We start from the raw sequence: 101,154 nt of genomic DNA on the forward strand, positions 1-101,154 counted from the left end.
AATTTGCGTGTCCGTTCCAAAAAACAGAATACATCAAAAACCCATTGAAATTAACGTGGAGTTTGATGGGGCCGCTAAGTTCCATTTTTGTTATTAAAACGGAAGAGAGAAATGTAATTGTGGTAAGATGCTGGTGTGAACCTAGCCCTATACACTAGTCTTTTAAAAGGGACTGTCTTTACTGCTGCTTGAACCATGACTTACCTGGCTGGTCCTAGGCAGCTTCTTCCCGCTCCATTACCTTTGATTGATAGATCGCTACCTATACCCAAACAGATCTACTAATCAAGGTTCCCTTTAATTCAGCAATGGGGTCGCTTTGTGTCACAGCAAGCTCCTCCCTGCAAGGCTGCACAAGCTTGGTCCGGTTTCATATCCAATGGATATCTTATAGGACTGTCATGATTTCATCAATTATAAAAGAAATGCAGGACTGTTATATCTGCAGTTGTATCAGTGTTAACGACAACCCCAAAATAGTGACCTCTGACCTCCTGAGTTAATGAGTCAAGAAAAAAAAAAAAAAAAAAAAAAAAAGGCAGTCAAACGCCAGTTTCATGAATGAAAAAATATTTAATAAAGTTTCTGATGTGATAAATATTCTGTAAGCAATACACGTAAACAAACGCTACAATCATCTCACTATTATACAAGTCATCCACCTCCGTATAAAGATCTCTTGTAAAGCGACACAGTATTTACAGTACATTTCAGCATGAAAACTGCGTGACACAAAACCATCATTAATGGAACAATAAAGCTTTGTGCACAGAATGAGTCCCGAGGGGCCTTGTTGTCAATAGCAAGAAGAGGGGCTACAACCAGGAGGCAACAATTGGGGTGGGGGGTTCCCTCAAACTTCTGATGCATAAGATCTGATGCAGTGTCCCCCAACTTGAGGCTCTCCAGCTGCTGCAAATACAACTCCCATCATGTAGACTGTCTGGGCATGATGGGAGTTGCTGTTTTGCAATAGCTGAAGAACACAGGTTAAGGAACACTGATACAAAGCAATGGAGAAAACCGGTGGAATGCATGGAAGGAAGACTGGTCAGTGTAACAAACAATCCATCAGCACATCATGTAATATACTTTGATAAAATCCAGGAAAACCTTCACCTATCCTTTATTTTCCCAATAGTGAACAATTGCATACTGTCTGGAGCTCCTTACTTGTACTGAGTAGGTGATATGTTAACTGAGCTGCAAAGTAATGAATTTTGTCCACAGATCAAGATAAAGTAGAGGATGGCCCATAGATGGCAATAGAGACAGTTTTTGGTACATTCAAGTTTACTATTGTTCTGAAGGCTTTCTACTTGTTAGATCATCATAACATATATGATTACAGGATCAGACTACACAGTGTAGTCTGTTACCATGGCAATACACACTTCTGCATATAAGCTGTAGGTATCTCATTTTAGTTATTTTAATTTTAGATTTATTAAATGGTTTGTTATCAAGACAGACCATCCCTCTGTAGGATTATAGTCTTGTTAGATCCTTAAAACATGGGAAAAGTTTGTCACTCATGCACCAGGACGCCAGATTATCATGACTTCTGGACTACCAGAATTTTTAATTAAGACTACATGTTATTTATAGGGTTTTGACTACTAGGCTGACATCTGCCAGCAGCATTATAAGGATTCAGGTATCTGAGACTGATATAACCCACAGATGTATCACGAGTCTTAAGAAAATTCACATACACCACCTTGTGCCGCATCTATGTAGGTTTCTGTAATGAAAGTCGCCATCATGTGGTCACTTCTATGACTGCGGCTTAACACTGTCCCTCCTCCCCATACAGATGGTGGGTCTGGCTGTGAGATGTGCAATTGCGGTTTTCTATATGTTCGCTCATTTCTAGTCAGAATACATTAGAGTAAGTTTGGGTTCTAGTGTCTTGCAATACAAGTCTTTGGGACTCTTAAAACCTACGTTCTTTGCTGATTTAGCTAGCAGTATAAAGAGTTATAAAGCTGGGATTCAGCTAGCAGTATATAGAGTTATAAAGCTGGGATTCTACTCCCTACCTCACATGAGAGGTGCCCTTTAAACCTAAATTTTCTCTTACAAAACTTGGGGTGATGTCTGGTTGCTAGGGCAACACTGCTCAACAGTCTAGCAGTTGTCAGACAGAAAGCCCCTAGCAACCAGCCGGCCCCGTCAACTCTGCCCTAAGCTTGAGACCAGAGTCAACTGCAGGGAGAAAGGAAAAAGAAAAAAAACACGAGCCTGACGTGAACATATAAAAGCTGGAGTAACACGGCCTGTACATTGGGGGATGATGCACCATCCATTGGAGATGTGCTAGTATGTTATGTTTGGTAGGACACAATATGATATGAGAAACAATGTTGGAACAAGTGTTAAGGCAGCCAGAAGTAAAGTATATATGGATTATTAACAGAAAACTACCACACACGTTACCGCATTGTGCTGCAATATGTCACTGAGCACATTTATTACATATTGTATGGGCACATACAGTGCTGACTGTGGTCGCCATGGTGGTAACAGGACACTGGTATGGGGGAAATCAATCAGAATTACCAGATATTATCCATAACAATTTATAGCAACATTGTGGCGGAGCAGATTAAGGGGGCTATAGTGACTAGATGAACTATTTCTTACACTGACGCTTCCAGGAGAGGAGGAGGAGGAGGACATTTACAGTCATGCTGCATAGGTCATCGGTCAGCTGATAGACGACATTTTGCATAGTTTACCATTCCCTAATGATAAGATCAATCAAACCGTGCATATAACCCACAGGCTCCGGGCTCACAGTCCATAGGTCTTTGTGAGGTTGGTTATGGCTTCTTGGTCAAAGTTCTCGTTCTCTATTCCCAACAGGCTGGTGAAGACGCTCTGGATTTGGTCTTTTTCATTGTTGTTTAGTAGTAAGACCACAACCTGCGAAGGAGAAGAGTAACAGTCAGCAAAAGGCCCCATGTCCGGAGATAGTAGTAGCAGCACTTTAATCCTGCCTTTATGGTGGAGCGACACACACTGCCCCCTGCTGGTGTGATATGTGTGAGCCATCCTATATGACAATGTCCCTCATATCACTACTAGGGGTGACTAACAGCTCAGTGACATGTACAGGACATCCTGCAGCCACATGTGCTGCCTCTCATTTCTTGCTTATCCTGCAGCCGGAAGCCATGACTCTGCCAGATTTTGGAGTTGAACTATACTGGGGTATCTGATAATATCCATCTATGAAGGACGCAAACTGTGAACCCTGTCATTACCACTGGCGGAACTACCGCCGTAGCAGCCGTAGCGTCTGCTACGGGGCCCCGCCGCATCAGGGGCCCGTGACGCGGGCCCCTGGAGCATACATATCCTGCAGCACCCGGCGGCTGAGCATGCCTCCCGGGTGCTGTAGCCGGGGGCCGGTCCCGTGCTCCTCCCGACCCGGAGACTCCTTTCCCCAACTATAGGGAAAAGGAGTCACTGGGCCAGGAGGAGCACGGGACCGGTCCACAGCGCTCCTGTCACCCCCTGTCTGATGCGCGGCTGTCGTCTGATGCCGCGTCCTAGCCCCGGCAGCGCGCGTATCATAGAGTTCTGTGTGGGCTTGTGCTGCGGTTCGACTTCCGGCACAGAGACGTGTGCCGGAAGTCGCGGCCACAGGCCCACACAGAACTCTATGATACGCGCGCTGCCGGGGCTAGGACGCGGCATCAGACGACAGCCGCGCATCAGACGGCAGCCGCGCATCAGACGGGGTGACAGGAAAAAGGCTCGACGGGGGAGCGTGTTGTTAGGTGAGTTTTTTTTCTTTTTTTTTTAAACTTGCTTTCCTCGGAAGGGGGCATCTATAAGGAAGGGGGGGGAGGAGAGAAGGGGGCATCTATAAGGAAGGGGGGGGGAGGAGAGAAGGGGGCATCTATAAGGAAGGGGGGGGAGGAGAGAAGGGGGCATCTATAAGGAAGGGGAGGGAGGAGAGAAGGGGGCATCTATAAGGAAGGGGAGGGAGGAGAGAAGGGGGCATCTATAAGGAAGGGGAGGGAGGAGAGAAGGGGGCATCTATAAGGAAGGGGGGGGAGAGAAGGGGGCATCTATAAGGAAGGGGGGGGGGAGAGAAGGGGGCATCTATATGGAAGGGGGGGGGGAGAGAAGGGGGCATCTATATGGAAGGGGGGGGGAAGAGAAGGGGGCATCTATAAGGAAGGGGGGGGGAGAGAAGGGGGCATCTATAAGGAAGGGGGGGAGAGAAGGGGGCATCTATAAGGAAGGGGGGGAGAGAAGGGGGCATCTATAAGGAAGGGGGGGAGAGGAGGGGGCATCTATAAGGAAGGGGGGGAGAGGAGGGGGCATCTATAAGGAAGGGGGGGGAGAGAAGGGGGCATCTATAAGGAAGGGGGCATCTATAAGGAAGGGGGCATCTATAAGGAAGGGGGCATCTATAAAGAAGGGGGGGAGAGAAGGGGGCATCTATAAGGAAGGGGGGGGGGAGAGAAGGGGGCATCTATAAGGAAGGGGGGGAGGGGAGAGAAGGGGGCATCTATAAGGAAGGGGGGGGAGAAGAGAAGGGGGCATCTATAAGGAAGGGGGGGGAGAAGAGAAGGGGGCATCTATAAGGAAGGGGGGGGAGAAGAGAAGGGGGCATCTATAAGGAAGGGGGGGGAGAAGAGAAGGGGGCATCTATAAGGAAGGGGGGGGAAGAGGAGGGGGCATCTATAAGGAAGGGGGGGGGAAGAGAGGGGGCATCTATAAGGAAGGGGGGGGAGAGAAGGGGGCATCTATATGGAAGGGGGGGAAGAGAAGGGGCATCTATAAGGAAGGGGGGGCAAGAGAAGGGGGCATCTATAAGGGAGGGGGGAGAGGGGGACCGTCTATAAGGAAGGGGGGAGAGGGGGACCGTCTATAAGGAAGGGGGGAGAGGGGGACCGTCTATAAGGAAGGGGGGAGAGGGGGACCGTCTATAAGGGAGGGGGGAGAGGGGGACCGTCTATAAGGGAGGGGGGGAGGGGGACATCTATAAGGGGGGGAGAGAGGGCCATCTATAAGGGGGGGACACCATAGGGGGAGACCAGGCCATCTATAAGGGGAGAACATAGGGGGAGAGGGGGACAACATAGGGGGAGAGGGGGATATAAACGTACAACATTGGGGGAGAGGGGAACATCTATAAGGGGACAATATAGGGGAAGAGGGGGCCATCTATAGGGGGGGCAACATAGGGGACCATCTATAAGGGGACAACATGGGGGGGGGCAACATAAGGAAGCTATCTATAAGGAGGGGCGACAGAGAGGAGGGCCATATACTAAAATGGGATCACATAGAGTCAGCCTGCCCACTAAATGTGGGTGTAAAGGGGCCAATACAGATGTGCTGTTGGTAGAGATGAGGATGGTGATGGTGAGTGTGGAGCCTAATATGTCTGTCTGGCAGATTCTGTGGATTCGTGGCCCGGAAAGGTTCTCATAACGGCCCAGGACAGATGGAAAAGAAAATGAAAAGGGAAGAACTCTGATCAGAGAAGACGTCTCCTGTAAGTCACCTGATGTAACTGTACTGTAATTTTTATGGTGTACAGAACCTGTGTAGAGCTGAGTGTGTTGATGGCATAGTGGTCGGTCAGAGGAGGGAGGCCCCAATCAAAAGTTTGCTATGTGGCCCAGCCATTTCTAGTTACGCCCCTGGTCATTACAAGCCATGAAGGGTCACTTACCGAGAATCGGTCGGCTGAGCCGAGGTGCGTCAGGTGCCAGTACACCAGGGCGGGATTCTTCTCCAGGACATGGTGCTTTAGTGACTGTACAATAAGCAGCAGAGTCTCTGTGTCTAGCTTGTTGCTTAAGAACATTGGCAAGTCCTTGGGGTCTATGAAAGACAGTAGCTGGGCACAACCCTCCTGATCCTTCCCTGCCCTCATCTCACTCATGAGCTGGTCAAACTCCAGGGCATTGCTGGGCTTTGTGATATGGCGACTGTGCGTCTTCCTCAATGACTCATTGTCTTCGTGTGCAGTGACATTACTGGGATCAGACGTGTTCTCGTCTTCCACCTTCAAAAGGAAAAAAAAAAATTATATATATAAAACACTAAATAAGTTACAACTTACGGTCAGTGCACAAGCAATAGGGTCACCTGTTGCCAACACCGATGCTGCTGCCTTGACAAATTGTGCAAAAACTATCACTGAGTATGATGACGACCATACAGAAGTCCCAGATGTATAGGCAATGAAGCATAGACGTCAGACTGACATTTTCCTATTCATCCAGCATATGTATAGGTCATGTGAAATCCACAGAAATCATCATATGTGCGTGACGTCTAGTGACTTCCAGCAAACATATCTCTGACCTCACTGCAGGAGCTGGAATCACAGGGCTCTCGTGCGCTCTGGTGCTATTTTCAGCATGAATCCAATAAGAGCAGGAACAAACCTATTGCGGAGGTCACCTCCCTATTATACATTTAACTTGTCACGTCAGGCGGGGATGAGACCTTCACAATCCGTGAGTAGATAAAAGCACAACAGTGCTTCTTCCAATGCTAGGTCTCATGAGCTATCAAGTATTAATAGGCAAGACAGACGGGCGACATTAAAGAGGTCTTCATGGACTCAGATATTGATGACCTATGCTTAATGGAGTTATCCAGCGCTACAAAAACATGGCCGCTTTTCCCACTTTCTTGTCTCCAGATTGGGTGGGGTTTCAAACTCAGTTCCATTGAAGTAAATGGAGCTTAAAGGGGTTATCCAGTGCTACAAAAACATAGCCACTTTCTTTCAGAGATAACACGACTCTTGTCTCCAGTTCAGGTGCGGTTTGCAATTAAGCTCTATTCACTTCAATGGAACTGAGCAGCAAAACCCTGCCCCAAGCTGGAGACGAGAGTGGTGCTGTCTCTAAGAAAGTGGCAATGTTTTTGTAGCGCCGGATAACCCTTTTAACAGGGCACTAATGCATTAAAAAAGTGGATTCTCTATGATGGATGCAAAGTCCTTATTAGAGATGAGCGAACCTCAAGCATACTCGATATGGACTAGAGATGAGCCAAACGGGTTCCGCAGAGTTCTTGAATATAATATAATATAATATAATATAATAGTCCAAGAACTCCGCGGAACCCGGTTGGCTCATCTCTAGTCCATATCGAGCATGCTTGATATCTTCTATCTATAATATACATCTATAATATACATCTATAATATACATCTATAATACACATCTATAATACACATCTATAATACACATCTATAATACACATCTATAATACACATCTATAATACACATCTATAATACACATCTATAATACACATCTATAATACACATCTATAATACACACACACACACACACACACCCACACCCCCCTTCGGGTCAGTATAGAAAATATTAATCACTATACATTAAAATGGTGTTAAAATCACTGGACTGGTAGAAGGACATAAGAAGCACATGAGCCCAGGTGACGTTCCCCTTCTGTGACCATCACTGAGTAACTATTGTTCTCTTATATAAAACATTACATCTGACCAGCCATGTCCCATCACCCACATCACACTATATACATGCAGTACCTCTTCTATCAGGATCTTCTTCCTTTGCTTTTCCTCTCCATTGGGTAATAAGAAGGGAGTGATTTCTGTCAGCAGAGTTTTTGCTTCGGTGACACTGGAATCCAGTGAGATTAGTTTTCTGAGGTCGCTGGCACAATCTTGGTATTTCTATAAATGGAAGAATGGAGAGTTCTAGAAGCTGTATGAATGGATTAGATATTGTACGCCAAGTAACACCTGGTCAGACAAGGCATAGGCTGCAGAGGGAGGGTTCTGCAATAGTCTACAGGATGTATTCTACTAGATAGGAATATTACTGTCAGAGTTCAGACAAGAGCTTGCAATACCTCATTTCTCCTGCGGTGTTGCTGTAGGAAAATTGGGCAGTTGCTGCTGTGTTCACAGTTGATCACTGGGAGTCTCCACAAAGATTAACCAGATTAAGGCCCTATTACATGGAGCGATAATCTGCTGAATAAGCCTAAAAATCATTGGCCGTGCATCGCTAAGTGTAACAGCAATGTGTGGCTGGCAGCTAATATAGCCCACAGCACTCCAGGTAAGTTAGAAAAATCAAGTGTTTTTTATTCCATAGTAGTGCAGCACAGCATACAAGTCAAAAGTGCGACGTTTCAACGACCTTCCGTCGTCTTTTTCAAGCGTGACTCACAAGAAACAACAGACCTCTTTATACATGTGTGATAATTAGTGCAGAGACATGATTGGTGCATAGACATTTCATTAATCAGAGTTTGACAAGCAAACACATTGTGTATACAAAAGTGAAAGATAGTGCATAAAAAAGATCAAGCTCGAGCCGGACGGCGGATTACATGATCACGAGAAATAAACATAAATATATAAATATATCACATAGTGTTCCGGCTCACCACTCTAGCTGTTTGAGGTTCACGAATTTAGAGTGGTGAGCCGGAACACTATGTGATATATTTATATATTTATGTTTATTTCTCGTGATCATGTAATCCGCCGTCCGGCTCGAGCTTGATCTTTTTTATGCACTATCTTTCACTTTTGTATACACAATGTGTTTGCTTGTCAAACTCTGATTAATGAAATGTCTATGCACCAATCATGTCTCTGCACTAATTATCACACATGTATAAAGAGGTCTGTTGTTTCTTGTGAGTCACGCTTGAAAAAGACGACGGAAGGTCGTTGAAACGTCGCACTTTTGACTTGTATGCTGTGCTGCACTACTATGGAATAAAAAACACTTGATTTTTCTAACTTACCTGGAGTGCTGTGGGCGATCCTTTTTTATATATTGTGGAGGTCTTGGTCAAGACTACCTGCGGGCACCCTCCTACAACAAGTTGTGCTGCGCTTACAGAATTCATACTAATTATATATATATATATATATATATATATATATATATATATATATATATATATATATATATATATATATATATATATATATATATATATATATATATATATATACATATATATATATACATATATACTACATACACACACACACACATATACATACTACATACCCACACACACATATACCCCTTTGCTACATGATTATCGAGCTGTGCAATAGGCCCAGCTAATTGTCAGTTTACATGGAGCGCCCAAATCAATCGTTTAGCAATTTTGAAGAAACGATTTGGTTTTTATAATGATCAGTGTTTAGATGAATAAATAGTTAGAAATGATCGCAATAACGATTTTTCTAACAAATTTTCTAAGATTGCTTAAGCCCATCTCACACATAGGGTGAATCTTTTAAAGACTGTTTACACGAAGCGATCTGCGAATTTTTAGTGAATGACGGGCGACAATTTGAGAACATGTTGAAAGATCCCAATGAAGGATTTTTCGCTCGTCGCTTGATCGTTTGCCGTGTTTAGACGGGCAGATTATCGCTCAAATGCGATTATTGCAAAAATTTGAACGATAATCATTCTGTGTAAACGCACCATAAGAAAGCGAGCGCCAATCTAGCAGATCAGCGCTCGTTTACATTACCCATTGTACCACTGCATCTGTTTACATAAGGAGATGTACGGCAGATGGCAACAGATTTAAAAGCCTGCAAGAAAGATGTGATCAGCAGAGGCGCAGCCATTTTCCCGCTTCACAGCTGATAGTCGTCAGGCTGATTATTGGTCAAAGGAGCGTTTTAGCAACACTCCTGGCCCATAATCAGCCCATCTAATGCTGCGTTTACACGGAACGATTATCGTGCAAATTCGCACGATAACGTTCAAAGTCGAACGATAATCGTACGTGTAAACGCTGTGAACGATCAAACGACGAACAAGAAATCGTTCATTTTGATCTTACAACATGTTCTAAAATCGTTGTTCGCAAAAAATTCGCAGATCATTGTGTGTAAACAGTCGTTCGCAGATTTAATGTGTGAGATAGGCTTAAGCGAATTTCCGTATGATATATCGTTCCGTCTAAGCGCTGATCGTTATAAAAAAAATCATTACTCCGACATCGTTAATCGTACGATCGGGCCAATTATCGTTTTGTGTAAACACAGCATAAAAAGGGTCTTTAACATTTCATCAGAATGTTTCCACCTTGAAAGTGAAGACCCTTTAAGCCGGGTTTTCAATAGATCTTTAACAGGGAGCAGAGTCACACTGAAAATATATATTTTATACCTTCACACAAAACCAGCATAGACTGTAAATGTGCTACAAGTGTTTACGATACATTAGTCTGGTGTCAGTGATCTAGACAACTGAGGTGTATTCCAACACGCGTCAGTACATTCCCTGCAGCCACGCCTGTCCATGTCACCACCGCTACCCTGACTGCAGCAATGTCAATGGGCAGCGCAGACGAATACTTAACCAGATTAGAGAGAGAGTTGCTTGTGTGGCAGAAATTCAGGACAGCCGTGTGGTCATGTTTTGTTAGCAGATACCCCCCATTTACCTCTAATCCCTTGTAGGCCTGGGCCCGCCTGTACAAGGCTTTGATGTTGGCGGCATCCCTCTGCAGGGCACAGTCACAGTCCTGCCTGGCCTCTTCATACTGGCATAGCTTCAAGAAGCAAAGGGCTCTGCAATAGAAAATGTCGGCTCAGCTAAAACGCCTCAGTTGTGCTTACACAGCGCCATCATCCAGGCATCACATCCATACAAAACAAAACGTAGAGAGAATTTATAACCCATGAAGCCGTACCCAACATGTTACTATTTCACTGTACTTCAATATATCATTTTCTTTGCAAAGTATTCCATGGGGGGGGGGGGGGGGGGGGGGTCAGAACTCATTAAAGGGTTTGTCCAGGATTAGAAAAACATGGCTGCTTTATTCCAAAAATAGCTCCACACTTCTCCTCAGTTTGGGTGTGGGTTTTACAGATCAGTTCCATTGAAGTGAATAGAGCAGGGTTGTAATACCCCACACAAACAGAAAGATGATATCAGATGAGTTTTTCCTAATCCTGGATAATCCCTTTAAAATACAGAACTGCAATTTTTTTGCCATATTGTTAAGTGATAATCACTGTCATTTATTTATTTTTTTTGCAGAAATCAATAGTCCAGGCGATTATAAGAAACTTTGTAATTGGGTTTATTAGCCGAAAAATGCATTTTTAAGCTCTCCAAAAGGCACCGAAACAGGACAACAAAGAGTTCATTTACAGCTACTTCACCGGGCTCTCTCCTCTGAATAGAGACTCCCACAGGTCCCGCTGTGTAATCCTTTATTCTCTGCTGCAGACTAATCTCCCTCCTCCCCTCTTCATAGAGCTGACAGGGTTGTGTCTGATGCAACAAGATGGGATTTCCTGATAATGAGCAGTAAATGAGAGAGAGGAGGGGACCTGGGAAAAGGCTTTTTCAATGCAGATAATAGCAGATTTGCCTAATAAACCCAACTACAAAAGTTTCTTAAAAATCACCTGGACTATTGATTTCTGCACAAAAAAAGACTGACACTTAAAATAGCTGAAGCCAGCATATGGGGGGGGGGCTTACTGAATATTGTATACAGCTCCCATTTAGCTCAATATTAAATTACCTCCTTAATAGGGGGTCTTCTGGGGCTTATTTTTCACAGCCTATTTGATCAGATGGTATTTTTCACCCCCAGTGATCAGCTGTTTGCTGGAGCTCAACTGACCACATACACAGCAAACAAGGCAGGAAGTGGACAGCTCCATTCATTGTGTAGTGGCTAAGCTGGGTTACTGCAGCTCAGCTTCCATTCACGGTTACAGTAACCTCAATGTCACTGCACAATGTACATAGTTGTCCGCTTCCAGGTCTGTTTACGGTGTATGAGGGTATCACAGATCAGGTGGTAGACCACTAATCAGATAATTGGTGGCCTATCCTGAAGATAGAGCCTATAAAGCCCATTTAATTCCTCCTAGTGGTGCCTCCTTGGAGGGATTTTATGAATCATGGGATGAACAGCAATTACATCTTCATAGCAGGTACAGTAGATAGAAAAGCTTTCCCATATGACCCTTCCATAACTATACTTCCATTCATCACTGTGGACCACTCAGACACAAATAAGAGCCAGTGTTAACACCATCATAGTAGCGTGATGTCACCACATCTCTGCAGTGATCTGGCTCCATCTACTCTCTTAGTACTGCACTCAATGTTTGGAATAGAGAGTGGATAAAGCAGTGGGGGCCCAGTGACCTCAGTTCTCAGGACTGGTGGACGTTCCAGTGGTCAGACCCCAATGATCAGCTAATCAATAGCCTATCCTGTAGCTAGAGGGTAGATCTTGGGATATTAGTTAGGAAAAGTAGCCGTTATATACCACTGTGATTTCCCATGTCAGTGCAGTTAGCTCAGTCACCTTTGTGTCCCTTTATCCTATCTTGCATATTCCCACACACACAGGGCAGTCTTTCCCATTGGGCAGGGTAGGCGGCTGCCCGGGGGCCTATGACTCATGGGGGGCCCCAGTGGCAGTCGCCTACCCTGCAGAAAGGGAAAGACCAGGGGCGGGCTGGGCCGGGGGGCATGTGTCCCCCGGCCGGTCTTCCTCACCATTGACCTTCTGCTGTAGTTGTGACTGAGAGAATAGCGCGGCCGGCCGCCGTGCTATTCCCAGAGTCTCTTCTGGGCCGCCTGATCCCCCCAGGAGCTGCAGACGTGCTGCACACAGGCACGTCTGCAGGCACCTACATCAGGTCCCCAGCGGTGACGTCACTTCCCTGACGCGCCGCTGAGGACCTGAGAGTGGAGAGAGGAGCCGCCTTGCTGCAGCAGCAGGGAGAAGCTGCAGACTGAAGATCCGGCCCGAGGAGAGGTGAGTTGTATTTTTTTTTTTTTTTTTTTAAACCCCTTCACATGTGGCCACATCGGGGGGGGGGGGGGGATTGAGATGCACAGGAGGGCTATTTTAGATGGGAGGATGCAGGGGGGAGCTACTCTGTGGGAAGATGCACAGGGGGGTCTATTCTATAAGGGGGATGCACAGGGGGGTCTATTCTATATGGGGAGATGCACAGGGGGGGCTATTCTATATGGGGAGATGCACAGGGGGGCTATTCTATTTCTTTTTCCCCACATGGGGCTGCATGGCACAAGGTTAGGGGGGAGGGGGAATGCGGGGACTTGATCTTGGGTGGGGGGCCCAGTCCACAGCTGTGCCCAGGGGCCCATAGTTTTGTTAAGACGGCCCTGCCCACACACCACCAGGACCCGAACACCCACAGAAGACAACAAAATAAACAGATCTATGTTGTCCTATACAACACGTATGAAGTGAGGATGACGACAACACCATTGCAGAAGGAATTTTTACACAATGTCTTGTTCCTATTACACAGAGGTTTGTGAAAACACAGGAGAAGTTGCAAAAAGAGTCCAAGTGGTGTATGCTGCCCCCACCTATTGGTGTACATGGTGCACTCCTCTGGTTTTAGCTTCAGACACTCCGTATATTTCTTCTCCGCTTCTCGGTACTGACACTTCTTCACATAGTCATTGCCCTCCTGTTTCAGGGACAAGAACTGCTCTTCCACGGATTTACCTAGAAGAGAAAGAGCTGACACTTATTTTCTTGCTGCAATTTTCCGTCACTGTCATTTAAATTTTTTGCAGAAATCAATAGTTAAGAAACTTTGTAATTGGGTTTATTAGCCGAAAAATGCATTTTTATCATGAAAAAGCAGTTTGAAGCTCTCTTCTCCACCCCCCCTCCAACCCCCCCCTCCAACCCCCCCCCCCGCCTTCATGGTTCTCTTATGGAGAGGGGGTGGAGGGAAATGAGGCACCAAAACAGGACAACAAAGTTAATTTACAGCTACGTCACTAGGCTCTCCCCTCTGAAGTCAGCAATGACCTCTCTGACCTCTGAATAATGGCTTTCACACAGGTCCTGCTGTGTAATTCTTTGTTCTCTGCTGGTGACTAAACTCCCTCCTCCCCTCTCTATAGGTTACACAGAGCCCGACTAATGTAAGAGTCGAGATTTCCTGATAATGAGCAGTGAATGAGAGAGAGGGGGGAGGGAGGGGACCTAGGGAAAGTCTTTTTGAATGCAGATAATGGCATATTAGCCTAATAAACCCAATTACAAAGTTTCTTAAAAGTCACCTGTACTATTGATTTCTGCAAAACTATTATTATTATATTATTATTATATTATTATTATTATATTATTATTATTATTATTATTATTATTATTATTATTATTATTATTATTATTATTATTATTATTATTATTATTATTATTATTATATTATTATATTATTATTATTATTATTATATTATTATAATATTATTATAATATTATTATAATATTATTATAATATTATTATATTATTATTATATTATTATTATATTATTATTATATTATTATTTTTATTATTATTTTTATTATTATTTTTATTATTATTTTTATTATTATTTTTATTATTATTTTTATTATTATTATTTTTATTATTATTATTATTACTACATTGACACTAAGAAAACACAAAAGCAAAACATTTAAAAATGGTGAAGTTGCCCATCTTCCCAGGAGAAATCAAAGGAGTATAAATGGTACAGAGTCAATATGTGACATTGGCATTTCTTCTGTATTGTAAGAGGTGGCACTCTTCTTTATTCAGGCTGTGTGTTACCAACCACCACTCTGCTCTAAAAGCAGTGGTCTAGCTGGTAAACACACACCAGCAAGACCACTGCTTTTAGAGCCAAGCTGTGGCTGGTAACCTCAAAAATAGGGTATCATGTACTGCCGGCTATGAATTACAAAGAATAATTATAAACCCTGGAGTTGTGTCACCTGGCAAACTGGTTACTTTTAATATTCTTATTTATAGCAGGAAATCCATTGTTCTTTATTAGAGATGAGCGAACCTCAAGCATGCTCGAGTCCATCCGAACCCGAACGTTCGGCATTTGATTAGCTGGGGCTGCAGAACTTGGATAAAGCTCTAAGGTTGTCTGGAAAACATGGATACAGCCAATGACTATATCCATGTTTTCCACATAGCCTTAGGGCTTTATCCAACTTCAGCAGCCACCGCTAATCAAATGTCCAACGATCGGGTTCAGATGGACTGGAGCATGCTCCAGGTTCGCTCATCTCTATTCCTTATATTATACAGAATTATTTCATAATATGGACAGACAGATACCATTCCTCATGTTAAGCAATATGGAAATGAGTCACATTAAGTGACTGGAATGCAGAACAAGCGGTGACATGTGCATCACACTGATAGTCTCAGAGGACAGTGTTATAAGTAATAAACTAATAGAAGTTCATTATCAGCTGCTGTATGCCCTGCAGGAAAATGTATATTCTTTCCAGTCTGACAGTGCTCTCTGCTGCCACCTCTGTCCGAGACAGGAACTGTCCAGAGCAGGAGAGGTTTTCGTTCACAGATTGCGATGACAGCAGTGAGCACTGTGTGAGACTGGAAAGAATCCACCACTTCTTGCAGGACATAAAGCAGCTGGTAAGTACTAGAAAGTTTATGTCCTGCAAGGAGTGGTGGATTTTTTCCGGTCTCACACAGTGCTGTCATCTCCTTCTGAACAAAAAACCTCTCATGCTCCTGACAGTTCCTGACATGGACAAAGGTGGCAGCAGAGAGCACTGTGTTAGACTGAAAAGAATATACCACTTCCTGCAGGACATAAAGCAGCTGATAAGTACTGGAACGTTTGGAATAGAAGTAAATTACAAATTTATATAACCTTCTGACATCCATTGATTTAAAGGGGGGAATCGCCGGAGTACCCCTTTAAGCATCGCGCATTGTCCATTTAAATCAATGGACTGTCTGCAATGCAGGGGAAAGAGGGTCCTAAAGAGCAAGAGACTCTTTGTAACACTCTAGCCAGAAGATAAGGATCCTAAAAAGGGGACCCCCATCTCAACTCAGAATCCCTTTCTTTTTTTTACTAAATGACGATGCAGAGGAGCCCAGTCTATCAGTATTGTCTCATACAGTACCTGTCTCTTTTTCTGGACGGGCATTATTAGTGGCAGCCATGTTCTTCTGATGCTGTATCTGGGTGGACACAGGCACTGACGGGATCGGGGGAAGCTTCTCTCTCCAGTTGGGACCATCCAGGTCAATTAACGTCCTTGTAATTCTGTTTGACAGCACACAAAGAAATCAGTCAGAGTATGAAGATGCACATTACAGGGTGATCAGGAACTCTTACACTGACCACTGATATAAAGCTGGACATAAGTATCATAGGTATAAAGGGGAAAAGCCGCATTGTATGGAGACTTTTACAGAGTGACGACATCTGACAAATGTTACCATCACCAAATCTGCACCGATCCCTGCCATGACTGATGGTGGTAGATGTGGTGTGATGAATCTGTTGGGCACAGATTGTCTTAAAAACGTGTTTCTTTTTTTCCCACAAATTTAAAAACAAAGTGGTCAAAAAATTCCAGTTGATTTTTTGTGTCCCTTTTTTTTCCGTTACTGGTTCACTTGTTATTTGTGCTTGGAACTAAAATTCCCAAGAATTGCACACACAAAAAAAAAAAAAACAACACTAACGCACACACACCAGTGACTGGTATCAAAACCTCACCGATCAGACATTGATGGTCTATCCTGCGAATAGTTTAAGTATTGTATTGCCCTCCCAAAAAGTTATACAAATCACCAATATACACTTATTACGGGAAATGGTTATAAAGTGCTTTTTTCCCTGCACTTACTACTGCATCAAGGCTTCACTTCCTGGATAAACATGGTGACGTCACTTCCTGGATAAACATGGTGACGTCACTTCCTGGATAACATGGTGACGTCACTTCCTGGATAACATGGTGACGTCACTTCCTGGATAACATGGTGACGTCACTTCCTGGATAACATGGTGACGTCACTTCCTGGATAACATGGTGACGTCACTTCCTGGATAACATGGTGACGTCACTTCCTGGATAACATGGTGACGTCACTTCCTGGATAACATGGTGACGTCACTTCCTGGATAACATGGTGATGTCACTTCCTGGATAACATGGTGATGTCACACCCTGACTCCCAGAGCTGTGCGGGCTGTGGCTGCTGGAGAGGATGATGGCAGGGGGACACAGGGCACAGGAGGGACACTGAGCATCCCTCTGCCATCATCCTCTCCAGCAGCCACAGCCCACACAGCTCTGGGAGTCAGGGTGTGATATCACCATGTTATCCAGGAAGTGACATCACCATGTTATCCAGGAAGTGACGTCACCATGTTATCCAGGAAGTGACGTCACCATGTTATCTAGGAAGTGAAGCCTTGATGCAGTAGTAAGTGCAGGGAAAAAAGCACTTTTATAAGTATTTCCCGTAATAAGTGTATATTGGGGATTTGTATAACTTTTGGGGGGGCAATACAATAATTTAAAAGGGGTTTCCAGGCATTTAAAGTCTAGAGAAAATTTTTATTAAAGGCGATGTTCACCCCCAAAAAAAGCTATCAAAACTAATCCCAGAAAGTGCTATTTAACAAAAAAAATCTCCAGTCTTCCAGTACTTATCAGCTGCTGTATGTCCTGCAGGAAGTGGTGTATTCTTTCCAGTCTGGAGAGCAGGAGAGGTTTGCTACTGCTCTGGACAGTTCCTGACATGGACAGAGGTGGCAGCAGAGAGCACAGTGTCAGACTGGAAAGAATACACCACTTCCCGCAGGGTATACAGCAGCTGATAAGTACCGTCGACTGGATATTTTTTAATAGAAGTAAACAAGTCTCTGGCAACAGTTGGTGAACAGCCCCTTTAGGACCATTTGTACCCTGCTACCTCATGACTTTAAGACTTCTTATGGAGGTGCTAAGACCAACACTGTGCACTAAAAAACAATACCTGGGTGCTAAGGATTGTGGGGGTAAATTTTGTAATGGTAATGTTATATTTGGCCCAGGTACATTTCGATGCAATAGTTATAGAAATTGCTTCCAAAAGTATTACATGCTAGAAAGGATCTGCTCAAAGAAAGAACGGCTCCATTGTGACCAGTATAAAGCGTAAACCACAGCTGAGGATGTCATCCATAAGGGAGGGGACTGGGGCTGTTTCTTCTCTTTGCTAGAAGAGATTTTGCCTGCACTTCTACCTATAGTGCAATATGGAAATCTCATGCAAAATGTAGAATTTTCACACATTTTGCAATAATAAGTCATTAACATTGAAAAAGAAAAAAAAATTTACACTGAAGGAAAAAACAAAAACAATATAACCTCATGTTCATGGTGAAGTCATGGCGCCTACAGGTAGCCCAGTCCTATATAGACTACAGCAGGGATGGGGAACCTTGGTCCTCCAGCTGTTGCAAAACTACAACTCCCAGCATGACTAGACAGCCAACGGCTGTCCAGGCATGCTGGGAGTTGTAGTTTTAAAACAGCTGGAGGGCCAAAGGTTGCCCATCCCTGGACTACAGGATATGTGAATGGAAGATCACTACACTCTATATAGGGAAGATGTGCCGTATGATGAGAGATAGTTAGATAGATACAGACAGACCTCTATCTCTCATGCTTTCTACCATGACATCACTCCTAATCGGGAATATGGAGGGATATTTGACCTACGTAGTATGGTACACTTTGCTGGCCGCAATAACTGTGGCTATGGGATGTTGTGCAATACCAGATTTCCCCCGGCCTCTGCCCATCCTACAGCTAAGACACAGGGTAGAATGGACATCGATGGGAGAGTGATCACGTACATATATTGCATCCTACTATACATAATAAGTTACCGGTTGATGCTGTCATTGGCCAGCTGCATCCCGCTGTCGATCTGAAGGGCCACCTTATAGTCCACATAGGCTTGCCTGTATTTCTCAAGGGACTCATTTGCCATTGCACGTCGCAAAAGCGGTTTTAGTGAGAACGGCTGAAGCTCCAGGGCCCTTTAAGAAGGAGAAACTTTTTTTAGATTTCACATTTCTAAACACAAGATAACACAAAATAAACCCAACAATTGCACAGAATGTAAGTAATGAAAGCAAAAGCCAAGGATAACGGTCTGATTCTCTTCCATAGAATAGTGCAGCCATGGCATAGTTCTGGAAGAGGTCATTGCGCTGCTTACCGAGGTCTCTTTACAGCCCCTAGCCACTTTGTCTGGGGTTCTCAGAAGAGGCTTGGACACCTCATGCGGGGATCTTCCTAAGGGAAACACTTTTTGGCCAGAAAAGCCATAGCCCTCCACTGGATGGACGCCACCAACCCCCCTTCCCCCCTCACTATCTCAATGGAAGAAAATTACCAACTCCATTATTCCCTTAAAAAACTGGAATACAAGAACAGAGGTCATCCCCAAAAGTTTGACAAGGTATAGGGGTTATGGTGCGTGCACCCCAATTCAATGTACACTGCACAGGATTATAGGAGTTTATGGGATGCGCTATTAGCCAGCATGAGCATGTAAGTTATGAGGATTCTGTCTGTCACTAGTTCTCTAGTTGCTACCTAAAAGCTGTCAACAAGCTGCTGTTTACTCATCTCTAGTAGTGACCACACTTACCTCCCCCCTCCCCCAAGCACACATTGCTAGATTTTATGTCACCTGTTGGATTTCCCCTATAAAAGCCTACAGGTATGCGCTGAGTCACAGCAGGATTCAGATCACAGGGCTGACATGCGCGTTCTGTGTCTGAACTCAAATATTAATAGAAATGTAAAGTATAAGTCAACATGAACACCTCTAACACAAATATTCTCTGCGTATAGTACAGCAGAGGGTAATCCCATAATAAGTGATACTGTATGTATGACGCCAGAAATGCATTACAAACTGTAGCCATGTGGAAACCTTAAAGGGGTCCTCCAGTGAAAATCTCTCTTTAAAATCAACTGGTTTCAGAAAGTTATATAGATCTGTAATTTAAATTCTATTTAAAAATCTTAATCCATTCCATTCCATACTTATCAGCTGCTGCATGTCCGGAAAGAAATGTTTTCTTTACAGTCTGACACAGTGCTCTCTGCTGTTAGTAGAGAATACCCATAGAAAACCTCTACAGCTCTGGACAGTTCCTGCCATGGACAGAGGTGGCAGCATAGAGCACTGTCAGACTGGAAAGAACACATTTCCTGCATGGCATACAGCAGCTGATAAGTATGGGAAGACATGAGATTCTTAAATAGAAGTAAATTAGAAATCTATATAACCTTCTGAAACCAGTTTTGAAAGAAAAAGACTTACCGGAGTACCCCTCTATGGGCCAGACATAGGTGATAGTCGGGGGGGGGAGTTGGGGCATACCATAATACATGGGTTCTGATGTTGAATCAGCATTGGACTTCACATGAAGAATCCTCCAAGTGAATAAAGCTACAAATCTTACTGCCTCAACACATCGGACAAATCTGCAATATGTAAACTTCGTTGTAAAACTTTCTCCTTTCGTGCAGTCTTGAGTCTGTTTCCAAGAACTGCGTGTGTCCCATTCCTGATTTACATAGTTTTCAGCTTACTCTCATTTTTGCTGCTTGTTCTATTGAAATTTGATCCCCAACAACACATTAATATAACGTCAAGTGAAAGATCACAAGACACAGCGTCATCTGCAGGATAGACTCCTGTGGTTTGTCCTTTGAAGCCATTACCATGTTTTTATGAATGTAACATAGAAGCCCCTGTCCCCCCATAGTCACACCGGTCATTGCCTGGTACCACCGCCAACATTCCAGTGATCTGATGGACTGTGCGCTTATCTGATCACATGCCCAATAAGAGATGAAAACTGCAGAAAATACAAAAGGTGAAATAGATGAAGATAGGAGTTCAAGGCCAAAGAACTGAGAATGTGATTTAAAGTGACTCTGTACCCACAATTTAACCCCCCCCCCCCCCCCCCAAACCACTTGTACCTTCGGATAGCTGCTTTTAATCCAAGATCTGCCCTGGGATCCGTTCGGCAGGTAATGCAGTTATTGTCCTAAAAAACAAACTTTTAAACTGGCAGCCCTGTGCCCAACTGCTGCGGCCTAGATTGTGTGTGCATTAGGCTGGCACAACCTCTGTCCCTCCTCCCCGCCCTCTTCATCATTAGGAATGCTCCAGGCAGATTGTCTCCTATTCATCACCTGTGTCAGCACTGCACATGGGCTGGATCATTCAGGCACCTGTGCAGTTTTCACTGCAAAGGAATAAAAAAAAAATCCTGCCAGTGGCATTCCTAATGATGAAGAGGGTGGGGAGGAGGGACGGAGGGGGGGTGCAAGGTTAGGGCACAGATACTCTAAGCCACGGCCGTTTGGCACAGGGCTGCAAGTTTAAAAGTTGTTTTTTTAGGACAGTAACCGCATCACCTGCCGAACAGACCCCAGGATAGATCTTGGATTAAAAGCAGCTATCTGAAGGTACAAGTGGTTTGGGGGGGGACAGAGTGTGCGTACAGAGTCATTTTAATTTTATTAATCCCAGCTTCAGGGTCCTAGATCCCCTGCTACCATGCACACGGCCATGTGGCCAGCAGCTGTCACTAAAGGAAGTTACTACACACAGATTTATAGGAGTAGTGGAAAAGGCTTAAATGTCAGCGATCAAAGCATTGCATGACAAATAAGCAAACTTTATTATACATGACCAATAGTGAGGCCTCCCCCTGTGACTCCTACAAGTACAGTGGGTAACCCACGGTTTTTTTTTTTCCCTTCCATTGGAATTCTTGTAATAAAGATTCCCCTATAATTGTTGAGACTTGGACCTGGATAATCCGAATATTAAATTAATAGGGAAGGACCAGGAAGTGGCCACTAAATTACCCTTTTAAAAGAGGTTTTCCAAGGTAAGAAAAACATGGCCACTTTCTTCCAGAGACAGCACCACTCTCGTCTCCAGCCAAGGTGCGGTTTGCAATCAAGCTCCATTCACTTTAATAAAACTGAGCTGCAAAACAGCAGCCAAGCTGGAGACAAGAGGTGTTGTCTCTGGAAGCTTGACAGCCCCTCTAGGCTAAAGGGTTTATCTGGGTAACAAAAACAATATTCTAATATGTACCTGTCTGTCACAGCTCTGTATATTGTAAGTATTTTAGGTGTTCTTAGAGTCTGGATGGAACTAGAATGTTTTCATTCACAGTCAGCAAGCAGAGATCTAAACCTACACTACACCCCCCCCTCCCCGGTAAACAGATGCCCGTTATACAGCACATAGCTACATCATGCGCGCATCAGCTCTGCTACATCAGCTAGTATGGAATACATATTGAGGTAATAAGATGCAAAAATCTGTGAAAAAACAAACAGTCCTGTGTTTACTGTGCAATAGTAATGACAGCAATGGACAGGAAAGAAAGCTAATGGTGCGTTTACACAGGCAGATTTATCTGACAGATTTTGGAAGCAAAAGCCAGGAATGGATTTGAAGAGAGGAGAAATCTCAGTCTTTCCTTTATGACCTGTTCCCTGTTAATGGTTTGTACCTGCCTTTGGCTCAAAAAATCTGTCAGATAAATCTGCCTGTGTAAACGCACCATAAGGGGGCGAGTATGCAAATGGCCCAATCAGGGAAATGCATGATGGGAAATGTAGTTTCCTATCTTGGTTATAGATCGGCTTTTAGAAAAACTTGTAACTCAGGAACAGCAGCAGCTAGAAAGACAGGAGACGGCTCAAAATACTCAGGGGGACTTGGTGGGTAACAGCAGCTAGCATTTCATTTTTTGCTCATAGGTGGATAACCCCTTTAAACTAAACTACAGCTCCCCATTATAAAATATACACACACTGCACTGAAAGGCAGATGGACCGGGCATGGACAGCTAATGTTCACATCACATCCCAGGTGACTTTCAGAAAAAAAAAAAAAAAAAAAAATTTCCTGTCATGCAATGAATCCCTCAGAGGATAGGACTCCCTATTCCGGTCTCTGACAACAATTTTCCAACTCCAGGCGATTCTGGGATCTAGACACAAAGGAGTCACCTCCACATAAAACTCTGCACCTGGCAGGGAAAAATAAGGTATTTCCTTAAAGGGATTTTACAGCCTTACATAAATAAAACCTAACCCTTGAGCTATGAAACAAACCAAAAAATCCCAACTTTGTAATAGGCTTTGTATTCCCTTCCTTCATTTCTTCCCTCACCAGATCTGATAGCAGTCAGTGAACGAAGCTAAAACTTGTTGCAGACCTAATATTAAGATATTAACCACATCCAGTCCATGCAATGCTCGGAGCTAAAGAGCTTGCACTCTACGCCCATATGTCTTGGGATGCAATATACATTTGCGGCATCCACTGGCAAATCATATCTGTAGTCCTTGTTCCTAAAGGTCCCTGCACACTTTAGGCTTGACGACCATACCTGCTGACAATGGGTTCGACCATCAATATAGTATATATGGGGTTTTTCCAAATGTCCAACGACAGATGAGGTCTGTGGCAATTTTCCATCACACTCCAACCCCTAACCCCTTTGTTTTGGGAGAGATAAGTTGCAGCAAGAACTCCAAGCCTCCCCCCCTCCCTCCCCTGCAGTGTAACCCTTTTAGAGGTGGGACACCAGGATGTACTCCGTATATATGTCAATCCACCCTGTCCTACAATCCACCCTGTCCTACACCAATACACCGCAGTAGACCATCAGGACAGGAGGAAGATCTCTGCCGCTTACAGAGGATCACCTGGATCAAATACATCTCTGACCATTTGGTCAGTATGGATGATCAACCTCTGGGTGCTAATTCACAGGAATCATTGTGGGAGATACAGTGTAAAGAATACTAGACAGTCTCAATATACAATACCTATAGAAAAAGGTTGGGAAGCTAGGAAAACTATTAGAGTAAATGGACATCTATCCTGGAGGCCCCAAACTTGGGTAAGGAAACCTTGGTTCTCCAGCTGTTGCAAAACTACAACTCCCATCATGCCTGGACAGCCAAAGCATTAGCTTTGGCTGTCCAGGCATGATGGTAGTTGTAGTTTTGCAACAGCTGGAGAGCCAATGTTCCCTACCCCTGCCCCAAACAGTCTATATAATACATTGGTGGCCATTTACTTGAATAAGAAGTTTTTTCAGCAGTTTTTTTGCAATTTGCTACATGGATTACAGCTGATCTCCAGTGTGCTTCACAATCTGGACAAACAGGATTGTCATGAGGGGACAAACGCCAAAAATGGAGTCTGTCACTAGGTTTACCGATCCCGGACTGCAGGCTGTATAGGCCAGTGACAGAAGACAATTACAGTAATGTATAACGTACATCATGTAATGTAGTCATTCTGCCAATATCTAGGAGTGCAGGACCCTTCCCCCACCAACCCCATGCAGACTGACAGCTCTCTGCCTATAGACAGTATAAGCGGACAGCAGTCAGTGGCTTCTGTATACCAGTCTGCTTCCTGGTGATCAGGGATGTGCTGAGTATTCAGAGGGATAAAAGCCTTCTAATATTTTATGCAGCGCCCATCTGATGTTCAATGTATGGGCTAGAGTTGCGCTGCAAGGGTCCAATGTGCGTTTGTATTAAGATTTGTGTCCTGTCAGGAGTTTGGGTAGCATGAAGTAGAGACAGGCTACTATATTATGACAAGCTATGAGACACTCTGGTCATGGGCACAGCCCCTGGTGACTTCTCCATGCCCCACTGTGCTGTGCCCCACTATGCACAGAGAGACCTGTCAAGGACAAATCCACCGGGATACACCTTATACCAGGGATGGTATAGAACAGTCAGTCCTCCAGCTATTGCATAACTACAATTCCCATCATGCCTGGACAACCAGACACATGGCTTTGGCTACCCAGGTATGAGAGGGAACTGTACTTTTGCAACAGCTAGAGTGCCAAAGGTTCCCCATCACAGCTTTATGGCACTGCTGGGGTCGGGGATGTTGGGTTTACACCACCCATCACGGAGGGATAAGCATCAGAGGTGTCTTGCATTCACTTGCCCTGCACATCAGGCTGAGTAATACAACCTTTAGTTTCAGTCAATGCTTATTGGAGCCTATTATGCTGCATTTAAACGGAATGATTATCGTGCGAATTTGAACGATAATCGTACGTGTAAACGCAGCGAACGATCAAACGACGAGCAAGAAATCGTTCATTTTGATCTTACAACATGTTCTTAAATAGTCGTTTGCAAAAAATTCACAGATCGTTCTGTGTAAACAGTCGTTCACCGATTTAACCTATGTGCGAGATAGGCTTAAGCGATCGCAAAACGATTTTTCTGTACGATATATTGTTCTGTCTAAACGCTGACCGTTATAAAAAAAAATAAAATCGTTACTTTGAAATCGTTCGTCGTACGATCGTGCGAATTATCGCTACGTGTAAACCCAGCACACTGCTTGATAATCATGTGGCTATGGCTGCTTTAAAGAGGTACTCCGTATCATATACAAAATGAAGATGTTGCTTACCTCCCATGCTCCCCCAGTGTCCTCCTGCAGCATCTCTGGAGGAGTCGGCAGAGACAGCCCGCTCAATCACTGACCAAACAGGACAGTGCCAAAGTCAATGATTGGCTGAGCAGGCTGTCCCTGCAGAGACTGATTTGGTGGCAGTTGCAGTCAGCAGAGGACCCAGAGACACAGCGCATGGACAGGTAAGTATAACATCTAGATTTTCTATATACCAACGCTGCAGTACCACCACCCAATGAAAACTCAATTTAAAACTTCTCGAAAGTCAATGCTCAGTCAACAGGCACAGGCTTGGTCGCTCCTCAGCTGATCGTGGTCTTCATTACACAGAGCGATTTGTGCTTAATACTGCAGATACTCGATGCGTGTAATATGTCCTTTACCCTTCTCTCTCCATAGAGGAAACATGACTGTTCAGCAGTGCCAAACGTTAGTGTGTATGGCAAAAAACACGGATAAAATACCAAAATTAAGAAAAAAACAAAAATATAGGTAATACTACGAGTAATAAGGAGTCACTCAGTGCACCTGCAATATACCCCGACCACCACCACCTATTACCTGGAGACACTACTGGACAATAAGACATTCATTTCAGTTTATTTTACTAAGAAAGTCTAGGAAGCTGCGTTAGTGAAAGGGACAGCTACATTCTTGTTCTGAGGACCTGTAAACCTGACTGACCTGCATTACAGGGAGGATATCCCGTAAGAGGAACGTGAGCGCATACCTGTGCTGGTGTAAAACATATACGGCCTACAATAATTAACCCTTGCAGACGACGCTGACCAACCATTTCTTTACTAGTAAAAAAAAAAAAAAACACCACACAAATTGCCTGGATGCATTTTGGGTACGTCTTGAGCAAGATCCTAGGAATGCTGACACCTCGGTTGTGGTCATAACCTATTCATTAACATGTGACTCAGACACCTATATAAACTAGAGTACAGAACAGGAACATCTACCTATACAGTTACGTGGTCACCCGGTGACCCTGAATTCTTGCTGCTGCCTACCCTGACCTTTGATCCCAGTGATCCTGTACCATGTGAAGACCTCGAGTTGGTTACATATTCGGTGCTGTACTTCTTAGCGTCGCAGGCTATTAACCCTAGCAGTCCGTAAGGCATGATCTATTGCGTAACTTACTTGTTGCAGTCCTCGATGCACTCTGCGCAGTTCCCATCCTTGAGGTGGCACGCCGCTCTGTTGGAGTATAAGACCCCTAATTCTTCGGTGTCCTCTGAACCTGAAGTGTTACAGAAAAGATTTGGTTAGCAGGCGAGCGGAGAAGCAGCACTGCAGCACAGACAGCTACCACTGCAGTAGCACGGCACAGCTAGAGCAAGCGTGAGAAGCCCCCAGCGAGAGACATCACATAGTAGTAAATCACATAAGCTTTTTACTATGAATTGCTAAAGGCTATGATAACAATCACATAGAACTGACCTGTGTTCTTGAGGTTCTCGATTGCCTCCGAATACTTGACGGAAGCCTCTCCGAACTGGCCATTCTTAAAAAGCTGGTTGCCTTCATTTTTCAGCTGTGCAGCAAGAGGAAGAGGCTGTGATGACAGCTTGGCTTCCTGGCTGCCGGTGCGACTCCTCTGCTGGGCTTTACCACCCGGCTGCTCAGGCTTTTCCTGACGGTCGACATGGTTTTGGGGTTTCCCATTGCTGCTGTCCTTGACTCCATTGCTCTCCTTGCTGTGTCGGGGAGTCTGTCTCACCTCCTCCTTCTCGTTGCCTTTCTTAGGAGAAAACTTTTTTTGAGCATTCCCCATTTCAATCAGCTCGGCTGCAGTCTCTCCTCCTCCTCCCACTGTCACACCGGCTTCTACAAGGAAGTTACAGGCTTAGTATCGACATCACCAGGGCAGACTACTGTACAGCCTACAGGAGGGGTGTGATGCAGTCACGCTGGAGGTTACCCGAGCTGTACAGCTGGCCTGACACACTAAATACTCACGCAAGGAAAAAGGAAATCTAGCCAAAGTAACGTAACCCTGTGCACGAGCGCGGCGAGCACCAGCATGTGGGCTGTATACAGTGCAAGTGCGGCCGGTCCCCTGCTCCAGCAGCCATTAGCATACCAAATACAATAGTCACTCTTCAAGCTAACCATTTGTATGCTGAAGCAGTCAGGGGCAGAGGGGGTCAGAGCCTGAGATGGTCTACGCCAGACTAATACTAACAGAAAGCTACAGCCCAGGGGGCCCTTTAAGTTTTTATTCCTTGTACACACTGAGCATTTTGATGCGGATCCTGACAGATTTTGTGGCAACCGCATGAAACCCACTTCATTCATTTCAATAGGAAATGGTTGCCACAGTTAATATGTTGCCATTTGATGTGATCCCCCCCTCCCAACAAAAAAAAAAAAAAAAAAAAAAAAATTTTGAAATCCGTATCAAGAAGCAACAATTCTTGATGCATTGTTCTTCCATTAAAAAATGCGCAATGAATCCACTCCGGATCTAGTGCTGCTCTCCAATAGCTTTGATATGGATCCACGTCAAACTTCATAATTACACTGATATTTTTCCATGCGTAAAATCCTCAGGTTTACATGCGGAATAGCCTCAAGTTTCATATACATGGTATTAAATGGTGTAATCACACTCTTACCAGTACTAATTCTCTTTATGAAGGACACAGACAGTCATTTCAAAAACCTGATGTTCAGTAGTGGGTGTGCACAAACATCTGTTCTAAACTTCCCAAACATTCTGCAACTCCCAAAAACGTCTCAAAATTGGACAAGTTTTATAAAGTGGCAGCAGCTACCACATCTTCTGCCTTATCCATCATGTACTATACTGTACCACCACCGCACATCTCCAGTATTCACCATCATGTTCATATTGCACAGCTGCTGTTGGGGGTCCTACCCTGAGACAGGAGGAGATATAGATAGAGATTATATTATATATATATATATATATATATATATATATATATATATATATATATATATATATATATTATATATATATATATATACATATACATACACACACCTCTGGGAGACCTCAGCATGTTACACATGGTTTTTTAAAGTTATCATAGATTGTTAGATTGTAAGCTCTTGTGAGCAGGGCCCTCACTCCGCATGTTTGACTTGGTCACATGTGCATCTCTGTAATGTCTGAAAAGTAAAATTTCAGGAGCGCCACTCATCTCTATTCACTAGCATATAGAACACAATGCACTGGTAACCCCTTAATGGCTGCTATGAACAAACATACACACACTTTTCTCCGGTGTACTCTTATCATGTATTATGGCATGTGACAGAACTCTATGATGGATTCTCTAAGGGGTTAATGTACAGTGATATATATACACTTTGGTGTCAATGAATGTATTCAGTGCTGTGGAATATATTAGCACCAGTCAGAGTCTCCTGGGAGGCTTCCAGTGCCCCTTCTCACACCCACTATGGCTGGTTTCATAGGAGAAAGACTGGGAGTGTGGGAGTGTAGGAGGAAGTCTATGCAAACACCGGGAAGGCTATGACCCCACTTACCACATATCAGGGTTACGGACACTACTGGCACCTATACTTGTGGTTTATACAGGGCCCAAACTGATCTAGCAAGGTTTCCTAATGGTGAAAATAAAACTGATCTAAAATCTGTAAAAGCCAAAGCCGTAATAACTAGAGATGAGCGAACCTTGAGCATGCTCGAGTCCATCCGAACCCCAACTTTAGGCATTTGATTAGCGGTGGCTGCTGAAGTTGGAAAACATGGATATAGTCATTGGCTGTATCCATGTTTTCCAGACAACCTTAGAGCTTTATCCAAGTTCAGCAGCCCCAGCTAATCAAATGCCGAACGTTAAAGAGTTCGGATGGACTCAAACCCGAACTCTGTTCGCTCATCTCTAGTAATAACCTCACTGCTAAATATATTATAGGCCTCAGTGGTCAGTAGGAGGGATGAACGAAACGAAACGAACTAGATTCGTTACGAATTTTGCAAAAAGTTCTGTTCGGTACCGAACTTTCCAAAAGTTTGTTACGAAGTTCGTTAAAAATCGCAATGGCGTCGCAAAACTATTGTTTTCACAGAATGGAAGAGGATATAAGGAATTATTACTCCTATAATCCTTTGTATCCTGGTATGTGAATATCAAGGTGTGTGACGTCACTACAGGAACAGGAAGTGCCTGAGCGTCTATGCTCTCTCATTGTGTGTCTAGACTGCAGAGAGAGGTGGTGTACGTTAGGCAGAGAGGGAAAACACAGATTACATATCCAAACAACTGGATAAGTACAGGGAGAGATAGAGAAGGAGTATATATTGTTTGCGGCCTCATCCTCCTCAATTATCCTCTCCTCGATAATACTGGCCTGGTATCAATCAACTGCTGCTTCCTCCTCCTCCTCCTCCTCCTCAAGTAGCTTCTCCTCGATAATACTGGCCTTGAATCAATCAACTGCTGCCTCATCCTCCTCAATTAGCCTCTCCTCGATAATACTAGCCTGGAATCGATCAACTGCTGCCTCCTCCTCAAGTAGCCTCTCCTCGATAATACTAGCCTGGAATCGATCAACTGCTGCCTCCTCCTCAAGTAGCCTCTCCTCGATAATACTAGCCTGGAATCAACTGCTGCCTCCTCCTCCTCAATTAGCCTCTCCTCGATAATACTAGCCTGGAATCGATCAACTGCTGCCTCCTCCTCAAGTAGCCTCTCCTCCATAATACTGGACTGGGAATCGATCAATCGATACCCTATCACACTCCCACTATTGTAGCTGCAATTATTCAGCCGTTAGAGCAAGGTTCGTTTTCGGTTCGGACCAATCCGAACTTCACGAAAGTTCACCGGATCGAACCGAACTTTTCAAAAGTTCGCTCATCCCTAGTCAGCAGCAATATATGGTACATGAAGAACACTTAATATTCATGTACAGGGAAATTAGCACAAGCTCTGGGTTATAAATGAAAATGGTTCCAAAAAAACTAAACAAAACAAACCACACGGTACATATTGCTAGGGCAGAAGCCATCATGAACAATAAGGTATGATAATAACCACCATCAAAGTCCTATAATTTAGACCTATATTTTTTTTTTTTTATCTTCAGTTGTAATCACATGGGAGTGCATCATAATAATAGGACTGAACTGTAGTGCAGTACCAGGCGTGGCCACAACATACACATGGCGAGGCACCTGGGTAATTAATCACAGGGACAGCCTCTATAGTAAACTGACCAATGAAGGACCTGGCAATTGGACCCCACTGGTTTGACATTGTTTGGATAGGTCATCAATAGAGATGAGCGAACCGGGTTCGGGTTCGATTCCATCCGAACCCGAACGATCGGCATTTGATTAGCGGTGGCTGCTAAACTTGGATAAAGCTCTAAGGCTGTCTGGAAAACATGGATACAGCCAATGACTATCCATGATTTCCACATAGCCTTAGGGCTTTATCCAACTTCAGCAGCCACCGCTAATCAAATGCCGAACGTTCGGGTGGACTCGAGCATGCTCCAGGTTTGCTCATCTCTGGTCGTCAATATCAGAGTCCTGGAAAAATCACCTAAGGAAGGTAACTCCAGGAAAATAGGCATTACCTGTTCACAGGACCAGTAATATCTGACCACCAGGAGCCCATTACTGGAATCCTCACCGATCACTAGAGTGGTGGTCACACGTGCTGCTACATTAATTTCTAGGGTGCTGATGGAAAATGGAAGTTCTTGACCCAAGAAATACTAAATGGAGGCACAGAGCACATGCGACCACTACTTCCATGGTCAGGAGGGGAGAAGGAATGGGGGTGGAGCTTAAGACCGCTGTTTAAGTGATCAGTGGGGGTCCCAGAGGTCAGTCCTGCGGATAGGTGACATTTTTGCAGGATAACTCCTGACTTGGTTCTCTCTACAGTTACTGAGAAGGGATATAACCCGTCAGGTTCTGCCAGCCAATAAATGTAGATCTTAAAGTGCCAAATTGAGACGCTGCCTACTGTGTGTCTATGAACATGATGAGGATTTGTGGATTCCAAGCTCCGCAAGCTTTTGGGTCACCAGGACTTTAATGCAGATTCCATGTAAGTGACTCATGTGCTATACTCATCATGCGCTCATAAACATGCCATTGTAGTGATCAGCAGACATAAAAGGGTTTAATATAAACTCTAACCTATGTACTTTGACCCCAAGAGCTGTTTACTGTTATTCTTAAAACGTATCACACCTGTAACGTGAACCACCAACATTTCTGAGACACAAACAATATAAAGCGAAAAGTAAAAGTTAAAAATAGCCTGAAAATCCTGTAATAGAAGATTTCCCCCGGCATGGTTCAGCACGTATGAGACAAGTACAGGCCTGCCATCTCCAGTGATCACAAATAATCAGAAATATTCTTCTGATAGTGATGTAGAGACTTGTACATCTATATACCTGGAGCGTTATATCTGTACTATGATTCATTATCGGGGTTGTGCAGGGGTTAATGAGGAGGGGGGGGGGGGGGGGGAAGGGTCCATTTACACAGGAAGATTATCTGCCAAAGATTTGAAGTCAAAGCCAGGAACGGACTATAAACAGATCAGGTCATGAAGGAAAGCCTGAGATTTCTTCTCTTTTCAAATCCATTCCTGGCTTTGGCTTCAAGTCTTTGGCAGATAATCTGTCAGATCATCTTTCTGAGTAAACGGACCTTTAAGATCCACTCACACGTGCGTCCCATCTGTCCATAAATTGTAATACCATAATCCACCACCATAGACGAGTGGCACATTTCAGAACTGTCAGACATGCATGTAGTTTTTTAAATTATAAAACATACGCAAAAAAACATAATCAGGCCCTCTCCCACCCCCATAATAAAAGTACTTTTTCTAAAGCTACTGCGGCAGCCGACGCAAGCTGCACAGTAGTAGCTCTATACTAGGATTCTGGAAACTATCAGCACAATTGTGCTAACTGATTCCCTTTGAACCCATCCACAGGATCAGGGAAAAATATCCGATCAGTGAAGGTCTGACTGCTACACCCCCACCCCCGTCACTCATCAGCACAGGCCCCTTATCCCCTCTGCTCAGTCACTTCTCTATAGGAATTGCCAAGGCCAGGAGAGTAAACCACTGCTCCTCCATTCACTTAATTTATAAGAAACCACCATTCTTGTGATGGGTGGGGGTCCCAGTAGTCAGATCCCCACCAATCACTCATCCTGTTGGATAGGCTATAGGTTATAATTAGTGGTGAGAAGACCTGTCAGGCTGCTCGGGTTCACCTAGTTGTAACTTCTCATAAGCCTTTTAGAATGTGGCCTTTGTACAACAGAAGATATAAAAAAAAAAAAAAAAAAAAAAAAAAAAGCACAACAACGTTGTCTCCAGATACCAATCCAGGAAGGCATCAATACGGAGACAATGGCCTCTCGTTTGGGTTTGTTTTTCACTCCTCTGAATCGATGTTACAAGGACAATTAAGTTAACCCAGATGACCCTGGGCCCTTCTTCACCTGATCTATGCACCTATGTAGTATCTGAAGCAGCCCATACACTTTAAATGTTGGCCACCTGTATTTCTGCTGACTCCTTCATATATACACTCAGCCCAGCCAAGCATGCATGTTTATTTCAATTAGAACAGGAAAATAAGCCGCTGACAGGCCACAAGCTACTAAGAAATGCTGGTTTTACCTTTACAGGAGAAGTCCGGCCATAAATTATTGTCAGGCAGCAGAGGCAGGGGAGAAGACGACCCTGATTGTTACCTCTCCCTGTGCCTGTGATGTTCCGCCTGACCGACCTCGGGACCTCGCCAGGACCCCCCCCCCAGGGAAAAGTGCCCGACCCTTCAGATGGACAGCCTACTCAGCCAATCAGTGACTGGAGTGGTGTCCCATCCCAGTCACTGAGCGGCGGGGGTCCCAGAGCGGCGTTCCGGTGCAGGAGAGGAATGGTGAATAGTGTTGATTATGTCCCCCGCCCCTGCTTCTTCCCAAAATTACAGCAGGGCCAGACTTCTCCTTTAAGTTCCGTTCACACATAACCTTTAATTAGTGTTAATTAGCAATATTTTGCCACAAACTACACAATAATCGTAAAAAAACAAACAAAATTAAAAAAAAAAAAAAATGTGTCTACTGCTAAAAAATAATGCTAAATAAACGCTACGTGTGAACACAGCCTCAGTAACAAGGGTTAAAGTAATCAGAAACAGATATTAATCGAACCTGAATCACTTTATGTGATCCACTTCATGACTACAGACCCGGCATGGTAACACCGACCTCCATGGAAAAGGAGTTTAAGAGAAGCAGCAGGGATAGATTTTGCCATGATGGGGCAATTTTCTTTATTTCCATCCTAGTAAAATCTATATGTGTGAAAAGAGGTCGGTATTAGGCCAATAGTAACACTGTGGTGATCATCTAGAAGCCTGTCTGACTTGGGCCAAAATACTATGAGTGAAGCTAAGCCGTACTATGAGACTTACCGAGGTCACGATCACGGTGCTGTCACTAGTTACACTGATGCCATTAAAGCCTCACGTGACAGATGAAGCTTAGAAGACTCGGCACTAATCTCAGTCTGCAAGTGGCGATTACATGTGCGCAGCAAGATGCTATACATAACACAATGAAAACTATCATCCATCAAATATATAAGATTCCATGCACTGGGAGACGAATCCATGGAGAGAAAGTCATGTAGTGAGGTCCACAGAGATCGCTCGCCAGCTGTACCGTGTGTTATCCTGTTGTGTAATGCAGCTACAGGTATTTATAGCAGGGAGAATATCCTAGAGACTTCACTGACGCTGCATATATACAGGGCTTGGTCACATATGATTGGGGCCCCTCCGCTGCACTAGTACACATGCCAAAGGGAAACTGATGCCAGAACCATTGTTGTCAATGAGGGTTTTCCTGGTATCAGGCACAAACATTGTAATGCCAGATAAGAGGACACAACTTATGCCTGATGCCCCAGATATATGTGAACCCAGCCTAAGGGCCCTATAATATGGGAAGATCATCAGGGCGAAAATTGATTATATATATATATATATATATATCACACACACACACACACGAAAATCCACGGCACACAGGCAATGAATGAAGAGAGCAGGTGCCACCCCAGCACTGCGGCTCCACTAGTGCAAAATATAAACGTCCAAAGTTAGGGTACCGGCACTCTTGGAGTGCCAGTACCCGAATTTTGGATATATCTCACAGTATATAGGTAGCACTATACCAGTAGTGGATCAGAGTGTTAGCAGGGACGGCTTTGACCAGGAGCCCGTTGAATATAGCAAGGAATTCCCCACAGCACAGCTTAGAATTCAAACGTTGTGATTTATTTCATATCCAAAGCAGCAATAAACAGTGCAACACAGCAAGGTGAGTCCGCAGAAACGTCGCATCAGACTCACCTTGCTGTGTTGCACTGTTTATTGCTGCTTTGGATATGAAATAAATCACAACATTTGAATTCTAAGCTGTGCTGTGGGGAATTCCTTGCTATAATATATTTGTCTAATAGGACCCTAAGATGTGCAAGTTATACAAATCCCCAATATACACTTATTACAGGAAATGCTTATAAAGTGCTTTTTTTCCCTGCACTTACTACTGCATCAAGGCTTCACTTCCTGGATAACATGGTGATGTCACTTCCTGGATAACATGGTGATGTCACACCCCGACTCCCAGAGCTGTGCGGGCTGTGGCTGCTGGGTGGGGGACACAGGGCACTGGAGGGACACTGAGCATCCCTCTGCCATCATCCTCTCCAGCAGCCACAGCCCGCACAGCTCTGGGAGTCGGGTCGTGACATCACCATGTTATCCAGGAAGTGAAGCCTTGATGTAGTAGTAAGTGCAGGGAAAAAAGCACTTTATAAGCATCTCCCGTAGTAAATGTATATTAGGGATTTGTATAACTTTTGGGGGGGGAGGGGGAAATACAATACTTTAATAAAAATTTTCACCGGACTTCCCCTTTAAGTATACTTGGGGGACTTTAAAAGGGTAATCACAGCGCCACTCACAGGTAGAGAAGTTTCTGGCTGCACCAGCTTATATAATGATATCCTGGAGGCATCACTGGATTGGTAGCAGATACTTTTATTCCAGCTGGAGAATGGTACACTGGCAAAAATCTCTTTCAAAAACAACTGGTTTCAGAAAATTATATAGATTTGTAATTTACTTGTATTTAAAAATCTCAAGTCTGTCCATGTCAGGAGCTGTCCAGAACAGGAGAGGTTTCCTATGGGGATTTACTACTGATCTGTACAGTTCCTGTCCTAGACAGAGGTAAATTACAAAATCTATATAACTTTCTAAAACCAGTTGATAGAAAAAAAAAAAAAAAAAGAGTTCTTTGCTGGATAACCCTTTAACCCAATCCTAGAATGCTGCACATTTTTTTTGCATAATAGATTGTCCATATTGCCAGTTTTCCATAGGTACAGTGAAACATACTTCATTAGGACCCAGAGCATTAAAAAAAAGAAAAAAAGAAAAAAATACATGTTTTTAATCACAAATAAGATTGAGTATGGGTAGTGGTAGCGGGGAGCACAGCAGCATAGATGCATTCGGAAAGTATAGAGTATGTAACCATACAGGCGGGTTGTAATATTCACAGAATATAAAGCTCTATCCATACTGCTATCTGGTGTAACAGGAACCATGACAGCCGTGTGAGATTCATTCCCAACAGAGGCCAGTGGACTTCAATAACTTAGAATGGGGTGAATTATGTCTCAGATATAACAGAGTCGCTGTTAGAGGCTCCAAACAGAACATCTGATAGTAGTGTGAAGTGTATTCACCCCAGTACACACTACAAAATAAAAAAATGGGAACATAGGGAAGTGAGGCAGGAACCACTCGGACTACATTTACAGAGGCAGTATATGGTAGCACTATGCAAAAAAAGAAAAAAAAAACAAAAAAAAAAAAAACACACACACACCACAGCTTTAAAGATCACATCAGAGCCTAAAGTAATACTTCCTAACAGGTGAAAAGACACTAACAATTGAATGTGGTGAAATACAAGACCAGTGAGCCATTCTATAGATACACAACAATGGGTATATAGAGAACAGCAAATAAACTTCACTGATCATCTGCTGCATCCCTACAAGAGGGCAATAGGTAAGGGAGAACAACACCATGTATTACACAGGTCAACAACAACAAAAAATTTTTTTTACTGGTGTCCAAAATATTTTAATGATTTTGGGGTATTTTTAGGGTGCTGATTCTGAATATGCTATCAGTTTTGCCAGATTGGCTCAAGTTTTTTTTCATGTCTTGTTCATTTTTGAAGAAGATTACTTTCTAAAACTAGTTAAAATAAACTAAAATCAACATTTACTTTGTAAAATTTATTGTATTCATGACAATAGCAATAAAGTTAATGCGCGTGTAGCAAATTACGTCTTTTTTTTTTTACACATTTCACGAAAATTCTCAAAAACTTGAGCCAATCTGGCAAAACTGATGACATTCAGAATCAGCACCCCAAAGTTACCCTAAATTCGTTGAAATATCTTTGGCCCCAAAAATGCTGTTGACCTGTGTTATACATCTGGGTGATGATTTGGACACTGATCCTTTAGGACAGGGATGGGGAACTTTCAGCCTTCCAGGTGTTGCAAAAGTACAATTCCCATTATGCCTGGACAGCCAAAGCGAAGCTTTGGCTGTCCAGGCATGATGGGAATTGTAGTTTTGCAACAGCTGGAAGGCCGAAGGTTCCCAGTCCCTGCTTTAGGACATTACCTTTCTCCACCACTGATGCGTCTTGATGTTTCTCATCGGAGCCCTCAATGTCCTGGATGAGGATTCTTCTCCCCTTCTTAGAAGTCTCCTCTTTCTCTTTTTGTAGCAGCTCATCCACTTCGCATAGAACTCTCTAGAGAGCAAAAAAGGAAAGTGAGGGGGAAAAAAAAAACAACCTATACCTATAATAATTAAAGATTTGCTTGATGGAATATATATCTACATAACCATGTGACATATGGGGGGGGCAACTTGGTAAAAATATACACTAACATTGTGGGTTATAAAGGATAAAAACCATAGAAGATTCTTCAAAAGGTACAAGCCCCCCTTACAGGATCTGCATTAGATTTGAAGCCAAGTATAGTATTTGATGCAGCAGATCCTATATGAGCAAATGTTTCTGAAGGACCAGATGGTTGCCAGACCCCGCTCACATCAGCCAGGTGCTTTCCACTTTATAACAGGACCCACTGATTTATTGACACCAGTGATTTCTATTGGATGTCAGCTTCTTATTTAGAGTCTGCCATTTTCATGGGAACAGAAGCACAGCATGCAGCATTATTCAGCCCATCATATCTGAATGGCAGTGAGAGATCCCAAAGCAGCTGCAACAAGAGCCTTATCCAAATGACGTAGATCATGGGTCTCCAAACTGCGGCCCTCCAGCTGTTGCGAAACTACAACTCCCATGATGCCTGGAAAGCTAAAGCTTTGGATTTCGCTGTCCAGGCATGATGGGAAATGTAGTTTTGCAACAGCCGGAGGGCCGCAGTTTGGAGACCCATGGTGTAGATTGTGTTCGATCAGTACCATAACATATTTACTATCATGCAGTAAGATCACTGGAGCTGGGATTCAAAGTCATCTCAACTTACATTAAAGGCTCACTACTTAAAAGGGATTTTCCGTGACTGTACTATTAGGGTGTGTTCACACGTATAGGATCTGCAGCAGATTTGATGGCCCAGAGTTACGTTACTTTGAATTGAATCTGCAACTTTAAATCTGCGCCATCAAATCTGCTGAAGATCCTGTACGTGTGAACGCAACCTAAAAAAGGATTTAACATCACAAGAGGGTTCCAACAGCACCACTCGGATATAAACTCCGTAAGATAAGTAACAGTGTGGGATGCCCGCCAGGTGCTCGATAATCCAAGTAACTGACACTTGTAACAAACTTGAAGCAAGATGTCCGACAGCATCCAAACGTGAAGATCAAGATTTTTATTATATATCCAGGTACATCAGTGAAATGTTCCAACCCAACTTTGACAAAGACCGGTTAGGTCACATTTCACAGATGTACCTGGATATACAATAAAAGAACCCTGATCCTTACTTTTGGATGCTGTCAGAGATCTTTCTTCAAGTTTATTAAAGTACTTGTCACAAAAAATAACTTGACATGTCAAAAGTAATTGATCCCACTGGGTCTTACCCACTGAGATTAGAAGATGTAGCCGGGAGAGGATGCAACTGCAGTGCGATTCACTCCCTGGCCACCTGCCCTGTCCATCTAGGTCAAGGAAGGGGAACCCGGTGGTGACAAGAATGAACACGCTCATTCTTTAGGCGGACTGCAGAATCTGCCAAACCATAAAATGAAGCCTATCGGACCAGCGGAGATGCGTGTGTCCACGAGCTGTGGAATCCACGGCGGGTGATCCAGTGGGATTCTGTAGTGTGGACATACCCTAACACAGACTCTGGGGTCTCTAAGGAAAGTTCATCCATTGAATATCCCAGAAAAGTCTTTAAAAGGGTTACTGGTGGTAAAAATGTCTGTATGCTGTATGTCTGCTCTCTGCTGCCACCTCTGTTCATGTCAGGAACTGTCCAGAGCAGCAGCAAATCCCCACAAAAAAAACTATAACAAACACAACCTCTCCTGACATGGACAGAGGTGGCAGCAGAGAGCACTGTGTCAAACTGGAAAGAATACACCACTTCCTGCAGGACATACAGAAGCTGATAAATACTAGAAGACTGTACATTTTAAAATAGAAGTAAATTAAAAATATAAAAAATGTCCCTGCAGTGCAGAGGCCCTGAGGATTTACGTACAATGCTTTATAAAGTTTGTGCTCACAAAGCTATGGCAGCCGAGAGCTGGCATAGGCTTCCTTAACATTCCACCGGGGGAAGAAAAAAAAAAAAAAAATTCCCCCTCTGCGTGCTGCCGCATCCCCCATTACGCCCCCACCCCTTTGGCACAAGCAGCACAGAGAGCCCACTTGCAAACAAATTATTCGCAAAAACAAGTGTTTGTGAATAGATTTATATGCAAGTGGGCTCTCTGCACCACATCATAAACGTCCCCCACAGCGTTCTCTGTATTTAGGGATGTCAATACAAGGATTCAGTTATCACATCCACTTCTGCTGTCTTCATCACAGAATTGTAGAGGTTAAACCTGTGTCACTAGACAGTGACTCGTATACATTTAGGACGCCATACCTTCGCTATTGGATTTTCCGGTTCATGAAGCAGGACAGTCTTCAGATCGGTGGATGCAGCCTGAAAATTACGCAGGTTTTTGTGGACCACAGAACGCCGCAGAAGAGCTGGAAACAATAAAATACCTAATTATAGCCAAATGGAGGACAGTTCATTAAGCCAGTGCTAAAAAGGTGTCCAGAGCACACTTGTGTGAAACCAGTCCTAATGTGTATTGATCTGGTACAGGAGAGAAGAGCAAACAGATCACAGCAATAATATATAAAGGCTATGACATAGCTAGCTGCATCTCTTACCCTTCACATTGTTAGGCTCCAAATCCAGTGCTCGGCCACAGTCAGCCAAAGCATCCTGCCAGTTCTTCAGCTTAATCTCGGCCTGGGCTTTGTTGTTATATGCGATTGCTGTGGGTAATACAGATATACTCCTTCATTTAGAAAAAAAAAAAAAAAAAAAAAAAAAAAAATCTGTTATCCTTAACAGAACACTACTAGCGTTAGTTATTAGTGCATGATCATGGACATACCGCATGTCATCTTCAGATCCCTAGCTGCCAGAATCTGATATACATCCCTACAGGGGCCTAGCAAAAAATGACAGCCAGGCTCTTGCTGTAAATGCTGAAAGCAGAGCCGATGCAGATTCTGTCCATTTTAGCCAATAGCAACCACCACAGTTTACTTTTGTGAGGCTGTACCCAGTATACCAAAGCATTATTTCAGCTAATAGAAAATTGATTTATTTGGACCCACTAAGGATTGCAATACATTTAATAATCTCAGAGGAAACCTGTTTTTATGCTGCCTGAACCAAGTCTCTTATTAAAGGAGAAGTCCAGCGAAAATTTTTATTACAGTATTGTATTGTCCCCCAAAGTTATACAAATCACCAATATACACTTATTACGGGAAATACTTATAAAGTGCTTTTTTTCACTGCACTTACTACTGCATCAAGGCGTCACTTCCTGGATAACATGGTGATGTCACTTCCTGGATAACATGGTGATGTCATGCCCCGACTCCCAGAGCTGTGCGGGCTGTGGCTGCTGGAGAGGATGATGGCAGGGGGACACTGAGGGACACAGGGCACTGGAGGGACACTGAGCATCCCCCTGCCATCATCCTCTCCAGCAGCCACAGCCCGCACAGGTCTGGGAGTCGGGGCGTGACATCACCATGTTATCCAGGAAGTGACATCACCATGTTATCCAGGATGTGAAGCCTTGATGCAGTAGTAAGTTCAGGGAAAAAAAGCCCTTTATAAGCATTTCTCATAATAAGTGTATATTGGTGACTTGTATAACTTTGGGGGACAAAACAATAATTTAATTAAAAAAAGTTTGCCACACATCTCTTTTAAGGCAGTGTATGATTCATTCTGAAACACTACAGCACAACAAACACTGGGAAGGCTCCAAGTCACTGGGGGGAGGGGGTCCACTTCTGCATTTCCCCACCCAAACATGGAGAGGTCAGTCAGGGCTGAAAAGGTGGAGAGATGCTGCTGGGAACAACCCCAATAACTCTGCGCCCCAATTCTGGCTAGAATGCCAAAAGGTTTCAGAATAAATCATACACCAACGTAACACTCTAGTCAGGGTCACCTGCCTGGACAACCCCTTTAAAAAGGCTAAAGTAATAACTCACCGACTATAATACAATATGGCCTCCTCATAGTCCCCAGACCTGAAAGCTTCATTCCCTTTGTCCTTTTCTCGTTCAGCAAGGAACCCTTTTTCCTCAGGGCTGGTGCCTAGAAGATACTCTCAGGTTAGCATTAGGCTGAACATATTCAATGAACAAAAATAAAAATGAACTAAAAATTCTAACATGTAATATGTAACAGATGATCAGCCTGCTCTCCCGACATGTCTGTTATAACAATTCCTCACCTACTCTATAAGACAATATAGGTCTTAGTCTATAGTTGCCATTTAACCCTTTCTTCATTAATAGGTATAAAGATTATTATATGTATCCTTCCTGACTGTATTAGCCAATCCAACATATAGACGGCACTTCTGCGACATTACCCTTTGTAGCTACAGTCTTCTTTATCTTTGATGCCGTCGTGTTTATAACCGTCTTGGACTGGTCGCTTTGCTCTTTGGTCTTATCAATTTCCGATAGTTCCTTTTCAATATCAAATCTAAAATAAGAACAGATGTAAAGTTTAAATTGCAGGGCTTTATGACTTGATCTCTGTTTACAGTCTATTCCTGGCTTTGGCTTCAAATCTTTGGCAGATATCTTTCTGTGTAAATTAGAGTGTTTAGGAGGGCTTTATACACCCAGTTCATGGAGGACATCTCATACGTTGGAATGACGTGCACTTCTGCCACAGCTTTTAGGTTTTATCATCCCATCATTCGTTTTCATCCCATTCATTGTACACTATAGGCATTTGCTTTACTTTTTGTTACATTTAAACACTCCAGATAAGCAAAGTCATATACTGTTCATAGAAAAATTGTTTCTGCATCTCCACCTTGTTATTGTTCCATCAATGGAGCTTTGTTAAAAGTGTCACTGTAGTTTATTTTTTTGCAGAAATCAATAGTACAGGTGATTTTAAGAAACTTTGTAATTGGGTTTATTACGCAAATATTCCATTATCTGCATTCAAAAAGACTTTTCCCAGGTCCGCCCCCCTCCTCTCTCTCATTCACTGCTCATTATCAGGAAATCATGACTGTTTTACATCAGTCGGGCTCTGTGTAACCTATGGAGAGGGGAGGGGGGAGGAGGGAGATTAGTCGCCAGCAGAGAACAAAGGAATACACAGTGGGAGCTGTGTGAAAGCGGTATTCAGAGGTCAGTGCTGACTGTCAGAGGAGATAGCCCGGTGATGTAGCTGTAAATTAACTCTTTGTCTTTGTTGTCCTGTTTTGGTGCCTTATCTCCCTCCACCCCTCCCCTCTCCATACAGTTTCTTTAAAAAATATATATATATAATAATAATAGTGTGTGCTGTGAGAAAAATTATTTTTGTTTATTACCTTTAAAGGGTACCTATCATTAAAAAAAAAAAAAAAAAAAAAAAAAAAAAAAAAAAACTTTGACATGACATACAGACGAAGGTTTGTATCGGTGGGGGTTCGGTGCTGAGACCCCCAACAATCGCTGGAACAAAGGGGCAGACGTGGGCAGCAGTGCACGCTCTGCCCCTACATCTGCTTAAGTAGCAGTAGACGGAATTATAATGGCAGACTATGGAACTTCCACTAGATGCGACTCCATTACAATTATATCAATAGATACTATACCAGTGAGTGAAGGAGTGGCAGAACATGGGCACTGCTGAGTGCGTCTGCCCCTTCATTCTAGGGATCGGTGGGGGTCTCAGCACCCAGACCCTGACCGATCCAGACTCAGGAGTTTGTTTAAAGGGTAGGTAACATAACACGGCAACTGTCAGCCACACTTCTCACCTATCCCAGTCTGTGTAATCTCTAGGAACCTTAGAGCCGGCTGATCGATGTTCTTTCTGCTGAAGTGAAATTAAGACAATTTTAGGGAATATGATCAATCCCACTTACCCCAGTGAGAACGTGTATAAATATATATGGCTAGGAGATATAAAAGGCCCCGTTCACACTGCTCTTTAAGTGCTTAAAGTTATGTTTATAAAGACGTAACTATTGACTTCTATATGCTAATGTACACTGTATCTCATCACACATCACTTATATAAAAAGGTACAGACAAACCATTCTACAACAAGCTGATCACAGAGAGAACCCAGTTGAACATGTGAACATGGCCTAAATGTAGCAGAGAAAAAAAAAACAAAAAAAAAACAAAACACATTTTTCTGTAAAGTAAAGGGCTACTCCAGCGGGGAAAAAAAAAATCATATCAACTGGTCTCAGAAAGTGCCAGAGTTTTGTAATTTACTTCTACTTAAAAATCTCAAGTCTTCTGGTACATATCAGCTGCTGTATGCCCTGCAGGAAGTGACATTCTTTCCAGTCTGACACAGTGCTCTCTGCTGCCAACTCTGTCCATGACAGGAACTGTCCAGAGCAGCAGCAAATCCCCCATAGAAAATCTCTCCTGCTCGCTAGACTGTAAAGAGTACACAACTTTCTGTAGGACATCCAGTACTTATCAGCTGCTGTATGTCCTACAGGAAGTGGTGTACTCTTTCCAATCTAGAGAGCAGGAGAGGTTTTCTATGGGGATTTCCTACTGCTCTGGACAGTTCCCGTCATGGACAGAGGTGGCAGCAGAGAGCACTGTCAGACTGGAAAGAATACACCACTTCCTGCAGGGCATATAGCAGCTGTTAAGTACTGGAAGACTTGAGATTTTTCAATAGAAGTAAAATTACAAGTCTCTGGCACTTTCAGACACCAGTTGATTGGAAATAAATATTTCGCTGGAGTGCCCCTTCAAATATATGAAAAAAGTACAGAAATTCACAGTGTAAGCCCAGTCTATCATAATAAAATAATTTACCTTATTAGTCAGTGGCCCTTTAGAAGAGCTGCGAATGGGCGGCAAATTGTCGGTGTTTTGCTGGGAGATCGGTTCTTGTTGTTCTTTAAGTTTTATGTCGGTTAGGAAATTCTGAAAAAAATTTAAAAAATGAAGTGTAAGAGCGAACCCCACAGTGGATAGTATTGTGTTATAGTCCAGAGCTGCATTCTAACTTCTGCATAGTTCAAAGCCAACATCTCCTGGCGTCTCTTACTTGCTCAATATCTGCACCTTGTTATTTGCACTCTGGGAAATGTAATCGTATATCTGTATCTGATGGCTGAACCTGGCCGGGTTCTCATTATACTCACAACACAAGTCTTGGGCTGACGGCAGGTCCGAGGAACCCAGCTGACAGCTGTCAGAATCCATATGATTTTCACACGGATTGTAACGTGGAGTTGGTGTAGTAATATTTAAAAGAGAAAAACAAACACCCTATGTGAACAAGGTCCACTGCATTAGACAGATGCCCCCATATACAGCACAATTGAATGTTCATCTCTCTGAGAACAAAGGGGTCTGGCAGGTGAAATACAACATGCCCGACTCTTCTCTTCCCTGACAACATTGGTTGTAGGGGAAGTCAGGAGGCCCCATACACTTTAGTAGATGAGTGGTGTCAAACTTGTGACCCTACAGCTGTTGCAGAACTACAATTCCCATCATGCCTGGAGAGCTAAAGCTTTGTCGGGCAAGGAATTATGGAAATTGTGGTTCTGCGATAGCTGGAGGGCCCCAGTTTGACATCTGTTCTTTTAGGGTACGTTCACACTTACTGGATCCGCAGCTGATTTTATTTAATTAACTGAACACAGCATCAAATCTGCACCATCAAATCTGCTGCAGATCCTGTAGGTGTGAACGCACCCTAAAGGGGTTATCCAGCGCTACAGAAACATGGCCACTTTTCCCCCCTCTCATCTCCAGTTCAGGTGCATTTTGCAATTAAAGGGGTTATCCAGTGTTACAAAAACATGGCTACTTTTCCCCCCTCTCATCTCCAGTTCAGGTGCATTTTGCAATTAAAGGGGTTATCCAGCGTTACAAAAACATGGCTACTTTTCCCCCTACTGTTGTCTCCAGTTCAGGTGTGGTTTGCAATTAAGCTCCATTTACTTCAATGGAACTGAGTTTCAAAACCCCACCCAAACTAGAGACAACAGTAGGGGGAACGTGGCCATGTTTTTGTAGTGCTGGATAACCCCTTTAAGCTCCATTTACTTCAATGGAACTGAGTTTGATCTGGAAACAAGACAGGGTGAAAAGTGGCCATGTTTTTGTAGCATTGGATAACCCTTTTAAGTAGTCACCCGATACTGTGTATAGAGAACTTCAGCGGTGTGAACAAGTTGGTTCCTCAATATCAACAAACAGAATTAGTTTGCAGCTCTGGACTACAGTAAAAGATGATTGGAGCCACAGGTTGGGGGGGGGGGGGGGCATTGGTTAGATATTAGCCCTGATCCTTGAGGAGTCCTCCAATGTCTCACAAATAATGGGGTAGATACACTGATAGAATAGCACTGCCTACCTTCAGGTCATCACCAATCTCTCGCCAGTCTTCGAAGGAGAAGTCGGCGGCAGTGGCCGGTGGTTTGTCTTTCCTTAGGGTGCGATTGTTTGGAGACAAAGCTTCAATTCTCTTTTCACAGAAGGTTGTCAGATCTGGGTAGTTTCCTTCCTCTCCTAACCTGTACAATGGAACATACACTTAGCGTTCAGTGACGTCTCCATATTGGTGCCAGGACAGGTACAGGATCTCAGGAACACCAGCAAGCAGTCATGTACAGAGCCTGCTCAATGCATTCTCATAACGCCCATAGAAATGAACGACCAACCCTCCACTCATTCCCTGCCTGTGGGCACAGACTACCTCAACAGACCAAGGTTCACAACATTAGTTTTGCCAACACAGTGACATCTTAAAGGGGCCCTCTGGTTATTCGGCTGTCGCCTCTGTCCATGTCAGAACTCCTGCAGCTTGCGGACATATTTCACCCCCGTTTTTCACCTTTACTAAATGCCGATGCCCTGCTACAGACAGTGTTCAGACCCCCACCGATTGCTAGAACGAGTAGAGAGAAGCGCTTGGTTGAGTTCTTCTCTGCCGGTCTTGGTGCAGAAACAGATTTTATAGTAAGTCTATGGAGCCCGTCTCCTGCAGAGAGACAGGAAGAAAAGAACTCAACCAAGAACTTCTCTCTGCTCGTTCTAGTGATCTGCAGGGGGTCTAAAGACCCTGACCAACTATAACTTCTGAGTTGCTTCTTGTTTTTTTTTTAAGTCACAGTGACACTGGGTTATAAATATTAAAAAAAAAAAAAAAGCTTTATTTGCAATGTAAATTAGATATACAGAACTTCCCTATAATGCCTGGTCTTAAAATAAGGGTGCATTAAGACTATGAAATCTGTGCAGAGAAGTCCCTAAGGATTCAGCCTCTCACCCCTGCGCACTCCTATTCGCATCTCGGAATCTGCCCCTATGGGAGGGGCGGAGATGTGAGCGGGAGCACGCAGGGAAGAGCGCTGGAATCCGTGGGGACTTCTCAGCATGGATTCCGTAGTCTGAATGCGCCCTTAGGCTATATAGCAAGTCAGAAATGAGTGGTCACTGAAAAGTAATTGTCAGCCTATAATATCCATCCTTGCCTTTGTTCAGGAAAGGAATTATAAGGCTCAGCAAACATAGGTGTTAGCTACATATCCTTAAAGGGGTTATCCAGGATTAGAAAAACACAGCACCTCTGTTGTCCTCAGGTTGTGTGTGGTATTATAACTTCGCTCCATTCACTTCAATGCAACTGATCTGTAACTGATCTGTAATACCACACAACCTGTTTTCAGAAGAAAGGGGCAGTGTTTAACCCCTTAACAGCCATGCAGAGGGTAAGAGGAAGCAGGTATGGTGCCATTTATCAGTGCTGGAAAGACAACTGTCAATTAAAGGGGTTATCCAGCGCTACAAAAACATGGCCACTTTTTCCCCTCTCTTGTCCCCAGTTTGGGTAGGGTTTGGAACTCAGCTCCATTGAAGTAAATGGAGCTTAACTGCAACCCACGCCTGAACTAGATACAAGAGAGGGGGAAAAGTGGCCATGTTTTTGTTTAAGTCTCCAAACACAACAGATTCAGCAGAGTTAATCCAATGTACTCTCCGACTGCAAACAGGGCATAACTAGGATTCATGGGGCCCTATAGAAAGAAAAGAAAAAAAACAAAGACACCCCACACACACTCACTTGGACCTACACAGTCCCCCCAGCATTCCTTCGTTCTCCCAATTCCCTGATGCATGAGCAGGGAGAGTGAAGAAACACCAGGGGACTGTCGGCCCAACAGAGTATGTGTATTGGAGTTTTCATCACAATATTCTCAGTTAAAGGGCCAGAGGCTTGTGGGCCCCATTAGTCCATGGGCCCTGCAGCCGTGGCCATTGAGTTCAATTACAATTTTCATCGCCTACTACTTACCATGTCTCCTATTTAGTGCAAAGCAACTGCAATACATTTAGTGCACCAAGAAGAACAGCAAAATGTGAAGAGGCCTTTCTAAGCTAAGGGACATAAGCTACCGGGAAAGGACATGGCAAATAAGGGGGCCATGCACCAAAATAATGTGCAAAACTACAATGCCCATACTTTCCTTTAGCTTTGCCCAGGCATGATGGGAATTGTAGTTCTGCAACAGCAAGAGGGACGAAGGTTCCCCACCTGTCCATGTCATGATATGTCCATCAAGTTTTTTCAAGGGATTGTAACACTTTAATAACTACAAGGTCTCTGTGGGTTACCTCTGGCTTCTGCCTGGATAGGGTCCTTCCCCTAAGCTTGCAGCCTGCTCTCTTCCTCCACATTCCTTTAAGAGAGCTGCCTCCCCATGTGTTGCTGCTTGTTCAGACTGTGTGTTTGATAATTCCATGCTTGGTGGCATATAAGAGTCCCATCCAAGGCTTGACAGTCCCCCATCACTGCAGCCCTCAGTGTCTGGGAAGCTCGCAGGATTAGTAGAACGCTTGTTTTTGTTTCTGCGATGTTTCCTCCCTCCTCGGCGAGTTCTTGATACAGATTTTGGCGCATCGCTAGGCCTGTCTGGACGTTGTACATACCACGTGTGCACTACATCATTCTGGTAGTCCAGCATGTCCCGCTGAAATTTACTCCACTTTTTAGCAGCCATGGAGTCTTCAAGTCTTTTCATTTTATCTTTTAGCTTTTTCTCCAGTGCTTTATACCTGGCACAGTCACGGTGAGGCTGTAACTCGGCCTGTACGCTCTCTATATCCTCCCGTACCTGCTCGAGCATCTTCTGCTGCTCAGAAATAACCAACTGCATTAGTTTGAATGAGTGGTGGGTGAGGACGGCGTCCCACTCCAGTAAAAGATGAGGTGGGAGGGGCCTAGGGGGACGTTTCTGCAGCCGCAACCCCCGAGGGATCATCTGGTTTTCTAGGTATTTGTTCAGCGATGTCACATCCCACCGCAGCTGGATTTCTTTCAATGAAAGTTCCTCCAGTTGCTTCATTAGAACATACAAGTCCTTGGGTGTCGGATCATCGGCAGCTGCAAACAATGCGGCCGCTTTTCTTTGGTGTTCAGAACAACGGCCCTGATAGGACACCCTAGGACAAACCTTGGGTGTCGGATCATCGATGGACCCAAACAATGCCGCAGCTTTTCTTTGGCGTTCAGAACAATGGTCCCGATAGGATGACTTAGGACAAACCTTGGGTGTCAAATCATCAATGGACCCAAACAATGCATCAGCTCTTCTTTGCCGTTCAGAATGGTCCCAATAGGACAATCCCTCTTCCTCCATGGTTGTAATCCAAATCTACAATCCACACTTTGAATAGGGACCAGCCACAAGTGGAATGGTTCACACAGGATATCCAGCGCTTCAGAATTCCAGCATAAAAATCTTCTTTTATTTAGAATATATTAAAACTCAATAGAAAGGTACATGGCGGTAGCACTACGCAAAAGGGACAGGATGACCCCCTTAACCACAGGCCCACAAACCAAACAGTGCAGCAGACTAAAATACCCCAATCAGGGTCACATGATGAAATCCCAGCTACAGCTAAAACCTGGAACTGGAGCAAAGTCATGTGTCCGGACTTCAGGTAAGAGCTAAATCCTGAAACCGGAGCAAAACCTTAAAAGGATTTCCCAGGCGTGGCAAAAGCATAGCTGCTCACTTCCAGAAACAGCACCTCTCATGTCCTCAGTTTGGGTGTGGGGTTCTGCAGCACAGTAAGGGTAGGTTCACACTACGGAATCTGCGTGGATAAGTTCTGGCAGATTCTGTGGCGCGTAACCATTCATGGCTGCGGCCCCATAGACACTATTCTATGGCCGGGCGGATTCCACATTCCACCGACAGAAAGTTTAAGTCTATGGGACGGGCGGAGATGCGTGCCGCCGCGAGATGGTACAGGCGACAGAATCTGCTGGAAATTATCTGCGCAGATTCCATAGTCTGAACCTACCCTATACTGAAGTGAAAGAATTGCAATACCACACACAACCTGAGCACATGGGTGGTGCTGTTTTCACTACATCACAGTGGCTCAGGCTGTCTGGTGAATCTGGCGCATCTGCATCCTGTTTAGTCTAAGCTTGCACTGTTTATTTCCTGTTTGCATCAACTATTAGTTGGCTTACTTTAGGCAAAAGTAGTGCACCAAAATTCTGGCACAAGATATGATTTTTTTTAAGCCACGTCCCTCCCATCTTGGTCACAATCCATGGTGTTAAAAGCTCATTTTACTATCTTTTTTGGTGTACTTTGCATAATAAATGTATCTCAGTTGCCGCTTGTTACAATTTTGGAGCATATGGACCCAAAAGCCATAGTAAAGATGGGACATTGTTCTCAGTGTTTCTTTGTCATGCCAAGTTTTAATCGGCTGGGGTCCTGAGTGTTCAAAACTAGCAGGGAGAAGCCCCTGCATATGCACTTCACTCTCCAGCTCACTGTGATCTTTGCTGCACTGTATGGAGCTTATAGACAGAGATCACAAGGAGTGAAGCCTATAACCAGGGACTTCTCCCCAATGGTTGTATCAATCGCTGGAGGTCTGAACACTCAGATCCTATCCGATCAAAACTTTGGACATTTTAACAGTTTTTATCTAATAAAAGGAAATTAAATTAAAGACTTTAAGATTTAGATTATTTTTATTGGTGAGAATAACATCCTCCATTATTACCTGAGAACCCTCAAGATCTTCTCCAGATGTTTGACGTCTTTACACTCTTCAATGTACTTGTAGTCAAGATGATCGATCGGTATCTGATGGGTTTTTGTTGTTCCTTGGTAGAACCCACTCATGGCTTTAAAACAATAGAAAGTCTAGGATCTTATATGGTCTACAAAGTATCACAGTCATTCAGAATCGTACAAAATGAGCATTTTGCAAAAAAAATAAAATATTTATATATATATCACAGAAAATGAGGGCGCTCTGGAAAAGGGCAGCTACTTGTTTTTCTAATCCTGAATAACCCCTGAGGTTTCAGGAGCCGGGGGAGGGACGGTCATCTTATGAGACTGGCTTTAAAGTGATTTTCCAGAATTATGTTAATGGATGGCCTATGTTCAGAACAGCGGAGTCGAACATCCTGCTACCCCCAACAATCAGCTGTTAGCCAGAACTGCGGTGCCTGCTTACAGGGGTTGTTAACCAAAATAATTTCTTTCAAATCAACTGGAAAGTGCCATAGCTTTGTAATTTACTTCTATTTAAAAAATTTTGTGTCTTCCAGTACTTATCAGCTGCTGTATGTCCTGCAGGAAGTGGTGTATTCTCTCCACTCTGACACAGTGCTCTCTGCTGCCACCTCTGTCCATATCAGAAACTGCCCAGATCAGTAGCAAATCCCCATAGAAAACCTCTCCTGCTCTCCAGACTGGAAAGAATACACCACTTTCTCCAGGGCATACAGCAGCTGATAAGTACTGGAAGACACGCGCTTTTTTAATAGTAGTAAATTACAAATCTCTGGCACTAAAGTGATGCCTGACATTAGCGCGTCCCTCCCAGAGACACTTGCAGACCAATGAGGACTCTGATAGGAGTAGTAAGTAGTCTGACTATCCCTCCCATACATACCTGCAGCAGTCCGGTAGACACGGGGATTACCCGACGGTTGCGAAGTTCCCTGCACTCTATTCACACACACAAACCTGCCGGTTGCTTGCCGTTGCTATGGTGATTCAACGCCCATTCTGTGTTAGCCAATAGCGGAGCAGAACGATTAACCTCCGTTCGGTTACTAGAGGGAAACACTATGTCTGACGTATGAGGCAAGCTCCTTATAAAGTGAACGGACGGCAGCCATTTTCCCGGAGACCAAAACCTACAAGTCAGCTTATCATTTTACCCTCTAGCGTTAGTGTTCTAGTTTCGTTTCCACAATGTTTCCTCGAGTTAGAAGGCCAAGAATTATCTCCAATATTCCTCCAAGAATATATCATAAATACATAGGTGCTGAGCCGACCCGACCACCTCAACTGATCAAAAGTGATTCCATGCAAAATAATAGAAATAAAAAGAGTTGGATTTTCTAAAATATTGATCATAGTTATTCACCCCACAGGATGATCAAATAATTATTGCTAAAGTCAGGCACTCACAACATCACAATTACCTTTTTTATTTGTTCAAGAAGCCCTCATTAAGTAGCAAAGAAACTGCATGTAAAATCACTGTGGCTTAAAAAATATATCCTTTTTTTTAGGAATTCAAAAAATTTTAATTGGTCGGTTCTAAGTGGACAGAATGAGCTGGGAGAAGAACTGGGCTGAGCACTTCTCTCCGTCTCTTTCCTCACTGTACAAGGCAGACCCCTGTCTTATGCAGCAAGCAGGGAAGAGCTTAGCCCAGTTCTTCTCCCAACCATATCCTAGTGATGTGACCACCCAGGCCCCAAGCAATCAATTTTTTAAATGTTTTAACATTTCGCCTACATGCACACGCTTCGTAGTATTGTGGATCTGCAACTTAGGGCCCATTGATTTCAATTGGGCTGTTAACACCGTCCATATATTTAGGCATCAGCAAAAATTACAAGTTCTAATACAGACCGTATTTGCCGCCCATATTGTCCCATAGAAGTCTATTGGAGTGTACCTAATTTATACGGATGAAACATCTGTAACGTCTGCAAATCCATGGAAAAAAAATATTGATGAATAATCATTTTAAAGTATTCCCACTTAATTAACTATCACCCTCCCTTTCTTTGCTGATCCACAAAAAAATATGGATTACAGATGAATTTTTGGGGATTGTGGATTATTGCAGACATCATATACGGTCCTGAAAAATGTGTGAATGAAGGGGTATTTATTTTGTATTCAACTAAATAGGAAAAAAATTACTAAACTTACACCCCCATCACCACTGGGATCAATACAGAGATAGCGATGGGGGGATGGGAAATATAGATTTGGTCACAAAGGAAATATGAAGCGGCTGTCACTGTTATATCCACTATACTACAAGGACACAGAATACACCCATGTGTTACGCCGCATCTTTATTTCTTATAAAAATGGTGTTATTTTACCCCTAGTTACTAACACTACGTATAGACGCCAATGTATACTATGGGGGAGATTTATCAAACATGGTGTAAAGTGAAACTGGCTCAGTTGCCCCTAGCAACCAATCAGATTCCACCTTTACTTTTTCGCAGAATCTGTAAGGAATGAAAAGTGGAATCTGATTGGTTGCTAGGGGCAACTGAGCCAGTTCTACTTTACACCAGTTTGATAAATTTTCCCCAATATGTACAGCACAACGTGTACATAGCAAGCAGACAACCATTGGTAAGATCAATAAATCATGAAGGCGGAGACTTTTTAATATAGTGAGTCCGGAGGTAACATCTCCGAGAGAAGGAATCGTAATTGTCCGTCCTCTGCGCTACCAATTTTTTCATTTCACCGTTGTGGGATACCATGGCTAAAGTGGTGGAGAGAGAGGGGGAGAGAGATGGCTTTCCATAGTTTATCTATAGCTGATCTGGTAGCCATGAGAATATGGGCTATAATAGTCAAGTGTGGTGCAGGAAGGGTCTCCGAAGTCATGCTTAGTAGGACCCCAAGGGAAGGGGAGGCGTAGTACCTGCATAGGATATAATGGACCTCAGTCCGTCATATGCATTAACAATCCTATGGCACCCTGGCATCTGCGGCTGTGTTTTTCTAAGCCTGGATAAGCCCTCAAGGGTGCGTTCACACGTACAGGATCTGCAGCAGATTTGATGGCGCAGATTTAAAGTAAATCAATTCTAGGCCATCAAATCTGCTGCAGATCTTGTACGTGTGAACGCACCCTTAAACGGAAATAATTGGTCAGTGAGTAATGTATGCTTACATATAGGGGAAGATTTATCAAACATGGTGTAAAGTGAAACTGGCACAGTTGTCCCTAGCAACCAATCAGATTCCACCTTTCATTTTCCAAAGAGTCTGTGAGGAATGAAAGGTGGAATCTGATTGGTTGCTAGGGGCAACTGAGCCAGTTTCACTTTACACCATGTTTGAACAACCCCCCCCCCCCCCCCCCCCCCCCCCCCCCATTGCTTTCCTGTAATGAGCCTGTATTTTGTTGTGGTCCTGGGTTGCCATGTTGCTGTGCAGCTCATCAACCTATGATTCTTGTATTTTTGTGCTCTATGAAAATAATAAAGTATTAAAAGAAAAACATGAACACTTTCTTCCAGAAACAGAGCCTCTCCTGTCCTCAGTTTGGGTGTGGGTTTTGCAGCTTAGTGCCATTGAAGTGAATGGAGCTGAATTGTAATACCACACACAACCTGAGGACAGGGGTGGTGCTGTTTTTTTGTTTGTTTTTTTCAAGAAAGGAGCTGTGCATTTTGTTTCTAATCCTGGATAACTCCTTTATTTTTGCAGCATCCAAATGCATAGTATACCATACTTTTTGATCCTGTAAAAAGGTGTTCACGTTTAACACAACACAGTATAAACAGGGCCTATGTAATATATGCTGAGAAATGAAGAAGTCACATCTAAGATGACAAACTTCCCAGGTGATACACACACCTGCCACCGAGACGAAGTGATACCAGTCTGTCACTTACTTTATTCATCTTGTTTTATTTGCTATTGAGATATGTCCAGTATGTTAATCCTTTATATTATGTACAGTTGTCTGGAAAACATGGATACAGCCAATGACTATATCCATGTTTTCCACATAGCCTTAGGGCTTTATCCAAGGTCACCAGCCACCGCTAATCAAATGCCGAAAGTTCTGGTTCAGATGGACTCAAGCATGCTCCAGGTTTGCTCATCTCTAATAAGCATCTCTATAGCAAGAACTAAAATATATTTACCACAATCTGATTGTAAGAGGAACAAGTGCTGCCACCATGTGGGCGAATTTGGGTACAGCACAGCAGTCAGTACTGGATACAGGCAGTCCTAACTTGTTCAGTACAGCTCCTAACTAGAAATTATCCTGTAAAAAAAAAGCTAGTGGCTCTGACAGCTTCTCATAGGCCATGGATATGCTCAGACAGGTTATAGTCAGTGGACCCTTGACAGTTGTTTTCCAAGCTGCAACAAACTCTACATAGTTGTACTGAAGGTGTAATAATTTTCTGACAACTTACGCCCCCGCTTTTCCTTCCTCCTCCTCCCACTGAGACATTTGGAGGGATGAGAGGACATGTGAAGCTTTATAGCATCTCACTACCAGGGTTTTGTAGGTTCAGAGCTGCATGAATAAGAGGGTCAGAAATCCACTGACCCAACATCTGCCATAAGAGTCCTTGAGGACGCTATGATATATTATATATATATAACCCTCAAGAGGCAAAACGATAAGAAAGTGATAAGACAGCAAATATGGCCACATTCCCTCTTGGATGGATTTGATTTAATGTGACTGCCAGTTGCAGTGTGACCCTATTTACTTACCTTAAATGCATGACAGCACAACACTGCAGTATATGGCTGCATACGTCTCTGCTGTCCTGATGAAGATGCTTCTGTGATTGAGGACCTCTAGGGCTACACAGTAAGAAGAGGAGAAAACTACTAAACAACTGCCAGAAATCCATCCAGCATGGGCTTCTTACTGTATGGAGGAGGTGATGCAAAACCATCACTTCTAGGTGCAATGATTCAGCAGCACAACACAGCAACCTAATAGACACCACCTAGCCTTACCTCCATACAGGATGCAGACATGTCATGTGTTACAGATATTGTAGCAAGTAGTGTTGTGCTAGATGCTACATTTGGTCCCCTGACAAAAGTAAAAGAGCCCAGATACTACACATAAAGGGGTTATCTAGGCTGTAGACATTCACAGCCTATCCTGACAAGCCAGTGGACAACTGACTCCTGGCACCCCTGTTATTCAGGGACCAGAAGGGCAGATTTTACATTCTGCAGCTGTAAAAGGGATTATCCAGTGCTCCAAAAACAAGGCCACTTTCTTCCAGAGACAACACCACTCTTGTCTCCAGATTGGGCGGGGTTTTGCTGCTCAGTTCCATTGAAGTGAATGGAGCCTAATTGCAAACCGCACCTGAACTGGAGACAAGAGTTGTGTTGTCTCTGAAAGAAAGTGGCCATGTTTTTGGAGCACTGGATAACCCCTTTAATGGGTCTGCACATTTCTGTGCACATTTGCTGCAGATTGTTCTCCAGCAAGCCAGTCTAGAACATGTCTAACCTTAAAGGGGTAGTCCACCCAAAAAAAATTTCTTTCAAATCAACTGCTGCCATGAAGTGACAGAGATTTGTAATTTACTTCTATTAAAAAATCTCAAGCCTTCCAGTACTTATCAGCTGCTGTATGCCCAACAAGAAGTTGTATTATTTCCAGTCTGGAGAGCAGGAGGGGTTTTCTATGGGGATTTGCTCCTGCTTTGGACAGTTCCTGACATGGACAGAGGAGGCAACAGAGAGCACTGGGTCAGACAGGAAAGAAAACACCACTTCCTGCTGGACATACAGCAGCTAATAAGTACTGGAAGACTTAAGATTTTTTAATAGAAGTGAATTACAAATCTCTGGCACTTTATGGCACCAGTTGATTTGAAAGAAAAAATTTTTGGGTGGACTACCCCTTTAAGTTTAAAGCAAATGTACCATTTCCTCATGAGTGATCTTTTTTCCCTACCTTGTCGGTGTCGGCGTGGTCCTTTTTTCAAGATGCTGCTCAGTTTCCGTGCCGGTGTCTTCATGTGCAGTGGAGGCGTGCCCAGCGTCCCCAGTGTATTGATATCCCCTCCCCTTGGTGATGCGCTTCCATTACAATTAAGCCTGGCCACATCACAGAGGGGATATCGTTACACTGGAGGCACTGCATAGTGCAGCCCTTTGCACATGAAGAGATCAGCGCCCAGTGTACTGCACCACCTGGATAATTTACTTACGAAACAATACATTTGATTTAAAGGGGTTATCCAGAAGTAAGAAAAAACAAAAACAAAAAGCTACTTTCTGGCAAAAACAGCACCACCTCTACCCTCAGGTTGGGTGTGTATTACCAATTGCTTCAATGGAACTGAGGTACAGACCCACAACCAAAAGAGCAGTGCTGTTTCTGGAAGAAAGCCGCTGTGTTTTTCTAAGACTGGATAATCCCTTTAACAAAAAAATAAAGATTAAAATTAAAAATATAAATAGACACTTTTCAAAATAACTTTTTATTGTACAAGTAAAATAACCAGACAGAGAAATATCTTTTTAACATAAAAAATTTTATTACAAAGAATGTAATAATTTATATTGTCATGCCTCTACATTAGGTACAGTCCATTAGAGAAAAAAAAAAAAGTTAGCACAGATTAGAGAGAAAAAAAAAAAAAAAGAAACCCAGGGTTGTAAAGATTCAGAGTCTTTAACGCGCATCAAATACGACCACTGAGGAGTCATTAAGGAAAAGCAAAAAAGCAAACATATTCTGATTTCTAACTATGTGCATTATTAACCCCTTCAAGACCAAGCCCATTGATGCTCAGGTCAAATTAATGCAATGTTCCTCTCCGCCTTGTAAGAGCCATGGCGCTTTTTTTTTCCCCCACCTACAGGGCTGGTTGAGGTGTCATTTTTTGTGGCATGATCTCAAGTTTTTATTAATATCATATTGGTGTAGCAAAAATTTATTGTTTTTATCATTTTTTTCTGATATATATAATTTTTTTTTTTTTTTTTAATCAGCAATCCTGATTTTTTTTTTTCCATTTACGCCATTCACCGTGTGGGAACAATAATGTTATATTTTAATAGATAGGACAATTCCGCACGCTATGATATATTATATGTTTGTTTGTTTTTTTTTTTAAATAATTTTATTTTTATAATGGGCAAGGGGGAGTATATTAAACTTCTATTGGGGAGGGGGGGGGCTTTATAAGGGTTGTGGTGCAGCTGTGTGCAGAATCTGTTGCAGAAATTGTTGTGACTGAAAATACTCCTTTCAAGAAAAGATGGGTGCAAGTCACAACTAGAGGACCAACAGCTGCAGGATTTCTCTACCACATCACATGGCTATTAGTCAGTGTGTGCGGTCACTATTTTGCCCGCATGCCATGATTGTGACCAGCACCTGCCCCCTCTAATCTCTGACATACTTCTGAGATGTGCATGAGAGAGGGCTTAAAGGGATATTCCCATCCCAGCTAATATACTTATAGGACTCTTCAAGGTAAAAATTTTTGCAAATACATAGCTTATCAAACTTGTCTCCTCCTCCTAAGATGCTGATCTTTCCCTACCATTGACAGCTTGTTGTCTAGGAGATAGATAGAATGTAGCTTTATAGGGATATAATGAAAATATACAGTAAAAAAAAAAAAAAAAAAAAAAAAAAATTATATATATATATATATATATATATATATATATATATATATATATATATATATATATATCATCTAACCTGCAAAACCACTACATTTAAAGCAGAGTTGTGGTCGGTAACCTAGACAACAAGCTGTCAATGGGAGAGAAAGATCAGCATATCAAGAAGCAAGTTTGCAGAAATAATTTATATTTTAGATGAGATATACCCCTTTAAGTTAGTGCCAGCAAGCAGAACAGGTAGGACCTTTCATGCTTCCTGGACAACCCCTTTAAGAAGCATTTCTATTAGGATATGTCTAATGCGAGGTGGCTGGTTGCATCTGCCAAGGGTAATAGGGAAGTCCATTTTAGGCAGTTTATATAAGTAGAGATATGGGTCCTTGAGGTGGTATCCACAGGACACGCCATACATTTCTCAGATAGAAACAACCCTTTATAATGTATACCTAAAGATCTCTGTGCCAGTATCATTATAGAATGAGATGTATGTCAGCGAGGTGGCAATATAAGCATGGCTTCACAAAATAATTCCATAGCAGTTTATGCAGTTATTGGAGCCTAAGCCAGCAGTGGATTAAGCAGGAAGGAGAAGGATACATCTTTCTTTGAAATATCCCATTCCTTCTGTGGCCACTTCCATCCCGAACTCAAACTACATCCAAAACTTTATCAAATAAATCATCCATGTGTGACTGGTTACTAGTGACTGAAGTGTCCATCTATAAAAGGATACATCTCTTTGTCCTTTTCTTGTACATAATTCTGTATCCACATTCTCGACATCTGATGGGATCTCTGGCTTTGATTTCATTTTCTGCGTGACATTCTGGTAAAAAGGAAAAACAAAAGGAAAGACTTACATGGATGTATTAAAAATTAAAAAAAAGGTGGTGGGGGGGGGGGGGGGCATAGTAAAAAAAAGTATATGTACCCATTCCCATGTCCTTGCCTGCCTTTCCATTATCTCCCCAGCGCTAGCCTCCTGCAGCAACCACTGATGGATTGCCCGCTCAGCCAATCGGTGATAGGGACACCGCTGCAGTCACTGACTGGCTGAACGGGTAAATCCATCAGCAGGGTACACAACATGGTAGCAGCAGGAGCCAGGGACGTGACAAACCCAGAAGCTGCCTGAAAACAGCATTGGGCGGCTTTCAGAGTTCCATGAGTATGTATACTTTCTTTATCCCCCCGGCCTGCCTGTCATTTTTAAGTTTCTTGGGACTCTCTCTTTAAAAGGTGGTTTTCCGATTTAACCTAACTTGTCCCATATCCCCATTATAGGGGACAAGTATGAGACTGCAGGGAGTCTCCCCCTTCTGTTCGCCCCTGGGAAACTTTAGATTGGCACCCCATCTCCTTTTGAATGGAGCTACAGGTCGGACTGCTCCATTTATTCTTTATAGAGCCGCCAGAGATAGCCAAGAACACCACTACAGCAAGAGTCGGGGTGATGTTCTAGAGATCCCTAGGGACCCAGAGGTCAGACCCCCTGCAATCTCATACTTGTCCCCTATACTGTGGATAGAGGACACTTAAAAATAACTTGACAAACCCCTTTTACTTACAGAGGTATTATAACAATAATAAATTCACTATAATATTCTAACAGCTCCCCCTAGTGTTTAAGTGTCTTAAAACAGTCCTCTATACTGTACCCCCCCCCCTTCCTATATATATATGCACCCATACAACATATCAGTCTGTCATCATACTTAGTGGTCCAGGGGGGTCATCTGTTAGTGTTTAGGCTTTCACATAATCTGGCCAAATATTCATTTTTTCCCCAGACAACCCCTTTAAGAAGTATTCCTTCGAGCAATAACTGATCCTCCAATTCATAGGACAAGGGATAAGTGTCATAAGTGTCAGAGTAGCGGGGGTTCTAGAAAAAGACCCCAAGTGTTTGCTATGAAGCAGCAAGTACATCATGCATGCCGCCGGTCCTTTTGTTGCCAAAGTCAACCCTTGGGTAACTGCTGCAGCTCCCATGGAGAATGCTTGGAGTGGTGCAAATGTATGGTTCTCCTGTCCATTTATAACAGACAATAGAAGCCGCATCCTGGAGATTCCAGAGGGGCAGGAATAAAAACCTCTCACTTGGAAAGGTGATGAGCTGGATATTAAAATTAGTAAATTACTGCCTAGTGCAAGTAAACATGTGCCGTAGTACTACAAGTGCAATAATACCTTTAATACTATAGATGGCTACCATAAAATTTGGAAATTACCTTGTCCAAACAGCTCAGATAATGCACTAGCTATGTTCTGCAATGCCACTAGGTGGCGCTAATACCCCGTTATCTATCAGAATCTAGTTTAATTCAAGATCCTTTTGTATCATTGTTACCCTCCACTTTTAAATGGACTACAATGTCACTGCCTGTTAAGAACCTCTACCAATACGAAAATACTTTCGCAATATATATATATAAAAAAATGTAACTATAGAAATAATTTATTCTAAAAAGCAAAAAGTTCCAGATCGGCGTTCACGCCATTTGGAATTAGTGTGTTATGTAAAAATATACGACTCTCAGCTCTAGACATATATTTTTTTTTTTTACTTAAACACACTAATTCCAAATGGCTTGAATGACGATATATATATATATATATATATATATATAGCGAAAGTATTTTCGTATTGGTAGAGGTTCTTAACAGGCAGTGACATTGTAGTCTATTTAAAAGTGGAGGGTAACAATATGATACAAAAAGATCTTGAATTAAAGGGGTTATCAAGTGCTACAAAAACATGGCCACTCTCTTTCAGAGATAACACGACTCTTGTCTCCAGGTCAGGTGTGGTTTGCAATTAAGCTCCATTCACTTCAATGGAACTGAGCAGCAAAACCCCGCCCAAGCTGGAGACAAAAGTGGTGCTGTCTCTGGAAGAAAGTGGCCTTGTTTTTGTAGAGCTGGATAACCCTTTAAGGGTGCCTTCACACATACCGACTCGCAGCAAAAAACTCGCTGCGTGTTGCCCAGCCGCAGCCACTGATTGGCTGGGCGGCAGAGCAAGACGCCGGGACCCCATGCAGCCAGAGCCAAGTAATGTATGGAGACAGCGGTGCGGGACCGGAGCTGGAGCCGAAGGGGTTAAGGGGGCGGCTGCATTACATACACGCAGCGGTCTTTCAGACCAGTACTTTTATGTAGTGATAGGGGCCTTCCAGGACCTCGGCTCGAAGCAGAACCTCGCAGCGAGTTTTTTGCTGCGAGTCGGTATGTGTGAAGGCACCCTTAAACTAGATTCTGATAGATAATGGGGTATTAGCGGCACCTAGTGGCATTGCAGAACATAGCTAATGAAGACACGGGATAACAAGAAAAACTGTAACGAAATCTCAGCATAATGATAGTATGCTTTATAAAAGAAAGTATCACCAGTGAAAAAGAAGGATAGTTCTATTTGGAAGATACTGTAGCTCCGTAAGACATTTTTGCAGCAACTCTCCAGATATAACATCTATGATCAAGTGTGCCAAATCTATAAAGGACAGGACGGAGCCCCTCTCCACAGCCTCAACCCCGACGAAGGCAAACGCTTTTCTTTGCTGAAACGCATTGGTTTTTTGAGCCTCTACAGTGATCCTTAGAGTGAGAGAGTGACGTCACTCGGTTCCGTGAGCCCACCATCTGGGTACTGGCTCACATCGGCTTTTTTGTGGGGGATAGCCCAACTCTAACAGCCTTGGAGAGGAACTCTGCATACAGTAATAGTCTGACTGGACCTAGCCACGCTGACAATTCAGACTCTGCCTCCTACCACTACTACTCCTATTATTCATTATTTGAGCTTTTTGGACAAGGTAATTTCCAAATTCTATGGTAGCCGTCTATAGTATGTGAGGTGTGCATTCACTAAAGAGAGGTATTACTGCACTTGTAGTATTACGGCACACGTTTACTTGCACTTTATTACGCATTTAGTCCATTACATTTGGGAGAAAGGGCAGCTCACTCCCAGCCTAATAGCTGCAAGATTATCAGAGCGCCGGGCTCCTATACAGTTGTTTTTCTGTGGATATTATAGTTACACAATAGTGGTCAAAGATGATTAATACCCTCAGATGACAACTCCTGCATTTTTTTTTTCCTTTTTCTCTCCATCTCTCTTTGTCTTCCCCCATTTCCTCTGGCGGATCGCCCACTTCCCTTCCTCTTGTCTCCTAACCCTTTCTGTTCATGCCTTTCTCCTCTTTCTTTCCTGGATTTCTGTTCTTGACCTTCTACTTTTTGTGCTCCAGCGTCCGGTGCTGGAGGTTTTTCCTTTCTGTTTTAGTAGTTGAAAGTTACGAGGTTGGTTGTTGATGGGGGGATGGTCACCAGGCTTTCTCAATGTACTGGCAAATACGCTGGCCACACACCCTCCTGCTTTCTATAATGCGACTGTGCATATTTGTATGCCTACGTGTGTATCCCCAATGTTCAATTCTTTCTGCAATTTCTTCAACTTTCCTTTGTCGGAAAATGTGGTTGTAAAATAAAGAATTTAAAGTGACTGTACCACCAGGCCCAGGCAGAAGCACTGGACTCCATTAGAATCAATGGAACCCTATTAAAGAGGGGGTTGGATTTCCTCCCACCTCCAGTGCTTCAGCCTGGGCCTGGTGGTAGTCACTTTATAAATATAAAAAAAAAAAAAACCAAAAAAAAACCCTCCTTCATAGGGTTAACAGACCGATCCGTGCGGACGCGCCGACGGTCTCGCCTCGCTCCCTGCGGACGCGCCGACGGTCTCGCCTCGCTCCCTGCGGACGCGCCGACGGTCTCGCCTCGCTCCCTGCGGACGCGCCGACGGTCTCGCCTCGCTCCCTGCGGACGCGCCGACGGTCTCGCCTCGCTCCCTGCGGACGCGCCGACGGTCTCGCCTCGCTCCCTGCGGACGCGCCGACGGTCTCGCCTCGCTCCCTGCGGACGCGCCGACGGTCTCGCCTCGCTCCCTGCGGACGCGCCGACGGTCTCGCCTCGCTCCCTGCGGACGCGCCGACGGTCTCGCCTCGCTCCCTGCGGACGCGCCGACGGTCTCGCCTCGCTCCCTGCGGACGCGCCGACGGTCTCGCCTCGCTCCCTGCGGACGCGCCGACGGTCTCGCCTCGCTCCCTGCGGACGCGCCGACGGTCTCGCCTCGCTCCCTGCGGACGCGCCGACGGTCTCGCCTCGCTCCCTGCGGACGCGCCGACGGTCTCGCCTCGCTCCCTGCGGACGCGCCGACGGTCTCTCCTCGCTCCCTGCGGACGCGCCGACGGTCTCTCCTCGCTCCCTGCACCACTATAGCCTGTAGATAAGGCATCATCCCTCCAGTTATACATATATAGGGCTCAGCCCATATCCAGCGTGTAAGTAACATAATAACATGAGCCGGCGCCGCCCTCCTTACCTCCACATATATAAATCATAGGCTGCTGCTTCGGTGGAGGAGCGTCTTCCTTCGGGGCCTCCATACTGAGCTTTAAAACATAAGAAATAGAAGAATCATATAAGTTACCGCTGAGAAACCGATCAGAAACATTATAACACGAGAAATGAGCACCCCGCCTACCGGACAGAGGAATATGCCGAGCCGAACCGGTGACACAACACCGCAGCGTGCGCCCCAAGCCGCCTAGGACGCGCAGTTATGACGTAACCAGAGATCGACTGGACGGCGACGTCACAGTTATGGGCGGAAGTGCCGCGGTGGCCATTTTGGCTGTGGGTAAAACCTAGTTTGTATTGAAAACTTTATTTAAACAGTGTGGATGATTCTGATAAACAAGTGTTGCAGGAAATGTTGGAGCTATGTACATACAACTATTATTGTAATTATTATTATTACAGCAGACTGGCATGCAGTTTTGTATTTTACAGTGCTTTTACCTCTTCTGTGCATTTACTGACTAATTTTAGGCTATGTTCACATACACTGTCAAAATAACGGCCATTGTTTTCTTTGCTGTTTAATGGCGGCCGTTCAATAAAGATGTCTGTCTTTGACGGCTATTTTTTATAATGACTGCCATCAGTGAAAATCATTATTTGCGGACTCCATTATTAACCCCTTCAGGACTGGACTTTTTTTTTTTTTTTTTGCGTTTTCGTTTTTCCCTCCTTGTGCTTAAAAGGCCATAGCACTTGCATTTTTCACCTAGAAACCCACATGAGCCCTTATTTTTTGCGTCACTAATTGTACTTTGCAATGACGGGCTGAATTTTGGCATAAAGTACACTGCAAAATTAGCAAAAAAATAAATGTGTGGTGAAATTGAAAAAAAAAACCAAAAACACATTTTTAAAATTTGGGGGGCATTTTTATTTACGCCGTTCACCCTGGGGTAAAACTGACTTGTTATATATGTTCCTCAAGTCGTTACGATTACAACGATATGTAACATGTATAACTTTTATATTATCTGATGACCTGTAAAAAATTCAAACCATTGATAACAAATATATGTTCCTTAAAATCGCTCCATTCCCAGGCTTATAGCGCTTTTATCCTTTGGTCTATGGGGCTGTGTGAGGTGTCATTTTTTGAGCCATGATGTGTTCTTTCTATCGGTACCTTGATTGCGCATATGCAAATTTTTGATCGCTTTTTATTACAATTTTTCTGGATTTGCTGTTACCAAAAATGCACAATTTTGCACTTTGGAATTTTTTTGCACTTACGCCGTTCACCATGAGGGATCAGGAATTAAATAAACTTATAGTTTGGGCGATTACGCACGCGGCGATACCAAACATGTTTGTTTATTTATTTATTTTTATTTATAAAATGGGAAAAGGGGGGTGATTTAAACTTTTATTAGGGGAGGGGATAATTTATTAATAATACAACTTTTTTTAATTTTTTTTTTTACACATATACTAGAAGCCCCCCTGGGGTTAGGGTTATTCCCCCTTGGGGACTCCTAGTATATGCACACTGATCTCTCATAGAGATCTATGCAGTATTGTTATACTGCATAGATCCATGAGATCAGTGTTATATTGCTTTTGGCTGGTGCAGCCGAAAACAATAGAATGCCGAGTCGGGATCAGCGCCATTACGGCGCAGACCCCGGCCACTGCCAGATGGAAAGATCGCCCGTCTGTGACTATGTTGCGGGGGGGGGGGCTATCCACACCACTAGACACCAGGGATGGCTTAAATACAGTATTCAGATGCAGCTGTAAACTTTGACAGCTGCATCTGAATACTTAATTAGCAGACACGGAACGTGCCCACTAATAGCCGTGGTCCCGGGCTACAAGCGCCACCCGGGACCGCGGCGGTTCAGAGAGGGTTCGCCACGCGGCCCCCCTCTGAACTCCCCCACCCGCATGAGGACGTACAGTTACGCCCTTATGCGGGAAGGGGTTAATAGACATCTGCCTTTTACCGATAGAATTCAGAGCAAGTGCCAAGCAGTCAGGCTTGAACATGCACGAGCTGTGCTCCTCTCTATTGTGTACACATAGCCTGAAGGATTAGCAAACGAGTGCCGATCTGTGCAGTCAGTCCGTCTAAAATGGTCTCAAATAGTGCTAAGAGAATCTGTCAAAATGTTTTCATCCCGCTGCGAGTATGTAAACGCAGTGCCCCTTAACCCGCCACGGCCCGGTGAATACTTTACCCATCCGTGCTCTGACCTGCTTCTGTGGCCCCTGGCTCCCTGACATCCCACTCAGCCAACCAGTGGCTGATGTTGATTTCTGCATTGTATACACAACATAGATAGCCAGGCTGTTAATCCCACACTGCAGGTTCATTTTTCTGCAGATTGTTCCACCTGTGTGCATGAGATTTCTTAAAATTTTTCTGTCCTGTACTAAAATTCTGCAGTGTATATACAATTTGTGAACAATCCTCTAAGGGTGGGTTTACACAGATAGATTTATCTGACAGATTTTTGAAGCCAAAGCCAAGAACGTACTATAAACAGAAAACAGCTCATAAAGGAAAGACTGAGAGTTCTCCTTTTTTAAAATCCATTCCTGGCTTTGGCTTCAAAAATCTGTCAGATAAATCTTACTGTGTAAAGGCACCATATGGCTGGAAACACACACAGCTATTTTTGTGACAAAACCAGAAGTGGATTAAAATGGGATGGAAAATATAAAGGGAGGACTTGTGCTTCTGTTTTCTATTGGATCCTTTTCTGGTTTTGGCACAAAAAGTGCAGTGGTAGCTTTCCCTACAAAAACATGGCCACTTTTCCCCCTTTCTTGTCTCCAGTTTGGGTGGGGTTTTAAAAAATAAGTTCCATTGAAGTAAATGGAGCTTAATTGCAAACCACACCTGAACTGGAGACAAGAGTGGGGCAAAAGTGGCCATGTTTTTGTAGCGCTCGATAATGAGTCACCTGGGTCTGGTCATGTGACCTATAGAGCTTACAAATGTGAGGCTGGGCACCTAGTCATAGCAGCCTGTTAATGCCTCATTGTGTCTTAGTTGGTGATAGAGTCTGGTGTGCTTGCTGGAGAAGACTTCAGGACCAAAGGCCTATGGATATACAGGTCTGGAAAGGGTTCTACACAATGCATTCTTATGATGTTTGATGATGTGTGTGGCAATAGGATGTGTATTTCCTTGGCAAAAATCTGTACGGTTTGGACTTCTACACATCTGTAGGAGCATTGGGTCCACTGTCATGAATATACCTATTCTATTAATTAAAAGTGCTAGAGAGTCACACCAAATGTCTGCTGGTACAACATCAGTAGCTTCACCATATTCTCCACTTGGTATAGACTGTGTTGTGTGCCAGATGCTAAACGCCTCTGTGCTTCACTTCCTTACCGTGCACACCTCGGTACAAGGCTTCAATTGATGTCTTTTTAAAGGGAACCAATATTGGGCTCCCAGAACGGCTCCATGCACCTCACAGCTGGCTCTCCAGTGGAGTTGAGGGTTCCGGGCTTTGTGAACTTTATGTGTGGTAAAATGCATTTTAATACTGCATGTGAGCCATCTGGGCTGTGACTTGTCACAGCTCTGTCCTGTCAGCTCGCTCTGTGGGGTGATTAGCGGTCGCTAAGGGTCCTTCCACACATGGATATCTGACAGATTGTCTGTCAGATTTTTTAAGCCAAAGCCAGGAATGGATTTGAGGGGAAACCTTAGTTTTTCCTTTATGACCTGTTCTGTTTATAGTGTGTTCCTGGCTTTGGCTTCAAAAATGTGTCTGATATCTGTGTGTGTAAAAGGACACTTAATGGCCTACTTGCCTGTCAATCACCCCACAGAGCGTGCACAGACACATCTAGTTCATGGCTCTCCCCTTGCCTCGGTGACCCCACCGGAGAGCTGGCTGCTAGATGTGTGCAGCTGTTCTAGCAGGACAATCAGCATAAATGTGCTGATCGGTTCCCTTTAAAGGGAACCTGTCACCCCCCGTGCCGGGGTGACAGGCTCCCGACCCCCCGTTAGAGACCCCTATACTTACCTCATCCCGCCGGGTCCCGCTTCTGGATCCGGTCGGGTCCCGGAGATCTCAGCCGCTGCAGCCCGGCGCGCGCGCTGACAGATGAGTCCAACACCCATAGAGACTGACGGAGCGCTGGACTCTCCTGTCATTCTCTATGGGTGTTGGACTCATCTCTCAGCGCGCGCGCCGGGCTGCAGCGGCTGAGATCTCCGGGACCCGACCGAATCCAGAAGCGGGACCCGGCGGGATGAGGTAAGTATAGGGGTCTCTAACGGGGGGTCGGGAACCTGTCACCCCGGTACGGGGGGTGACAGGTTCCCTTTAACACTTTACAAATATTATCTATCTATCTATCTATCTATCCTGTCAAAAACAAACTGAACTACATATAGACATCAGCCATTACAAAGATACATATGTAATACGAGGAGTGAGGACCCTGCTTAAAATTTGAGTAAAGGGTTGGAGACAAAAGGCAGAGGGGCTAGGGTGCTTCAATGCTACAATGGTCCTGACTAGAGATGAGCAAACCGGGTTCGAGTCCATCCGAACCCGAACGTTCAGTATTTGATTAGCGGGGGCTGCTGAACTTGGATAAAGCTCTAAGGTTGTCTAGAAAACATGGATACAGCCAATGACTATATCCATGTTTTCCACATAGCCTTAGGGCTTTATCCAAGTTCAGCAGCCACCGCTAATCAAATGCCAAAAGTCCAGGTTCGGATGGACTCAAGCATGCTCCAGGTTCGCTCATCTCTAGTCCTGACATGTTTTATAAATGGGAAAGTGAATGTGAGTGAACCAACCAATGACTGTATACAGGTCTAAGTGCTTGGAGAAGGGGGGAGGATGACCAAGTTAGAGAACCTGATAAGTTGTTTGAAAAGTTGAGTTTCAAGGGCATGCTTGAAGCTTTGGGTATTGGAGGTAAGCCTGACATAGGTAATGTATTCTATAGATCTGGGGCAGCTCGTGTCCTGGACAGGCATGAGGAGCGGATTATGGAGGATGTTGTAAGTCATTAGTGGAGCGTAAAGTGCGGGTATAGTGGTAGACAGAGATTAGGGAGATGCAGCACAGAGGAGCGCTTTGTAGGTGAGCAGGGGGCATCTATTATGCTGTGCTGGATCTGGAGTTTATTATATTCTGTGCTGGATGGGGGGGGCATTGGTGTAGTGACTGGCACGGGGGGAGGCATCGGTGAAGTACCTGGAATGGGGTGGGGGGCATTGGTGTAGCTTTTAGGATGAACTGGAAAAGGAAAAAGGGTAAGGGCCCTATTCCACCGGACGATTATCGTTAATCGTTCGAATCTAAATGATGATCAATCGGTTGAATAGCAGTTAACGACTAACGACCGAACGAGAAATCGTTGATCGTTTAAAAAGACCTGGAACTATTTTTATCGTTGCTCTTTCGCAAATTGTTCGCATGGAATAAGACGTCGTTCAATCGTTCGCAGAAGTGATAAACGCAATAGCGACGACAAGACAACCACAAGAACGATAAGTAACTATTATTTTTCCATGTAAATGGGTTAATGATTTCAGGTCTTTTGTAATAGCGGTCGTTTGGATCGTTTATCGTTAACGATTATGCGAACGATCATCGTCCCGTGGAATAGGGCCCTAAGGGTAAGTAAAACAGAAGGAACTTTCCGCTGCGGAATCTCTCCTGTTTGTGTGCCATAGCCCGTCTATGGGAGAGCGCCCGCTCCTCCACACCCGCCGCTCTCCGCTCAAAGAAGTGGCATGTTGCTTCTCTGAGCGGAAAGCGGCGGTAGCGGAGGATCGTGCGTTCTCTCATTCATTCACATCGGGACACCGAGCACGGCGGGATTCCGCCGTATTTGCTTAGTGAGACATACCCTAATACTCAAACCAGGAATGAACCAGAACAATGAGAATTTTAGTTGATTAAACAGGAAAGGACAGATTTTAGAGATGCAGGTGACAAGAACATGAAAGAGATTGATTGTGGGGCGTGAAAGACTATCTCTGGGTCAAACATAACCCCAAGGCAGCGGGCTTGCTGTGTAGGGATTATGGTTGTACCATAAACAGAGATGGAAATGTCCGGTGGAGGGTGGTTAGAAGAGGGAAGCTCCGTTTTAGTAAAACGGAGTTTTAGATATAGGAAGGATATAGCATTGAAGATGACTGTCACTTGCGCTTTGAAGGAGTGCGGGGGTGATGCTACGGCAGGCGGTATATAGCTGGGTGTCATCAGCATAGAGATTGGATAGGTCGCAAGATGTTGAAGTGTTCCTGTCAAGAACATCCGCTTCCGGATCAGTGGCAAGATCTGGGAGTTTGGGTCTCCATGGATATGGGCATGCAATGAGGCCATAATGCATGCGACTATTTGATCTGCCAGGGGTTATGCGCATTATGGCCTCATTGCTTGTCTGTATCCACTGGACAATACTTTGGAGACCAAATTGTCTCAGCATTGACCGCACACTTAACCAATCACTGGCCGCCTCACTGTCCTGCTTCAGTCAGCGACTGGCAGAGTCAGGCAACATGCCAGGACCCCCAATGATCTCATGGATAGGTATCCCAAAGCTCTTGTCTGGAAGGACTGGCCGTGTGTGTACTTGGCCGCCATTCATTGTCTATGATGAGAAGCGCTCCAACGGACTAACACCTTGGCTGCTCCCCATTATGAACACGATAACCTTAGGTTTCTGTTGCGGATTCCACAATGGATTTTTCTGTTTGGTAAATCCATTATGTGCATGTCCCACACTTCTATGGTGATGGCAATAGTTCTGACCATGTCCCAGTTCCTGTCATTCTTGCCTACCTCAGTTTTTCTTGAAATCTACATGTCTGAACCTGCTGAGAGATATACACCTACACAGTGCTTAATGGACGCCTTCCATCCCACCATTTTTCCTGTTGAGCACCTGAGGTAACTCTTACCACCTTTTTAGCCACTAAGCCGCGCATGCGCACTCCCGCGCCGCCTCGCGCACTGACAGTTGGGGATGGCGGGCGATTTGAACGTCAGTGAGGGAAAGCCGGCTGGGGCACGCGGCTGTCTGTTCCCATAGAGAGCGGCGGCGGGCGGGCGGGCGGCCCGGGATTGGCGTTACCATAGGGAAACCGACCATTGCTGTGACTGTAGGGGTAGTGAGGCTGAGGGTCTCGGTGCGGGGGGCTGCACCTCCTGTCTCCTGTACTGTGAGGAGCTCTCCCTAGTATCTTCCTATGGAGGCGGACTGGGAGCCTGGCTGCTGGAGCTTCCTGCCTGGACTCAAGGTATACAGCTTCATATAACCTGCAGGGCTGTGCTGGGACTTGTAGTGTCCTATACTAACCGGGGCTGTATGGATGTGTCAGAACTACAACTCCCAGAATGCCATGCGTTATAGGTGACACTGATACAGAGCATCCTCTTGGTGTCTGCCTGCTTCATATGTGATATACTGTAGTGTGGGGTATAGGACAGTATACAGTAATATACAGGCTAGTCTATAGGACAGTATACAGTGATATACAGGCTAGTCTATGGGACAGTATACAGTGATATACAGGCTAGTCTATGGGACAGTATACAGTGATATACAGGCTAGTCTATAGACAGTATACAGTAATATACAGGCTAGTCTATGGGGCAGTAATATACAGGCTAGTCTATAGGGCAGTAATATACAGGCTAGTCTATAGGACAGTATACAGTGATATACAGGCTAATCTATAGGACAGTAATATACAGGCTAGTCTATGGGACAGTAATATACAGGCTAGTCTATGGGGCAGTAATATACAGGCTAGTCTATGGGGCAGTAATATACAGGCTAGTCTATGGGACAGTAATATACAGGCTAGTCTATGGGACAGTATACAGCGATATACAGGCTAGTCTATAGGACAGCATACAGTGATATACAGGCTAGTCTATGGGGCAGTATACAGTGATATACAGGCTAGTCTATAGGACAGTATACAGTGATATACAGGCTAGTCTATAGGACAGTAATATACAGGCTAGTCTATGGGGCAGTAATATACAGGCTAATCTATAGGACAGTATACAGTGATATACAGGCTAATCTATAGGACAGTAATATACAGGCTAGTCTATGGGACAGTAATATACAGGCTAGTCTATGGGACAGTAATATACAGGCTAGTCTATGGGACAGTAATATACAGGCTAGTCTATGGGACAGTAATATACAGGCTAGTCTATGGGACAGTATACAGCGATATACAGGCTAGTCTATAGGACAGCATACAGTGATATACAGGCTAGTCTATGGGGCAGTATACAGTGATATACAGGCTAGTCTATAGGACAGTATACAGTGATATACAGGCTAGTCTATAGGACAGTAATATACAGGCTAGTCTATGGGGCAGTAATATACAGGCTAATCTATAGGACAGTATACAGTGATATACAGGCTAATCTATAGGACAGTAATATACAGGCTAGTCTATGGGGCAGTAATATACAGGCTAGTCTATGGGGCAGTAATATACAGGCTAGTCTATGGGGCAGTAATATACAGGCTAGTCTATGGGGCAGTAATATACAGGCTAGTCTATGGGGCAGTAATATACAGGCTAGTCTATGGGGCAGTAATATACAGGCTAGTCTATGGGGCAGTAATATACAGGCTAGTCTATGGGGCAGTAATATACAGGCTAGTCTATGGGGCAGTAATATACAGGCTAGTCTATGGGGCAGTAATATACAGGCTAGTCTATGGGGCAGTAATATACAGGCTAGTCTATGGGGCAGTAATATACAGGCTAGTCTATGGGGCAGTAATATACAGGCTAGTCTATGGGGCAGTAATATACAGGCTAGTCTATGGGGCAGTAATATACAGGCTAGTCTATGGGGCAGTAATATACAGGCTAGTCTATGGGGCAGTAATATACAGGCTAGTCTATGGGGCAGTATACAGTGATATACAGGCTAGTCTATGGGGCAGTAATATACAGGCTAGTCTATGGGGCAGTATACAGTGATATACAGGCTAGTCTATAGGACAGTAATATTAGTATATATGTGTGTGTGTGTGTGTGACTTCATAGACCATATACAGAACAGTTTTACACACAGCTTGCTCATGTACAGGCACCACAGCTCTGTTCTCGGTTCTCCTTCCTACATTATAGGAGTCTTCCCAGGTCTGTCAAGTTAAGGGGCCTCACTCTGTCAACCCCCCCCCCCCCCCCATATTATCTGTAAACAGGATAATATGTAATATGAAGATATCCTGTGTAATATAGAGGGGGAGACATAAGTAGTGAAGCAGTAACCTCTGTCCTCAATGTGGTGTTTTCTCTCTGGGAGAAGATTGTGTGCGCTATGGCTGCAGCAGGCTGTGTGTGTGTGTGTGTGTGTGTGCGCTATGGCTGCAGCAGGCTGTGTGTGTGTGTGTGCGCGCTATGGCTGCAGCAGGCAGTCTGTGTGTGTGTGTGTGTGTGCTATGGCTGCAGCAGGCAGTCTGTGTGTGTGTGCTATGGCTGCAGCAGGCAGTCTGTGTGTGTGTGCTATGGCTGCAGCAGGCAGTCTGTGTGCGTGCTATGGCTGCAGCAGGCAGTCTGTGTGTGTGCGTGCTATGGCTGCAGCAGGCAGTCTGTGTGTGTGCGTGCTATGGCTGCAGCAGGCAGTCTGTGTGTGCGTGCTATGGCTGCAGCAGGCAGTCTGTGTGTGTGTGTGCGCTATGGCTGCAGCAGGCAGTGTCTGTGTGCTATGGCTGCAGCATGCAGTCTGTGTGCTATGGCTGCAGCAGGCAGTCTGTGTGTGTGTGTGTGTGTGCGCTATGGCTGCAGCATGCAGTCTGTCTGTGTGTGCGCTATGGCTGCAGCAGGCAGTCAGTGTGTGTGTGTGTGTGTGTGTGTGTGTGTGTGTGTGTGTGTGTGCTATGGCTCCAGCAGGCTGTCTGTGTGTGTGTGCTATGGCTGCAGCAGGCTGTGTGCCCTTTGGCGTGACCCCTCTATATCACTATATGTAATCCCCTCTACATCATGAATATTAGTTAGGAACATAGAAGACTGTCAGCAGGAAAAGCCACCTGCTCCATCTAGTCTAGTTGTGAGTAGTTCAGGACATGGAGGCTGGAGACTGGCTGCATCCACTGCACACACAGGAGAAGCTGCTTTATATCTTTCCTTATTCCCTCAGAAGTCGCCCTGGGATCATGTAGGACATTAGGGAGAAGCTGCTGAGCCAGTGTGATAAATAACTCCCCTGGTATATGACTGGCCATTTATGAAGGAGCAGGAGTCAGAGCTGCGGCTTACCGACTCCACAGCCCTGGGTTATGCATAAGGCTGTCAATGCCCTTCATCAAGATGGAGGTTGCACTACTACTTTTTTTTACTTTAGAGGTGTATAACATCTTGATGTGTAACACAATACATGTGATACGCCTCTCTGATAAGTTATAGTTTTGTTGTATCTGGCGTCTTTGCAATCAGACTCGTCACCAACATTTCTGTTAACAGAGTAAAAATACCCATCAAAACAATATGAGGTGTTTGATATACAAGGAGGACTATGAGATTAGCAGTAATGCAGATAAACAGATAGAGGTCACTGTTTATGCAGGAAAACAACTGCTGTAATGTTCCTCATTCCTGTTATGCATGGTTAGTGAATCAAATGGATACTTGCTCTCCTTAAGGAGAGTCTGCCATAAAGACGTGTGAAAGCTTTATGGCCATTCCTGCTCCACTGGGAATTCTGGGAAGAAAGGATATGCAAAACAGCTGACACTGCTTGGGAAAAGTGGAGCCCCATCAAATCAGTGTTTCACTCCTACACTGATGGAAGGCAACAACTCTGAAGCAGCTGTCTGCTGATGGGCAGTCTTTCCTTTTGGGGAGACTGTTTGGTTTGACATTTCACCAATGTTCGAAGGTTCCTAAATGGATTGAAACGCTGATTTGAAGGGACACCACTTTTCCCAAGGGGTGAAAACTATTTTGCATATACTTCTAATTAGTGAATTTAGGCATTTCAAAATTTTTTTTACTTCCGTACAGGGATGAAAGTTTGCTTTTACTACAGACCCTATAAGAGATTACAGTGCAGTTACATCCAGTGTCTGACAGGTGATGTCTTCTCTGATCATTTTGCATCATTTTCATTTTTTTCCTCCATCCAGCTCACTGTCATGGTTTCTAAAAGCGAATGTACCATCAGGTACGTTCGTTTTTAAGTGTTGCATATGAATAGAATGGCGCAGGGAAGCCGGTGCCGCGGTGCTTCTTTTGAATTGCAGCTTGGTTCCTGTGCACAGCGCCGTTCTATTACCAAGCCTGGGCCGGTGCTCTGTAATAGACGGGCACCTTGTACCAAAAAGAACCTTGGCACCGCCTTCCCTGTGTCGGCGCTGTTCTGTTCATTTGCAACACTTGGTACATTCGGTACATCTCCACCAACATCAGTGGATGTTGGGAGAGCCCCATACACTTTATACTGATTGTGAATCTGCTGTGAGCAGTGAGTATTGCCGACAAAAGTATAAAGGGAGGGATTTATCAAACTGGTGTAAAGTAGAATTGTCTTAGTTGCCCCTAGCAACCAATCAGATTCCACCTTCATTCCTCACAGATTCTTTGAAAAATAAAAAAGTGGAATCTGGTTGCTAGTGGCAACTAAGACAATTTTTCTTTACACCAGTTTGATAAATCTCCCCCAAAGTGTTTAGGGACCTTAAGGGCATGTGCACACTATGGAATCCCAAAAGAAAACCCTTTGCGGATTCTGCATCTCGCGGACTCTGGCGTGCACGCACATTTTCACAGGTTCACAGGAACAGGTTCATTCTTTGTACGGACGGTGGGATCCGACTGTGCATAGAATGGAGTCTATGGCATGGGCAGATATGCACGCGAGCCAGTGAGAGATGTGGAATCAGAACGGGTTTTCAATCAGGATTCCGTAGTGTGCACATGCCCTTACTGCGAAACAAGTCAGTGCCTCCAATGTACCAGCTTTGTTTAATATTCCCCTTTTTCTGATTCTTTTGTATTGTAACATTTGTTCTCCATATATTACAGGCTTACAGAAGAAAGAAATCTGACATGGCATACAAAAGATGTGTTCTAGACAGTCCTGCTGTGAATAGAGCCAGTTATGTAGCAGGTGCTAAGAAGCATTTAGGCTACAGGAACAGCCTTGTGTATTCATCTCAAGACAGTGGCTACAATGATTCTCTAAAGCCTTTCAGTCCTGACTCTGAAAGTAGCAGCGATTCTTTAGAAGGTAGCACTCAATCACCAGACTATGAGAACTCTGAAAATGTAGATCCTACTCTACCATGCTCTCCTATCCGCAGAATGGTCTTGGAGCCTGGAGCTCGATCCAAGAACAGTGGTCAGGGTACAGACATATATGAAACTCCACGAGTTGCTAAGAAAGACTTCTCATTACGACGCAGACTCCTTCTTGCAAAAGCTACATCTGGTGGAAATCTGGATTTTGACGCTTATGACAGTTCAGTTGAAACTTCGGGAAGGAGGACGGCTCTTCAGAGAATTCCTAGTTTCCAGGCAGGCCTTGCTACCAATTTTGAAGATTCCCCAAGGGATGTTGCTTACAAACCAATAGCAACAAGCACTTTAAAAATGGAAAATGATTCCAGCATGTCTTGTAAAAAGTGGAGGCTAGCTTTTGCCCAGCAGAAGAGTTCCACCATAGATGACTCTAAGGGGGACACTGTTCCTTTTCCAGACATGGTAAATCTGTCTCCTGTTCAGCACTCTACCGAATCCTCAGGTAGTATTCTGAGTGTTACTGAAGGAAACATCACAGAATTACCTGCTACACCTAAGCGCAACTCTATCTCAGAGGCCCAAGAAGTTTTTCAGACTCCTATTAGCAATCTTGCTGAGCGTTTTTGCTTTAACTTATGTTCCCCAGTAGCAGACCTAGAAAATTCCATAACAGAGGACAGTGCTTTCCATTCGCTTAGCCTGAATAAGTCACAAGACTCCATAACCGATCACGAAGGCTCCTTTCAGGAGCTCATACAGAAGCCTAAAGAAACACCCAAATCAAACAACAAAAGTCGGCTGCAGAAACTGGATCGTAGAAGGTTATCCACTCTGCGTGAGCGAGGCTCGCAGTCTGAAGTCGAAGAGGATTCTAAAGAAGCGCATATCTTGAGTTCATCGTATAAGTCAAAAATGTCTAGGAGCTCTGTAACCGAAGAAAGCGAATTCAGTTTTGACAGCACAAACAATTCTCTCCTAAGAGTTGAGGATTTAACAGGCACGCCTGCCCTGCGGGTGGTGCGAGAGATGGTTTTAAGGAGCACCCGAAAGAGGGCACAACAGGCCACAATGCAAGAACTCTTGGGCAGCCTGGACTGTTCGGATGTGTCTGACGATGGTCTGACAAGACTCATTGGAAGGAAAATGGGCTTGGAACAAATAGATATTTTATCAGAATTAAAATACAGAAACTTGAAGCATATAATATCATTTATTTTTAAACTTTTGAACGTGGAAAGTATCTGCAGGTAAACTGGGAAGGGGGCAGGTGACTTTTTTTTTTTTTTTTTTCTTTTCCCCCTCTCCTCTAAATTTGTATGTTGGTTGTAGCCAATATAGAAAGTTATTGTAGCCCAGTGTCACAAAGGAAGGTTTCAGACCTAAGAGACCTACAAAAATAGATTGTGTTAAAGCGACTCCATACCCACAATCTGACCCCACCCCCCAAACCACTTGTACCTTCGGATAGCTGCTTTTAATCCAAGATCTGTCCTGGGGTCCGTTCGGCAGGGGATGCAGTTATAGTGATAAAAACTACTTTTAATCCGGCAGCGCTGTGTCTAACGGCCGGGGCTTACATTTGTTTATGCATTAGGCTGGCACAACCTCTGTCCTTCCTCCCCACCCTCCTCATCATTAGGAATACTCCAGGCAGATTGCTTGCTATTCCCCACCTGTGGCAGCCCGGCACATGGGCTGGATTGTTAATACACCTGTGCAAAGCTCAAACAGCAGTAAATGTTCCTGGATCATTCCTAATAATGAGGAGGGTGGGGAGGAAGGACATAGAGGTGGTGCCAGCCTAATGCATATACTAATGTAAGCCCCAGCCGTTAGACACAGCGCTGCCGGATTAAAAGTCGTTTTTATGACCAACTGCATCCCCTGCCGAACGGACCCCAGGACAGATCTTGGATTAAAAGCAGCTATCCGAAGGTACAAGTGGTTTGGGGGGGACAGATTGTGGGTACAGAGTCGCTTTAAAGGGAACCTGCTAGGAGCCTTTTATCAAGCACAACCAGCATGGAACAAGAATTCATCAAAGTTGGCTGCAAGAAGGGTGCCTGTCCCTAATTTATGCTGCCTGTGGTTTGTGCAGTATGATATTCCTGACAGGTTTCTTTAAACCCAACCCCCCCCTAAAAAAAAATACCCTTTTAAATAGAATACACCCTGGGTCCATGATGGTTGGATCTCCTAGGAATTAATTGATGTATTGGGACTAGAGGTGAGTGAATTTACAGTAAGTTTGGGTTTTTAAAACTGAATGCTTGGCATTTGACTCCCAGTGGTTGAAAAGGGATGCAGCCCTGGAGCTGCCTAGAAAACATTGATACAGGAATCGCAGCCCTTAAATGAGTATTATCCTTACAAAAAAAATATTATGGGTGTTCAGACCCCCACCAATTGCAAGAACCAGCGGGGGGGGGGGGGGAACCAGCGGGGGGGGGGGGGGGGGGAAAGCCCTTCCTCAGTGCATTCCACTTTGTCTTTGCAGCAATAGGAGTCTTCTGCAGCAAGATTGAGATGCGCTCAGCCATGTGCATCTCGCCACTGGTTCTAGAGATCACTGAGCCCTCAGAACACAAACTGTTCTCAGACCCCTCCCCATACAGCCCGCCTTCTTTTTCCTCTGTACATCCCTCATGCATGAAGATACTGTCTGCCCTATCATATGGGAGCCCATACAATGATTAGTTACAAGGTTGTACAGCTCTCCTGATCACACTGCCTGTCCAGATTTTCTAGTGTCCTATGAGATGCAGCTTCACACTATTTCATTCCTCCTACTTGTGACAGGGAGACTCCAATCAAGGCTGGCCTGAGCTGCATCACATAGAAATACACAAAGACCCTGTTGTAGCATATAATTCCTTATTGCTTTCTGCCCTTAGGGTAGGTTCAGACTACGGAATTCTCGTGGATAAATTCCACGGAATTCTGTCACCTGTACGCGCACACGGCCACACTCCTTTCCGCCGGCTCCATAGACACCATTCTATGGGCCTGCTGATTCCGCGCGTACAGGCGATTGCTGTGAGTCCTATGTAAGGAATTCAGAGTTAAATAAGTGGAAAGCTGGAGGTATTATAGGGGAGCCATATCAGAAGTATAGAACAAAGCAAGCTCTATAATAATAATTTTTATTTATATAGCACCAACAGGTTCTGCAGCGCTTTACAGTTCTGGTACAAATTGAGCATCAGGTAAAATACTTAAACATAGAAGCCACTACATTCTTTCTGGGCAGGGAGTTATTTTTCTGTCTCAAGGTGCAGTGATAGAAAAAAAGCATAACAAAATGAACAGGGAGACTCTGTGACTAGTTAGGGAATTCTTCTGATAATTTGGCAGAGAACCCCCATTCCTTAGCGTTAAAGGGGTTATGCAGCGCTACAAAAACATGGCCACTTTCTTTCAGAGACAACACCACTCTTGTCTCCAGTTCAGGTGTGGTTTGCAATTAAGCTCCATTCACTTCAGTGGAACAGAGTTACAAAACCTGCACCCAAACTGGAGACAAGAGTGCTGCTGTCTCTGGAAGAAAGTGGCCATGTTTTTGTAGCACTGGATTAACCCCTTTAAGGTACACTTCATATTGTTGCTGGCCATACCCATAGGTCCCTGACAGAATACAGTCTACAGTGCTGTCTCAATCCTCCACCAACAGATAATGGTGGAGATAGGGGTCAGGCAGTCAACCAAACAATATTTCAGCTGACAGTTAATGGTGTATGCCCACCTTTTTGCAGTTTTTCTGTGTACTCTTACTAGTACTGCTGATAAAAATAATCCAAATTGGCAGAGAAAAATGGATAGTTTGGTTTTTTGTGGGGCAAATGCATATTGATTATTTTTAATTTTTTTTCTTGTTCCAGCATTTGGAAAGTCAGTAAGGAATGGCGTGAAATGGTGATTCAAAATAAAGATGCTTACCAAAGGAGGAAAATATACCTAAAAAAGCTAAGAGATGAAACCGAGGTAAGAGACAACCCAGATGCAATAATGTGAGAAACGAGGCACTATTAAAATAACGGAGTGCTCAACCCTAATGATGTGAATATACCAGAACCCCAAACAACAAAACAAGACATGTCCTATTGAAATGAAATGGGTGGCACTGCACAAGGAAAAATAAAGATGGTAACTAATTCATAAAGTGCAAATAATAAATCTTCATTGGTACAAAACACAAGTGACACATGATAAAAACAATGGGGGAGATTTATCAACCAAAAAACCAGAAAATGAAAGGTGGAATCTCAGTTTCACTTTACTACACCATGTTTTATAAATCTCCCCCAATTAGCATACAAGGGACCGTGTATAGTAACCCAGAACACAGATATAAAGAAGTAGAGACCCCTTCTGGCACTGGTTGTAATTTTAATAGTCCTAGTTATGTACAATAAGGGTATAAACCCACACACCGTATACGCAGCGTATTTACTGCTGCAATACGCAACAAATACGCAGCAGATTAGATCTAAATAACTGAACACAGCATCAAATCTAAACCATCAAATCTGCTGCGTATTTGTTGCATATCTGCTGCGTATACGGTGTGTGGGTTTGTACCCTAACACATATACAAAGTCTGCAGGACTCCACCATACAAGACACTACCAGTACTGCTCTAATGTATGGGGGATGAGTATTAAAGTCACAAAATCCGGGTTCTGGTAGCAAGCTAAACACCAATAGAGAAACAACTGAACCTCTAATATATTACAATGTATATAAATTTTATTGTTAAAATTACAATACAATAACAAAATAATGAATAAATACACAATGAACCATGGCTGAAAAAATGTCAAAAACAACGAACATACAATGAGTGGACTGCTGCAGATGGACACAAGTAAATAAATAAATACATGATAAACTGAAGTAATAAATACAACACAGAAAAGCTATGACCAAATAGTAATGTAAGTAACCAAATAAGTAAAGTGCTATAGAAAGTTCATAGGGCTCAAATTATGTAGAGCTACTAAAGTGTCATACCAATAGTAATAGGAAATCCAAGTGTCCACCGGCGGTATGACACTTTAGTAGCTCTACATTATTTGAGCCCTATGAACTTTCTATAGCACTTTACTTATTTGGTTACTTACATTACTATTTGTTCATAGTTTTTCTGTGTTGTATTTATTACTTCAGTTTATCATTTATTTATTTACTTGTGTCCATCTGCAGCAGTCCACTCATTGTATGTTCGTTGTTTTTGAAATTTTTTTCAGCCATGGTTCATTGTGTATTTATTCATTATTTTGTTATTGTATTGTAATTTTAACAATAAAATTTATATATATTGTAATATATTAGAGGTTCAGTTGTTTCTCTATTGGTGTCTAGTTATGTACAATAAATAACAAAGTATTGTAAACTCTGTGATAGTCCAAACTATATAAATGTAAAAGCAAGAAGTGGCAGAGAAATATATAAAAAAAATATATAACTGGTATTGCCAAAATGTCTGTGTGTCTTGGGCACCGTGGTTACTATACATAGTCCCTTTGTATGCTTTTCTAATTGTTTTTATTATGTGTCTTTTACTTGTCTTTTGTACCAATAAAAGATTTATTATTTGCACCTCGGATTAGTTGCAATCTTTTTTTTTTTTTTTCTTGTGAAGTGTCACCCGTTTCTATATATGTCTTGTTTCGTTTGGGGTTGAGGTAAGCGACAACTTGTTTAACGGTAAAAAACCTGCATAGGGATTAGGGAATTTAGTGAAGTGGACAGTGGGGCTCATGCTATGTAAGATAATGCAGTGCGTTTGTTATAACTGTTCTTATTACAGCTGGCATAATTCTCAGGTTATCTACAAACATATGAAACATCATGACCGTAACTGTCCAATTACACTGAGCGATTATTATAATATTGTATGCATTCAGCTGATGGACAAGCAAATGCTAATCAATCCAGCTGATTTTTTGTGTTTTGCCCTGCTTGAAAACCATTGTCGGCTGTACACCTCCCCATGTAGTAGATGTGCAGCCAACGAAGAAATGAAGGGCCGCTTAAATAATCTTCCCCCCCCCCCCCCCCTATAATGGCTGTTCTGGGCACACTTTATAGAATCTATAAATTTGACAGATGGGGACCAGCTGACAAATGGGGCAAAAGCAATCAGCTGAGCGCCATGCCTCTTGATTTCTACCTGTCCTCCAAAAGCCAAGTACACATGGATTCATAGAAGTTATTCATAGACTTTCTATGAATCTATGTGAAACTGTCTCTCTCCGATGAGAACAGAAAAAAAGCGGGAACAGCATTTAGCTGATTGCTTTTTGCCCCATGACCTGGTTGGACTTTGTCAAAATGATATATACACCGAACTGGTGCAACCCGAGCAAATCTTGAAGACTGGAATGAGACGTTCAGATTATGGAAGTTATGTTTAGATTTTGGAAGGATGTAGAGGTCATGTGAGATGGTACAGAGATGAGCAAGGAGATGTTGGAAGGTTCAGCACTGTGGAGAGCTTTGTGGGCGATATTTTATTGTAGTGGGTAACCAGTGCAATGACTGACACATAGGGTAGGCATCAGCATTATGGCTGTAGAGCAGTGCTTCTCAATTCCAGTCCTCGGGCCTCACCAACAGGTCATGTGTTGAGGATTTCTCATACAAAGGACACCTGTGATACCTGGTGCACTGACTATAATTATCACCTGTGACATACGAAGGAAATCCTCAAAACACGAGCTGTTGGTGAGGCCTGAGGACTGGAATTGAGAAGCACTGCTGTAGAGGTAGGTGAGCCTGGCTGCATTTGGGATGGAGGGGGAGCTTAGAGAAGGGAAGGCTGAAAATGGGAATAGTTTCAGATGTTTCAAATGTAAGAGGATAGATCCTGGAGAGGTTTTTAAGGTGCGGGTGATGGCATAATTGTAAAAATAGAATTGTGATGACTAGCCGTGGGCTTATGTGCACTCTTGTGACCGTATTGCAGCAGGAAATCACACTTTGCTCAGGTGAAGTTACACTAAATGACCAAAAATGCCTCTGAGCAAAGTTTTACATCTTAACTAGATGAGTGAACCTGGAGCCGGCTCGAGGCGATCCGAACCCGAACGTTCGGCATTTGATTAGCGGTGGCTGCTGAAGGTGGAAAAAGCCCTAAGGCTATGTGGAAATCATGGATATAGTCATTGGCTGTATCCATGTTTTCCAGACATCCTTAGAGCTTTATCCAAGTTCAGCAGCCCCAGCTAATCAAATGCCGAACGTTCGGGTTCGGATCGACTCTAACCCGTACCCGGTTCGCTCATTTCATCTTCACCATTCTGAAGACCTAATGAAGAAAGTGATTAAAAAAATAATCCCTTGCCTTTAGGTATAAATACAGTAGCACCATCCAAAAATCTAATCTCTGACAACTGTTTTAACCTCTCTAGGAAGGATTGATATTCTCATCTGAAGATGCTGCAACCAGACTAAATCTCCTTAACAGATCTGCTCTGAAATCTGTTCAAGCACAAGCCAGACCTGGATGTCACACCCCAACCTCTTCATGTGGGTTTTTAACACCAAAAAACTCTGTACAAGTTCTCCAGTCTGCAAGCAAACAGCAAGAGTACATCAAGGTTAGCCTACTGATCCCCCCCCCCCCCCCCCAATCCCCACACATCATAAAATATGCTGAGGAACCTGCAGACTCACAAACAAGTTTTCTCTACGGGTATCTTCACACGAACGGTCTCGCAGCGAGATTCTCGCTGTGAGTCCGTCAGGTCCTGGCAGTTCCCACAAACTATATACTCGCTGCTGTCTGAACGACCGCAGAGAGTATGTAATTCTGCTGCCCTTAACCCCTTCTGCTCCCCCGCTGTAAGCATACATTACCTCTCCTCGCTGCACGAGTCCGGCGTCCTGCTCTCCCGTCCGGCCAATTAGTGTGTTGCCCAGCCGGTAATGTATGCTTACAGCGGGGGAGCCGGACGGGAGCAGAAGGGGTTAAGGTATATAGTTATATAGTTTGTGGGAACTGCCAGGACCTGCCGGACTCACAGCGAGCATCTCGCTGCGAGACCGTTCGTGTGAATATACCTTACCACTGACAATAAAATGGCTATTTAAACGAACTCCCTCCCCAAAAGATGTTGGACAATGAGTTAAAGGGGTCATCAATTATTAGAAAAACATGGCTTCTCTTTTCCAAAAACACTGCCACACCTGTAAACGGATCACGTGATGTTAAAGCTCACCCATGTTCACTTCACTGGAGCTTCCAGAATTTGAAACAAAGGTGGCATTGCTTCATGAAGAAAGTGTTTGTGTGTTTGTGTGTTTGTGTGTTTGTGTGTTTGTGTGTTTGTGTGTTTGTGTGTTTGTGTGTTTGTGTGTTTGTGTGTTTGTGTGTTTGTGTGTTTGTGTGTTTGTGTGTTTGTGTGTTTGTGTGTTTGTGTGTTTGTGTGTTTGTGTGTTATTGCAGCTGAGTTCCATTTTAGCAGATGGAGCAGAGTTGTAATACCACACACAACCTTATGAAATGAGTGGTGCTGTTTCTGGAAGAAAACATATTTTTTTTCTTTCTAATTTTAACTGAAATACCGCAGTACAAATTAAGAACAGGCAGGACAATGTTTTTTTGTTTTTTTTTAAATGGAGCAGCCATGGTATGCTTCTAATCATGGACTTACCCTTTAAAGTGTACCTGTCGTTGTAAAAAAAACTTTTGACAAGTAAAGTTTTGATTGCTACAGGTCTGAACACTCAGACCCAGATCAATCGGCAGAGAGAGCGGGGAGAGGACCGCAGCTGCAGAGCGTCCACTGTCTGCTCAGACCTGTAGCATTTGGAAGATATAACATGTGAAAAGTCTTTTTTTATAACAGGTAAACTTTAAGCATAGCCCATTTATCTTTTAGCTTGTTGCTTGGAGGAACAAATGTTTATGCATACCGTATTTTCCAGCGTATAAGACAACGCCTGACTTTTAAGAAGATTGTCAGGGGTTTGCCTTATATGCCAAATGTTAACCCCTGCCTGACCTGAACAGGGTTTACTAGCTGGAGCCCTGCTGTGGTCAGGCAGAGGTTACTGGAGCTAAAGGAAGAAAAAAAACAACCAACTCACCTGTGACCCATTCCTGCGTGTCTCCTGTCCTGTTCCTGGCGCAAGCAGTGTGGCGTACACAGCCTGTGCCGGAGGTCCCCGAAGCTCTCCCGGGCAGCCGAGCATCTGATCGGAGAAGCTTGGCTGTCGGGAAACCTTCAGGAGGAAGACTTCAGGGACTTCCGGAGCCTCTATCCTTACCTGAAATGTCTTGACAGTGACTTTTGGGATATGCTATAAATTAAACTTGCCGTTTAATCTTAATGATCACTTAATATAACTTTTTCTCTGTCTGCAGATTGCAAAAACTTTATTCACAGATGAAGCTTTGAAACCGTGTCCACAGTGCCAGTACCCTGCAAAGTATCAGCAACTCAAAAAGCGGGGCAAGTGCAGTAGAAAAGACTGTGGCTTTGACTTTTGCATCCTTTGCTTGTGCGCTTTTCATGGCTCTAAGGAGTGTAGCGGTGGATCAGGAAAACGCGTGCATAAGAAAGATGTACTCCCTGGAAGTGCCCAGAGCAAGCGCAACTTGAAGAGGCTCTGATTATTCTTTACATTCCTACCTCTGTACAGACTGCTATAAGCTCTTTAGCATTTTATCTAACAAGGTTTGCCTATTTTGCACATAGACATGACTGATCGGATTAAAGTGCATTTATATGGGTATGGATATTGCTGCATAACAGGGCAGAATGTATTGCAACGCTGGAAATGTGTTGCAGTTGTAGCACTTATTGCCACTGGTTTACCTCTAGACTCCCAAGTGTTAGACTGTGTCTTATATTTTTTCTATCACTTAATGTTTTATTGTATATAAATTATCTTACAGAATGTCTTGTAACTTATTTTTAATTTATTCTAGTTCTGTTTTTGATACAATTTTTAAATAAACTTTTAAGACTTTGTATTTTGTTTTACTGTTCTCTATGCATTTGGAATCTATATTCTGTAAGTGTCTTTCCTTGTTGCTGCTTTCTCACAAATTAAATCCATGTTTATTGGTGCTATAGTGACTTGGTTTGTATTTCAATGGTGTGAATAAGACCTAGATATGGTTTTGCAGCTAACGGACTGGGGGGACCTCTCAACTGCAAAGACTAGAGGTTAGCAAACTTAAGGTGATTTACAGACAATCGCAGTCCCGGACAGTGATTGGCTGAGCGGCTGGTCAACTCAGACAGACTGCTCTGAAGCCGCAGCAAGCAGGTCTGGGATGTACACAGAAGGGGAGATATTTACTGTTTACCGTACATTACTATTACGTGGAGCAATGTGCAGTCGGCGGCCAATGATTTTAGGTCTGTGCCTAAGATATGATCAGGTGATAGTTTCATCGGCTGATTGTTGTCTCTATTACACAGAGTGATAATCAGCCGAATCAGTCTGATTATAGCTCCATGTTATAGGGCCTTTACAGTAAGTTTGACCAAACCCCATCGCTTAACCATTGAATTCTACCTGAAAAATCTGGATGCAGCCCTAGAGGATGTATGGCTGTAGCCATGTTTTCCAGGCAGCTGGTTTCAATGGTCAATCAGGTTTGGCCACACTAATGGTGCGTTTACACAGACAGATTTATCTGACAGATTTTGGAAGCCAAAGCCAGGAATGGATTTGAAAAGAGAAGAAATTCCAGTCTTTCCTTTATGACCTGATCTCTGTTTAAAGTCTGTTCCTGGTTTTGGCTTTAAAAATCTGTCAGATAAATCTCTGTACGCTCGCTCATCTTTAATTGAGACCTATGTCGATTTCTTATCTGCTGTATACATAGATTTTTAAGCAGTTTACCTTGTACAAAACCGATATGTATACAGCAGATAAGAAATCGACATAGGTCTCAATTAAAGATGAGCGAGCGTACAGTAATGGTGCGTTTACACAGATTTATCTGACAGATTTTTGAAGCCAAAACCAGGAACAGACTTTAAACAGAGATCAGGTCATAAAGGAAAGACTGGAATTTCTTCTCTTTTCAAATCCATTCCTGGCTTTGGCTTCCAAAATCTGCCAGATAAATCTGTGTAAACGCACCATTACTGTACGCTCGCTCATCTTTAATTGAGACCTATGTCTATTTCTTATCTGCTGTATACATATCTGTTTTGCACAAGGTAAACTGCTTAAAAATCTGATTATCAATGAACCATTTTGTTCTCAATTTCATGCCACTTCAATTATGTTCATCCATGTAAAAATAAACCTACCAATTCAAAAATAGTTCCATCTCTTCTCACGATCACATGAAGATCATGGTCCCAGTAATCAAAACTAGAGATGAGGAATTCCCAGTAAAAACAAAACCCTTTGCAGAGAACAATCCCTTTTATCAGCCAGCTTCTTCTGAATTCCGTGCCGTTCAACTCTGGGTGCTGGGAAAAGCTATCCAGTCCTGGGAAACTGGGAGAAGTTTCAGAAGACTGCATCCAGCTTTTCCCACCACCCGGAGAGGAGGAGTTTTTGTTTTTACTGTAAATTCACTCCTCTCTACTTGAAACCACGAAAATGGAATCCAATTTTGGAGGACGGTCCCTGACTCCTTTTGAGCATGATTATGTAAGCTCTTTGAAAGTGTAATCGCACTCCCAAGTGCAGCTATGCGTGTCTTGGATGTTAATTGCTGAGATGATTGTTACCTGAAGTGCTGGTTATGGAGTGAATTAAACTAAACGAAGGCCGGCCACATGGCTGGTAATATGAAGAGGTGAGCAAAGTTTACAGCAAGTTCAGCAGAATCCAAACCTGATCACTCAGCCATTAGATCCAACTACCTGGAAAAGATGGATGCAGTCCTAGAGCTGCCTGGAATACATGGATACAGTCTCCCAGGGCTGTATTCATATTCTCCAAGCAGTGTTATTCAGCAGCCAAGTGACTAAAGAGGTTATCCAGTGCTACAAAAACATGGCCACTTTTCCCTTTTCCGGTCTCCAGATTGGGTGGGGTTTCAAACTCTGTTCCATTAAAGTAAATGGAGCTTAATTGCAAACCGCACCTGACCTGGAGACAAGAGAGGGAGGAAAAGTGGACATATTTTTGTAGAGCTGGATAACCCCTTTAAGCTTAGGTTTTGGATGAACTCTCTAAGTTCCCTCATCTCATTATATGCTGATTGTACAGTACATTATGTTTTGACAAACTTTTCAAGTACCTGTTCTCAGGTGACAAAAATCCACCATGACACAATTATCCCATCCATGTAAAGGCCCTATTCCACGGAACTTTTTCGAACGATTATCGTTCATAAAATCGATCAAACAACCACTCATTAACGATATTCGTTCTGTGGAATAGCTGTAAATGAGCGAACGACGACAGCGAAATTGTCAACATGTAAAAAAAAAAAAATCGTTGGTCTTTCAACAATAATTCGCTAATTTTTTTGTTGAATAAAAAAATCTTTCAGTCGTTTTTGAAATGTCTACCTACATTTCCCCACGTTTTAAACGACCATGTAACAATGTAACGACCGCAAAAAAAATCGTTACACTACAGATATCGTTCACGTTCCCACACGTATTATGTGTTATCGTTCGCTTAAAAAAAAATCATTAAGTGCTCGTTAACGAGCGGTCATTGGAGCTAGTCTATGAATGATAATCGTTCAGTGAAATAGGGCTATAAGTCTATGAGCCTACAAGGTCGGAAAAAGTGGCTGGCTGAGAAGCGGATCTGCTGCCGTGTTCTCTCCAGATCACTTTGGGGCTCAGCAGTGAGACCAGCTGTGATCAATGACTTTTGACATGTCAAGTTATTTTTGATAGTGACTTAAAAAAAAACAAAAAACAACTCCTCCCATTGGAAAAGAGATCCTATGTTATGTATTCTTGGAGAAAATAACATCCTCTTTTAATATTTAATGCATTCTTACAAGATAAAGGAAGGACTTCTGGAAACTAATCAATGTTTAAAGAAAAGGGAAATGGTACTTGTAGTTACTGATCATGTTCTACTTACAGTGGTAACAATATCTTCTCCAGGTCAGAATATGGTGACTCGGATGACATAGCATGCAGCGTCTGACACGTACATGGCCTGTGGCAAAGGATGATAAATTGTGGTGCTATACTCATAAATATTACCTCTGCCCATAAAATGGCTCCCATTACATTGCAATAACGTGCACTTAAATAAGTAATGCAGCCACTCCCTATATGTGACATTAGCCCTGCATAGGAGTAAAGGGGGCTATTCCACAATTAGGTGTTAGTTTCTAGGTTGGATCCAGTGAAGCATTATATTGTTTTAATTAGAATAAGTTAAAACCATACTGTATATTTCTGTACATGTTATGGCACTATAAAAAATGTGATGCCCACCTTGTGTCCAAGTGCTGGTGGTCAAACCTGCTGCCCATATCCTCTTATATGAGGGATTTATGCTAATGTGCAGACCAGTGAGAAATAATTTGAAGGGTTTTTTTTTTAAGAGCAGTGGACATAAAAGATGGGCATTAAATGAACATTAGGGGGCGCCCTAACAATATATAACACCATCTAGATACAGGAGTGATATTATTGGCTATACAGGCATGATGTGTATTGCAGTTTTGCAACTGGGGTGCGGTACACCTCCGGTGTGGAGGCGACACGGCCGGTCACTTGCTAGATGGTGACGTGTGACACCAGTTCTATGCTGGTTGACCGAGATATAGCCGAGCCCAGTTATGTTATGTTGTGACACCAGTGCCGGTTGGGCACACAGGTATGGTGGCACACCTGCTTTTATTTTAAAGGGCCGGTTATACCTTGTTCCCCTGTGGACAGTGACCTGCCAAGTTGTTGCAGGGTCCATTGGGCTCTTACGGTGGTCCAGAGTGGAATAGTGACCCACCCGGAGTATTGGTACTGCCACCCACAGAAAGGGGAGATGACCCAAGGAGTGTGTGTGTACTGTGTCGGTGCTTGAAGAGGAATCACAGTCTCTTTATCATAAATAAAATCTGTTTTACTCCGAGGATACTTGTATGCAGCAGATCATACAGCTTGGCATTGATATAAGACATTTCACTTGGTAAGACACTTGATAGCTTAGGATCCAGATCTGTAGTGAGGCATAGAGAGTGGTACAGTCGTGCTGACTGGGTTGCGCGCTGAGAGGTTTTAGAATCAGAAGAGTAGAGAGGAGGATGTTGTGAGAGTCCCGACCCAAGTAGTACTGTGCTCTGCCGGGATGTCAGAGGTAGAAATAGAAGAATACTTGAAAAGAGTGAGAGAGAGAGAATACTTGTGCCTATGTTTTTTTTTTTTGTAAATCAAGCTTTTATTAGAAGACATTTCGTTACAACAAAGCAGAAAAAGAGCAGAATAATGGTAGACAAATCAGAATCCGGTAGGCAATAGGCACTCAAATAGCGAACAGTCCAGGAGAAGAAAAATCTACGGTGTCCATTGTAATAAGAAGTATATTGGGACATTTCCGCCTACCGAAACCGGAGACGTGGGTTTTTGCGTCCAGTATTTGCTGCAGAATCATAACAGAATCGCCCACTTAGGCGGCTAACAAACCAAAACAAGTCTTCAAGGGAGAGAAGAAAGAGAAGGACAGTATAAAAAGAAGGAGCAAGTAGACATGAAGGGGGTAGAAGAAGAAAGAGGAGAAGTGAGAAGGAGGGGGTAGGGGAAGAGGGAGGATAAGGGAGGGATATGCGGGAACAGGGGAGGTGGCCATGACATCCCAAATGCAGAAGCATTATCATCCAAGACCGGGGCCAGGAAGAGGGCTGACCCTCATCCGAGCAGCTCACGTGAGCCATCTCGCAAGGGCAGAGCTGGTTTTGAAAGTCAACCACGGAAGCCAGGTGCGGTCCACCTTTTTGCTGCGGCCGTGCTCCTCTGCCGTCAAAGTCCATCTCAGCAAGCCACTCAGCAATGGAGGGAGCCGCCGTGGACTTCCAATGCCTGGGGATAACAGCTCTGGCAGCCGTCAGAAAATGACGGAGCAGGCCTTTCTTGGCGGCCGAGGCAGGTCCCGGGACCAGGGAGAGCAGAGCAAGAGCAGGAGAGGAAACCAACGTCCTGTCTGTAACCATGGTATAAATTTCAAAGACTGCATCCCAGAAGGGGCGCAGGACAGGGCAGTCCCACCATATGTGAAGCATAGATCCCACGGCTGCGGTGCAGCGCCAGCACGTATCGGGTACATCCGGGTAGAACCTGTGAAGCAGTGAGGGACAACGGTACCATCGGGTAAGTATCTTAAAATTCTTCTCCTGTGCATGACAGGCCAGTGGCCATTTATGTGTCAGGGTGAAGATTTTTTGCAAGTCTGGCTCAGAAAATGTGACACCTAGATCTGTTTCCCATGCTGAGATAAAGGCCAGGGTAGGGTCCGCGCCCTTAACCAAGAGAAGCCGATACAGCTGGGAGACAACCCCCTCAGGTGGCGACGGCAACAGGAGCATAGACTCCAAATCAGTCTGTTCTGTAATGTGGACCCCTCCCGGGAAGTGTAGGGTCAGATAGGCTCTCAGCTGTGCATGCTCGAACCAGGACAGATTCTGCCCAGGGCAGAGATTCTGCAAAGCCGCTAGCGAAGGCAGGGTGGCATTAGAACCTAAGACCTCGCCTATCCGGGCACCCTCCGAGGCCGACCAGAGTAAGAAAGACTCCCTATCACACGCTGGGGGAAGGCTGGGTCGCCAAACAAAGGGCTCATGAGGCGCGGCCGATGTGAAAGGCCATACAACGGGAGGAGCTTGTCCCACACCGACAAGAACTGTCCGGTCAATGGAGGGAAAGGAGAGATAGGTGGGCGATTAATAGGGAACACCTAGGGCAGAGATTTTAATGGGATCGGAGACAGGGCCCCCTCAATCCCGACCCACTGTTTGTCTGAGGCTCTGTGGAACCAATCCACCAGGCGCAATAACGTGCAAGCCTTACTGTAAAGGGAGAAATCTGGTAAACCAGCGCCCCCTGAGTGTTTCGCATGGGTGAGTGTCTTATATTTGATGCAGGGTCGGACAGAGCCCCAGACAAGGTTTCGAATAATGACTTGTAGTTGTTTAAAGAACGGGCCGGGTATGCGGATGGGGAGGGTTTGGAAGAGATATAAAAATCTGGGCAGGACGTCCATTTTGATCACGTTAATTCTTTCAAACCAGGAGAGGAGAGAGCGATTATAATTAGAAAGGTTGGTCTTTGTTCGGGCCAACAGTGGGGAGAAATTTAGGGAGAACAACAAAGACAGGTCTGTTGGAACCCAGACCCCCAGATATTTAAAGGCTTGAGATTGCCATTTAAAAGAGAAGGTATCGCGTAACTGACGCACCAGGGGGGCCGGGAGGGAAACATTTAAAGCTTCCGTTTTAGAATAATTGACTTTAAAATTGCTGACCTGGCCATAGACTTCGAGTTCCCGGAGGATCGCAGGGAGAGTTATGATAGGGTTAGATACATACAGTAGCAGGTCATCTGCATAAAGAGCCTTCTTATAATGGGAGTCCCTCAAGCAGATGCCCGTTATGTCAGAGGATGCCCGCAGCGCCACCGCCAGATGCTCCATAGCCAGAACATATAGCAGAGGAGAAAGCGGGCATCCCTGGCGTGTCCCGTTTGCAATTGTCAGGGGGGCCGAAAGGAGTCCATTTACCTTGACCCTGGCTGTTGGCCCGCGGTATAGGGCGCCGATCCTGCCCATCATCCCCTCTCCCATGCCTATCTGACACAGGGTGGCCCAAAGGAATGCCCAGTGGACGCGGTCGAATGCTTTCTCAGCATCAATGGACAGCATACACGCTGGGGACCGTGTCCCCTGGGCATGGGACATCAACAGCAATGTCTTGTTGAGGTTATCCCTCGCCTCACGTCTAGGGACGAAACCCACTTGATCGGTATGGATGATCGAGGGGAGTGAGGGAGCTAATCTGGCAGCGATCATTTTAGAGAAGAATTTTATGTCGGAGTTAATTAGTGATATAGGTCGGTAGTTGGCGCACGATGACACGTCTTTACCGGGCTTGGGGATTACTACAATTGTGGCCATCAGGGACTGGGACGGAAAGGGGCAAGATGGAGAGATAGAATTAAAAACCCGAGCCAGGAAGGGCGTGAGCTGGCCGGAAAACATTTTATAAAATTGAGCGGTGAACCCGTCCGGACCCAGGCTTTTGCCATTGGGCGTGTTTTTCATGACCGTGGACAGCTCTATCTCGGAAAACGTGGCTTCCAACGAGTCAACTGCCTCCCCTGAGAGGGACGATAATACAGTGGACGTAATGTACGACTCCACCCTATCCAGGAAGGCAGCCGAGTCCATGTCGTGTAAGGGTCCTTTTAAATTGTACAGGTTTTGGTAATATTCCCGGAAAACCGTGACTATGTCCGACGGGTTATGTTTAGGTCCTTGCCCAGAGTCTATGAAGAGAACAAATGCACTGCCTGATTTGGGATGCAGGAATCTGGCTAGCGGTGCGCCACATTTATTGGAGTGTTCGTAATAGAAACGCCGTAAGCGTTCACGGAAGCGTGTATATTTTTGGTCAATTAAGGCCTTCAGTTGAGCTCTGGCTTCCAATAGGGTCGCTAGGACCCCCGGATCCTGCGTCTGCTTGTGTGTAAGTTCGTCAGTCTGTATTTGGGAGAGGAGTTTTTGTATTTTGAGGCCATTGTCCCTTTTGAGTCTAGCTCCATTTTGGATGAGAACCCCCTGACCACGCACTTGAGTGCCTCCCACTGCAAGGGCAACGGAGTGTCATCTGTCCGGTGGATGGTGAGAAAGTCCGAGATGGCGGACCTGACCTGAGCCTGACACACCGTATCTCTCCGTAGGTTAGGGTTCAGGCGCCACGACCACTCGCGCGGTGCCTGGTCAGGGAGGGGAAGCGACAGGGTAACTGCAGCATGGTCTGCCCAAATGATCGGGTCTATGACTATCAGAGGGTGCCAGGAGAGGAGGTGATGGTTGATTAGGAAGAAATCGATCCGGCTACCGAGTCATGCACAGATAAGTAATATGTGTAATCTCTTACCCCAGGATGGAGGAGTCTCCAGACATCTACCAGTCTATTGTCAAACAGCGTTCGTTTCAAAGCACGAAGCTGTGAGGAGGGGACAGAAGATCTACCCGAGGAGGAGTCCGTCTGCCGTTCCATCACCAAGTTGAAGTCGCCTGCCGTGATGAGGAGGCCCCCAGCGAAGCGGTTTAGTTCCCTGAGGTATCGCCTGCCCACCTGCACCTGATGATGATTGGAAAGATAAAAATTAGCAATGGTAAACATTCTCCCAGCCAGTTTAAGTTTCAGAAATAGATATCTTCCCTCAGTGTCCACACAGGTTTCCACCACGGATGCTGACAATGATTTATGCAAGGCGATACTCACGCCCTTTGTCCTGGCAGCTGCATTAGTACTGTGGAACCATGTATTATAGTAGCGGGTAGGCAAGGCCGGGACATGCCCCGTCTTAAAATGGGTTTCTTGAAGCAGTAGGACATGGGCCCTTTTCTTGTGCATGTGGTAAAGGATTTGTGAGCGTTTTTCAGGTTTATTAAAACCCCGCACGTTTAACGTTGTGATCTGCAGCGAGGTCATGGTGGGAGTGGGTAGGTGGGGGGGGGGGGGGAAGGGTAGCACCAGGGGAAGAAGGAAAAGAGGAAGAAGGAGAACAGAACAAAGAAAAAAGGCACTGAAGAAGAAGAAAGGGCAGAGAAATAGGTTCTGCCCGTCTCAATCCACTAAGGACAGAGGAAAGTAGGAACACTTACGTGTAGTGGTGTTTTAACTAAACACTTAAAATAGACTATGTGGAGGAGTGACTGGAGAGGCGCCAACGTACGCACAGGAAGCCTCCAGCACCTCACCACCTGATTGGTATGCATCAGCAAACATAGAAATTGTAAATATATAAACTGAACCGAAGGAGACCACAAGAAAGAGCACGGGAAGGAGAGCTGAGATGGAGCACACACGTAATCCACAAAGCCGCCTCAGCCCCTATGACAATGCCATCTAAACTACTGCACCCTCCGTAGCATCCACAGTCTCGAACAAAGCCCAGGCATGCGATGGGAGTCAGTCACACAAGCCACTAAGCAAAAGGAGGCGACTCCCATATAACAATCAGATCACACCATCTCTGGGGAGCGGCATCCGCATCTCCGCTCCCGCGGAGGTCTCGGTCGGTCAGCTTGTGCTGCACCCTGTGGCAGAGGGGGCTGAAACGCCCATTCCGGGATATCCACGCGAGGAAGGTCCAGGGTTTCCAGAACATGCAGCAAGTCGGATGGCGTGCGAAGGTGGACCTGACCTCCATCATGACGAATCTGGAGCTGGAACGGGTAACCCCACGAATAAGGGACGTTGCGCTCTCGAAGCAGGGACAACAAGGTGCGGAGCGCTCTCCTTTTAGCCAGAGTGGTCCTGGATAGATCCGTTAGCAGCTGAACGGCAGCACCGTTAAAATCTATGGGACCCCGATCTCTTGCTTTACGCATAATAGTCTCCTTGACTTGAAAGTAATGCACCCTGCACACTACGTCCCGAGGTCTGGCGGGGTCGTTGCTAGGTGGCCCAAGGGTCCTGTGCGCACGGTCCATTTCTAGGGGTGCAGCAAGGGGCTTCCCCAGGAGATGGTTAAAGAGGCCCTGCAATGTGGACATGAGGTCCGGGGGTTTGACTGATTCTGGGATCCCCCTTACCCGGATATTGTTCCAGCGGTTTCTATTTTCGGCGGCGTCTGCCATGTCAAACAACATCTGGATCTGCTGCGCATGTAGATCCAGCTGGGACCGATGTGTTTGCTGCTCGTCCTGGAGGTCCCCTGTAGCATGTTCCAAAGCCTGGACCGTGGTAGTTAGAGAGACCAAGTCATCCTTTAGGGATCTGATTTCAGTCTTACAGACCGCCTCCATACGGGCTATGTAGCCCTCCATGTCTGCTTTAGTGGGTATTGCAGCTATATGGGACTGCAGGGCTTGCAGCTCCTTACCCGTTGACCCGGACAGGCTGAGGGTGGAGGTGGTAGGCTGATCAGGAGGCGGCTGGTCACGTAACAGGGCTGGAAAGTCCTGTGAAAGAGCGGGTGCCGCATCTTGCGAGGGACCCTGGCGTGCAGCTGTGGGAGTGCTGCGGGCGGCCATCTTGGATCTGTCCGCGGCGGAGCTGGGCCCTGCGGCGTCAAGAAGAAACCTCCGGATACCGCTTCTGGTGCGCCCCGGGGGTGCTGTGGAGACAAGCGGGGACCTTCGGCGGGGCTTCCCCGGCATGTAGGCTCGATGCTGAGGCTGTCAGACGCGTCCGTTCAGCGCCATGTCCAGGCCACGCCCCCTTGTGCCTATGTTTTGACTTTGGCCTTTGCACCACCTATTGCCCTACCACTGTTGGGGTGACCTGTCCTAGTGGGTGACACAAGCCCCTGACCTTCTTACCTGGGATGAGCGGAATGCTGAGGGTTCCCTTGCTGACACCAGCACTGCTAGACATGTGACATACAAATAAACAATAACCCTTTCAATACTACAGCTGTGCAACAACTAAGTACATATACTTACAATAGCGACATCTTTTGGCGAAACTTTAACACTACTACATCACCACCACTTACATACAAAAAGTACAGGCTTTTACGAAGGGTGTAACTAACAGCAACACCCGTGGTGGGAAACCCCACAACCACTGGAGGGCAACAAGTTTGACACCCTTAAACTATCACTTCTGGTTTACATGTATGTACAGGAAAATAAACAAGCAAATCCTGTGAAAATATACACAGGAGGATGGAGAAAATTGTTTGCTGTGAAGGAATAGCTATAAAAATCTTATGACTGATAAACAATGCAGCCACACTGAATAGCAGTCATGCTGCATGAACACATCAGGTATACAGATTAGTCAGAGCTTTAAATCCCCTTATAGCCATAGATACATGATGAGATTATAATGGCAGCCACCAGGGAGAGCTAACTGCATATGGTTTTATAGGGTTCAATGTATAAGCAGTATGCTCCAATAACAGTGGCTGTAGGCAGCAGAAGCTTTATGTAGGAGGATTTGGAGCACTGTATCAGAAGAGCTCTGACCACTATAAAGTTAAAATCACACGATCAGGTTGTACCGTGATTTGTATCAGCATTGTGTTCGTTTCCAATACAAACTAATGGAAGAATTTCATTACAGCACTGGACACTACAATGCAAGCTGATGTGTGTTTCCACCCCAAGGCTGGCCTCACGTGCAGGAGTTAGGTCAGTATTTATAGCACAAAGGGGGGGTCAAACGTATAAAAAAGGCAAATCTCACCATAGTAGTCTCTGCTCCACTCCTGGTTTTGGCTAAAAAAAAAATGCTGACCAGGCGGTTGTGTGATACTCGACCAGTGACATACTAAGATGTTACTGGTGACGCCACTTCTGTGGTTGGTCGTTTTTGTTGTACAGCTCAGTCAGAGGTGGTAATGTCGTAACGCCAGTGCTAGTCCAGCACACAGGTGTGATGGTGGTACCTGCTTTGTGTTGTGGCTGGCTGTACTCCCAAAAAGGGTCGTTGACCTGCCAGGTTGTAGTGGGTCCCTTGGGGTCTTGTCACGGTAATCATGAGTGGCAATTGACCACCCCGGACTATCGGTACCGCCACCCACAGAAAGGGGAAAAAATGACCCAAGGTGTGTGGCTAGTGTGTATAGATGCTGGTGCGTAGGGAAGGGTAGTCCCAGTGATACAAAAATACAACAGCTTTACTGTACAGTCTCTTGGTAGTACAATACACTTTCGTAGACAATAAATAAATCTTTACACAGACTTTAGTGCTTCACTTGGTTGTGCCCGAGGAGGTGCTTGAAGAAGTAGAAGAGATTGTTGTATCAGTGTTTGAAGAGTTGAGAGTATAGTAGAGTAGCGTAGAGAAGAGTTTGTTGAAGGAATCCTAACCCAATGTAGCAATATACTCTTCCGGAACTTGAGAGAATACTTTAGAGTGAGAAGTTTACTTGTACCTGTGTTTAGACTGTAGTCTCACCATCCTGTACCCTACAGTGTTGAGTGACTCGTCCTCCTAGGGTGATACAAGCCCCAGTCGTGGTTACCTGGGTGAAGCTAAGCTTCCGGGGGTGTCCCAGTTACCTGCACTGTGAGATAGCATATGTAGACCTTCTGGTAGCTTTGTCCTATCCAGACTAGTTCCTCTTGTGTATCAGGATACTTCCCTGCACTTTTTAGACTGGTTCAAGGCGTGGGCTGGGATGTTCCTAGACTCTTCTCCCTTTGTAGTGTTTAGCACTGCAAAGCAGATATAGTATGAATACTGAAAGAGCTGAGTGTTTCTAGCTGCATCTGCATACACACGCGTCTTAGACTAGACCAGACTGAACTGAACTAACCTCACTGAGCTAACTCCTCCCGCTGGGTGGTGTGTGTGGAGAGCAAGAATAAGCAGACTGCTGGGAGTGATGTTATTAGTTGTATGATGCAGCTCAACTAAGATGTTACTGGTGACGCCACTTCTGTGGTTGGTCGTTTTTGTTGTACAGCTCAGTCAGAGGTGGTAATGTCGTAACGCCAGTGCTAGTCCAGCACACAGGTGTGATGGTGGTACCTGCTTTGTGTTGTGGCTGGCTGTACTCCCAAAAAGGGTCGTTGACCTGCCAGGTTGTAGTGGGTCCCTTGGGGTCTTGTCACGGTAATCATGAGTGGCAATTGACCACCCCGGACTATCGGTACCGCCACCCACAGAAAGGGGAAAAAATGACCCAAGGTGTGTGGCTAGTGTGTATAGATGCTGGTGCGTAGGGAAGGGTAGTCCCAGTGATACAAAAATACAACAGCTTTACTGTACAGTCTCTTGGTAGTACAATACACTTTCGTAGACAATAAATAAATCTTTACACAGACTTTAGTGCTTCACTTGGTTGTGCCCGAGGAGGTGCTTGAAGAAGTAGAAGAGATTGTTGTATCAGTGTTTGAAGAGTTGAGAGTATAGTAGAGTAGCGTAGAGAAGAGTTTGTTGAAGGAATCCTAACCCAATGTAGCAATATACTCTTCCGGAACTTGAGAGAATACTTTAGAGTGAGAAGTTTACTTGTACCTGTGTTTAGACTGTAGTCTCACCATCCTGTACCCTACAGTGTTGAGTGACTCGTCCTCCTAGGGTGATACAAGCCCCAGTCGTGGTTACCTGGGTGAAGCTAAGCTTCCGGGGGTGTCCCAGTTACCTGCACTGTGAGATAGCATATGTAGACCTTCTGGTAGCTTTGTCCTATCCAGACTAGTTCCTCTTGTGTATCAGGATACTTCCCTGCACTTTTTAGACTGGTTCAAGGCGTGGGCTGGGATGTTCCTAGACTCTTCTCCCTTTGTAGTGTTTAGCACTGCAAAGCAGATATAGTATGAATACTGAAAGAGCTGAGTGTTTCTAGCTGCATCTGCATACACACGCGTCTTAGACTAGACCAGACTGAACTGAACTAACCTCACTGAGCTAACTCCTCCCGCTGGGTGGTGTGTGTGGAGAGCAAGAATAAGCAGACTGCTGGGAGTGATGTTATTAGTTGTATGATGCAGCTCAGCCGAAGGTGTAACTGTCATGACATCAGTGCTAGTCCAGCACACAGTTAGTACCTGCTTTGTAGAGTGGCTGACTGTAGTCCCCAAATGGTCAGTGACCTGCTGGGTTGTGATGGGTCCCTTGGGCTCTTGTCACAGTAGTCCGGAGTGGCAATTGACCCATCTGGACTATCGTTACCGCCACCCACAGAAAGGGGAAAAATGACCCAAGGTGTGCAGGCAAAGGTGTATAGGTGCTGGTGCGAAGTAATAGATGACTGAGTCCTGGTGATAAAAATAGAACAGCTACTGTGCAGTCTCTCAATAATATAAAACACTTTGGCAGCAAATAGACAATCTTTGTACAGACGTTAAGGCTTAGCTTGGTTTGTACTGCTTAGATACTTGGAAGTGTTAATTATAGTAGAGGTAGTTGTAGCGGTGCTTGTAGAGTTTAAAGTGGAGCAGCGTAGAGGAGAGGAGTCTGTCAAGGGAGTCCGCTACAACTGTGCTCTACCGGAACTTTAGAGAAATACTTGAGAGTGAGTGATACTTGAACCTATGTTTAGACTAGTGTCTGACTACCTTCCGCCCTAAAGTGCCATGGTAGTCGTCCTACTAGGGTGATACAAGTCCCAGCCGTAGTTACCTGGGTGAAGCTATTGTTCTATCCAGGCTAGTTTCTCTATATATCAGGATACTGCCCTGCACTTTTACTAGTGGTTCTCGTTGTGGGCTGGGTTTATCCCTGACTTTTCTCACTCTTGTAGTGTCTAGCATTGCATAGTGGAAATAGTGGATAGGCTGGAAAAATTGAGTATCTCCGGTTACTTCCTTCATGTGCGTCTTAAGCTCACTAACACATTCAAGTGAACACTGAGCACACACTGCACTAGTCCCAGACAAGGCCCTGGCTTGGCTACAGCAGGGAAGTCTACTTTGTGCGTCCTCCTCCCAGGAGAATCAGATTAAGTCTGCTGATACACTTCCTCCCATCAAGTGACTACTTCCTACAGGGGTGTGTAAGAGACCCTGTGAGTGGTGGAAAGGAATGTGTGCAAAGAAAAGAAGAGAAATGATATGTCAGAAAAAAAGAGTATCTCCACTGGACAATAAAAGTACATAATACATAAGAAAAAGTAACCATTTGCTTACTTCAACTGTGCAATCCATAAGAGTTTACGTACAAAACACTGACATCTAGTGGCGAAACTATAGAATGCTACCTTCATCACCACCTAACCTAGAGAAGAAGCTGTTGCAACAGGTGGGAAACACAAAACACCCGTGGTGGGACACCACACTGACACCTAGTGGTTAAACTATAGAATACTACCTTCATCACCTGAGTGAGAACTTTACAACAGGTGCCTAAGGCACTTAACAGTGGGACACCACTTACAGAGTACTTGTCATTAGAACAACTTTTTACATGTAACAGACATGTGAGAAGTTTTGATTGATCGAGGTCTGAGTGTTCAGACCTCAACCAATCAGGAGAATGAGCCCTGAGAACTGCTCTGCGCTCCTCTCCCTACTCTGTGTCCGTCCGACCTGGAAGGCCCCATAGACTTACATTATGCGATTGTCCAGGTCCCATAACATAGAGCTGATAGAAAACACGCTGACCATGGATCTCTCCCGGCTCTTTCTCCTGATCGGCTGTAGTCTGAACACTTAGACCACAACTGATCAAAATTTTTGATGTGTCTGTGTGTCTAATAAAAGGTATACTTTCATTTTTACCTGTTTTTTGAACTTTAAAACTACCTTAAATTAAAGGAAAACTACCAGCAGATTAGAAGCATTTAACCTGCTGATATCTCCCTATAGGGTATGGGTGAAGGTAATTTTCTTACCTTGATCCTCAGAACTGTTAAAGAGATATTTGTAGGTGATTTCATATACTAATGAGGCATTTTGGTGCACTGGGGGCGGTGCTACCCAGTGCACTGATCCGCCCTAGACGGGGGCAATGCTCTGCTC

At 44.3% G+C, this 101,154-nt stretch overlaps 3 protein-coding genes across 6 annotated transcripts; 1 reads left to right on the forward strand and 2 right to left on the reverse strand.

Moving 5' to 3' along the window:
* Positions 1-553: 553 nt before the first annotated feature.
* Positions 554-51,341, reverse strand: SPAG1 (sperm associated antigen 1). Of its 2 annotated transcripts, none has more exons than XM_069957332.1 (19): positions 51,235-51,341; positions 50,332-50,455; positions 45,650-45,809; positions 44,095-44,205; positions 43,065-43,120; positions 41,667-41,782; positions 41,281-41,386; positions 39,928-40,058; positions 39,632-39,738; positions 37,167-37,299; positions 26,838-27,224; positions 26,538-26,637; positions 18,754-18,906; positions 15,986-16,128; positions 13,405-13,546; positions 10,472-10,598; positions 7,563-7,709; positions 5,702-6,037; positions 554-2,928 (listed from the first exon to the last, which is right to left on the reverse strand). In XM_069957332.1, exons 2-19 carry the CDS (start codon positions 50,451-50,453, stop codon positions 2,797-2,799), a joined length of 2,709 nt encoding a protein of 902 aa, XP_069813433.1. In that variant the 5' UTR covers positions 50,454-50,455; positions 51,235-51,341; the 3' UTR covers positions 554-2,796. The 2 variants fall into 2 exon arrangements, with proteins under 2 accessions (XP_069813433.1, XP_069813432.1); XM_069957331.1 differs by having other exon boundaries at positions 43,065-43,123.
* A 5,507-nt stretch (positions 51,342-56,848) lies between these two features.
* Positions 56,849-70,302, reverse strand: POLR2K (RNA polymerase II, I and III subunit K). Of its 3 annotated transcripts, none has more exons than XM_069957335.1 (4): positions 70,235-70,302; positions 63,361-63,430; positions 58,708-58,800; positions 56,849-57,032 (listed from the first exon to the last, which is right to left on the reverse strand). In XM_069957335.1, exons 1-4 carry the CDS (start codon positions 70,265-70,267, stop codon positions 57,010-57,012), a joined length of 219 nt encoding a protein of 72 aa, XP_069813436.1. In that variant the 5' UTR covers positions 70,268-70,302; the 3' UTR covers positions 56,849-57,009. The 3 variants fall into 3 exon arrangements, with proteins under 3 accessions (XP_069813436.1, XP_069813438.1, XP_069813437.1); XM_069957337.1 differs by lacking the exon at positions 70,235-70,302 and adding an exon at positions 70,181-70,203; XM_069957336.1 differs by lacking the exon at positions 70,235-70,302 and adding an exon at positions 63,523-63,609.
* Positions 70,303-70,346: 44 nt separating this feature from the next.
* On the forward strand, positions 70,347-85,332 carry FBXO43 (F-box protein 43). The gene is made up of 5 exons (XM_069957334.1): positions 70,347-70,638; positions 75,406-76,868; positions 79,500-79,602; positions 83,034-83,222; positions 84,992-85,332. Exons 1-5 carry the CDS (start codon positions 70,588-70,590, stop codon positions 85,238-85,240), a joined length of 2,055 nt encoding a protein of 684 aa, XP_069813435.1. The 5' UTR covers positions 70,347-70,587; the 3' UTR covers positions 85,241-85,332.
* Positions 85,333-101,154: the final 15,822 nt, after the last annotated feature.

The sequence above is a fragment of the Dendropsophus ebraccatus genome, chromosome 2 (genome assembly GCF_027789765.1).
Source record: "Dendropsophus ebraccatus isolate aDenEbr1 chromosome 2, aDenEbr1.pat, whole genome shotgun sequence".
NCBI lineage: Eukaryota > Metazoa > Chordata > Amphibia > Anura > Hylidae > Dendropsophus > Dendropsophus ebraccatus.

Coding starts and splice junctions, on each gene's coding strand:
- SPAG1 (XM_069957331.1), bottom strand. CDS start 50,453: ATGAGTGGGTTCTACCAAGGAACAACAAAAACCCATCAGATACCGATC. Junction 26,638..26,837: donor CGAGAACCTCAAGAACACAG/GTCAGTTCTATG, acceptor GTAACACTTCAG/GTTCAGAGGACACCGAAGAA. Junction 6,038..7,562: donor AGAAGATCCTGATAGAAGAG/GTACTGCATGTA, acceptor TTCCTTTTGAAG/GTGGAAGACGAGAACACGTC.
- FBXO43 (XM_069957334.1), top strand. CDS start 70,588: ATGGAGGCGGACTGGGAGCCTGGCTGCTGGAGCTTCCTGCCTGGACTC. Junction 70,639..75,405: donor GCTTCCTGCCTGGACTCAAG/GTATACAGCTTC, acceptor CATATATTACAG/GCTTACAGAAGAAAGAAATC. Junction 79,603..83,033: donor AGCTAAGAGATGAAACCGAG/GTAAGAGACAAC, acceptor TAACCTCTCTAG/GAAGGATTGATATTCTCATC.
- POLR2K (XM_069957335.1), bottom strand. CDS start 70,267: ATGGTGGGATGGAAGGCGTCCATTAAGCACTGT. Junction 58,801..63,360: donor TATGATTTATATATGTGGAG/GTAAGGAGGGCG, acceptor CCTTTTTACCAG/AATGTCACGCAGAAAATGAA. Junction 57,033..58,707: donor CAAGAAAAGGACAAAGAGAT/GTATCCTTTTAT, acceptor ATGACTCCTCAG/TGGTCGTATTTGATGCGCGT.